General features: G+C 42.5%; 1 long non-coding RNA gene across 2 annotated transcripts; it reads right to left on the bottom strand.

Moving 5' to 3' along the window:
• Positions 1-67581: 67581 nt before the first annotated feature.
• Positions 67582-141643, bottom strand: LOC125463327 (uncharacterized). 2 transcript variants are annotated; one of them, XR_007249810.2, is made up of 5 exons: positions 141363-141643; positions 128062-128128; positions 95339-95697; positions 68401-68475; positions 67582-67823 (listed from the first exon to the last, which is right to left on the bottom strand). It is a non-coding gene; the product is annotated as an uncharacterized LOC125463327 (long non-coding RNA). The 2 variants fall into 2 exon arrangements; XR_009447239.1 differs by lacking the exon at positions 128062-128128.
• Between the last annotated feature and the right edge of the window lie 2536 nt (positions 141644-144179).

Below are 144179 nucleotides of genomic sequence, written 5' to 3'. Positions count from 1 at the left end.
AAGACGATTAGTAGAAGAATTAAAAGGGATGTGAAGAAAAGTGCTTTGCCCCAGAGGGTCATGGATATCTGGAATTTGCTGTCTGGATTAATTAGTGGAGATAGAGAACCTTGACCCAGTTAATAGGGACCTCAATATGCATCTGAGGTGCTATAACCCACAAGACTATGGGCAGGTAATTGGAGATGAATTAGAGTTGACAGTTTTTATTTTTATTGGTGCAGGCAGATTGGGCTGAGTTGTCTCTTTCTGGGCTTGTTACATTACTACATTTATTGGTGTATGAATAATGCACAGATATACTTTTCTCAGTGATGCATGTTGTTCGTTATGTTACTTCATGTGGATATTTGCTCTATTAGGACCCCTAAGCATTGCTGAAATCCACAGCAGTACCTTGGAATCTCTGAATTTCAGTGCATTCATCAGGAATCTGCCTCCCGTTCATTCTGATGGATAGCAAGCCAATTATTTTTACTTTAAGAGCTACAATGACTGACCTTCACTTTTTGTTTTGAACTGCACACCATTCATGAAGCTTGCACTGTAATATTGCAACTTGCAAAATTGTGACCTTATTTATCACATTATACAAGTTAAGTATTGCTCCTTGACGTGAGCAGGAAACACAGTCTCATTAGTCTCCTCAAACTAGTGGTGTAGGTCGGTCCTGATTTGACAGTCCAGGCGATGATTCATTTTTTGCAGCATACAATAGTGCACAGCTACCCCATAGCATTGTGTCAGAAGTTCCACAGCGACTGGAAAGTTGGCCTGTTGCAGAATCAGTGATTGTTAAGCACTTCATTGAGGTAGGATCCAAAGGACTTGCGCCTTTCACAATCTCTGGGTGTATCAATACAGAGGATTAAGCCAACACAGTCATGATGTTAAAAAAAAGCAGCAGCCAACTTCACACGGCATGATACCCAGCTACCAACAACCAGGGAATCTGCCTAACCCACAGTCATAACGTGCACCATGTTCATCACGGCAGGCCTTGGGTTACTCATTCCTCTATTTCTTACTATTATTGAGGTAACGTGTTTGAGTAACACCGGCCATGATATGCTCTTTTACATAAGAATTGCATGTATTTTCTAATCAGTCTGTTTGGAGACATTACGACATATGCTGGAGCCTTACACCCTGTGCGTATTGAAACTGACAAGGAATTGTCTCATTTATGAATGTGCAAGAGCTTTTCTTTGCTACCTCTTCCACTTTACCTTCCTTAATTAACTCGAGCTGAGAGAGCAACAAGTTATTATTCGGATCACCAGCCTAAAAACAGTCCGATTATGTTCATCTACGGGCAATTTTTGCATGGAAGAAAATGTCAATTTCTATTGCTTATCATTTTTCAGCAGCACCTTGTAGCTATTCTTCATCCAGAAAGATCCAGCATTCACTTCTAAGATGAATAACCATGTAAATCGGTTCCTTTGGTAGCATTTGTAAAGGGGAGAATGTTAGCCTGTATATTAGCAGAACTTGAATTCTTTCTGAATTGCTCCATCTTGGCTTTATAAACATGCAATATGTTGAGAGAAACTTCAAATGCAAAAAAATGGATGCTGGACAGATGCCCACTATTATTCTGCATTTTAAAAAAAACACTTTATATGAATTTTCCTCTGGGAATAGAAGGAAGTCACCTGAAATGCTATTCTTTCACATTGGCAAAATAGGCCTTGAGCAGCAGCAGTAACTTTTAAACAACTTGCAGCAGTTCTTGTGTTGCCCTGGTGCAATATTGATGAATAAAGGAGCACTTTCTAATCAACTTGCTCAGAAATGGAACAGGTGGAACTTGAACCCAAGCCTCCTGGGTCAGAGACAGCAACACTGCCATGCCACGAGCCCTTACAATTCTTAGCAAACATCTCTCAGCATGAAAAATAAACATAGAGTAAATAAAGTAAAAGCTTGGGATAAACTGACAGCTATGACCATGCTGTGGTCTTATCATTGAAAGGTAGGTGTTAATCCAGTGTTGAATAGTAAACAATAATAAAAAAAAGAATTGCAGAACTGGAAATCTACAGCAAAAACAGAAATTGCTGGAGAAACACAGTAAGTCTGGCAGAATCTGTGAAGAGAAAACCGAGTTAACGTTTCGAGTCCAGTGACCCTTCTTCAGAACTTTTAATTCTCTACATAGAATTGAACCCACTCTTTCGGCATCAACTGAGTGGAAACAAAAATATCCTGAGGCAGGGTCATCAGGCCTGAAAAGTTAACCCCGGCTTTTTCTTCACAGATGCTACCAGGCTTGCTGAGCTTTCCCAGAATGTTCTGTTTTTGTTCCTGTTTTACAGCATCCTCAATTCTTTCAGCTTTAAAAAAAAATTGGTGCGTTTGCTGGAATGAGGACAGGCAAACCTGTAGACCTCTTCATTTCAATCCCACCAATCCCCTTGCCATTCCTTCCTTCTGAGTCCCCCTGAGCAACCCTGCTTAATGAACCTCCAGGCGTTCATGGAATAATCATTGGTGGACTCAGGCGATAAAGGAATAGTGTGTTCTGTATAATCAACAGGAGAAAAAACAAGCCAAAGTCCTTTAACACCACAGAAATTGCTGGAAAAGCTGAGCAGGTCTGGGCAGCACCTGTGGAGAGAAATCGGAGTCAATGTTTCGGGTCACTCGACCCGATATATTAATCTGATTTCTCTCCTCAGATGCTGCCAGACCTGCTGAGCTTTTCCAACAATTTCTATTTTTGTTTCTGCACGTGCAGTTGTTTCAGTTTTTATTTCTCCAAAGTCCTTTATCAAGAGTGAAGTAGTTTTGTTTTTGCATAATCCTTGCTGTGGTGATATAGTAAAAGCAGCAGGCAATTTCTCACATTGAGCTCCTGCAATAACAAAGTGATAATAACCATTCAGTTTGGTTTTGTGGTTTTAAATGAGGGTTAAGTCCAGGACAATGGGGCGAAATCTCCTGTTCTTTGTTGGAAAAGTGGCAGTAGGAGCTTTTGCATCCACCTGTGAGGGCAGAGAGATACACCAACATCTGATTGAAAAAGACAGCACCTCCAACTGTCCCACAACCCAAAGAACAAAGGGGGCTCTCAATTCACCTACAGCTCACATGAGCATGTGTACCACACAGCGACATGAATCAGTAAATCATTTGCATCCAGTTCCTTGGCATAGAGAAATTAACGATGCTCACCATTGTTTTAAAATGCACATAGCAATGGAGGCACAAGTGAGTTTGCAGATGAAAGGGAGACATCAAGGAGTGCAATAGGCCAGGGCAGTCTGAATCACTGAATCCCTACGATGTGGAAGCAGACCATTTGGCCCTTTGAGTCCACACCAGCCCTTCGAAGAGCATCGAAACCAGATCCTCCACCCTGCCCTATATCCCTTCAATCCCCATAATCTGCGCATCTTTGGACTGTGGGTGAAAACTGGAGCACCTGGAGGAAGCCCACACAGGAAGGATGTGCAGACTCCACACAGACAGTCACCCAAGGCTGGCATCGAACCCAGGTCCCTGGTGCTGTGAGGCTGTAATGCTAACCAATGAGCCACTATCTTGGCTGGAGGAGTACATAATGGCTGATAGGAAACTCGGCAAGATTGTGAAGCGAAGAGTTAACTATTATGGTGAACTAATCAAAGCTTAGAAAATAGCTATGAATAGATACCACTTGTTTTTATTTGATTCGATTTATTTATTTATTGGCACGTGTATCTTGTTGCAAAATTCAGTGAAAAGTGTTGTATGGTGTCATCATTCTCTGGTGCCATCTTAAAACACAGAAAAATAAACCAACGCATAAAATATATAGGCAGAAAAATAAAGAAATAAAGAAAATGTCTTCACCTTTACCAACCTTCTTGTTAGGTTCTCTGCCCTGGGCCAGGTGGCCAGGCAGGAGGCCCCTTTGTTGTGCATTCGTTGCCAGAATGAAAGTCCCCACTCTTCAAGACAACGAAGTGTGAAGCTGGATGAACACAGCAGGCCAAGCAGCAACTTAGGAGCACAAAAGCTGACATTTCGGGCCTAGACTCTTCATCAGAGAGGTGGATGGGGAGAGGGTTCTGAAATAAATAGGGACAGAGGGGGAGGCGGACCGAAGATGGATAGAGGAGAAGATAGGTGGAGAGGAGAGTATAGGTTGGGTGGCAGGGAGGGGATAGGTCAGTCCGGGGAGGACGGACAGGTCAAGGGGGTGGGATGAGGTTAGTAGGTGGGAAATGGAGGTGCGGCTTGAGATGGGAGGAGGGGATAGGTGAGAGGAAGAACAGGTTAGGGAGGCGGGGATGAGCTGGGCTGGTTTTTGGGATGCTTGGCCTGCTGTGTTTATCCAGCTCCACACTTTGTTATCTCGGATTCTCCAGCATCTGCAGTTCCCATTATCTCTCCCCACTCTTCAATGCCATTTCATCTCCACTGACGCCCTTGCCCCTATAAGGCCTTAATGGACCTTGTCAATGCAGGCACAACTGATGCCACTGGCAGCCCACACCCGACTCTGAATGCTTCAGGCCGGCCTCGCCGATGACTGGGTCTCCTACCGGGCCCCAAACTGGCATCCATTAATCTGCCCTAACCAGTCTCCGACATCGCTGGCACCAGTTCACGCTACTGTGCCTACTCATCACCACCAATGTCTTTGCTATAACTGAGCTCTGCACCAAGGGGTAAGAAAAAAAAGGAGAAAAAAAAACGGGAGAAGAGAAAAAAAAGAAAAGGAAAGTCGACAGAGTGGGTGAGATCAAAGCTCAGAAGCCCTGCTCCACTGCCATCATACCAGAAGATAAATGATTGTATTTCTGTTGATTAGCATGTAGCTTGCTTCTCTGATATAGCAAGTATCCAATAACTTGGACATCCTGATTTAAAGCATCTTAATATAAGCAACATTTACAGCACTGCACTGTTTCTATGGTAAGGTGCTTTATAGCAACATTATATATAAAAAAAGCAGCTTCCAAGGCACATGAGCAGATAGTAGAATAGATGGGCAAAAATTTGGTCAATAGTGTAGGTTCAGAGAGCAAAAAAGCTGAAATAAAGGTAGAGATGTGAAGATGCAGAGGCAGGGAATCCAAACGTATGGCTCCCACACAGTTGAAGGTATGAGCACCAGTGGTGGGGTAATGAAAACTGGGGAATGTGCATGAGGTCAGCGTTGGAAGAGCACAGTGTTCTTGTGTGGTTGTAAAGTAATTAAGTGCAAATTTATTCTCTCAATTTCACAACCTAACCTGTATCGCTGATGTCGATACAGTGTGGAGCTGGAGGAACACCGCAGGTCAGGCAACCTCAGAGGAGTAGGAGAGTCAACGTTTTGGTCCTGGACTAAAATGTTGACTCTCCTGCTCATCTGACGCAGCCTGCCCTGCTGTGTTTCTCCAGCTCCACGCGACACTGACTTCAGCATCTGCAGTTCTTGCTCTCTCCCTGCATCATTGACGTGTGTATGCTGCAGAGCACAAGCAAATTTGTTTCTCAAACCATCCCTCTAGAAAATATGCAAATACAAACGCACCACTGGGAAGTTGACAACGAACCAAAGAATATGCATAAGGTGCCACTGATGTGCCAGAAATAATCAAAGGATAAAACTGGCCACTTAGTGAGTACCCACAGTCAGGATGATGAATGAGCTCTTGTATTTCTGCAGTTGGTCTTCTGAAAGGAATTTGCAAGCCAAATTTGTAAGAATGAAATGAATTACTTTTTAATAAGATGCCAATTCAATGCTTGCAGATGACGCTAAAGAGCATGGTCAGACAAAAACACTCCTGTATCTTGACTAAGTGGACCACTTTGAAACTTTAAAAGACATGTCAAAAAATGAGAGCATTAATGGAGGGATTGGATTGAGTTATGAATTTTCATCAAACTTACAGCTGTTCCAGGATGAAAAGCTTCTGTGTAGGTTTTCAGTCCTTGTCAGATTATGTAGCAACTCAGAGGGGTAATATTTTTCCTTCATACAACAAGACCGTTCATTATTAGAAGGGGTCAAACTGTGTCTCTGTCTCCCTTTCCCAGCTTTTCTAATGTCTGTCACAACTCAGAACTGATATCCTTTCTAGTCACATAACACTTTCACAAATAACAAAAATAAAGTCTATCATAATCGAGCAATGCAGTGGAAAAAGACACAGCAAATTACATTCCTCACTCACTCAAGCCTCTTCTCCCAGTCAGCTTCAATTTCCTCCAGTGTAATCATTTTCATTTCCTCCCAATCTAAGTTCTTCCATTTACAAATCATGATGCATTTAAATTACATTTAATAGCAACTTCTTCAGTAAATATCTGTACATGTCAATTAGGACCCTGCTGGGCTTCAGGCTCTGAAGGTTCATTGCCTACTTACAAGGACAATTAAAAACAGGCACTGCGGGATTCAGTTGGCTTCTAGCAGGGCTGGAAACTTGGGCTAACTTAACTGTTGACCACATTTCAGGTTAAAATCCCACCCATGCTTAATTTTCACTGGTAATGCTCTGCATGCAAACCATAAACAAATCATTTTGTACTCATTGCTTTAAGATTCGAAAATTGTCAGAATGGGCTATGGTTTTCATTATGCTTCACTTGGCAGGGAACTGCTAACTGCGTTTGTATTACTGTTTGTTAAACATCTCTTATTGAGGGAGTGTTTCCCTAAACATCTCCTGTGACAAGGAACTGATACACAGTTCTTTTATCCCCCGGGTGAATTATCCCTTAATGGCATCATTGTTAGGAATGTCTTTGAATCATTCCATTGCCTTGAAGCAGATATCCATTGTCATTGTTGCCTAGTTGCAAGGATTATAGGCCAGCCTAGACCCCATCAAAATATATTAAGAAGGTAGCCTAAACTCAAATTTTTCTTACTTTAACGGTAAATATCAGGTGCTGTGTTTTACATGCAGCTTGATTGGTCAAACTACTCAAAACACAATTTATTCCAACACTGTTGTTAAAATACAACAAAAGAAAGAGAAATTTGGAATTGTTTAACTTAACAGAATAATAGATACAGATACTAATTAACTATTCTAATATAGTAACATCCCATAAACACACTTTAATGTTTTAATGATGATCTGTAGCTCGGGTTGCGATTGGAGATGTGACTCGGTTCGCCCAGCTGACTGGTTCAACTCCCTTCTAGGAGATATCGTCAGCGCTCTGTCGCCTCCATTGAAGTTCTGTTGTTCTGTCCTGCTCTGAATTTATATGGACCAGTCTGTCATGGTGGGCAGTCTTGTTTCCAGTTTTGTACCATAGTGCTATATAGTTGGGGTATCTTTCAATATGTTTTTCTTTGTCGTATTGGTGATTGAAAACCAGAGAAAGTTAGTCATGAACACTAAGTCACAGCAAAACAGCATGACCAACTCTCCCTCATTTCTACATACTGCGACATAGAAGGACATTAATTTAACTGGGGCAAAGTTACAGGACTAGGACAAGCAAGACAAAGACCAACATGAGAATTCCTGGAAGCCTAGTTATCAACCACTAATGTGATAAAACAAACATGTTGAAATAAAATGTGGAGCTGGACGAACACAGCAGGCCAAGCAGCATCTTAGGAGCACAAAAGCTGACGTTTCGGGCCTAGACCCTTCATGATGAAGGGTCTAGGCCCAAAACGTCAGCTTTTGTGCTGCTAAGATGCTGCTTGGCCTGCTGTGTTCATCCAGCTCCACACTTTGTTATCTTGGATTCTCCAGCATCTGTAGTTCCTATTACCTCTGATGTTGAAATAGACCCCATATACATACCACTATGGTACAAAACTAGAAACAAAACTGCCCACCATGACAGACTGGGCCATATAAATTCAGAACAGAACAGAGCAACATCACTTCAATAGAAGCTTGGCAGCACTAATGATGTCAAATGGAAGGGAGACAAAACGTTTGCATGAAAACTATTCAGCTTGGTGAACTAACCAACAACTCCATAAACACACTCTTGGCAAAGGCAAATTCAGAAAACAGATTTTGTCTCAGATGCATTCCAATGGCCTAGGAAGAGAACCCCCCAGCTTTTGGCTGTAATAAAGAGAGGGAAAAATAGCATACACTTTTTCAAGACACCAACAGCACCTGCTGCTGAATGCTAAAAACTAAAACTCTCTGGTTTTGTGGGTGGGCGATTGATCACACTCATTCAGGCTGCTTCTACTGTTTCAGCTTTTAAACAAAATCATTCGAGGTTTCACAAGTTGTTTACCTTCTCATTGCCTGCTTGTATCCTGATTCCCAATTTCTGTCTCTGAAATAAGCCAGGACAAAACACACCCCTTAAAGCCACAGCATCATCACACACAAGGACCTCACAACCTTGGCTGACTCAAAATGAATAAGTAATAAAAATCAGCAAATAACTATTTGGTCAGGTTACACATCACGTACACATGTTCATGGGATAGTTATCCCTGAGGTTTAAACACAACTGATAACTGTTTTGAGACACTGATTTCCAGATCCTTCCTGCTGTTTTAAATCTCTAGGGGAGAGCATGGTCACTTGAATTGCCAGTTTATAATCTCAGGAGATTCATGGACAAAAAGCTGAAGCAAGTTACAGACAACACTAAAGTTTGAGACATAATGCTTAGCTTTCAAGGACTACATTCTGAAAGCATTTGCAAAGAAGCGGCAGATGCAGTTCGCTTCATAAATATGAGTTGGCACATTTGGTAAAGGAATAAACAATTTACAAAATCATGAGGGGCATGGGTCGAGTGAATAGCTAAGACTTTCTTCCCATGAGAGCGGAGTCCAAAACTCAATGGCATAGGTTAAAGGTGAGAGGGGAAGAATTTAGAAGGGACCCAAGAGGTGACTTTTTCACAAATAGGGTGGTGCATGTATGTAATGAGCTGCCGGGTGGTGGCTGGTACAATTACAACATTTAAAAGGCATCTGGATGGGTATATAAACAGGAAGGGTTTAGTGGGATATAGGCCAAATGCTGGAATATGGGACTAGATCAGTTTAGACATGGATGAGTTGGACAGAAGAACCTGTTTCCATGTTATACAAGTGAATAGTAATTATATGTGGAATAGGAGAAAACTGGGTGACATAGATGTGAATTTGAGTGCTCTGGTCACATTGTGCAAAAAGACCACGAACAAACTAATGGTAAGGTAGACTCATGGCAAGACATACAGTGTGGCTATACGAAACTTTAGTAACAACATAGCTGTCAATTTGAACTCCAGGTTGTAGAAAGTATATTGAGATAGCAGAGGGAGTACCGCACAGATTTGGCAAAAAAAAGGAGGAAATTTAGAGGTAAATTAAAACTTCAACAGTCGAATAGAATAGATGTTTCCACTGTTTGAAAAGTCATAGACAAAAGGGTTTTGAAGAAGATTCAGACTAGACTTGAAACATTAAATCTGCCTCTCTTTCTCTCTCTCTCCACAGATGCTACCAGGCCTGCTGAGTTTCTCCAGCATTTTCTAATATTATTTTGGATCTCCAGCATCCACAGTATTTTGCTTTAGACTAAATATAAGAGATATGAGACAGAAAGAGCAGCAAAGATTATTTTCAACATGAAACGTGTGGACTGTGATTGATACAGAAATGTAAAAATTGATTATGAAGCTGGTTGAAGTCAAGTCAGACTAAGTAATGAGGTAACACAGTGTGGAGCTGGAGGGAAGCAGCCACATAAAACACAGTTTTGTACAGACACACTGTAATATCTTGCCACGACCCGAAATGTCAACTTTCCTGCTCCTCTGATGCTGCCTGGCCTGCTGTGTTCCTCCAGCTCCACACTGTGTTATCTCAGACTCCAGCATCAGGAAGTTCTTACTGTCTCTGACTAAGTGTTTTCGGACTGAATTTTATCAGAAGGTGTTCTCCTCAGCTTTTCAGATGGAAAAATCTAAAAATGAGTGGGCCTAGGACTCTACACTGTGGAAGTCCTGCAGGGATACCCTGGAGCTGAGAGAACTAACCTCCAATAACATCACAGTCCCCTTCTAAATGTTGTGTATGTCTCCAGCCAGCAGAGATTGTGAAAGAATGTAGAGGTGAAAGAGGTGGGGCTCAGTTTTAAAAACCTGAGAGGGAGAGTAAATGGGGAAGGTATGATCTGGAGAGGGTAGAATGGGGATCCTCTAATGGGTGCATAGGAACTCTTTGAAGGAGTTATACCCTCTTCTTGCCTGATAACAGCTACGCAGTGAAAGTTCCTGGAGTGCCCTGCCTTCTACTGTGCACATAGATTAGTGGTAGATGTGAATTGAGGCCCTGAAATAGCCATTAATTGACTGATGAAGACCTCAGGTGGTTCAACCGTGAGTTGCTTGTTGCCTCAGCTGCTTGTTCTAATCCGAGAGATAGGCTGGGGTTTGAAAGGACAGCAGTGGGACGTCCATCTGTTTCAGTTAATGAAATGTAATGGAGGAGGGCCTTCAATATAGCACCATAGAAACTGGTTGGCCACTCGACACTGGGATGCCCTGTGCATGTGCAAGATGAATGTCAATGTAAGTGGTCTAAAGTGAACAATGTCTTGCAATTTAGCCTCACACGACTGAGAAAATGAAAATATATGGCCTTGTGTATGAAACTGGACATTGTACACTCAGCAATACTAGAACCTGCTCCAAATGGCCAATGTGATCATTGTACAGCAGAGTGATACCTCTGAACTGACAAAGCTGGTGTGGGGACTGGTATCTGGGTGACAATGATTAACTCTGTACAGGTGATGGTGCCACTAGGCTGATCACCTAGAGCTCTAGACTCACTCTCGGGATGTGTACGCAAATTCCACCACAATTGATGGTGAAGCTTTAATTTAACAACCATCTATAATGAAATGGTAGCCATCTAATCATTGTTGATTATTGAAATTACTCTTGCACTTCACTGATGTCCAAGAAGGATAGAAAGCTGCTGCTCTTAGCTGGTGTGGCCTATACATGACTCCAGATGCCTCAGCAATGTAGTTGACTCTTAACTATCTTCTGGACAATAAATTCTGGCTCAGCTGGAGGCACCCATAACCAATGAGTAAAAAAAGTAGTATGTTTCAACAGCTACCCACAACACGTGTTTATATAGCTCCATTAACAAAATACAACACCTCAAGGCACTTCATAGGAGTCTACTAAAACAAAGTCCAACACTGAGCGATACAAAGAGATACTTAATTATGTTTCAAGATAACAAAGTGTGGAGCTGGATGAACGCAGCAGGCCAAGCAGCATCTCAGGAGCACAAAAGCTGACGTTTCGGGCCTCGACCCTTCATAAGAGAGGGGGATGGGGAGAGGGTTCTGGAATAAATAGGGAGAGAGGGGGAGGCGGACCGAAGATGGAGAGAAAAGAAGAAAGGTGGAGAGGAGAGTATGGGTTGGGAGGTAGGGAGGGGATAGGTCAGTCCGGGGAAGACGGACAGGTCAAGGAGGCGGGATGAGGTCAGCAGGTAGGAAATGGAGGTGTGGCTTGAGGTGGGAGGAAGGGATGGGTGAGAGGAAGAACAGGTTAGGGAGGCAGAGACAGGCTGGGCTGGTTTTGGGATGCAGTGGGGGAAGGGGAGATTTTGAAGCTGGTGAAGTCCACATTGATACCATTGGGTTGCAGGGTTCCCAAGCGGAATATGAGTTGCTGTTCCTGCAACCTTCGGGTGGCATCATTATGGCACTGCAGGAGGCCCATGATGGACATGTCGTCTGAGGAATGGGAGGGGGAGTTTTTGGATTAAATGTTGTTGTATTAAAGAAGCATCCTTGAGAAAAAAAAACAAGGTAGAATATGGTAGAATAAGCAGCACGGTGGCTCAGTGGTTAGCACTGCAGCCTCTCAGCAACAGGGACTCGGGCTGGAATCCCGTCTTGGGTAACTGTCTGTGATGAGTTCGCACATTCTCCCTGTGTCTGCATGGGTTTCCTCCGGGTGCTCCGGTTTCCTCCCACAGTCCAAAGATGTGCAGGTTAGGTGGATCGGCCATGCTAAAATTGCCCATAGTGTTCAGGAGTGTGTGGATTATAGGGGGATGGGTCTGGGTGGGATGCTTCAAGGGGCGGTGTGGACTTGCTGGTCCGAAGGGCCTGTTTCCACACTGTAGAGAATCTAATGAAGGAAGGAAATTTGGGAGTTTGGACCACAATGGAAGTGTGGCCACCAAAGGTGAACTAATTATGTTAAAGATGCACAAGAGGCCAGAGTTAGAGGAGTGCAGAAATCTCATAGGATCATGGGGCTGAGGGTGACACAGATATTGAGGGGAGCGGGGGGAGCAGCCAGGCAATGTTATGGAGGGATTTGAGATTATTAAGAATTTTAGCATCAAGATGTTGCTTGACCAGCACTCAACGTAACACATGAGTACAGGGTGCACAGGGGAATGGGACATGGTATAATGTCCCTAGACTCACCAGGAATCTGAGGGGAAGGGTGGATTTCTATAGCTTGGAGTTATACACAGAACCCAGAAGATGAAAATGCTTGTTGGAGGTCAGTCATCTCAACTTCAGGATACCTCTCCAGTAGTTCCTTGGGGTAGTGCCTTAGTCTAACCATCTCCAGCTGCTTCATCAATAACTTTCTCCCTATCATAAGATTGGATGTGGGGATGATCGCTGATGATGATGGGTTAGGGTTCAGGTTATGGTTAGGCCTTAGAGTTAAGGGTTAAGGATTGGGTCAGCACCACTTAAAGGTCCTCAGATACTGAAGTAATCCACATCTAAACACAACAAGACCGGACAATATCCTGGCTTGGGTACAAAAGGGGTAAGATACATTTATAACACACAAATGCAAGGCCGTGACCATCTCTAATAAAGGACAATCTAACCATAGAACATTGAGTTTCAATGGCATTCCCCACTATAAACATCTGGGGAGTTATCATTGACCAGAAATTGAACAGGATTTGGCATCTGAATGCTGTGGCTATAAGAGTAGATCAGAGACTAGGAATGCTGCAGTGTGTAACTCACCTCCCAACTATCATCAATAAGGCACAAGTCAGGGGTAATGGAAAAACTCACAGTCGCCTAGATGACTGCAATTCTACCAACAGACAAGAAGCTTGACACCATCCAGGACAAAGCAGCCCACATGACTGGCAGCGCATCCAGAACATTCATTTCCTCTGCAATGACACACACTGCCAACAGCGCATACTGCCTATAATATGTGTGGCTGGAATTTGCCAAGGCCCCTTAAACACCACCTTCCAAATCCAAGACAAGTTCCTCCCAGAGGATGTATGAGAACACCACCACCTGCCCAGGTAATTTCCTAGGAAATCCGGAGTGAATTCAGCCATGGCAGATGGTGGAATTTGGAATCAATCAAAATCTGGAACTGAGAGCCTAATGATGACCATGAAACCATTGACCATTGTCAGAGAAAAACAAAACCTGGTTTACCAATGTCCTTTAAGAATTGAAAGAAATCTGCCACCCTTACCTGGCCTGGTCTACATGTGACTCTAGATCCACAGCAATGAGGGTACCTCTTAACTGTCCCCTGAGCAATTAGTGATGGGAAAAGAATACTGAACAATCCAGTAACGCATACATTTGGTGAATAAACTTACAAAAAATCTTTTACTAAATGCGGCTCAAGAAGTTTCACCGCCATCTTCTTGAGGCAACTAATAATGGGGGCAATAAATACTATCTCAACCAATGAGGCTTGCATTCAATGAATAAATAAAACAAGCAAAATGATAGAGCAGCAGAGATCTGACTTCAACAAGTTTGCAGTGGATAGAACCTGAGACACCAGTTTAGCCACCCTTGGAACAGCTGAACAATTCAGAGGTTACAAGGAAATGAATGGGGCTTTCAGAGGCAGAATGAGGCCAGACTGATGGGACACGTGGAGGTTAATGGGAGGTTTCCAGAGAGAGGAGTATGCTGGCTGCCGTCAGACTTAACTCTTCATTAAAAGCTTAATTGTCTTTTTGTCAATGAGCAGCTTTCAATATAAAAAAAAATCAGTTACAGAAACATTGCATTGTGCTGGTAATTATACTGCAAGTGTTACTTTGTATGTGGTATAATCTGTATGATTTTATGGAACTATATTTTGTGGTAATGCTACCTCATGTGGAAAGATATAACAGATTGACAATAAATGTTTACACAAATTAGTGCCTGGTGGGATAACAAGTGCAAATTACAGTGGCAATTATGACTTTTAATAGACAATTCCAGGAACCTTGATGTGAGATGGAAGTGTGGAATGGTCCAGGGGTCAACATTGGTGCTCCTGCTGTTTCTAATTTATATTAATGACTTCACTTCAGAATGTCAATGCAAATTGGTCAATTTGCAGAAGCTACTAAACAAGGATGTCCAGAGGTCTACCGGATAAATTAGATCAAGTATGTAGGTGGGAAGAATAGTTTAATTGAAGTTGTACACAGCAGTGTAAAAAAAATACCCAAGGCATTGTGAGAATTCCAATGCCTGTGTCAAAGGAGCAACTTGTGAAATTGAAGGAAGATTTTTCTGTTATTAACTAGACTTGGCACTGTACTGTCCATGACCTGGGGCCATAACTGGCATGAAGGCAGATGGTTGCTGCAGGTCAGTTTTTCCAACAATAGCACATGTTGCAGGAACTCCTCAGTGCAGGTATTGTGAATCAACCTGTGCAGAGATGTTGAGACAAATCTCTAGAGGAAGTGGAATCTGAACCTGAACCTCCTCGCTCAGTGATAGGGAACTACCACTGTACCACAAAAGCCTTGAAGTCCTCAGTGTAGTTCCTTTGGGTCAACCATCTCCAGCTGACTCATCAATCATTTTCTGCCCATCTTAAGGTCAGAAGTGAAGATGTCCACTGATGAATAGCACCATGATCAGCACCAAACATGAATCCTCAGATATAGCAATAGTGCCTGGCCAAATCTAAAGTTACTTGTCAAACTGTTTTTAAATCTGACTACAAATTCAGGACTGTCAGTCAGGCTCATGACCCCTCCCATGAGCTGAACACTACATATATTAATATGCCCCGTCCTTTGTCATTAGAAAGTCACTCTCCGCTTGTTTCAACTGAACAAAGTATATGAGCATCAATCTCTGATTCGTTTCTCAGGCAATGCCTTGACAAGCCTGAATCGACGTTTTCGAATTTCAAAGAGGCCATTTAACCCATTGAATCTATACTGCCAAATATACACCACTATCTACGCTCATCCCACATTTCCACACTGGTCCCGTAGCCTTGAGCGTATGACATTTCAAGTGCTTGTTTCAGTACTTTTTAAAAAATTGCGAGGTTTCCAGTCTCAGCTCCTAGACACTCCATCCGCCTCTGCAAGAAAAAAAGAACACTTTCCTCAAATCTCCTCTCAACCTCTTGCCTTTCACTTTAAAATTATGCCTTGTTATTGACTCTTCAACTAAGGTGAAAAGATGCTTTCAATTCATCCTGGTCCATGCCCGTCATATTTTTGTACACGTCTGTCAGGTTCCCCCAAATTCTTCTCTGCCCCAAAGAAAACTACTTGAGCTTATCAAAACTCTCTTCAAAGATGAAATGCTCCATCCCAGGCAACTATACCTCGACTGATAAAGGCAAGTGATCTGTATACTTTCTTAACCAAACTATCCACCTGTCCTTCTGCAAACACCCCAAGAGCCCTCAGTTCCACTGAGCTTACTCACGTCCTGCTATTCATTGCATATTGCCTTGTCTTGTTCCTTCTTCCACCTCACTCTTCTTCTTATAGAGTTCACTTCCATCTGTCACTGATCTGCCTATCTGACCAATCTATTTCTCTCCTCCTGTAACCTTCAACCTTTCTCCTCACTGTCAACCACCTTGTCAATCTTTGTGCCATCCACAAACTTACTTATCACTCCACTTCCCAGCATTCTCATCATCATCATTTCTCAATATCACAAACAATAAGAGATCCAGCACTGATCCCTATTCCACACCACTGCACACTGGGCTCCAGTCACACAAAAATTATAAATGTGTTTTACTTTATTACATTGGCATTTCTTGCAAATTGTCCAAATTAATACAAGATGAAAATCCTCACCACAATGTGTCTTTCCTCAGCAACACTCAAGTTTTGTATTACCAAATGGCTATATAGGGTACTTCTGACACCAGTTTGGAACATTTAATCAGATCATGGCTACAGCACAGGAGGAGGCCTTTCAGTGCCTCACTTCCATGCTGGCTTTCTGCAGGATCAACTCAGCCAGTGTTACGTCTCCTTCCTATGCGAGACAGCCAATGGATTCATTTCGCTCATCTGCTTTGAATTCACAGTTTAGTACATTGGAAACCAGGCTATAGAAAAGCAGGCAGAGTAAAACCCTCCCTTAGGTACTAATTATCAATTACTGCAGAGTAGAGGAAATATATTTTAAGAAGTTACCCCTACCTCAAGTCACATATTAGCTGATTAAGTTCACGATGGATGGATTTTTACATTGCATATTTTATGCCAGCGCTAACATTCAGTAACAAGAAAATGTAATTCATTACTTAAAACACAGAATCCAAAGCAGAGATTATTCTGAACCGCCTTCAAAAGAATGGAAAGCAGCTTCTACTGGTTTACCCCACATCAACATCCTGCACCCACACTGTGGAAAAGTCATGACAGACCCATTGAGAGATTACAAGTAATTTGCAAAGGAGCTAAATTAGGTCTCACCTGACTAAAGTCAAGCTTTACAAGGAGTATTTTTCTTTTCTATATGCCCAGGAGGAGAAGGAAACCTAATACAGCAACAATTAGTCACAGGAAACCCAAATCTGTCATAAAGACAGGCAATCACTAAATGAGGTAAAGCCTGCAGTCAGATGACTAATGTGAACGATGGCCGCACAGAGTGAATATAATGTACCTTCAATGGCTTCAATCAAATTAAAAAGCTCTCTGTATCAAATTAAACAATAACTAGTGTCATATAATATAAATTATAGGAAAGAGAAAGGCATGCTACATCTCCATTTTTGGAATAAATCTTCACAGTTTCACTAAATAACATACATTTCACTATTCGTCTTGATAGGTTAACTTTTCAGTCTGGGTATTCTTTATAAACACAGACTGTTGCAGAGCTACCACCTCATAGACACCCTGCCCAACATTCCTTTGGGATAGAAAGAGAAACAGGGTCGATTTCTATAAGAACCGACTTAACGCATGGCTCTGAGGAAGGGCCACCAGACCCGAAACGTTAACTCTGTTTTTTCCTTCAGAGATGCTGCCAGACCTGCTGAGCTTTTCCACAAAATTTATTTTTGTTGACTTAGTCCACAATGTCAGTTTGACTCTCTTGCAGCTGATGATGACCTCTGTTTTGCAGGATGTAACTAAATAGCCCTCACCTTGACCTCACTGAATAAGACATCAAAGCGGTATATCATTAAAATAGAAAAAGAAAACTGGTGTACTAATCGATTTGAAAATGAAGATTCAGAGAATGAAGACCATCCCCAGAAACTCAATCATGTAATCTTTCTGATGAAGGGTCTGGGTCTGAAACATCAGCTTTTGTGCTCCTGAGATGCTGCTTGGTCTGCTGTGTTCATCCAGCTCCACACTTTGTTATCTCGGATTCTCCACCATCTGCAGTTCCTATTATCTCTGTCTGGCCTGATCATGGTTTTGTGCATTGTGAATTCTAATGTAGCTTCCAGGGGAAAAAAGAACTTTACCTTTCCATTCGTCACTTTAGAGCTTTTCAGCTTAACACTGAGTTTCACCATTTCAGACCGCAATGCCTACCTCTATTTTGTTTCCATTTCTTTAAATGGTTTGGTTTAATTCTTATTTTATACTGATTTTGTATCAGATGGTAGCATATGTCCTTCTGTCATTTACACCTCTTCAGGACACATCCATTGCTTTCACACTTGCCACATTCATTTGGGTGTACATTCTTTCATAATTTAATCTCTTCTAGTCTTTTCCCTTATCTCAGACCTCCATTTTAATTCTTTATCACCATCTCCCATTTATTTGCTTAAAAACCTGCAGGATTTCTACCCTTTCCCAATTCTTGATCAGGTGGACCAATGGGCCAAGGAGTGGCAGGTAGAGTTTAATTTAGATAAATGTGAGGTGAGGCATTTTGGGGAGGCAAACAGGGCAGGACTTATACACTTAATGGTAAGGTCATGGGGAGTGTTACTGAACAAAGAGACCTTGGAATTCAGGTGCGTATTTCCTTGAAAGTGGAGTTGCAGGTAGACAGGATAGTGAAGGTGGTGTTTAATATGCTTGCTTTTATCAGTCAGTGCATGGAGTATAGGAGTTGGGAGGTCATGTTGCTGCTGTACAGTACATTTGTTAGGCCACTATTGGAATATTGAATGCAATTCTGGTCTCCCTGCTATAGGAAGGATGTTGTGGAACTTGAAGAAGTTCAGAAAAGGTTTATAAGGATGCTGCCAGGGATGGAGATTTTGAGCTACAGGGAGAGGCTGAATAGACTGGGGTTATTTTCCCTGGAGCATCGGAGGTTGAGGAGTGACCTTATAGAGGTTTATAAAATCCTGAGGGGCATGGATAGAGTAAATGGAAAAGGTCTTTTCCTCTGGGTTGGGGGTCCAAAACTAGAGTGGATAGGTTTAAGGTGAGAGGGGATAGATTTAAAATGGGCCTGAGGGGCAATCTTTTGAAGAGAGTGGTATGGAATGAGCTGCCAAAAGTCATGGTGGAGACTAGTTAATTGCAACATTTAAAACACATCTGGATGGGTATATGAACAGAAAGGGTTTAGAGGTATATGGGCAAATTGCTGGAATATTGGACAAGATTTATTTAGGATTTCTGGGTAGCATGAACAAGTTGGACTGAAGAGTTTGTATCGCTGCTGTGCCTCTCTATGAATCTATGATTCTATGGACAGGTCTGAAGCTTTAATTCTGCTTTTTTTCTCCAGGTCCTGCTGAACTGCTCAGCATTTCCTGTGTTTTCTGCTATGGTCATAAAGTTGGTCATTTGTCGTCATGTCGTCAAAAACTTTGTTCCTTAACGGCACAAAAATTGCAGCTAGAAGGAAAGAAAGTAAATAAAAGATGACATGATCTAAAATCACCTAAAATTAACTAATTTTGGCTGATTTTGAAAACGCTTGCATCAGTGAGTTTCTGCAGAACATAGTTTGATTCTCACATTGATGTTACCAACCGCAGCCCGAAAGAAAACATAGAAAAGTATAGTACCCGTGGGACCATTCTTACTTCCTTCATGGTTTATGAACAGAGCTCAGGCAGGTTGCAGCTGCACACATTTCATATCAAACAACATGTGCATCAGGCCAGGTCTGTGCTCTGCTTGTCCAAATTCGCACAACTGACTTTCCCAGCAGGAATCCTATCTGACAGCATAAATGCAGCTGCAAATCATTCACAGCTCCCTCCAGAATAGCAATAACATTTGTTCTTTTCATTAACAAATAAGAATTTCATCTAATTAACATCTGTCTCTTAAGCTGAAGAACATCAGGCTTATAGTGTGTGCGTGCATGTGTGCGTATGTGTGTAATCTTTTCCTCCCTAAAGAGGCATGAAGGACAACGGCTAATTTTTTTGTGCACATTTTATGATCATTAAAGAGAGGGGAGTTAGTGCGGTGAAATGGAACACTTTCATTTTGGTCTCTCAGCATCAGAATCTCTGCCACGCAACATAGATCACAATTAAACAAATTAAAACAAAACTGCCCTCTACTCATACCCAACAATGAATATTAAAACCAGCACTAGAGGAGAAAAGCCTGCACAATTTCCCAAATCAAACATCTTGCGATTTTGATGAGTGAATTCGCTAATTTAATGTCAAGTATTGGTGGCGTAGACCATGCAGCTATCAGCAATATGTTTTGCAAGACAATGCCTGATATCTTCCCTCCCCCCCAAAGCTTTTAAATAATAGAATATTACACCCTGACTCCAATCTTCTCCCGTGAGCCTGCTTGTTTGGTAACATTGATATCCACTGTGAATCAAATTCATGACTTTATTTTGGAGTCAAAATTTAGCAACTGAACTGAACCACAAACAGACCCACTCATCGAACAACCTCAATTGCAAAACTTTTGGTCATAACAGCAGGAGACAATGTCACCTGCTTTAGTCCAACCAGATCTGGCAATGAATGGCGAACACAGATGCCTGCCATCAATCTGCGTTGCTCAGACTTAAAGCAAGCTGCAGCTCATACCGCGGTCGAAGAAAGAGCTGCAAAGCTGCCAAGAATGGTTGGTGTGATGAATTTGACAAAAATAATCATGAGGCGCAGATGTTCTCCCAAGGTTGGTTTGCTGTGTTTTACTGAACCCCTGTTGGAGAACATGATGAAGGGTCTAGGCCTGAAACGTCAGCTTTTGTGCTCCTGAGATGTTGCTTGGCCTGCTGTGTTCATCCAGCTCCACACTTTGTTATCTCACAGTACTGGCATGTGCGACCTTAACAATAAAAAAAACAATTTCTTCCACCCATCCCCAGAGCAGGCACTGGAACAGCTGATGTACTGTCGGGTATCAGTGATGGACAGGAGATTTCCTGTCAGCAATGGACCTCCACTTTCAGTGAAAGGTCGCTTATTAGGACGGGAAAAAAAAACTGGCTTCAAAATATACTGGATGACGGTGCATTGGAATAGCAATGTACTGGTGTGCCGGAGGTGACAGCTGAAGGGAGAAAGAGAGCTCGCCAGCCCATTTCCAATCCGCCCATGTTACTATGCATTTCCCAATTAGTCACTACCTTGACACCATTGCTGATTTTATAACTTTGGAAAAATTCTCTGCTGATTTGAAAGAACTTGACTTTCCCATTATTGTACTAACTCTTTCAGACAGAAATGGTAGATACATCTTTGTGAAACGTGCTGACTTCAATCAGTCACCAGAAAATAGTTTAAGCAATCTTTTGTAACAACATTTTAACAGCCAAAGTACTACAATTATCTGATTAACATTAATTTGTTACACGGATATTAATTCATAAAACAGCATTTGAAGGTTGCTCATAATCAGCGTGCAGATATGGATGAAAAGGGAACTGTGTACAGTATCATAAAGATTTAGGAGCTATCCCCTTGCCTGCTTAATATGATAGATAAAGGGAATCTATAAACCAATTCTAGTAAGCATTGTATGAATGCAGATTAACAGCTACAGCAAAGCAAGTACTTAAAAGTCAGTCATCATTTTTAATCTACTGTAAATTCATGAAAGTGGTTCAGTTGGTTTTTTTCCCATTATTCAAGAGCAAACTAGCATTTTGGGACCAGTGATGCCAAAAATTGGGGCTGAAATTTGAAAAACACATCATGCAACAGCAATTAAATCAGCAAACTTGTTAAAATGCAAGAATCGTCCCCACTGCCAAATTTGTTATGCAATGAAACCCTCATTTGACTTTTACAAATTCCTCTGTGACCTTGTCCCTCCCTATTGCTGTACTCTCCTCCAAGCCTCCAAGATCACTGTGCTCCTCCCATTCCAAACTGCTGGGTGTATCTTAGTTTAAGCAAGCATGGCAGCTGCATAGACCCAAGACTTTAGGATTCATTTCTGAAGGGTCACCATATTTCTACACTCATCTATAAGGCATTTCTTAAAGCCTATCTCATTGATCCTGAAATCATCTCTTCCAATATTGTTTTATGTGGCTCATTCTTGAATCACATCTAATACTTTATGAAGATTTACGCTATGGAAGGTGTTATATAAATGCAGGTTGTTGTATCATTTTATGGAATGGCACAGGTTGGGGTGCAATCTGCCCACTGCCATAAAATTGAATGACAGATATATCGACACGGAAATACACTCAAAAGGAATAACACGGAAATGAACGCTAAACTTTACCACAGCATTTAATGGAATGACAGCTATTAATTTATACCTTTCCACTCCACAGAATGACAGTAGGAATGGGCAGATTTCTCTGTCATAACATTTCAAGGAAGAGTGCAGGAAATGGTCTTCATTTACGATGCCTTTAGCTGTGTGGGCGGTACATCATTACTTATGATATAAAAATATCCTTGGAACCTTGTGAATATTGAACCATTCTTCCACAGCAGCTTATAAAATGTATGCAGTAAATAGATAGCTGGAAGTAAGGAAAAAAAAACACAAAGAATAATTTCGTGCTTTGTAAAATAAAGTCAATTATTAATAAAGCCTCAAGAAATGAGACCTTGAAAATCAAATCTTGTTAAAATGAAAATTAGCACACAACATTAGATTAAGGTCAACTTTCAAACGTCAAGTTGCAATTTAATGAGCTTCAGAATCATCATCTTTCAATTAATAGAAATAAATTAATTTTTAGCACTGACTATTTTCTGCATGGGGGTGGTGGCATTTGAGGAACATCGATAAATATGCAACAGTTCAATATTACACAAGTACTTCTGGAAGTCATAATAGTTTACAGAATAAGAACAGTTATTGACATTGCTGTCGATCATTACATTTTGCTTCTGGCAAAAATAATGTTCTGTTTTACTTGCATCCATGCTGAATAACTCATTCAAAATTTAATACTAGAGTTGCAATGTAAGGTTTGTTATGACAAATTTAAGGCTTTGTAAAATTAGAACACTTTAGTTTTAGTGATTACAATTGCTATTTTACACTGTGGCATAATTAAGAACTAATTTTCCCCTCAAATATCTATCGAAGGTCACTTGCTTTGAAATGGTTGCCATGATGTATCTAGTTCTGGTTATACAATCATTATTGAGTATTAAACAGACCTACTACCCTGGAGCTGCAAAGTTTTGCGTCTGTAATTGCCTGAGAAATTGGTGATAAATGGGACAACTGAAGGACAAGGCTCAATATCGAAACCATAAATTATGTTTGCCATGGAATTCCCAATCTGGGAATTAAACGCCTGATGAAGAACACAAAACTTCAGGAATGGTCAACAACATGTCAGAGTGGTGGAGGATTCAAATGTAGCTAAAATTATCCTGGGACACTTTTAGTTTGGATCATGGATGACCAGAGTCATTGTTTGCAGTGATAAATGCAACTGCCTTGTAAGTAAAGAAGCCTTAAATTTATTTAGCATCCTTCATAACCCCTGGCCATTCCAAAGTGCTTTACAGCCACTAATATACTTTTAAAAGTAAGCATTGTTTAAGGCATGTTTTCATTTTCTCATAGAATTTCTTTGTGTTTTCCAAGAGCACTTCTTCAGAGGTGTATGCACCCTCCAACCTCTTCAATAAAAACTATTGGTACAATGCATGATCCAAGTTTTCAGGTTTAAGGGTATAAATTGTGTGATGCTACACAATGATTTTATCACTCTAGCATTCCTGAAGAGCTCTTTAAACTTTCCACTTTGTGCTCGAATGCCATAAATTGTCGAAGAACCAACATTGAATTCCTGTGTAATGACATTGCGACTTTCACACTTTTCCAGAAACAAAAACAGAAGTTGCTGGAAATAGCTCAGCAGGTCCAGCAGCGTCTATGGCGAGAAATCAGAGTTAAATTCCTAGTCTGGTGACTCTTCCTCAGAATTGATGGTAGTTAGGAAAATGTCATAGAAAATGATGTTTTCTTGGCTATCATCAGTTCTGAGGAAGGGTCACCGGGCCCGAAACGTTAACTCTGATTTTTCTTCACAGATGCTGCAGACCTGCTGAGCTTTTTCAGCAACTTCTGTTTTTGCTTCTGATTTACAGTATCCTAAGTTCTTTCAGTTTTTGTTCACCCTTTCGCAGTCTATCACAATTACAGATTTCTGTTTCAATGCCTGCACAATATGTTCCCAATTTAGCCTTTGCATGGTGGCACATAGTGGGTACTGCTGCCTCACAGTGCAAGGGACCTGGATTCGATTCCAGCCTTGGGCAACTGTTTGTGTTGAGATTGTACATTCTTCCCATGTCTACATGGGTTTCCTTCAGGGGCGCCGGTTTCCTCCCACAGTCCAAAGATGTGCAGCTTAGGTAGATTGGCCATGCTAAATTGCCCATACTGTCTGGGGATGTACATGCTAGACGGATTAGCCATGGAAAATGCAGAGTTACAGGGGTAGCGTCGGGGAATGGGTACTGTTTGGGGTTCTGTTCAGAAGGTTGGCATGGACTTGATGGGCCAAATGGCCTGCTTCTACACTGTAGGGACTCTTTGAATCTTGAATGGGAGCCTTTGGGGACAGAACAGTTTCATGAGTGAAAGATTTCAGATACAACATGATCACAAATTCAATGAGCTGCTGCTGTAATGGGTGCCAGCGTGAGGGAAGATGATTGGCAGTGCTATTAGTGGTGGCCGGGAGAACTACCACGTGCCAGGTGAGCATGGACACATCAGATCTTGGTGCACCAAGTTCGAGTAGATGTTTTTGAAGAAACTTTTAAAAATGGTAAATTTTCTTTTTGAATTTTTTGCTGGTTGCACGGCAATTCCGGTTGCTTTAGTATTGGATAATCGGGAGTTTGCTGCACTTAGTTCATCATTATGACAAGGGCAGACTCTGTTTATGCAGTCTGTGATGATTTCTTGAGACAAGTGCTGAATTTACAGCTACTGTGGAGGAACAGCAAGTTTTTGTGGTGGTCAGGGTGGCATTTGCCGGATGTCGGGGTGGTTGAGTGGTGGGGCAATTCACTGCCTCTCTGAAACACCATCCATACCTTTGTGGCCAGAAGACTATTCAGCATCACATCTGTGGTGGGTGCAGGGTTTGCTATCATGGGAGCAGAACGGGCAAACCAGCATGGGGATAGTAAGACCTGCCAATGCAGGAGTCAGAGATAGCACAATGTAGAGCTGGAGCCAGTGTGGAGCCAGGCAGCATCAGAGGAAAGGGAAAGATGATGCTTCGGATCTGGACCCTTCTTCAGAAATGGGAGGGGGGAAGGGGTCTCAGAAATAAATAGAGGGACGAGGGGTGGAGCTGTGGAAGCTAGGTGAGATAGTGATCGATGAGGGCAGGTAGACAGTGGCAAGGATTGGTCAGTGAGGTTGGGGCGGGGGCGGATAAATAGGAGAGAAGATGGACAGGTTATGTCAGGTCAAGGAGGCGGGGATGAGAGAGAGGGTTAGTCTTGGGACTATATCTTCGGGGGTGGTGGAGGGGGTGTGTGTCGGGAGAGTTTGAAACTGTTAAAGTTCACATTTATGCCATTGGGCTGTAGGCCCCCAAGGGGAACATGAGATGCTGCTCCTCCAGCATAGGGCTCTTTGCTGACCTCCAGTATGGGAGGAGGGAGACGAGCAGTGATGGACCCTTGATCCCATCATCCTGCACCGACTATCACTCACCTAGAACCTGGGATCTAACAATGGTCCGAGGTCACAGGTAGGTCTCAAATATATCACACCGTGATGGTCCTACTATTCAATGAAGAAGCCAGCGTCTGATTGACTGACACTTCTTGATCATAGAATCCCTACAGTGTGGAAGCAGGCTATTCAGCCCATCGAAGCCACACCAACCTTCTGAAGATCATCCCACCAGACTCACTCTCTAATCTATTCCTATAATCCCACATTTCACATGGTTAAGCCCCTGGGCAATATGGGCAAATTAACATGGCCAAAGCACCTAACCTACACATCTTTAGACTGTGGGAGGAAACTGGAACACCAGAGGAAACCTCAGGCAGGCACGGGGAGAATGTGCAAACTGCATCTAGTTGCCCAAGATTGGAATTGATCCTGGGTCCCTCGCACTGTGAGGCAGCAGTACTAACCACTGAGCCACCATGCCACTCATGATGAACAGGACTTTTCCCTCCTTCCTGCCCCGAAGTTCTTGATCCTGGGTAAGGCCTGACAGTTTTTCACTAAGTAACTGAGTGGCACCTCATCGCAGGATCTCCCCAAATGTGGTGAAGTCTGCTCTTGCCAGCTCTGGTGCCGATGGTAAGGACCCACATATCTCCATTAAACAGTGCCCAGACTAATTAGGCATGTGGAGTTCTAACAGTGTGTGAAAATACATGAGAATTTTCCTGTTAGGTTTGGAAAGCCCTAAAGTAACAATAAACCACATTTTTCCTCAATGATGGGGCTCTCTAATACAACACAGATCAAGGATTGAATTTAAGATCCTTCTCATGAAGGAGTTTCACATTGTACCATGTAATAATTTTAATAAATAAACCAACTGTTTTCGGTGGTGATGTGATGGGAATGGGTGAGCACAAACATGAATAATTGATTGCATAGCAGCATATAGGATCAGAAGATATGGCTGATCACCAACTTTGAAAAGTTCAATGCATTAATGTATTTCTTATTCATCAATCATTTTCCATGCCAAATATCATTTCACTTCTCTCTTCAGTGGCTCAGTATAATCACCCACATTGCGTCCTGGTACAGTCAGACATTATACTCATATTCTCCTGTGTAAAATAGTTAGAGGTGAACTAGCTATTCTAAGGTGCTACTCTAAATACCTTTCCCAAGATCAATTACAAACATTGAACAGTTAAGTCCCAGATCTGGGATCTAATGTGCTCTGCCGTCCAATTAGAGCATCTATCATTGATCGCTAGCCTTTGTTCTTGCAATTTGTGCAATTTATTATCCAATTTAGTCCTTCTTTTATCCCGAACCTTTCACTTTAGCCACAAGCCTCTTGTGAGGTCTCCTGAAAGCCAAAATACATAACATGTACTAACTCTGTTACATTTTTCCGAAACTTCCAATAAATTTGTTCGCTATGACCTGCCTTTCATAAAGCCATGTTGGATTGAAATTATTGCCTGTACTCTTGTAAAAAGCTCTTGAATTACTTCCTTTATAATAGACTATACTGTTTCTCTTACCCTGGATGTCATGCTAACAGGTCTATAATTCTCAGATCGTGTACCTGACCTTTTGTTCAAAAAATGGAACATTAGCTGCTTTCCAATTTTCTAGTACAAGCTCTGCATTTAATGAGCTGCAAAAAATGTAAGCTACAACTCCCCTCAGAGCTGCCACCAGTCTTATCTCAAAGCATTTCTTTCCAATTTTAATCCAGTTATATATATTTTAAAACACAAGCTTAGTTCCTTTGTTGTTCTTGTTGTCATCATTTATGTGTTGTGTCTGTCAATCTCTGCAATGAAGCCACATGAACACTCCTTAAATTAAGAGGCTAAATGTTGGTGGCAACAAGATAGTCTGTCATTGAATAATCACGTAAGGACCATGGGCTGAGCAGATTTATGGATTCCTCTGGATATTTAACAATGGCTGTCCAATTGTAGAATCACAGATAATGTTGGATGCTGTGTTTTGACTTTTGGGTTAGGAACAGTGAGTACATTGCCTTTCACAAAGTTTGAAGGGAAATGCTGCTTGACAGGATTGGTCTGTCTTCGGAAAGTACGATTGACAGATTTGGCATCACACTGGCGCTGAAATTCATGTACCACATTAATCAGTTATGTTGTGCCAGAATGTCAGATTGGTTTGTTGGCAGCATCAAGACAGTGGTGATTAGATGTTTGTTAAATAATTCTGAGAAGAATTATTCAGACAATCAGTGTAGAATCATCAGTCAGTTTCAAAGTATGTGTGATGGAAGCTAGATATATTGATAAACGAGGGCCTTTTTTTTGCATCTATTCCAACTCAAGATGGGTAATAGCGAACCTCTGATTCATTCTCAGGGCAGTGCCTTGACTAATTAGAGTTAATCTGGTTTAAAATTTAAACAAATCATGACAGTTAATTGTCAGTCATCACCCAGACGATTTGTTGAGACAAGAGCTGAATTTACAGCTGCTGTAGAGGAACAGTAAGTTTTTGTGGTGGTCTGGGTGGCATTTGCTGGATGTTGGGGTGGTTGAGTGGTGGAGCTGCCTCTCTGTTCCACCCTCCATACCTTTGTGGCCAGAAGACCATTCAGCATCATACCTGCGGTGGGTGCAGATTTCCTATCATGGGAGCAGAACAGGCAAACCAGCACAGGGATAGTAAGAACTGCCAATGCTGGTGTCAGAGATAACACGGTGTAGAGCTGGAGGAACACAGCAGGCCAGGAAGCATCAGAGGAATGGGAAAGATGATGTTTCGGATCTGGACCCTTCTTTATTTTCCATGTCCTTGTCTTTACCAATCAGGATCCACTGGCCAACCAATCAGCCCTCTTTTATTACACAGCACAGGGATTGCCGGCTGGGGATTGTGGGGTGAGGGGGCTTAGAGACGAGGGCAGAAAGGTGACTTTCGGAAAATACTCCCCCGATTATCACCAAGTCCCTCGAATGGAATCACTGACTATGAAAGGTCACTTAGACTTAATAGGTGGCCTGAAGAGGGTGTGGGAAGACTATTCGACATCCATTTAATACTTGAATGGAGCTGAATCGTGCATTCAGATATAATATGTGCAAACTAGCTCAGTTATGAGCCGAATCAAGATCCCTCTGGGAGGGAGTGAAGAGCCAGGAATCCTGTAATTGGTGGGATTATTCCTGCCATCAGAAGGGCGCCTCCAATGATTATGCAGCCAGTCACCATGTTACTCACCATGATAGGCTGAATTAAATATAATCCTTTCCCGAATGACTGATGGAGTTCTGCACTGTCAGTGGTGCTGCCACTTGGGTGAGACATTAAACTGAAGCCTTGACTCTGTACCAAGTAGATGTTAAACACCCAGCAGCACTATCCATAGAGGGGTCCTGCCCAATATTTATGGGCTTGTAACGAAAGGAGGCTGTATATTATAAAATAAAGATGATATAATAGATAACAGCAGAGACATGCAAGGGGCAAAAAGAAAAGGTGAACGATTCAATGGCAGTTCTTGTGCTCTGATGGCCTAATTATAACAGGGATAATGCCCAGTTTATGTTCATACCAGTCATCACATCCCTGACGGGAACCTTGCTGGATAGATTATTGTTAGTTTTGTTACTGAGTGATCTTTTACTAAGATATAAAACAAAACAAAGCATTATTAACAAAAGAAACAAAGATGAACAAGAAAAGAAACCTCTATTCTTGTATAACACAGATTCAAAGATTTTTAAACACACAGGAGAAATAACATGAATGCTCTTTAGAGGTTGTGCGGAAACAACAGTTTTGTGTTGACATCAGAACAGCCCATACAACTTGCAAACATTGCTGCAATTCTAAGAACAGCCAGTGCTGCACATCCAGCAAGATCCAGCCCATCTCATCCCTGAAAGGGAAAAAAAGAGACACAGAGACTCTTTATTTTATAATCTTTTGATTGGCTTGCAATAACTAAAATTTCAATTCTTCTACTAGAATGGTACATATCACTTTCTTACTGATTATCATTATGCTCCTGACTTAACTTGCTTCCAGGCCTATGCTTTCCGGGGTGCAAATTCAACTTAAAAAAAATGTTCCAAAACAGTGACTTCATTATTTTTTCCAATGACTGCAGCCTTGCACATTGACCTGGGATTAATAATAACTTCTTATTCGAAGATAATTGAATTACTTTAAACTCATTTTTTAGGAATGTTGCAAAGTGCATATCACTTCATTGAAAACTTGGAACTTGGTCGATGTTTCTCACTGAAATGGCTTCCCAGCAAAGGTTCCACAGGGAAGTCCAGGGATTTGATGGTTCTCCCTCTCAACCTTTGTGTAGTTCCCTACAAACTCTGCATAACTTCTTCTCACTTGGAATTAAGGGCAATGCAGTTTTAAAAATTAATTGGTAACTCCAAACATATGGATAGACCCATATGTTTAAGCTAGAATTCTAAGAATGCACCATTGCAGTAAACAATATTCAAATACATCGATATGAGTCTCTCAGTTTCATTGCACAGTGAGAGAGGAACTTCCAGAGAACAGTATTATGTACAATAATGTGAATAAAAGAATTTTCCAAACCACCTACAGTCAGACAGCAGTGGCTTATAGATAAGAATAAACTATCACTGACCACATGTTACCAAGAAGAGACAGGGATGGCTATCTCTCCAATTTGCAGAAGAGAGCACTGAGCCATAAGACACAAAGCAGACATGTTCAATACCTCATTGCTGTGTGTGGATCTTTTTGTTCACTGGTTGTCATATTTCCTATGCTGCTGCGGCAGTGACCACTCTTCACAACTGTCTCAGTGGCTATTAAGTGCTTCGCAGCATCCTGGAAAAGTATGTGTACTTTGGAAAAGCTAGTGAATTTTTCAATTGATTTTTTTTCAAGAGAAAGATAGATGTATATCTTGATTTTAGAGCCATCAGAGGGTTTGGGGAGTAAGCAGGAATGTAGCAAAGTGTTACGGGGTCATCCAAAAACCTATGGAATGGCAGAGCAGGCTTGAGGGGAGTAACAAGGTCAGCCAGCTGGACCTCATAGAACATGAGGACCCTGACTGGGACTGCTAATCTGGCCCATTCAGGGAGCCCTGATAGAGAGATTTAAAACAAGAGGAGATACGGAGATACTGGCATTCTGGGAACTGAATCGGAAGTGGCAATACTAGAGCCCAAGGACTGTTCATGGTAAATAAAGGGTGATAGGATCCCGGTCCCTGCGAAGTTAGTCTGGTGCAACAAGTGTAAAGCATGATACTGAAGAAAATCACTCACAACAGTTGTCTTTGCTTTGAGGTAAGCATTTCTTACACCATGCCCTTATTTGACCCTGCCATTGAAGTCTGGGCCCAGTATGTGGAAATAATGTGTTTTTTTTTCTGGGCAAATGACATTGTGGCAAATGAAAAGCAAAGAGTAATTTTTCTGACAGCTTGTGAAGCTGCAATGTTTTCTGTTACAAGGAGCCTGAACTTTCCCTGAGGCACCAGCTATGAAAACTTTTCAAGAATTTGCAGACATAGCTGAGGAATATTATGACTTGAAGCCTCCTCTAATTCTGAGGCACTCATTTTTAGTCAGCAATTTAAGAACCCGGGGAATCAGTATCAGGATTTTTGACTGGGTTAAGAAAATTCTCAGAAGCATGTGACTTTGGTTTAGCCCTTAAGTAGATGCTTAGAGATAGTTTGGTATGTGGGATTAATGATGTAACCGTGCAAAAGTGCCTATTAGCTGAAGTCCAACTGGACTTCAAACAGGCACTTTGACCTACTTTAAGATTGGAAAATGCAGCACATGAAGCAGATGAGTTGTAGGGTATTCTGCTGGGAATGGACACCCTCGCTAGTCTGACTGAGTTCGGGGAACACCACTTGAGAGCAGGAAAATTGCTTAGCCTCACCCAGGACATATCTTGACCAGGGCGACTCTAAGTCAGCCCACTTAAAACCCTAAAACAAAGCCAAGCCTCAGCTAAATGATTAAAACTTTGTTTAGGGTCCGGGCCAGTGAGTCATCATAATTGCTGTCATTATGTCAATTCGAGAGAGCAGAGGAGTACAAATAGACCTAAATTGAGTAAGAGAACTCATAGGCCAGTATCTAGGAAAGTCGACTTAACATCTGGCTTGGAAGTTAAATAGTTTAGCAACATCCAAATCAGAGCCAGTCAAAGTAAATTGGGGCGGCACGATGGCTCAGTGGTTAGCACTGCAGCCTCACAGCACCGGGGACCTGAGTTTGATTCCAGCCTCAGACGGCTGTCTGTGTGGAGTCTGCATGTTCTCCCCGCGTCTGCGTGGGTTTCCTCCAGGTGCTCCGGTTTCCTCCCACAGTCCAACAATGTGCAGGCTGTGTGGATCGGCCATGCTAAATTGCCCGTACTGTTCAGGGGTGTGTGGGTTATAGGGGGATGCGTCTGGGTGGGATGCTTCAAGGGGCGATGTGGACTTGTTGGGCCAAAGGGCCTGTTTCCACACTGTAGGGAATCTAATCTAATCTAATCTAAATGTTGGTTAAATGGTCGATAACAAAGTGTGAAGCTGGATGAACACAGCAGGCCAAGCAGCATCTCAGGAATACAAAAGCTGACGTTTCGGGCCTAGACCCTTCATCAGAGAGCCCTGTACAGTCAGTCAGTGTTACTGAGAGGAGTGGATGAGGGCCCTATGACAGGCATTGTTACTGAGAGGAGTGGGTGAGGGCACTGTACAGTCAGTGTTATTGAGAGGAGCGGGTGAGCACCCTGTGACAGGCAGTGGTACTGAGAGGAGCAGGTGAGGGCCCTGTGCCAGGCAAAAAAACCTCTCTGATGAAGGGTCTAGGCCCGAAACGTCAGCTTTTGTGCTCCTGAGATGCTGCTTGGCCTGTTGTGTTCATCCAGCTTCACATTTTGTTATCTAGAATTCTCCAGCATCTGCAGTTCCCATTATCACTTATCGTTGGTTAAATGGTCATCCAGTTCTAAAAGAGTCCAATAGCATCATGGACATAACAGTGATCGCAGAACCAGGTTTTAATAAAATTCATTCTGGCATCTAGCCCTAAAATTTGTGCGAGACCTCGGCTAGACTGAGAACCTGTACTGGGGAACCTTTACAGGTTAAGGTTATAACTTCGGTTCCAATCTCACATGAGAAACAACCGATTCAGTTACCAGTGATTGTATTAAAAAGCTCAGATCCAAGCGCAAACTGGTTGCGAAAGATTCACCGAGGTTGGCTCAATCCTTTTCAATTAGAAAATGGCTGTCATGGTGAAATCCTAATGAAATAGCTAGAAGTCTTTCGGGAAGGTCTAGAGACTATCAAAGGAGCCAAGACCATCTTGCATGGTGACCAGGGAGCAATTCCATGATCCTGCAAGGCCCATCCTGTGTCTTTTGCCTTATGGGCAAAATTAGAGGAAGGAATCAGTAGGTGGGAAAGTGAAGGAATCATCAAACCACTCCAGTCTGCTCAACGGGCAGCAATGGTTATAACGATATTGAAACCGAACAGAGCAGCTCACCTTTTGTAGGGATGTTAAACAAATGATAAACCACTTTTTGCAGCCGGATAAATACTTAACCATTGGACAGAGGATTTATAAGCAATGCTGTCTGGGGGTCTGGTATTCACAAAGCTGGACATGAGTCTCGGTTACTTGCAACTGAGTTTAGATGAGGATTCCCTGAAGTATGCCACAATTAAAACTCATAAGGGTTTGTACTAACATACGCTGTGGCCATTTGGGGTATTATCAACATGTTCAATTTTTCGGTGGATGAAGGAAAACAATTTGCAAGGTCTACCTCAGGTTACCATTTATCCAGATAACATTCTTACAACAAGGAAAACATTTTCCAATGTGGGCATTGTATTGTAAGGGAAAAACGTGACCTATTTGGGCTAAGAGTTGACAAGAGCATGTTACATGCATTGGAAGATAAAGTGAGGGCAATCAAAGATGCCCCAGCTTGTACTGGTGAATTATTGCAGAAACTTCAGACATAAAGTTGCCTCCATGCTTTTGCATCAATTCCTAAAAAAGGAGTCAGCCATAGAAATGGGCACATCGACAAGCTGTAGCTTTCAGTGAAGTAAAGGAATAGTTATAATCCTATAAGATGTTGATACACTATTATTTCAAGAAAGATATGGTACTGACATGTATGCCATCATTTACCAGGGGGGTATATTTGAGTGTTTCCTAAAGTCAAATTGGATTTGACCTAAGGCCAGTTCCATTCCATCCATCTCTAATGGTCCGGCAGAAACAACAGTTCAAACTTTGAATGTAGGCTTAATGAAACAGCCTACAACTTCACTCGACACCAAAATGTTACAGTTCTTATTTGATTATAGGACCACCCCACATTCAAATCCAGGTATAGCACCAGCAGGGTTGCCAGTGGCTAGAAGACTCCACACTAGGTTAATTCTGATCTTCCCGGAGCTGAGGTGCAAGGGTGAAATGGCATCAGGAATGCCAATGCTGGACAGTGGACACTGCCAAGCAAGAGAGATAATTTGATACAGGAGATAAAGTGTAACTGATGTATAAAGTTCAAGTAGGGGCGACAGTCTTGAATGAGCAGATAGACCTTATGAATGCTGTGAATTCACAAACGGTGCAGGAGCATAATGTGGGCTGCCTCTTGGAAGTTGGAAAGTCCGTTCGAACCTGTGGTGCTCCTGGTGCAAAAGGTGAGCTGTTGTGCGTTACACACCACCAGTATGAGATGTTGAGTCGGAGGAACCTGACCCAGTGCTAAAATTACCCAGGAGCCTCTCCAAAAAAAGGATTAGCTGATGTCCTCGGGTTCAGGGCGAGGGAGAGAGTGGTTGTAATGAAGTCAGCCAGCTGGACATAATCGAGTATTAGCTCCCTGATTGGACCAAATTAACATCCCCAATCAGGAAGCCCTGGCTGACAGGTCAAAGAGTGTCAAATTCTGGCACTCTAATAGCTGACTCTAAGGAGGTAGTGTGAGTGCCAAGGACTGTTCATGGTAAGTAAAGGGCGACTTACTGATGAGATACTGGCCTCTGGAGTTATTTCGAGGAGCTGAATGGCCTGTTCTTTTCCTAATTTCTGTTTTTTTGTTCAACTCCATAGATCTTGTGTTCTACCTTCCACTCTCAAATCATGATGGGACAGTTCCCTCAGACTTACTTAATACTGACATATAATTTTGTGAGAAACATATACATATATATTTTGCTGCACTGTATTGCCACAGCCAGTATGCTAATATAACAAGGCTAGATATCTCCTTGCAACGAAGTACTAGTTAACATTCAGAAAGGTTAAAACAAACTGATAAGAGTCTAAAATATCATTTCTCCAAAAAGGCAAAGTGAGAATTAAGCCAGGCCGAAATGAAATGGACAAGAAATAGATTAGTAAGAAATTGCACAGGCTCTCATTATCGTAGTTAATGCAAGGCAGCAGTGACAGACTCTGGTGTACAATTCTCCCCTGCGCTACCTTCAGCCAAGCAGAAAAGCCGGTGGTCTCAAACCAATTAAGTTTCAAATGAAATTGAAAGACAAGGGATCTGAAGGGGAAGCCAGTTTGTTCCCAGCCTTCTACACTCCCTCCTTTCTGCAGTCTCTATGGTTTTGGAACTGACAGCCTCTGGTTTTCGGTGTTATTCTCCCAGATCGAGGCATAGAATTACAAATGTTAAGAGCAAAATATAGAATTCAGCAGAGGAAAGCCCTGAGGATCTGAATTTATTTGCTGTAATGACTTATGAAGACTCAGGGTAATTATTTTGATATTATGTCCGTTCTGAATCTTATATTGATTTCATTCCTTCCCTTTCACAAAATGGAACACTGAATGGTTTGGACTACAGAATCTGGTATAATTTTAGACATAAGTTAAAGGGAGACTGAAAACATTTTTTTGTGGGATTTAATGTATTTGGAATCTAGATTGACAGTAGTATTTAATAATATTTTTAATACTGCAAGTTGCAGATACTTCCAATCAAATAACCTTTATAATATTCCCCATAATAAAACCTTCTTTCAAATAAAAGAACTAGACTGAATGGGTTCATGTTGGCCATGAAATTTACAATTGAGTCTTCTCCCTGATTGGTCATTGTCTGATAATATTTTACCAGTAGGAAACTCAGGGCGTTTGTCATTTAGGCATTTGAGTGAGGTGTCTAGGGTAGGATTTGTGGTAGAATCATGTAAGGGATCCAATGTTGGAAGTTTCACACTCTACCTTTTTATGCAGCATAAAACCAGGTGGCGCGGTGGCTCAGTGGTTAGCACTGCTGCCTCACAGTGCCAGGACCCAGGTTCAATTCCAGCCTTGGGTGACTGTCTGTGTGGAGTTTGCACAATGTCTATGTGAGCTTGATCTGGTTTCTTCCCGCAGCCCAAAGGTGTGCACAATAGTTGCATTGGCCATGCTAGAGCGCCCAAAGATGTTTAAGTAAGGTGGGTTAGACACAGGGAATGGATCTGGGTGGAATGCTCTTCAGAGAGGCGATGTGGACTTGTTGGGCTGAATGACCTGTTTCCTCACTGTAGGGATTCTATGATATTGTGCAAGGTTTCTCACTGGTCAGTGGTGATTTGCTAATTAAATGGTATTATTATTGTTTGCTAACTACCTGGATAGTATCACAGCTTACCACTTTAATATTCATCTTCCACCATACCAAACATGCTAAGCAAGCTCGACCTTGACGAGTTGACATGGAAATCAGAGCATGTACTTGGTGACTTTCATTGACCACTTGCTCCAACGCTGCGTGTTTCTTAGGAACAAAAGCATCTTGGGGCATGATACACAGAAACCAGCAGCGTGTACCTCACATCCATGGACACTAGCATCCAACATTTGCCAAGTCTTCGTGAGTACATCTGATCTAATTGCTCAGGGAGCACAAGTTTGCACTGCAGGGTACATCTGTGACTAGTGTTGCAAGGTTGTAGCAGATACCTGGCTCCAAGTTTGAGCCTGGCTGCAACTCACTTGCTCACTTTGCGCTCATGCACTTACTCACATGCCTGCAGCATCCCTGCCTTGCCTGTTTAGTGGGTTAGCACTTTAGCCAGAGTGAAAGGTTATGAATACTGCTGTACTGATATGCTCTTTATCCCTGTCACACAGACTGGCCACTTGTCATGCTTTTCTGTAGGGAGCTGTCTAGGAATGGGAGTAATATCTTGCATCCAGCACACAGAGACATCAATCTAACACCTACAGCATACAGCAGGGCAAACACTTTGCCCTTCTCTAGGGCAACTGAGGACAGGCAATAGATGCAGACCAGCTAACAACATCCATATCCCATAAATTAGTATTAAAAAAAAATTCAGCTCAACAACAATGCAACAAAGTGTGTAGAGGCTGGTTCTTACTCTAGTCAGGGGATGGCGGGGGGTTTGTTGGTGGGTGAGGGACTACTGTTCATCAAAGGGTGCTGGCACTGTCTGTCACTGCACAGACCACACACAGTCAATGCCATTGACCATGGCCAGGTATTCAATCAGGATGCTCATTGTCAGAGAATCTACAGAGTGGGTAATGGTCAGCCCAATGAAGTCAGAAGTGTGTTTGATGGTCAGGGATCTGCAAAAACAGCATTTGGGGGACTGGCCAGTCTTGTCTAGGGCTTGTTTATTGACTTCTGTTAATGGTTTAAGACATTTGTCTGTCTATCATTCAGGAGGGCGCAAAGGGGGTCCTGTAAGGGCAGCGTGAGGAGTTGCAGGAGTCAATGCTGATTGGTCAGGGGGAAGTAATGAAAGTCAGAACAAGGATGATGACAAGTGAATCTCAAGGAGTATGGTGGAACAGCTTCAGAGTGTATGGAATGCTAAAGGAGGGAGTTTGTTGGCAGTGTCCACTCCCATGGTCTCTGTAGGGGAGTGGCAGGGAAGGCATTTAGGGTGATTTTTAATGCCCTGGTTCTCCACCGTGGTGGCTGGGTGGAGATAGGTTGGCGGGATAGTGTGAGGTAAAGGGGACATAAAGGTACGGGACAGTTGGGGGTATTTGATCATGCGGAGTCCAGAGCAGGCTGTCATCATGGGGAGCCGCATTCCTGCCATCACGCCCTGTTCGGTAGGTAGGCACTGCAAGTGAAATGTAGCTCGGACTACACCCAGACTGGGCAAAGTCTGTGTCACTGTTATGGACGAAAACACAGGATCTATATCAGCTGGACCTGAGGACACTGAAAGGTTAAATACACAAAGCATCCATTTGCAAACTCCAGCTACATTTCATTAGCAAATAGGTGCAGAGTGAACATGCTTATGCATCAAATGTTGGTCCAAAACAGATTGCACCACGCTATTACCAAACTAACCTTGTCATTTCAGTAAAGCAGTCAGTAACAGCAATAGCTTAGAGGCAAATGCTGGTCGAAAGTGTCCCATCACTTGTGGAATTTCCAGTGGGGATGTTGAATGAGAGGTGGAGAACTGCATTACGTGTCATGTAAGTATGACAATGGGTTTGAATGTCTTTATTGGGAAGTGGGATGGTTGACGCCAGTCTGGGATGGGAGCATCGTGGCCACTCCATCCTTGACGTTTTGTGTTCATCGCTCAGCTGAAGCAGCACCCCCACCAGGGTGTGACCAGAATCACAGTGAAGCAGACAATAGGACAAATGAAGATCAAGTTCCATGGCCTGGAGAGGCCTGGAAGTGACCTCTGGACAGTGCGCCACATCATCCTGGCATGCAGTATTCAGCACAATTGGGTCAGGCAACGAGGCAATGTGACAAATACTTTGAAACGGGGGAATGGGAACACTCATCCCATGGATGAGGGCATTGGAAACAGAAAAGCACAAACAGGAGCAGGAGTAGATCATTTGAACCTTTCAGCTTGCTCTGCTATTCATGATCATCAACCTCAATACACTAAGCCTGCACTTTCCCCATATCCTTTGATCTATTTAGACACTACAACTAGATCTACCTCCTCTTTGAAAACACAATGTTATGACTGCAACCTCTTTTTGTGGCAGTGAATTCGGCAAGCTCACCACTCTGAGTGAAGAAATTTCTTCTAATCTCAGTCACTAAAGATTTACCCCTTGCTTTTAAACTATGACACCTGGTTCGATATTCCCCCTCAACGAGAACATCCTTCCTAAACTCGCAGTCAATGACAGAGCTCAGCTGCATCTGGCATGACAAGGCAGACAGGAACTGATCGACACAAGGCTTCAGGAGATGCAGCGAAGACTATTATGGTTGATCAAAGTCAAGATATCAGCATTTAGTTATCATTGTGAATGTGGACTGTAGACTGTATTGATTTCTTTTGTAATCCGTTTTGCTGGCTGTCAATAAATGCTCACTTGGACTTGACCTTGGCTGTCTGTCAAGTTCTCCAAATAGACAATAACAAGACGTGTGAGACCACAGAGCACTGAGGAAACAGTAGATGGGGGTGAATTCGCAGCGGGTCTTCTGACCTTAGCTGTCTAAGGACCAATTGGCTGGGTGTCATGGGTTTTAAATGGCTTCCAAGTTGACAGAATAGTAGATTATGTGCAAGAATATCATTTGCCATGGCCATATGGCTCTGTGGTTGCTGTGCCATTATTGTCCTAGACAGGAGAGTAGCCAGATTCCCAATGCTTGTGTAGATGATCAGTTGGCTTTCAAAGATGGTGTTGGTGCAAGCGTGCCATTCTTTGGACAGATATCCAGCGAGTGGTGAGTTATTCTGGAAAAGGCACAAAGCAAGATGGGGCTAGAGATGCATGCTATGGGATGAGAACAGTAGTTAATGAGATGTGTTTGGTAAGACATGGTGAGAAATCCTGCTGGGTTCGAGGTGGGAATTCCTTCATAAACTCTCAAGTAACTCACATTTAGCCAAAAGTATGTAAGATTTAGTTCTTAGATTGCTTCTAGGATTCACCAGGCTGTTGACAATAGGTCACTGAATCCTTCAGGATAACAGATCAATAGATCCCAGACGTAAGCTAAGTTTCTTACTGTTCAACATACTATCAGAGATTGAGCAGTCAGGAAGAAGGCCACTTTTGTGCTCCTGAGATGCTGCTGGGCCTGCTGTGTTCATCCAGCCTCACATTTTATTATCTAGGAAGAAGGCCCAGTTGTAATTTCCTGACCAACATAAATTAATTCACTGTAGATTTATATAAAGATTATTTGATTGGAGGAAGCCATGAGTAGGCAGCTTTAAATAGTCATTCATTTGACATTTTTTGAAGGTTAATGCCAAGCTGGATAGTTAATGCATTACAGCCCTCAAAAATGCTGTCTCACTAGCAGTCTCTCGCACTCTCTCTCGCACACCCTGTCAGACAGTCTTTCAGAGATTTTAGAAGTATTTGGGATTCAAGTGAGCTAGCTAAAGTCTTAAAGGAGATTTTGAAGTCTGAGATAGACCAATGCTCCCTGAAGAAAATGTTTTCTCTGATGCAAGATCAGCGAGAAAGGAACAGATTTATCTTCAATAGTAAGCAAGGTAATTCCTTAAAAGTGATTTTAATAAGTGTCGTATAATAATGTAAGTAATGGTGTACTGAGGTTATTGTGCTTTGCTGTAAAAGAAAATTTAATCTTAAGGTGGCAAATGCTCAACATTAAATAGTCTTGTGTTTGTTTGGCTATCTAATTCATTTAGACTGTCAGGTACAACTATGTTGACTAATCAAAACACTAATGATCTCACATTTACTTAACATTTAGGACCTATATTCCTAGTAGTAGAGGTATCATTTACAGGACACATGGTGGCTCAGTGGTTAGCACTGCTGCCTCACAGCGCCAGGGGCCTGGGCTCAATTCCATCTTCAGGTGACTGTGTGGAGTTTGCAAATTCTCCCCGTGTCTGTGTAGGTTTTCTCCAGGTCATCCAGTTTCCTCCCACAGTCTGAAGATGTGCAAGTTAGGTGGATTGGCTATGCTAAATTGCCTGTCATGCTCAGTGATCCCAGCTGGGTGGATTCGGAAATACAGGGTTTCAGGGATAGGGTCGGGGGGTGGGTCTGGGTGGAATGCTGTTTGGAAATTCAATGTGGACTTGCTGGGGCAAGTGGCCTGCTTCTACACTGCAGGGATTCTATGATCCATCATCTGCCCTTAGTTAAATTACGAGTATAAAAACTCAATGCAGGAGGAGGCAATTTAACACTTTGGGCCTGCTCTGCCATTCAATACGATCATGGCTGATCTCAAGTCCACTTTCGTGCCTACTCTGCATAATCCTTCAACCCATTACTAATTAGAAATTTGTCTACCTCCCCCTTAAATTGGCTCAAATGCCCTACCATGCACCATAATCTTGGGAGTGAATTCCACAGATTCATAACCCTTTGAGAGAAATAGTTCTTCCTTATCTCTATTTTAAATCTGGGGTCCCTTATCCCAAAAACTATGACCTCTCGTTATTCATAAGAGGCAACATTTGCCCTGCATCTACCTTGTTAATCCTCTTTGGTTTCTTATAGATCTCGATTAGATTCCCTTTCATTCTTCTACACTCCAGAGAATATAGGCCTAAACTGCTGAATCTGGTGTCTTGAGACAAATCTCTCCTCTCTGAATCACTAGATTGAACCATTTTCTTTTTTCCTTTTGGCACTTACATTTTTCAATGTATTCAGCAGCAAATTGCTGGAAGTACAAGTTGGTAACATCATATTGAAGGAGCCTTCGGAAACATTGCAAACCACTGTTGGTTTGAAGACATATCAAATTAAAAGTCATTAAAATTAACAGTGCAAATGAATGAGAGCAAGTATAAATTTGAAAGGATGAATTCCATGTCAAATTTAGTACAGAAGAGGAAATAGAAGAAGGAAAGATTAGATTACGAAAGGGGGAAAGAAATAGAAGAGAAAATGACTTCTTTCAAAAAATACCCACTGGCTTTGTTTTTATGTCTTCAATAATTAAAATCTGAAAGAATAATGTATAATTGTTAATTTTCAGTGCTGGAGAGGTGGTTGTTAGTGATTAAAACTTACTAAAAAGATACTTGAGCCGAAATTGATAGCCTTTCTGTGAAAAGAATAACTCATATCAACTGCACTAACACAGCAGCTGCACACTATTCAACGTGTAAACCAAATTAAAAGCCAGATTGTGCAGTGCTGCGCAGACTGCAACTGTTGGACAGTTTAGTTTGACTGCAAGTGTGCACCCACTGAAATTTGCTGCACCATTTTTACAGAATGAAAAGTGCCATTATCTTTATCATTATTTTGACACAAAAATCTGGCCCAGAATGTCTCGTTGGTGATAGATAATCTGTTGATTCCTGAACATAGCCCAAAGATAATTCAAAGCAATTTAAGCAGCATTTTCAAAAATGTCGCATCCAAGATCTGCAGGACAACAGAAAACCAGTGGAACTCAAATATAATCCAATTTAAAATGAAGGCGCAAAGGAACTGCATGGCACAGTGGGTCATGCTGTTGGCTTTTTAATTCACAGAACTGGGTTTGAATCCAATTTAGACTGAGTTTCTTCAATCTGATGACTGTGCAGGTTTTACACAATGCTAGCCACAGCTAAGCTGGTGCCACATGTAATAAGTTGACTCACTATGTAGGTCAGATAATTGTACTGTTGAAAATCTCACTCAAAAAGACAACAGAGTGGCTGATTGGCATGATTCTTCCGTAATGGGCGTCACATAGTTCTTGGACAACAGTAAGGTAAAGTTCATGCTGCAGTTATTTATATTAAATGTGAACTGGGAGTGGTTGAAACTAAAGTGGTAATGTGGAGATCCCGGATTCTATTGTGAAGCAGTGATAGACAGAAATTCAGAGATAATGGGAACTGCAGATGCTGGAGATTCTGAGATCACAAAGTGTGGAGCTGGATGAACACAGCAGGCAAGGCAGCATCTTAGGGGCACAAAAGCTGACGTTTTGGGCTGAGGCCTTTCATCAGAAAAGGGGGATGGGGAGAGGATTCTGAAATAAATAGGGAGGGAGGCGGAGGCAGACAGAAGATGGATAGAGGAGAAAATAGGGGGAGAGGAGAAGATGGGTGGGGAGGTAGGGAGGGGATAGGTCAGTCCAAGGAGGACAGACAGGTCAAGGGGCGGGATGAGGTTAGTAGGTAGGAAATGGAAGTGCAGCTTGAGGTGGGAGGAGGGGATAGGTGAGAGGAAGAACAGGTTAGGGAGGTGGGGACGAGCTGGGCTGGTTTTGGGATGCAGTGGGGGGAGGGGAGATTTTGAAGCTGGTGAAATCCACATTGATACCATTGGGCTGTAGGGTTCCCAAGTGGAATATGAGTTGCTGTTCCTGCAACCTTCGGGTGGCATCATTATGGCAATGTAGGAGGCCCAGGATGGACATGTCGTCCCAGGAATGGGAGAGGCAGTTAAAATGGTTCACGACTGGGAGGTGCAGTTGTTTACTGCAAACCAAGCGTAGGTGTTCTGCAAAGCGGTCCCCAAGCTTCCGCTTGGTTTCCCCAATGTAGTGGAAGCCAAACCGTGTACAGCGGATGCAGTGTACCACATTGGCGGATGTGCAGGTGAACATCTGCTTGATGTGGAAAGTCACCTTGAGGCCTGGGATGGAGGTGAGGGAGGATGTGTGGGGGCAGGTGTAGCACTTCCTGCGGTTGCAGGGAAAAGTGCCGGGTGTGGTGGGGTTGGAGGGGAGTGTGGAGCGGACAAGGGAGTCGTGGAGTGAGTGGTCTCTCCGGAAAGCAGACAATGGTGGGGTTGGAAAAACGTCTTGGGTGGTGGGGTCAGATTGTAGATGGCAGAAGTGCCGGAGAAGGATGCGTTGTATCCGGAGGTTGGTGGGGTGGTGTGTGAGAACGAGGGGAATCCTCTTTTGGTGGTTATTGCGAGGGCGGGCTGTGAGGGATGAGGTGCGGGAAATGCAGGAGACACAGTCGAGGGCATTCTTGAGCACTGCGGGGGGGGGATGTTGCGGCCCTTGAAGAAGATGCCCTCATTCTTCAAGGGCCGCAATTTCCCCCCCTCCCCGCAGTGGCCAAGAATGCCCTCGACAGGTCTCCCGCATTTCCCACAACTCATCCCTCACACCCCGCCCTCGCAATAACCGCCAAAAGAGGATCCCCCTCGTTCTCACACACCACCCCACCAACCTCCGGATACAACGCATCCTTCTCTGGCACTTCTGCCATCTACAATCTGACCCCACCACCCAAGATATTTTTCTAACCCCACCACTGCCTGCTTTCCGGAGAGACCACTCACTCCGCGACTCCCTTGTCAGCTCCACACTCCCCTCCAACCCCACCACTCCCAACACTTTTCCCTGCAGCCACAGGAAGTACTACACCTGCCCCCACACCTCCTCCCTCACCCGCAACCCAGGCCCCAAGGTGACTTTCCACATCAAGCAGATGTTCACCTGCACATCCGCCAATGTGGTTTACTGCATCTGCTGTACACGGTGTGGCTTCCTCTACATTGGGGAAACCAAGCAGAAGCTTGGGGACCGCTTTGCAGAACACCTACGCTCCGTTCGCAGTAAACAACTGCACCTCCCAGTCGCGAACCATTTCAACTCCCTCTCCCATTCCTGGGACGACATGTCCATCCTGGGCCTCTTGCATTGCCATAATGATGCCACCTGAAGGTTGCAGGAACAGCAACTCATATTCCACTTGGGAACCCTACAGCCCAATGGTATCAATGTGGATTTCACCAGCTTCAAAATCTCCCCTCCCCCCACTGCATCCCAAAACCAGCCCAGCTCGTCCCCACCTCCCTAACCTGTTCTTCCTCTCACCTATCCCCTCCTCCCACCTCAAGCTGCACCTCCATTTCCTACCTACTAACCTCATCCCACCCCCTTGACGTGTCTGTCCTCCCCGGACTGACCTATCTCCTCCCTACCTCCCCACCCATACTCTTCTCTCCACCTATCTTCTCCTTATCCATCTTCAGTCCGCCTCGCCCTCTCTCCCTATTTATTCCAGTTCCCTCTCCCCATCCCTCTCTCTGATGAAGGGTCTAGGCCCAAAATGTCAGCTTTTGTTCTCCTGAGATGCTGCTTGGCCTGCTGTGTTCATCCAGCTCCACTTCAGTCATGTTTCCCAAAATCTTTCACTTTACAATCCTTGCATATGACTAATGTAGTACAGTACCTCAATGCCACACAGAAGTGACATGGTAACAATATGAGTGTCAAAAATGTACTTGACTCTTCTGATATCTTGTAATAATTTTATGACAAAGAACGACGGATGCTGGAAATCAGAAATTTCTAAATCACCGCAGGTCTGGCAGTGTCTGTGAAAAGAAAATACGGTTAAAGTTTCAGATCCAGACACCCTTTTTATGAACTGTTAGTATCTGAGAAAAAGTTGGCTATGTCAATAGATATACTGCCCTCCACGGCTGCATTTATAGGACAATAAATGCAAGTGATTCAGACTTGGTTGACTCTGTTCTATCATCCTCCTTGTCATTAGAAGTATTCAAACCTGATGTCCACCTACACAGTGCATCTTATGTTCATCATAAAGATGTATTAACATGTGGACCCTATAGTCAGAACAGGTACTGGCATGGTGAGAGTCCCTGTTCTCACATAGATCTGCAATCCAGTATCCGATATCTGAGGAACACATAATATGGAATAAAACGTCACATTGTACTATTTATACACTGCTAAATCTAAAAGCTCTTCACTCTGAAAAGTATATCCTGAGCCTTATAGCTCTGAAAATCTGTGTGACAGTAAAACAACTGAAGTCTGCAAATAAAAAAAATGTTTAATTGTGTATTGCAGCAGGTTGGTCAGGAATAGTATGCTCTATAGGTCCCTAGAGACTCATCAATTCTCTGCCTTGCTTCACTGTTTTATTATGCATTCTTCCTATACATCATTCTACATAGTGCCTCTTGTAGAGGGAAAGGACAAGACCTTGCGCTGAATTGCACATTATAAACAATCGGGGAGTTCAGGCCATGTCAAATCCTCTGACAGCCATTCTTATGCTCTTTATAAATTAATCGGAACGCCAACGATGTATTAAAAGGCTCAGTATACAATATCTGAAGGGGAACTGGGACCTCCAGCAGCTTGCTCAAGAAGCTAGTATCAAGCAATGCCACAAGGTGTGGTTCAAAGTGCTGAACATACTCAGTAAGCATGAGGCATGGTATGTGCTCGAATATCCACAAGCCTCATCCCATTGCATTTTTTGTTGAGTTTGGCCCTTCTCTCAATAAATGGAAGCAGTTTGCAAGATCAGCACAATCTCAAACCTGACTTTTTTTAAACCTTGATAATAAAATGTGAGGCTGGATGAACACAGCAGGCCAAGCAGCATCTCAGGAGCACAAAAGCTGACATTTCGGGCCTAGACCCTTCATCAGAGAGGGGGATGGGGAGAGGGAACTGGAATAAATAGGGAGAGAGGGGGAGGCGGACCGAAGATGGAGAGTAAAGAAGATAGGTGGAGAGAGTGTAGGTGGGGAGGTAGGGAGGGGATAGGTCAGTCCAGGGAAGACGGACAGGTCAAGGAGGTGGGATGAGGTTAGTAGGTAGCTGGGGGTGCGGCTTGGGGTGGGAGGAAGGGATGGGTGAGAGGAAGAACCGGTTAGGGAGGCAGAGACAGGTTGGACTGGTTTTGGGATGCAGTGGGTGGGGGGAAAGAGCTGGGCTGGTTGTGTGGTGCAGTGGGGGGAGGGGACGAACTGGGCTGGTTTAGGGATGCAGTAGGGGAAGGGGAGATTTTGAAACTGGTGAAGTCCACATTGATACCATATGGCTGCAGGGTTCCCAGGCGGAATATGAGTTGCTGTTCCTGCAACCTTCGGGTGGCATCATTGTGGCAGTGCCGGAGGCCCATGATGGACATGTCATCAAGAGAATGGGAGGGGGAGTGGAAATGGTTTGTGACTGGGAGGTGCAGTTGTTTGTTGCGAACTGAGCGGAGGTGTTCTGCAAAGCGGTCCCCAAGCCTCCGCTTGGTTTCCCCAATGTAGAGGAAGCCGCACCGGGTACAGTGGATGCAGTATACCACATTGGCAGATGTGCAGGTGAACCTCTGCTTAATGTGGAATGTCATCTTGGGGCCTGGGATGGGGGTGAGGGAGGAGGTGTGGGGACAAGTGTAGCATTTCCTGCGGTTGCAGGGGAAGGTGCCGGGTGTGGTAGGGTTGGAGGGCAGTGTGGAGCGAACAAGGGAGTCACGGAGAGAGTGGTCTCTCCGGAAAGCAGACAGGGGAGGGGATGGAAAAATGTCTTGGGTGGTGGGGTCGGATTGTAAATGGCGGAAGTGTCGGAGGATAATGCGTTGTATCCGGAGGTTGGTGGGGTGGTGTGTGAGAACGAGGGGGAACCTCTTGGGGCGGTTGTGGCGGGGGCGGGGTGTGAGGGATGTGTCGCGGGAAATGCGGGAGACGCGGTCAAGGGCGTTCTCGATCACTGTGGGGGGAAAGTTGCGGTCCTTAAAGAACTTGGACATCTGGGATGTGCGGGAGTAGAATGCCTCATCGTGGGAGCAGATGCGGCGGAGGCGGAGGAATTGGGAATAGGGGATGGAATTTTTGCAGGAGGGTGGGTGGGAGGAGGTGTATTCTAGGTAGCTGTGGGAGTCGGTGGGCTTGAAATGGACATCAGGTACAAGCTGGTTGCCTGAGATGGAGACTGAGAGGTCCAGGAAGGCGAGGGATGTGCTGGAGATGGCCCAGGTGAACTGAAGGTTGGGGTGGAAGGTGTTGGTGAAGTGGATGAACTGTTCGAGCTCCTCTGGGGAGCAAGAGGCGGCGCCGATACAGTCATCAATGTACCGGAGGAAGAGGTGGGGCTTGGGGCTTGATGACATGTCCATCATGGGCCTCCGGCACTGCCACAATGATGCCACCCGAAGGTTGCAGGAACAGCAACTCATATTCCGCCTGGGAACCCTGCAGCCATATGGTATCAATGTGGACTTCACCAGTTTCAAAATCTCCCCTTCCCCTACTGCATCCCTAAACCAGCCCAGTTCGTCCCCTCCCCCCACTGCACCACACAACCAGCCCAGCTCTTCCCCCCCCACCCACTGCATCCCAAAACCAGTCCAACCTGTCTCTGCCTCCCTAACCGGTTCTTCCTCTCACCCATCCCTTCCTCCCACCCCAAGCCGCACCCCCAGCTACCTACTAACCTCATCCCACCTCCTTGACCTGTCCGTCTTCCCTGGACTGACCTATCCCCTCCCTACCTCCCCACCTACACTCTCTCCACCTATCTTCTTTACTCTCCATCTTCGGTCCGCCTCCCCCTCTCTCCCTATTTATTCCAGTTCCCTCTCCCCATCCCCCTCTCTGATGAAGGGTCTAGGCCCGAAACGTCAGCTTTTGTGCTCCTGAGATGCTGCTTGGCCTGCTGTGTTCATCCAGCCTCACATTTTATTATCTTGGAATTCTCCAGCATCTGCAGTTCCCATTATCTCTGATACTTTTTTTAAACCTTCCTTTCCACAGGCTGTGGCATCTTTTGCAGTGAGGTGTAGAAGAATTAAAATGAAACAAACTGGCAGTTACGACCTCAGTTTTTCCCAAAATTTGTCAAAGTCAACGAGCTACTCTTTTTGAGATACAATAGAATTGTTACGTATGGACAACACAGAAATCTCCCAAAAACAGCAATGAAGTAAATAATCTAATAGATAAACTGGTTTGACTTAATGGAAGCATGTTGCCAGTTAAAGGCAAAATGGACCACAGTTAAAGAACAAACAGTGAACTGAAGCTGTTCATTTCTTAGTTCTCGCCAAATTATTTTTGATATACTTGAACGTTTCAATGAAATTGAATCTAAAAGGAAATAACTTGGCAGTATTTGTTATTTTTTATTGTAATTTTGTAATTCTATAGCTTAAGGCTTACTGATCAAAACAGAATTTTTTTCTGTGTCATATAATCTTTCCATGTTGAACTTCTATTGGAATGATAGCTAGCACATGTTTAAAACAGAAAAGATCCATTGTAATCCTAAAGCTTAATTTGACCTGTGTCTGAGGAACTTTGTGAAAAACCAAAGCTCAAAATATTCAGGATGCATCAGGATATCAGGTTAAAAGTTACTTTTTAAGTTTTCTTTACAGCAATTTGTTTTAACTGGGGACAATAATATTGATAGTTTCTGATAAGAAATATATACACCTGAGAGACAGTATTCAATGAGACTAGGTATAATATTGAGAAGTTATCAGCTAAAGGAATGGTAGACCCTGTATAATCCATCAGTAAGCATAACTGATGATACAGCTATGGTAGGGGTTATTGTTATTATAGCCATGAAGCACTGAAAATGCAGAGAAATGGAGAATCAATTGCATCGTTAGCATTTCATGCTGCAACTGTACAAAACGCTAGTGCGGCCTCATTTGGAATATTGCGTGCGGTTCTGGTCGCCTCATTACAGGAAGGATGTGGAAGCATTGGAAAAGGTACAGAGGAGATTTACCAGGATGTTGCCTGGTCTGGAGCGCTGGCCCTATGAAGACAGGCTGAGAGACTTGGGTCTGTTCTCATTGGAGAGAAGGAGCTAAGAGGGGATTTAATAGAGACATACAAGATGATCAGAGGATTCAATAGGGTGGACAGTGAGCGTCTTTTTCCGAGGATGATGACTTCAGCTTGCACAAGGGGGCATAGCTACAAATTGAGGGATGACAGATTTAAGACAGATGTCAGAGGCAGGTTCTTTACTCAGAGAGTGGTAAGGGCGTGGAACACCCTGCCTGCCAATGTAGTTAACTCAGCCACATCAGGGGAATTTAAACAGTCCTTGGATAAGCATATGGGTAATGATGGGATAGTGTAGTGGGAGGGGCTTAGATTAGTTCACAGGTCTGCGCAACATCGAGGGCTGAAGGGCCAGTTCTGCGCTGTATTTTTCTATGTTCTATGTTCTAATACATGCCATCCAAGATCAGGACCAACAGTAGTCTCTGGCAGCTGCCAAATAGCCTCTAGACAAAGACTACACAGCTGGAAGTTCCTTAAAGCACAGGAGATATCGGGGCCCCAGACTCTGTCTTCCTTAGTGTCATTTCCTTTTGATGAGCACAGGCTGACCATGTGGACACACTGTAACAGAGCAGCACTACATGTGGAGTGGGACCTGCGAGCTGAAGGAGTTGATGACGTTAGCCTTGAGCTTAGGTTACCAGTGGGTCTTTGGAAAGAACCAATGCGATATCTCGCAATTGCCCAGCCACAGAAGTACCAAGGCTGTTACCGACGCTGGATCACACTGTTTCACTTCAGTTTCCCTCTGGAAAGGTCAGTGCTGAACCCTGAGCAGCAGGATTCACAGCCACATTCTTCCAGGGACACAGTGCGATAGATTGGACCTCTCAATGCATTACAAGGACTGATCAAAATGCAACTAAGTGCATCTGTTGAAAAGGGTTCCATTCGATCAATTTGGAAGCGATCCATAATCATCAGCACCAAGTCTGAGAGGTTTGTGCCCACGTACTGTGACGTGCCATGATCCTAAAGAATTGTCATGTTTCTGATGTGTTTGAGGAGCCAAGAGCCTTACATGGATGGCTGCTAGAGTTCAAGTTCTACCCTCTGCAACGATAGCAGGTAACTCCATTAAACAATCCTCTGGGTGAGGTGAGGCATAGATACAATGCAGCACATTCTTCAACCAGGGCCATGTAGAGCAGCCAGTAGAGGCCTCCTGAAAACGAAGTCCTGCTGCTTGAATAAGCTTTAAGGCACCCTGCAATATAGTCCACATAGAATGTGCTACATAATCCTAGCATGATGTGATCTGCTCAACTGATGAGGAGACAAATTTTGTGTCATTTATGCCATTACAAGCATGCTGAAGGGCAACTCCAGACTGCTGACACTGGACTGGGTGTACAACTTGGTCAAGGTCGACGCCATAACCAGGGATCCCTGAACATCCCAGCAATGACAGGTATTTCTATCTGTGGTGAGTGAGAAGCTCTCTCTAACTAGCCTCAGGCACAGGAGTCTTTGCAGGAACATGGTCCCTGCTTATTGAGGTGAGTTTGGGATGATCGCTTGCTTCCAACTCAGAGAAAAATCCTCCTCGAAACTCAACAAAAATGAGACTGCTGAATTCTGGTCAAGTACAGCCACATATCTTTAAAACTCATGATTTGGTGTTGGGGTGAAAATCTGGAGCTCAGTATAATTATTGTTATGAGCCTATAAGTGGGGGTGAATTTTCTTCTGTCTTTTTAACTTCTTTGGGTAGATACAACAAAGATTTATGTTCTTATTGGTATGAGATATACCTCTCTACAATTAAGATGGTAGTTTTTAAAATTTTTATTGTAGCAACAAACAGCCAAGATTATCTTGAGTGAAATACAGAGCAATTTTACTGTCTGTTAATTCTGAGAAAAACAAAACAAAGCTCTGCTATCAATCATACATACAGGTACAATGTTATAATGCAATAGTGCCCATTAGAAAGGAAAATGAAAGGAAGTTAGGTTTACTGTACATAGAGCGCCATTGAGGCACAAGCTTTTAACCTGAGACCACAATTGTTAAATTTGGTATTGTTCTACTTCACTGCAGTTTAGCAATGAAAATATGCCTTGCTATTCCCAGGGTAATCACAGAACTTAAAAGATTATATAAAATAAAAAGTTGCCTAATCTGTCTGATTTTCAGACTCATAGGTGTTATGATGAGTTGACCAGGTTTCTGTACTGAACAAGAGTTATTATTTGTTATAAGCAATTCGACTCTAGCTATTGGTTCCATCCTAGGGTGATTGTGTGGAGTTTGCATATTCTCCCCCTGCCTGTGTGTCACTCTGGTTTGTTGCCACAATCCAAAGATGTGCATGTTAGGTGGATTGGTCATGCTAAATTGTCCATAGCATCCAGGGACCATTAGCCTAAAGGCATTATCCATGGGGAATGAAGGGTTACAGGGATAGAATAAGGTGTAGTGAGTCTGGGTGGGAGGTTGTTTAGAGGGCTGGTGTGGATTCAATGGGCTGAATAGCCTGCATTTACACTGTAGGGATTCTATGACTCTATAAGAAAATGACGACAAACCATTAGCATATAACATTACTAATTGAGCTCTGATGTTGTTCTAAACTCCTCTTACATGCACGCAGCCAGGCTAAAATAGGTATGGGCCAAAGAAAAAAACTGGAAAGATAGTTCTATAGTTCCCAGTTCTGTGACTGAGATGATCCTTAAGCCATGTAGTCACTAGTTCATAGACCAATCCATTTCTTGCTGACAACAAGAGCTGAATCTGTACACCTGCATCTGCAACTCAAGCTGGTTAGAGTGCCCTGCTCAATTCTGTCTGCCACATTACAGGAAAGATGTGGCGGCTTTGGAGAGGGTGCACAAGAGGTTTACCAGGCTGCTTTCTGAATTAAAGGGTATAAGCTGCACAGAGAAGCCTGAAAAATTAGGACTGTTTCTCTTGAATAGCGGAGGCTGACGGAAGACATGATAGAAGTCTATAAAATTTTGAGATTCATAGATAGGGATAACGTTATAATCTTTTTCCTACAGTTGAAATGTTTAAAACTAAGGAGCATGCATTTAAGATAAGAGTGTGAAAGTTCAAAGGGCAAGTCTTTTTACACAGAGAGGTAGGATTCTGGAAGATGCTGCCGAGGTGCAGGTGGAGGCAGATACAACAAGGGCATTTGAGGCACTTTTAGATAAGCACATGAGTATGCAAGGAATGGAGGGGTATGGACTAAGGGCAGGCTGAAGGGATTAATTTAATTTGGCATTATGTTCACCACAACATTGTAGTCCGAGGTGCCCGTTCCTGTGCTGTACTGTTCTATGATTGTTCAATCAGTTGTCTACATGATATCTGCAAGCGGTAACAAAGTGTGGAGCTGGATGATCACAGCAGGCCAAGCAGCATCTTAGGAGCACAAAAGCTGACGTTTCGGGCCTAGACCCTTCATCAGAGCTCTCTGATGAAGGGTCGAGGTCCAAAACAGCAGCTTTTGTGCTCTTAAGATGCTGCTTGGCCTGCTGTGTTCATCCAGCTCCACACTTTGTTATCTTGGATTCTCCGGCATCTGCAGTTCCTTTTATCACTGAACTTTAACATGTTTGTTCTATTCAGGTAAAAGTACTGGTATTGATTTAACATTGTATAGCCCACTTATCACAAACAGCCCTGTCTTCAATATCATGTTTTAAGTATTGGACTCAGCCTTAGGGTGAATAATAATGATCAGTTCCTACTATTGGACAAATGCTACACAATTAATCTATGTATTGCAAAATGTTTGAATTTTATTTGTTAATATTCCCATTGCAGCATCTTTAAAAAAAAAGTGGCTATCTGCTAAATCATCCCAAATTTAAAAAAAAACAGCCTCATAACAATGCCTGAATAATTGAAAGGAGCGACACAGCACGAAAAGCTCTTGGGAAGACACAGAAAGAATTTGCAAGATTCAATAAGAAGCAGAAATACTGCGAGTGTATTGTAACCGTGAGGGTGTAATAAATGTCCACTGTTTGGTAGTTTCAAAAGTCTGTAGTGAAGGGATGGGGACTCAGAAAATAAAATGGGTTGCCAAACCACCACCTTGCCCTCTCCCTCGACTTGTGTTGATGAGTGTAAAGCATTGGGCAGACTGCCTGCTCATTGGCATATAAAGGCCTTTATGTGACCAGCTAATGAGCACCAAAGGCCTTCATTCAGCCTCTGTATGTGTGACAGGGGTCTTTCAGTCTATAAGCTACTGGTAGGTAGCAAGATGTGTGCAGCCTTTGTCCATTGGATATAACCCTCATCCAAGATCATATCACTTTCACTCTCTCTTAAGCTACCCACATGACCTCTAAAATGTGGGCTCCTATTCCCAAGCATCTGCCAATTGGAGGGAAAGACCAGTAAAACCTCCAAGTGATGCACATTGGTCTGACTTGTTTTGTATACCTCAGGGCAGTGCTTGTCATCTGGTGTAGTGCTCACAGACCTCCCAGTTGGTGGGTGCTGTTGGGGTGTGAGAGTAATCTGCTACCATACATGGGTTCCTTTTATTTTTCCATCTGGATTCTCTCTGGTATAAATATACCTATGTCAGTATGCCTTTTCAGGCATATTATGACACATACCACGTTGGGTGGGACTTGAAACCAGAAATAAAACAAAGGAGTTCCAGAGATAGTAGGACCTGCAGATGCTGGAGAAGCTGAGATAACAAGGTGCAGATCTGGATGGACACAGCAGGCCAAGCAGCTTAAGAAGGGCCTAGGCCCGAAACGTCAGCTTTCCTGCTCCTCTGGTGCTGCTTGGCCTGCTGTGTTCATCCAGATTCACATCTTGTTATCTCATAAAGCATAAGAACTGTGGATACTGGAGATCTGAAATAAACAAAAATGGAAATTGCTGGAAAAACTCAGCAGGTTGAACAGTTTCTGAAGAAGCATCACTGGACGCATTGTTAACCTCCTTTCTCTCTCCACAGAGGCTATCAGACCTGCTGAGTTTCCTCAAGCATTTTCTGTCTTTGGGACTTGAACCACAGCCTTCTGTGTCAGAGATAGGGACACTGCCACTGTATCACAAGATCCTACTTGGTGTGAATATGTGTGATCACCTTGTGCTTTTTGTCTGCATAATATAATTTTCAACACACTACACCATGCTCGTTGCTTTCACTTCCAACAAGACAATGATTCACATTGATAGCTGTTATGACGGGCCATAGTTTTAAAGTGAGTGGAGGTAGGCAGACGGGAGACGGCAGAGGTAGGCTTTTTACTCAGAGGGTGGTCGGGCGAGGAATGCATTGCTAGAGAGGATAGTTGAGTTGGTCTCATTAGGGGCATTTGAGGGGCTATTAGACAGGCATATGGATGGTAGTATAAGGTAGGGGTGGAGGTTTGATAGGCCTTAGCTTTAGGGTAAAAGTTTGGTACATTGTGGGCTGAAGGGCCTGTACTGTGCTGTACTGTTCTATGTTCTGTGTCCTATGTGCCCATTCACTGTGGTTAATCACCTTTACTGCCCAAAACACTTTCAAGACAGAAATATTAGAGAGTTTCAATGCGGGTTTACGCACTCCCCATGGCGCTTGGAATAATTCATTTATTTCGCAAACGTCACACATTAGTTTCTAACACACACAAACACCACATTCAGGTTGGGAATTCAGTTGTGGGTGGAAACAGCAGGGTGTGTGAAGAGGAGGATGTGGAGGAGGTGTGTTTTGAGTTGAATGTAAAATTTCAAATGCAGCAATTAAGAGGAGGTGCACTATTAATGTTAAGAGTCTTGGCCCAGTCTATCATAATGCTTGACAATTCTGTTTCAATCCCTGCAAGTATTTATACAGATTGTCTTGGTTATCGAGATTTTCAGGAGATGCACACGCAGCACAGTTTGACTCTGTTCCTGCTTCTCACAGAAGGAAAAATGTGACACTACCAGACATTGATCATGAGCTGGCAATTTTTTTGGAATTTCTTTTCCGGACTGCAGAAGTTAATTTTTATCGAAGGCTTGAAAATGTAACCAGACAGCTGCCACCATCTGGAATTCACAGTATGACTGAAAATGTGTTGCAGCTCTATACTTTAGTCTTATCCAGGTAAATTTAGGCTCCTAGCCTTGCATTCTGTCAGATAAGGACTGGAGGGAAATCTGATTGCTGGACCTCACCCACTGTTTCATTCCTAATTGTATAGGTGTGGAGAATGGTGAGAAAGTCATTGCTTTGACTGGGCACAGAGGAATAGGTTTAAATGAGGCTAAGAACTGTGTATTAATGTAAAAACATAGGGCCCAAATGTGGAAGTCAATGCCGAGCATCTGCTACTAACAGTTCAATACGTTTACAGAGTTTCTGTGGGCCTGTGCACTCAAATGTCAACCTCAGGGACTCAGAACTGTGTCAGAACCCTGCGCAGGGGACTGACATCATCAACAAGCATTGGTGTATTTCCTTAAAAGGTCAAATTGAAGAACTCTTGCTAATGCTCTGAAATTCGGCTCCATAGTGCCGGAGGCTGATAAATCGCAAATGTCAGTGAGGTTGCTTCTGGACATTTTCATCCTTGCTTGCGCAGGGTACTCTATTTGTGAGGGCACCAGTGTAGAATGTGTCATGTACCTATCAGAATCAAGTGGAATAACATGATTCATTTTTTCAAACAGCTCCTGACACAGTTAAATCTGAAATGAGCTGTTTATAATTCCAGAGATCCTGTTAATACCACTTACTGAGGAATTATCAATGGGGTCACCATGTGACTTGCAACTCAGATGTTTCTGACTGTATTTGTTTTATTTAATTGTTGCACAGTGTGTGAATCCATTGTGTGCTCAGTTTTATTGGAGAGGTTTGGAAATACTTCAGGATTCACAAGGGAGTGCTGCTGCATTTGGAGAAGAAACTCAAAGAAGAGCTATCCGAAGAGAGCCAGCTTTCAGTGAAGAGGTTTGGGTGGGTTTGCTTTGTTCATGGATCCTCTTGGGGTACAGCATGGCATAATCCTGCAACAGGCAACACAGGTAACAGAGGGAAAAAGTTGTGAGCAGAGAACTGAGGAGGGGTCTTGAGGCTGTACCCATTAATGTTCCTCTCAGTACATCTCTCCTATCCCCATCTGAGCCAGGAGAAGGTTGCGATGTTTTTACAAGGGAGTGATAACTGAACTGTACAACTGTTCTGAAAGCTGGTCCGCAGCTGCTCCACAGAGCAGAGGGTCTGAAGTGCTGTCAGTGACTGTGATCATCACTGTGGCTTTCAAGTTCAAAGCCACATGGCTCTTTCCAGACTGACATTGCCAATGTTTGACAGGTTGCTGCATCCGGAATGAAACAGGAGTCTTGCACATTGGTGATGGTGGTGGTGGGGTGGGGCGTGGGGTTGTGGAGAGACTTCAGTGAAAACCAGAATGCTATGGATACTAGAAATCTGAAATAAGAACACTTGAAACACAGCATCTGTAGAGAGGTCAGTGTTAACATTTCAGATCTGTGACCTTTCATCTGACCAATGAATCAATTCATTTGCCTTAATTGACAGTAAAAGCTCGTAAGACGCACTTTCACGTTGATGTCCCATTGGGTAACGTGGCTGCATCATTGCCTCGGAAATATAGGTGGTGGTTCAGTGACGAGTCTCAAGTTGAGATTAGACTTTGCATAGCACATAGAGGAATTGGCAATTATTGTACTATTGGGAAAATAGTAGATTCATCAAGTCTGGTAAAAAAATTACTCCTGAGTTTTAACTTATTATCTCATGCCAAGCAGCCCAGAACCAGGTCCATCAACAAAGCCATGCATAACTCTGGTGCTGACTCAAGACTGAACAATTTTTTTTTATAAGGATGTTATCTTTACGTTTTATTACATTGTGAAGCTGCACAACAAGATTGAAACTCATATTCTGAGGTTTTCCTAGAAAAGTACCTCAATTCTAGTTATTACTCAGCAGTCCTGATGAGCAGCTTGCAGTCTCTGTGTACATTTGCAGGTTACACTATCCACATGTAATATCACCTTCTGAAATGTAGACATTAATGTTATAGTCTTTGTACCAAAGGGAATGACAAAGGAAGGCTCAAATAGGGCAGCATGTTGGCTCAGTGATTGGCACTGCTGCCTCATAGCACCAGGGACCTGGGTTCAATTCCACCCTTGGGCACCTGGCTCAGTGAAGTTTGCACTTTCTCCCTGTGTCTATGTGGGTTTCTTCCAGGTGCACTGGTTTCCTCCTACAGGACATAGATGTGCAGGTTAGGTAGATTGGCCATGCTCAAATGCCCATAGTGTCAAAGGATGTGCAGGTTAGATGGATTAGCCAGGGGAAGTGCAGGGTTACAGGGATGATGTAGGCCTGTGTAGAATACTTTTCAGGAGTTTGCTATGGACTTGATAGGCAGAGTGGCCTGCTCACATACTGTAGGGATTCTGTGAAATGGCTCATTCCAGAACCTGCAATAATGCACATTTTCAAAGGGGCATAGTATTTGCTTGTAAAGAAATACCAGAAATTATTCTGATGTTCAATATTTTGCCTTAATGTTTCCATCAATTTCAGTGGTGTGTAAGCTTAAAGAAACAATTATTCAGGATAGACCTAGCAGTAACACAGAAAAAGCTTAAGAAGAGTCAACATGAATTTCTAAAAGGGAAGCCATGTTTGAGTAATGTATTGGACCGTTTTGAAGGGGTAACTGAAAGGCTTGATGAAATGGGCAATGTTGATATGATGTACGTGGATTTCTAGAGGCACTTGAAACAGTGCCACATGAAAGGCTTATGAGGAAAGCTACAGGCTATGGGACAAAAGCTGGTGTGGATACTTTGGCTGAGTGATAAGAAACAAAGTAATTGTCACTGGATACTTTTCAGGCTGGAGGAAGGTTTGTAGTGGAGTTCCCTCAGGGTTGGATTTGGGCTCCTTCCTTTTCCTGATGCGTTAGTGACCTCGATCTTGGTGTTCAGGGGAACACTTTGAAATTTAGAGATGTCATGAAACTTGGAAGAATTGTAAACTGTGAGGACAATAGTGCAGATCTCCAAAAGGACATTGAGATAACAAGGTGTAGAACTGGATGGGCACAGCAGGCTAAGCAGCATCAGAGGAGTAGGAAAGCTGATGTTTCAGGTCTGGACCCTTTCTGAAGAAGGGCCCAGACCCGAAACGTCAGCCTTCCTGTTCCTCTGATGCTGCTTGGCCTGCTGTGTCCATCTAGTTCTACACTTTACTATTTCAGATTCTCTAGCATCAGCAGTTCCTACTATCTCCAAAAGGGCATTGACAAATTAGTGGGCTCAATGAAGAGAGCTGAGGTAAAGAACATAGGTAGGAAGAACATTGAAAGAAAATCTGAGATAAGAAGTACAATTCTAAAGGGTGTGTAGGAGCAGAGAGACCTATGCACAAAGCATAGGTTTTGGGTCAGATTGATAGAACAGTTAATAAAATATATAGATGCTGAGCTTTATCCAAAGAGGCTAACTTTGTATAAGATACTTGTTAGGGCCCCATCCCAAGTAATGTGTACAGCTTTAGACCTCACTTTATTAGAAGGATGTGAATATATTGGAGTGCAGAAATGACTTGCAGGAATGTTTCCAGGAATGAGAAATTTCAGTTACATGGATGGGTTGAAGAAGTTGACACAGTTTTTCTTGGGATGAAGAAATCTGAAAGGAGATCTGATAGAGGGAACTAAGTAAGGTAGATCTCGAAAAACTGCTCCTGCTTGTAAAACGATCAAGACATTGAGGAGTGATCTTTATAGAGGTTTATAAATCACGAGGGGTATAAATAAAATGAATGGCACATGTCTTGACCCTAGGGTGGAGGATTTCAAAACTAGAAGGCAAATTTTAAGATGAGAGGAAAAAGATTTTTAAAAAGATGTGAAAGACAATTTTTTTACACAAATTGGCTTGTGTGTGGAATGAACTTTCAGACTGACTAGTGGATGCAGTTACTGATACCATATTTGAAAGATCTTTAGACAAGAACATGAATAAGAAACATTGGAGTGATAGGGGCCAAACTCAGGCAGGTGGGGCAAGTTTAGTTTGGGATTATAAATGGCATAGATTAGTTGGACCGACGGGCCTGTCTCAGTGCTGTTTGACTCTATGATTCTATACCCCAGAGGGCTCTGGTTGAAAGTTATTTACAAAAGAAGCAAATGTGACTTGGGGAAAAAAAGAAAATCCCTGGCACATCAATTAATTAGAGTCTGAAATGAATTAGCAAGAGTTGTAATGGAGGCAGGTTCAATTAAGGCATTCAAGAGAATATTAGATGATTATCTTAATAGAAATAGTGTGCAAGGGTATGGGTAAAGCCCGTTAAAAGCCTGTACAGGCATGATGGGCTGAATGGCCTCCTTCTCTATTGTAACACGCATTAATCTGTGATTCAATGATCACTGATGAGCACTATTTTAGTCTGTACTTTTGTCCTTCAGATGCTGATCTCGTCGTCATCCTTCAGTAAGCAATTTCAAGCATTTTATTGATAGGCCGTAGCTTTAAAACAAATTATGGCAGAGAATAAGGGTGCAGGTTTTGATTTATCAGATACAAATGGAGTTAAGTGAATGGGGAAAAAAAAATGATGGAACACAACGCAGAGAACTGTGAGGTTTTACACATTGGTAAGAAGATTGGAAGGGCTGAATAGTGCTGAAATGGAAAAAGACTGCCGAAAGCTATGGAACAGAAAGTTTGGAAGTCCTCTTCAGTGAATCATAAAAATCTAACACCCAAGTTCAGTTGGTAATAGGGGACACAGATGGAATACTGTCCTTTATCTCAAAGCAAATAGAGCAGGGAAGTAGGGAGATTTTGCTAAAAAGACACAAGACACTAGTCAGACCACAACTGGGTAATTGAGAACAGTTTTTGTCCTCTCATCTAAGGAAAATACTGGCATTGGAGACATTCCAGAGAAAGTTCACTCGATTGATGTGAAGAATGGAGGAACTGTATTCTGAAGTGAGGTTCAGTAGGTTTTGCTTGTACACATTGAGATATGAAAGAGAGAGGCCTGACCTTATTAAGGCAAGATTCTACGGAGACCTGGCAGGATAGATATGGAAAAGCTTCTCCCACTTGTTGGGCAGTCTTGGACCAGAGGGTACAATCTCAGAATAAGGGATTGCATATTTAAGACAAAAGTGATGAAGAATGTCTTCTCTCGGAGGGCAGTGAATCGTTGGAAGGGCTGTTGAGGCTGGATCATTAAGTTTATTCAAGATTGAGAGAGAGAGAGATTTTGAATCAGTAAAGAAATCAAGGGCTATTGGGAAAGTGCAGGAGAGTGGAATTGAGAATTATCAGATCAGCCATGATTTTAATGACTGGCAGACCAGACTTGATGGGCTGAATGGCCTACTTCTGCTCCTACATCTTCTTGTCTCATTTAAGGCCACTGAAGAAAGCTTATTAAACTATTTAAATTAGAATTGGTGTTGGAGAGAAGATTAAACTGAAATAAATATTAATGCACTATTTAACACCATGAGCTCCAAGAAAATGATAATTAAATAAAGGGAAACACAACTGGTGATTACACACTGCATAAAAGATGTCTTGTATTGCTGGTATTGGCAGGTGCAGAACTCTCTCCACAGTGCATCCACATCTGTTAAAACCATTCAATTAGGCACCAGGAATGTACAACTTCTGTTTAACATTTGGGGAGTAACCTTTAGATGATTCTGATTTCATTCGTACCAAAAATGAATGAGTGCAAACATAGAAATATCAAACATTTCTGATCTCAATCAGTTGCTAAACTGCCAATAGACACACCCACAGTACCCACCCTCCTGCAAAAATTCCATCCCCATTCCCAATTCCTCCCCCTCCGCCGCATCTGCTCCCACGATGAGGCATTCCACTCCCGCACATCCCAGATATCCAAGTTCTTCAAGGACTGCAACTTTCCCCCCACAGTGGTTGAGAACGCCCTTGACCGCGTCTCCCGCATTTCCCGCAACACATCCCTCACACCCCGCCCCCGCCACAACCGCCCAAAGAGGATCCCCCTCGTTCTCACACACCACCCCACCAACCTCCGGATACAACACATCATCCTCCGACACTTCCGCCATCTACAATCCGACCCCACCACCCAAGACATTTTTCCATCCCCACCCCTGTCTGCTTTCCGGAGAGACCACTCGCTCCGTGACTCCCTTGTTCGCTCCACACTGCCCTCCAACCCCACCACACCCGGCACCTTCCCCTGCAACCGCAGGAAATGCCACACTTGCCCCCACACCTCCTCCCTCACTCCATCCCAGGCCCCAAGATGACTTTCCATATTAAGCAGAGGTTCACCTGCACATCTGCCAATGTGGTATACTGCATCCGCTGTACCCGGTGTGGCTTCCTCTACATTGGGGAAACCAAGCGGAGGCTTGGGGACCGCTTTGCAGAACACCTCCACTCGGTTCGCAATAAACAACTGCACCTCCCAGTCGCAAACCATTTCCACTCCCCCTCCCATTCTTTAGATGACATGTCCATCATGGGCCTCCTGCAGTGCCACAATGATGCCACCCGAAGGTTGCAGGAACAGCAACTCATATTCCGCTTGGGAACCCTGCAGCCCAATGGCATCAATGTGGACTTCGCCAGCTTCAAAATCTCCCCTTCCCCCACCGCATCCCAAAACCAGCCCAGTTTGTCCCCTGCCCCCATTGCACCACACAATCAGCCCAGCTCTTCCCCTCCACCCACTGCATCCCAAAACCAGTCCAACCTGTCTCTGCCTCCCTAACCGGTTCTTCCTCTCACCCATCCCTTCCTCCCACCCCAAGCCGCACCCCCATCTACCCACTAACCTCACCCCACCTCCTTGACCTGTCCGTCTTCCCTGGACTGACCTATCCCCTCCCTACCTCCCCACCTATACTCTCTCCACCTATCTTCTTTGCTCTCCATCTTCGGTCTGCCTCCCCCTCTCTCCCTATTTATTCCAGTTCCCTCTCCCCATCCCCCTCTCTGATGAAGGGTCTAGGCCCGAAACGTCAGCTTTTGTGCTCCTGAGATGCTGCTGGGCCTGCTGTGTTCATCCAGCCTCACATTTCATTATTACAGTACATTTGTGTTATGTCCTAATTGGACATTCCCTACAGTCAGGGCTTAACTTCAGAATCATTAACATCTAAAGCAGTCAAATGCATTTTGTGGGGCTCTCAGATTGCAGACAAAAACTTTATTTTCTCCTTTATATATTCAGCGAGATGAGGGAATGACTGGGGGGCAGGCAGCATTTATTGTCTACCCCTAAATTCCCAGAGGGCAAATGAGTGTCCACCACATCACTGTGGATCTGGAGTCACATGCCAGATCAGATAAGAATAACAGTTTCTTCCTTCAACCAGATTTTTTTTCCTCTTCCCCCCCCCACCCCAGCAATCAACATATGGTCATCATTACACATCTTAATTCCAGCCATTTTTTTTCAGCTGAATTCAAATTCCACCATCTGCTGGGAATCAAACCCAGGGCCATAGAACATTAGCTCAGTCCCGTGTAATACCACGAGGCCATCACCACCCCATAAGAGAGCCTACTGCCTCATATCCCATTACCTGATGAGCAGCACCCACCCCCTGCTCCATACCCACCCAGTATCTCACCCAACTGAATGCAGAAAGAAAACACAATATCTAGGCCTCTGCAAAATGAATGCAGTTCATGGCAGAAAAGCTATATATTCATATTTGGTGAAATTGGTGTAAAAGGGTAAAATTGTGTGTTATAGATTAAAAAGTTATTGTAGAAATTATATATAATCAGATAGTAGGTGAGGGAAATTTGCATGCTATATGAATTTTAAAACCACAGGCGAATAAATTATTGATATCATATGTATCAGTCATATATAAGTAGAGATCAGAATAATCATAAATGAATAGTGTAGTTCTGGATGTGAGTTTGCTCGCTGAGTTGGAAGGTTAGTTTTCAGATGTTTCGTCACCATTCTAGGTAACATCATCAGTGGGCCTCCGACGAAGGTTTGACGGAGGCTCACTGATGATGTTATCTAGAATGGTGACAAAACGTCTGAAAACTAATCTTCCAGCTCAGTGAGCAAACTCACATCCAGAACCTCAACCTGAGCTACAAATCTTCTCAAAACTTGCTAGAATAGTGTAGTTTCCATTGATTTAAACCTAAATGGTTTGGTACTTAGGTGTCGAAACAAACATAACTAATGTGTTAATGGTATTCATCCTCAGACAGGAGTGTTAATTTCTCAGAAACCATTTTACATTTTCAGCAAGGCAAAAAGAATTATTGTTTAGTGTTGTACTAGAGATATAGCAATAGAAAACTCCTTGATCAGTAAGCAAGTAATTATGATGGATGCAAAGAGCTATGTATTATTGTAAAGTTGTTCCCCCCCCAACCCTCAAGAACTAACACTGAAGTACCCAAAGGGCAGTGCTTCACCCTATAATCAGTGAAAGGAGTGTGAAAAGTGGTGTAACCTACATTTCAGCAATTTATGGCAGTTAAATAAAATAAATCCCTGACACTCACTTTCCGTTAACAAGTAACAATTTATTTATCTAACTGTAGCAGTGAACAAATTAACACAACTATTAACAAACCAAATATAGCCCTTCTAACTGCCATCAACTCTTGTCAAAAAAATTCTTGTGGTATACCATTCTAATAAATATAAGTCCCATCGATATAAACTTTAAAAAAAATAGAATTTAGCCCCTCAAAACTGCAGCCAGATTATGTGTTATCCAGAATGTTCTGTGCCTTCTCTGTCGAATGTTCTTTCAGGAACACCTTCTCTCTCAATTCTTCTGTTAAGAATATTAACTGTGCCACTGGTATCTTTGATATTTAGATGGTGCTTTTTCTAAGACATAGAGGAAGCTGTGAAAGCCAGCAACTGTCTCTTGAGAACTAAGGTTTGTGCGCTCTGGCAGATGGCAGTTAGCTCTCTGATTTTGACCAACTGCCCTCTTCTTTTATACCCCTGATGACATATCAATAATGCTTACAATGGGATTGGTCCAATGTTGTTGAAGCCACCAGATTTAAACTTAATTGGTTCTTGGTCTCTAAGTGCCTCATTCAAATTGATTGGCTAAATTCAAAAGTTTGTTATCTGAGGAAGAAAACAAAGCCACTGCTTGGCCAGCTAACAATGTAGCCTTTTGATACAAATGTTTCCACTTTGGTGCTCTCTGTGTACTTGAAAACTTTCAACTGCTGTTCGCAGATATTTATTTTACATCTCTGAGCAAAGATAAAGCACATCATCTTTTAAAAGGAGCACACAATGTTTTCCCCCTGGACATTTTACAAACACCAAATTCTAACTTCCTGCCTCCCAATCCACAAACACTGTATCCAACTTCGTAACAGTGTAATGTATGGAGAGGTTCTATTATGTCAGCCTGAGTGATCACTTGATTCCCTTTTGAGGATGAGATATCTGTAGTGACTGCAACAAAGCCAGGCAGTTGGGCCTCACAGAATATGAGTTCCCTGTTTGGGGTTGTTAATCTGGTCCAATCAGGGAGCCCTGGCTGACACACATAAAATGGGAGTGTCAGCAGTTCTGATTGCTCTGAGAGCTGGTTCTGAAGAAGCCAGGTCAATGTCAAGTATTGTGCATATGTTAATAAAGGGTGACTTGGCGAAGGGTCATCAGCCTCTGTGGAATTATTTCAACATACAAACAGCGTCTCAGACAAATACCAGATAGAAGGATTATGAATGTAATACTTGTTTACAGAAAGCCCTTGGTGTTAGTTGTTTAATGAGGATTATATATTCTCACTTTTGAACATTCTTTCCCAATGCATGAAAACATTGGGAGGAACCTTATAGACAGTCCCCTGTTTTGGAAGGAAATGTTAAGCTAGAGAGGGTTCAGAAGAGATTTACCAGGATGTTGTCAGGAATGGAAGGTTTGAGTTATAAAGAAAAGCTGCATTTGCTGGGTCTTTTTCCACTGGAGTGTAAGAGGTCGAGAAGTGACCTTATGTAGATTTATAGAATTGTACGAGTATAGACAGAATTGATGGTAAGTGTCTTTTCCCTAGGGTGGGGGATTTCAAGTCTGGGAGGTATAATTTTAAGGTGAGCGGAGAGAAGTTTGAAAAAGACATGAGGGACCAGTCTTTTACACAGATGGTGATTTGCATGTGGAGTAAACTTCATGTGGAAGTGTTGAATGTGGGTCCAGTTCTAACATTTAAAAGATGTTTAGATAACTACACAAACAGAAAAGGTTTGGATGGATATAGGCCATCAGCAGGCAGGTGGGGCTACCTTAGTTTGGGATTATGTTCAGCATGGACTGGTTGGGACAAAGTTTCTGTTTCTGTCCTGTATGACTCTATGTCTGAGCAAATTTGACTATGGCAAGATTTGTGGAAAAATCACATGAGAATTTCAATGAGTACTACCTTGATGCCAAGAGCATCTCATTCTGTCGTTTATGCTTTTGACAAGAGACTTGGTAAGCTTCTGGCTTGGCTAAGGGGGAATTATGTCTTGTTAAATGTTTCACTCCCCCCATGGTTTATGGTGACCACCTTGACCAGTGTGGGGTCCTGGCTAAAGCTTAAATGAGATCATTGTCACTAATTTTCATCATCTTCAGCTGATCTAGTGATTAGTGGTGGATACACACAGAAGAGGTACTGTTCTTAGATAACAAGTTAATTGCAAAGCATACAATTATGTTTAGTTAGGATTAATTGTGAGGACATTAGCAAGCTGTTGCAGATTCACCTCGTCTCTCCTGAAGCTAAATCACAATTCTAGTCTCCATCCAGAGTCTAACAGCCCAATCTAAGATCAACATCAATTCTTTCTGAACCATTATATTATACAACACATTTGATCCAATTAACCTTTCCTTGATAACAAGGTATAGAGCTGGATGAACACAGCAGGTCAAGCAGCAATAGAGGAGCAGGAAGACTGATGTTTTGGGCCTAGACCCTTCTTCAGAAAACCTTTCCTTGATTACATGAACAGAGTGTAGGAAAGCAAACATGGGGGATGTTGGAGATCTGGAATAGAAACAGGAAATGCTGGAGGAACTCAGCAGGTCTGGCAGCATCTGTGGAGAGAGGAAAAAAAGTTAATATTATGGGTTTATATGACTCTCCTTCAGAAATGATAAGCTTTCTCTTTAAACAATGTCAAAAACTAAATAGTGTAGGTAAAGAAAATAAAACAGCCTCGGGCTGTGCTGTAGTTGCCGGAGTCTGTGCTGAAAAAGGAAATGAATCACTTTTAACATCTTGTTATTTCATGTCTTGCAATCAATCTGCAGCAACGTTCTGTCTAAGATGTAGCTGATGGAAGTTTCTATGTTGATTGGTAAGTCACATATTGGATTACATTTTTAAAAGCCAATGTCACTTGTGGGCCTTGGGTGTCTGATCAGCAAACAAATTAATTAGTGGGAGAGGGATTATGCATTATACCTTTAAGAGACATGATTTTGTCACAAATATGACACAACATCTGACCCGAGGGTATAAAGTTCTCAGGCTCTTTCTTAAATCAGGCCACTTTAGACATGATGGAAGTGTGTTACTATTTGTAACCATTTTTTTTTAAGATTAGCCCAGGCACTGAAATGGCCATGGCTGTCTGTCTAATTTCTATTTAAATATCAGGAGCTGTAATAAACCCCCATTGAATCTGTGTTACCAATATCTCTTTCTTATATAATGGAAACAATGTGAAATTGCTGTATCAGATGCAAATATCTTCCTGGATGCAAAGCTCACACCAGAGTGGCAGTTCACTTTTAGTGCATAATGGCTTTTCTACAGTACCTCATTAACAGCTGCTTCCAGGTCTTTTGGTTCTTGCTTTTTCTCCTGAAATATGAACGGGCTTCAAGAAAATGTCTTGGTTACATGTGGGCCACTAAAACCTTTCAAGCCTGTTCACTATTTAATTAGATCGTGGTAGATTTAAACTTACTCCACTTGCTTTGGGTCTATAACTCCTAAAATACTTAGGTGTCAAAAAAAAACTTTAAAATCTTTCTACCTCCATTCTCAACAGATTTCCTATAATTTCTAACATTCTCTCTGTGAATAAAGCAGCTCCTCAGCTCGGTCTCCCTTCAGTGGTTCAAGATGGTGGGTCACCAGCACCTTCTCTAGTACAATTAGAGATAAATACCAAATGTTGGCTTGGTCAGTTATGCTCACATGAACTAACTAACAGAAAGACCTGGCCCCTCAAATTGGGGAATGCAGTTGAAAGAACATCTTCAGTCCCTTCCAAGATATAAAGATCTCAAACAAAAGTACTGAGGCCCTCGCAGATGGCTGACTCTCTGATGAATTGTTCAGTTGACGTTGTTATTAATTCAGATGATTGAGTTCTATCAAAGGCTTAGATTTTTTTTTTTAAATTCAGTTGTGAAACACCGGTGTCGCTGGCTGCACAACATTCATTGCTAAACCCTGGTCGCCCTTAAAGAGGCAGGGGGAAGCTGCCTTCTTGAACCATAGCAGTCCATAGGATGGAGGCAGACCCACAATGTCATTTTGACCTAGTGACAGCAAAGGAACGGTGATAAGTTTCCAAGTCAGGTTGGCAAGCAGCTTGGAGGGGAACTGGCAGGTGGTGGTGTTCCCATGTATCTGCTGCCCTTGTCCTTGAAAGTGGTTGTTTAAGAAACATTGGCAAATTTCTACAGCGCATCTTGTAGACAGTACGCGGTACTGTTACTGAGAGTTGTTGGTGGAGGGAGTGGGCTGCTTTGTCTCTTTGACTTAGTTTTGCTATTTTATCCACATGCTTGAACTGAAAGGAAACTGTACAAATAAGAGTCAAATACAAGACAGAGGCCAAAAAACTTGTGATTTTCATCATTTATTGGTAGCTGTTGTTGCATTTTTGTAGATCAAGCCAGGGTTTACACAGTCAATGGTAACATCCCAGGAGTGTTATAGAACAAAGAGATCTAGGGTTATGTGTTCATAGCTCCACAAAAGTGGAGTCAAAGGTATTCGGGCGGTGAAGAAACTTTTGGGCATGCTTGCATTCATCAGTCAGATCATTGAACATAAGAATTGGGATATCTTGTTGCAGCCACATTTGGAGCACTGTCTGCATTTCTGGTTGGCCTAGAAAAGAAAGGACATTATTAAACTAGAAAGAGTGCAGCAAAAGATTTGCTAGGATGCTACTTGGCTTGGAAAGTTTGAGTAATGAGGAGCGGTTGGATAGGATGGGACTTTGTACCCCTGGAGCGTAGGAGACTGACGGGTGACAGTATAGAGGTCTATAAAATCATGAGAGGCATAGATAAGGTCCATAGTCAACAGCTTTTTCCCCATGGTGTAGGGAGTGTAAGGCAGGAGAGCATAGGTTTAAGGTGAGAGGGGGAAAAATACTAAAGAGTACAGGGGACAATTTTTTTCACACAGGGAGTGGTGAGTGTCTGGAGCAGGCTGCCAGAGGTAGTGGTGGAGGCAAGTACAATTTTGTCTTTTAAGAAACATTTGGAGAATTGTGTGGATGGCATAGGTACAGAACAAATACCGTCAAATTGGATCAGTTTAATTGTGAGAACTGGGCAGCATGGAAACGTGGGCCGAAGGGCCAGTTTCAATGCTTTAAACCTCGATGGCTATACCTAGACCACTTATAATTCATATTTTTCATTGAACTTCATAATTTGTGACCTTTGTCCCAACTTACCTATTGGTCCAAATGCTGTTAGAATTACTCTTAAACAGGTTGGTAATGTATCAATCACATGCAAGTCCCACATCACTGTAAAAAAGACAAATATATGCTGTATCATGTTTTAGATTTTAAGTTATGAGATCTCCTTTGGCATTGATTATCACAGTTCAGAAGATATGCTGTTTTCTGAAAAAAGACTTTGGCACATTCTTTTGCTGCAGTCCCTTGCATTGTTAAAGAATCCAATCGTTAAGCAAGCCTGAATGAATAGCTTTAGTTATTGTTTGGGTGGGAAATGTTACAGATTGCGAATTGCTCAGAAATGTCAGATTGCATTTCAGAAGCACCCAACCTCACGACCTGCTTCATGTTGTTAAAGATTGCTTGCTTTGGCAAAGTTTGACATCTGACATGAAGTGTACATATCTCATCACTTTTCCATCCCAACTGGATAAATAGGGTGTGAGTGATAATGGGAACTGCAGATGCTGGAGAATCCAAGATAATGAAATGTGAGGCTGGATGAACACAGCAGGCCCAGCAGCATCTCAGGAGCACAAAAGCTGACGTTTCGGGCCGAGACCCTTCACCAGAGAGGGGGATGGGGTGAGGGTTCTGGAATAAATAGGGAGAGAGGGGGAGGCGGACCGAAGATGGAGAGAAAAGAAGATAGGTGGGGAGGTAGGGTGGGGATAGGTCAGTCCAGGGAAGACGGACAGGTCAAGGAGGTGGGATGAGGTTAGTAGGTAGGAGATGGATGTGCGGCTTGGGGTGGGAGGAAGGGATGGGTGAGAGGAAGAACAGGTTAGGGAGGCAGAGACAGGTTGGACTGGATTTGGGATGCAGTGGGTGGAGGGGAAGAGCTAGGCTGGTTGTGTGGTGCAATGGGGGAAGGGGAGATTTTGAAGCTGGTGAAGTCCACATTGATACCATTGGGCTGCAGGGTTCCCAAGCGGAATATGAGTTGCTGTTCCTGAAACCTTCGGGTGGCATCATTGTGGCACTGCAGGAGGCCCATGATGGACATGTCATCTAAAGAATGAGAGGGGGAGTGGAAATGGTTTGCGACTGGGGGGTGCAGTTGTTTGTTGCAAACCGAGTGGAGGTGTTCTGCAAAGCGGTCCCCAAGCCTCCGCTTGGTTTCCCCAATGTAGAGGAAGCCACACCGAGTACAGTGGATGCAGTATACCACATTGGCAGATGTGCAGGTGAGCCTCTCCTTAATGTGGAAAGTCATCTTGGGGCCTGGGATAGGTGTGGGGGCACGAGCACCAAACCATCATCTCCAACACCGTTCATGACCACATCACCTCAGGGACCTCCCACCCACAGCCTCCAACCTCATTGTTCCCCAAACCCGCACGGCCCGTTTCTATCTCCTTCCCAAAATCCACAAACCTGCCTGCCCTGGTCGACCCAGCGTCTCTGCCTGCTCCTGCCCCACCGAACTCATCTTCACCTATCTGGACTCCATTTTCTCCCCTTTGGTCCAGGAACTCCCTACCTACGTCTGTGACACCACCCACGCCCTGCACCTCTTCCAGGACTTCCAATTCCTTGGACCCCAACACCTCATTTTCACCATGGACGTCCAGTCCCTATACACCTGTATTCCACATGCAGATGGCCTCAAGGCCCTCCGCTTCTTCCTGTCCCGCAGGCCCAACCAGTCCCCCTCAACCGCCTAGCCGAACTCGTCCTCACCCTCAACAACTTCTCTTTCGATTCCACCCACTTCCTACAGACTAAGGGGGTGGCCATGGGCACCCGCATGGACCCCAGCTATGCCTGCCTCTTTGTAGGTTACATGGAATGGTACGTCTTCCGCACCTACACAGGCCCCAAACCCCACCTTTTCCTCCGTTACATTGATGACTGTATCGACACCGCCTCTTTCTCCCCAGAGGAGCTCGAACAGTTCATCCACTTCACCAACACCTTCCACCCCAACAGTCAGTTCACCTGGGCCATCTCCAGCACATCCCTCACCTTCCTGGAAGTCTCAGTCTCCATCTCGGGCAACCAGCTTGTAACTGATGTCCATTTCAAGCCCACCGACTCCCACAGCTACCTAGAATACACCTCCTCCCACCCACCCTCCTGCAAAAATTCCATCCCCTATTCCCAATTCCTCCGGATCCGCCGCATCTGCTCCCACGATGAGGCATTCCACTCCCACACATCCCAGATGTCCAAGTTCTTCAAGGACTGCAACTTTCCCCCCACAGTGGTCGAGAACGCCCTTGACCGCGTCTCCCGCATTTCCTGCAACTCATCCCTCACACCCCGCCCCCACCACACCCGCCCAAAGAGGATCCCCCTCGTTCTCTCTCTCCACCCCACCAACCTCCCGGACACAACGCATCATCCTCCGACACTTCCGCCATCTACAATCCGAAACCACCACCCAAGACATTTTTCCATCCCCACCCCTGTCTGCTTTCTGGCGAGACCACTCTCTCCGTGACTCCCTTGTTCGCTCCACACTGCCCTCCAACCCCACCACACCCAGCACCTTCCCCTGCAACCGCAGGAAGTGCTACACTTGCCCCCACACCTCCTCCCTCACCCCTATCCCAGGCCCCAAGATGACTTTCCGCATTGGCAGATGTGCAGGTGAACCTCTGCTTAATGTGGTATACTGCATCCACTGTACCCGGTGTGGCTTCCTCTACATTGGGGAAACCAAGCGGAGGCTTGGGGACCGCTTTGCAGAACACCTCTGCTCGGTTCGCAATAAACAACTGCACCTCCCAGTCGCAAACCATTTCCACTCCCCCTCTCATTCTTTAGATGACATGTCCATCATGGGCCTCCTGCAGTGCCACAATGATGCCACCTGAAGGTTTCAGGAACAGCAACTCATATTCCGCTTGGGAACCCTGCAGCCCAATGGTATCAATGTGGACTTCACCAGCATTAAAATCTCCCCTTTCCTCCACCACATCCCAAAACCAGCCCAGTTTGTCCCCTCCTCCCACTGCACCACACAACCAGCCCAGCTCTTCCCCTCCACCCACTGCATCCCAAAACCAGTCCAACCTGTCTCTGCCTCCCTAACCTGTTCTTCCCCTCACCCATCCCTTCCTCCCTCCCACCCCAAGCCGCACCTCCATTTCCTACCTACTAACCTCATCCCACCTCCTTGACCTGTCCGTCTTCCCTGGACTGACCTATCCCCTCCTACCTCCCCACCTAATCTTCTTTTCTCTCCATCTTCGGTCCGCCTCCCCCCTCTCCCTATTTATTCCAGAACCCTCACCCCATCCCCCTCTCTGATGAAGGGTCTAGGCCCGAAACGTCAGCTTTTGTGCTCCTGAGATGCTGCTGGGCCTGCTGTGTTCATCCAGGCTCACATTTCATTATCTTGGATAAATAGGGTGTTCTCCCTCTGCATTTGTCCTTTCCTTCAGAGTGCATCCAAAGATAGCCTCGCAGTTAGAAAGATTATTGAAGGTAGAACACAATGAACTGATATGATACAGCACAGAAAATATCACCAAGTAATTAAGCTTATAATTAAAATCATAATAATGACACTAGAGTATCAATCAATGCAAGCTCTCTTACAGTATTAACGTTTTAAGGACATATGGTACTTGCATGTGTAATTATGGCTTTCATCAATTCAATAGATTGGCATTCAAAACAAGGGCTGTGTTAATTCATGCTATTAAGAAATGTGAATTTTAAAATGGGAACATTGCATATCAGTCTCAGCCTAAGGACAGTTCACTAATGGTACACATCAGTATATAAAGATCATTGCTGATTATTAGCATACAGATTCATTCAATGGGAAAGTTTTACTTTCCCAGCTAATTGTGCTGACTGTGCATTTTAATGGTGTAGATGTTATCGCATACAGTCATTTGCACACTTCAACCGACAATATGCAAGTGAAATCCCAATACTGTCACCGAAACCCAATAGTTTTAGAATGGGCTTGTATTGGTTGAGCAATCTGTAAATTGGACTGTTAATGATGCATTCCATCTCTGCTTAGTTGGAGGTAGCAAGAAAGTTCCAAGGGCAAACAGCATTGCAGTCATTAAAGATTCTCCTCTTGTTAATCAGGCGATAGCAAATCGAGAGGCGGAGGCCCAGAAGGAGGCAGTGCAGAAATTACAAAATAAGTTAGCCAAGATAGGCTGAATTTGCTTCATAAATTTTGGTGAGGCCAGTGGGATTATCAGTTATTTATATGTAAACATTCAAGTGAAGAGCAGATGCATTGTTTAGCGTGCATATTCAAAACCTGGAGTCTGATTTTTATTATGTTCTGCTGCTGATTTTTTTTTTTGCAAAAGCGGCACATTTCACCATCTGTTTCATAATTAAATATCATAAGGCTCCTGAAGCTATATGGTGGATACAAGCTAAATCTGCCAGAGATACCATGGTTAGTGATTAGCAACAGAGGTACCTTTTAAACAATGTGCCAATTGTTAATGCCTGCCAATCAACTTCTTGTGACTGTCAACTAGCTCACAATGTGCAGTCACATTCCTTCAGTTTTTGATAGTTTTAGTAAGCTTTTCAACATCTTTCATTTAAAACTTCAAGTTTTATTTCCTTGCTTTATCACTCTGGCTCTATTTTCTTTCTCTTGGAATCCACTCTTTTTTTTTTCTTTGTAACAGATTTGATACTGAACCCATCTGCTTCAATTCACCTCCTTTTCAGTTCTTCCTGTATATATATTTTCAATTATTAAATCTCACTGATTCAGGACATTCTATTAGCTGCTCATTTCACTCCGATCATAAATGCCTTCTTTCCATTGTGCCATTGTTAGATGACCTACAAAAGTTAGTTTGATTATTAAAAAAAATCAACAAAATTAGACCATTCAACACATGCCTAAGGTGATCTAAAAGAATGTTAATTTGGAATAGCAAATGAAAAATGATTTCAAAATGACATGGGACTAAGAGAAAGGAACACAGTATCAAATTGAGAAAAATTGCAAATTAATGCTTTTCCTGCATAGGAAGGAATCGAAACAAAGTTTTAGAGATTGTGAATTTAGAAGGGAAAAGGTACAATCAAAAATAGAGAAAATAAAATGACATGGTCTGCACATCCAGTATGTTAGGGCCTTCTAGGTGCAAACGGCCTCCCAGGTCCCCTGATTAAATTTCTGAAGCCAACAGCCTGCACTATTGGGTAATTTCTGTCACACCAGCTATGGAACCCAGGACTGTACAGAGAAGTAGTAAGAAGGAAAGAAAAGAAGTAAAGTTTATTAGAATATGTAGTTGACACATCAATGTAAATAAGCTTTCACATTTGTAAGTATGTAATCCCTTTTCACAATCTGCAGTGTCTATGTAGCTGCAAAATCACAAAACATGTGTGACCTGGTCACTCGTTCATTTGCTGTTTATGGGATCTTACGCCGCTCATATTTGCTTCTTATGTTTTGTTACTCATAAACACTCATAAGTAATAAATAGTTAGATCAGTTGGCTGATCTGCGACGCCTACAGCATGGGTTCTGTTCCTCGACTTGCTATGGTAATCGTGTAGTTCCCACTTTCTCAACCTTGCCTGAGGTGCGTGGCCCTCAGTTTAAACCACCACCGGTTGTTTTTCTCATGTGAGATAGCTGCCCTATTATGGTAACTTTATCTTCCTGATCCATAACAGCTGTGAGGAGCTTCAGTATAATTGTGAGAATCTGAAAGGACACTGTATTAATGCAATTTTGTCCTTTACCTTTAGAAATTACACTTGTCTCTGTTCTGTTTCTAATTATCAAAAGACATCATAAAAAGTGACAATTTTCTGTTTGTAGGTGGGAATGGTTAATTCCCTCTCTGAAATGAAACCGTGACTAAAGCAGCACTGAAGCAAATACAAGTTTAATTTAAATATAAGCTCATTATCTAACTATTCAAACGGAACTGGTAGTGATTAAAAATTAGCAGTTATTGCTTCATTGCTCTATCTTACATTAATTTCCATCTCTCCCTTTGGATCCACTCTTCCTGTAACTGTTGCATTACCCCTGACCAAAATGTCCATTCTTCCACTTAGTTCAATCTTCACAGATCATTCCTCTTGCACTTTCAGCATGCTTACAAGCATCTGAGACCAGGTATTGACACATCTCCTCTCTGTGCTGTGTGCCCTCCAAGATCATCCTTCATAACTATCTTTATAATGTATGTGCTGCGTGTGTGCACGCTGCTGGCCCACAGTTTACCGGCAGTAGATGTATCGTCTGAAATGAAAGATCTTTTGGCATTTTAATTTTCTTCAGCTCAGTTCTAATGGGGAAAGGTTCCTGTACCATCGCATAAGCTCCCCTCAACTCGTTCCAAATCCACCTCCGTGTCTGTTGACAGCACTCTGGTCTAGGGCATAAAATCCCTTACTGCCTTGTTTCTTCTTGGCTATGTAAGAGGGCAAAAACATGTCTCTTTACCTCTTCTTTGGTTATACATTAGTTTTTTCTTTTTTTTAGTTGATGATTTAATCCTTTCACATTTGGAGAGAGTGGTTTAGTGTCTACCACTGCTTAGCACGTAGTGACACTGAAACGAGAAGGGAATGCTTATTAAACAGTCTCCATCTTGGCTCTCTTTGGATTTGATTGGCAAGAAGCGGTCAGCTAAGCATCTGTTATAGTATGTTGCACTGCACTGGTGTTTTGGAAATGTAGCTGCACGGAATGGAGCAACTTTATTCACCATACCTTTATTGTTAGTTTGAATAATTGTGCACCCCAGAGATCTCCTTAGACAGATAAAAAGAAAACATAAAATAAAGCTCGTGAAACTTTTCTCTCTTCCCTTATGAGAAAACTCAACATAATTAACAGGTAGAGCTGTTGTAAAACTTGTATTGAGGATAGCACAAAAGATAAAAGTGTGTCAGGCACTTCTCTCATATATGAATATTATCAGACTGTCTCAAGCCTTTCCAAATGGATATGCCTAATAACTGGTGGGGTGGGGGGTGGTGGTGGGGTGTAGAGTTTCTGTAATTTTGTGAAAAGTAGGATTAAAACAAGATCAGGAAATGAAAGGATAAACCCAGTTCTAATCGCAAGATATTTTCAGACTCATTTGGAATGCAGACTGGGGAATCTGGCTGGAGTGGGATAAGTAATCACTTACATGCTAAACCAATAGATTTCAATTAATGCAGATCAAGAAGCATGGATAAGGGTTCAAATTTCAGCTCAGAGTACTAGAGATATAAGTCACTGAAAAATTGGGAGTGCCACAAATCTTCAGTGCTGACCTGCCGCTTGAATTCCTGATCTGCAATTTGAGCCAATCTGAGCCAAATCTACTGGGATGCCTGTGAGACATAGTTTAGGTTCATTATTTTACAAATCAGTCAGGGTATAGTGAAACTATTATAGCTTCTACATCAATTTGGTGTGTTCACAACACTTAACGATGTCACAAATGAGGGTCCACAAATAAACATTTTATCCACAGTTCCAGTCCTTTATTAAACCTGAAGTAGTATCTTCTAAACTGTGTATTTTAATTCCCTTGTGAATTAGCTCAATTTTCTTTCTCATATGCCATCCATACATTACTCAACATGCAAATAAATCTAATAGCCTTCAAACTAATTCAGGCTAAAGCTGTTTTCTTCTTCTTTTTAAGATAAGGCAACATATAATGCACCTTTAGATATTCATGAGAATGGTCCTTCACAAATACAAATGTTTCAACCTTCCTGTAAACAGCCCAACAGTGCTTTGAAATCCTGAAAACAAGGATTATGTTCAGAATCATCAATGAAGTCTATTAAAATTGAGTATGTGAATGATTGTTCTTTAACCTACCCAGTGATAGTAAGAACTGCCGATGCTGGAATCTGAGATAACATAGCGGGGAGCTCTGACTCCACTACGAAGGATATATTTCCCTCCCCAGCCTTATCTGCCTTCTGGAGGGACTGCTCTCTCCATGACTCCCTCATCTGCTCCACACTCCCCATTAGCCCCACCACCTCCGGCACCTTTCCCTGCAACCGTAGGAAGTGCCACACCTGACCCTATACCTCCGCCGCCACCCCCCCCCCCCCCCACCCCGCCAACATCCCAGGCACCAAAACAAATTCTACCTTGAACAGATGTTCACCTGCACATCCTCTAAGGTGATCTATTATATATGTTTTTCCTGATTGTGGCCTCCCTTACATTGGGAAGACCAAGCCGAGGCTTGGAGACCATTTTGTAGAGCACCCAAGCTTGGTTTGCAACAAACAACAACTCCTACCCATCTCGAACCACTTCAACTCCCCCTCCCACTCCCTGGATGATATGTCCATCCTGGGCATTCTCCAGTGTCACAACGATGTCACCTGGAAACTGGAGGAACAGCACATCATATTCCACCTTGGAAGCCTACAACTCAATGGTTTCATTGTGGACTTTACTAGTTTCAAAATCTTCCCACCCCTGACCTCATCCCAAGATCAGATCCCTCCCCCCTCATCCTCACCTCATTGGCCTGTCCATCTTCTCTCCCACCTATTTGCTCCTCTCACCTCACTGACCAATCCCCACCACTATCTACCTGCTATCACCACGCCTCCCACCCCCCCTTTATTTCAGAGCACCCTTCCTCTACCGCACTTCTGAAGAAGGGTCCCAACCCAAAACGCCAGCTTTCTTGTTCTTCTGATGCTTCCTGGCCTGCTATTTCCTTCAGCTCCACACTTAATTTGTTCTTCAAATCAAATGCTTATTCCTGATCTCTGGTACCTTATTACTATTGGTGAGACATTCTCCCCAGGTTCCTCTCTTAGTCAAGGGCTTCCTAATTTTTTATTAAATTTATGCACTTGGTATTTGAACTTTTCATAGAGCATAGAACAGTACAGCACAGAACAGGCCCTTCAGCCCACAATGTTGTGCCGACCATTGATCCTCATGTATGCACCCTCAAATTTCTGTGACCATATGCATGTCCAAAACGCCATCATAATAAATGACTTGTTTTAATCATTCTTACTAATTATCTCCAAAGCTTCAGTTAAGTCTAAGAACCATGGAGGTGTACAACACAGAGAAAAGCCTTTCAGACTCTTGAGTCTGCACCAATCAAAAGCAACCATCTAACTATTCAAATCCCATTTTCCAGCATTTTCTGCGCATAACTTGGTGTTGCAAGTGCACATCTAATTATTTTCTTGAATAGTCAGCTTTGATACCCTTTCTCCAGCACTTCCCTACTCCCCCTGCCATCTGTAAGTCGGCAAATGGCTCAAAAAGGAGCTTCTTTAACTTGTTCTCAACTTCCGGCTTCCTGAACAATGACGGCATGAATCTCGAACAACTTTCCAGCCGAGCAGACTATGGCAAATACAGCAACACATTGACTTTGAAGACCAGTAGGCAATTTGCTGACAGTGCCAAGTATTGATAAGTTGAACTTTTTTCTTGTCAAATGGGGCATGGATTTCATTAGTGCTCTTCTGTCTCTGGCACTTTAGTTTGAATATGCAGCCTGAAATGATGAGATGAACGTTTCCTTTAACTTGACAGCTCTGAAAGTCCATTTTAAAGCTACATTCAGAAGTCCCATTGCAGCTCCTGGTAAGCGGGGGTCTACAGCATTTTCTGTGGACAGCTTCACACTAATTGGATACCTGGCTGAGAGAAACCAGAAGACTTGCTTTTGTGAGAAGCAGAAGTGTTGCATGTATAAAATGGAGGTAATCTATTAAGGTACTTTAAGACATTAGAGAGTATTTGCTCAATGTGTAACCTATGTTGTATCTGAGGATGGCATGTTTGATGTTGACTTAGGTGGCAAATCTTGAAGAAAATGCTTCATTCTTGGAAATCGTGCAAACGCAGGTGGCCATTCAGCCTATTATACCTGTACAAAGAAAAAGTGAGTTGCATGTTGTTTCCCCATTGAGAAAAAACGTCCTTGAATGGGATATGGATGTTGCTGGCAATATATTTGCCGCCTATCCCTCATTGATCTTTAGTTGACAGGGGGTTCAGGCTCACATCCCCAAAATATTTACTTCAGGCTCTGGATTTATTAATCCAGTGGCATTACCACTGTTTCCCTTTTAAGCCTGTGCTTTCTACAGCCTTGTAATTTTCTATTTAAACTGCTTCTTTAAACTGACCTTGCAGACAGCACTTTCAAAATTATCATAACTTGCTGGATACAAAGAAATCACTCCATCTCCTCCCCAGCTTATTCATCAGTTATCTTAAATCTGTACCCTCAGGTTGCTGATCCTTCTTCTAGTGGAAGCACTGTCTTCCAATCTTTTCTCCTAAAGCCTCACATAATTTTAATCATCTGTATTAAAGCGCCTTAAGCCTCTACCTCTGAAGAGAACAATCCCAGCCTCAAGTCCTCCTGCTTCGCTGAAGACCTTCATCCCCAATAAACCTCTGGCGAATCTGTTCTGCATTCTGCCCATTTAAATGAACATAAAATTCGCACAAATAAGTGTGCAATTTGGGAGTTTATAACACATGCAATGAGTGATGATGGACTTCCTGGGCTATTAGTGCATGGAACCAACTGTAAACTCCATTTACTTTGCAGGCCTTTGGCTTTAGAAGCATAGAGAGTTGTTTGTAAGGTATAGATGGCCTTTCTGCAATCTGGGACAGGCACAAAAACAAGCTGGCCACACTATTTTGGCCACAGGCTATGTGAAATTGCTCAGGAAGTTATGGAATCAATGCAGCTGTGAATAGAGGGCCCTATCAAGTTTGGATCATCCAGATTGGAATTGTGAGATCAGTATCTTGTTACAGAGAGCCTGGAGCTATTTGTGTGTGTATGGCATCACCATGGATACAGCCCATAAAGCTCAGTGATAAGTGAATCTTTGCCCAATGCTGCTCTACAAATCACCAGAACAATTACGCTAGTACGGTCACAGCAATCCTGAATTAAGAGGTTGGTGGCCAAAAAGCAAAACAAATGTTGTAAAAATCACAAATTTCATAATGTAATGGGTTGTCCAGCAGCAGGTGGTGATGGTGAGGGAGGGCACTAAACGAGGAAGCTGAGCAGTTCTCTGAGACCTCCACCAACATGTGTTGATGGTGAGGCAGCTAGCAATGTGTACCATTTCCAAGATGCAAGGAGGAGTTCATCGAGGATCCTTAGACAGCTTTTTCCAAACCCATGACAACTAGAATCTGAAAGGACAACGGCAACAGGTACATGGAAACACCACCACATACAGTTTCCCCTCCAAGTCACTTACTATCCTGATTCGAAAATATATTGCTGTTACTTCAGCGTCACTGGCTCAAAATCCTGGAACTCCATCCTGAATCACAGTGTGAGCCTACTTAAACCAAATGGACTGCAAAGGTTTAGAAAGGCAGCTCACTTTTGCTTTCTCAGTGACACAATAAATTCTGGCCCAGCCAGAGATGCTAACATCATATGGATAAATAAAATGTTGCTGATCTCTAGACTCCTAGCTGAAAATTGGTTTAAATTATCTGCTATTTCCCTGTTAATAATTCCCCAGCGTCCTCTAAGTGTCCCACATTCACTTTAGCTACAGTTTCTTTTTATATATACATGGAAGCTTTTGTTGTTTCTTTTACTATTTCTTGCCAATTTTTGTTCATAATTCCTCTTTTTCAGCTTTCTAATATGAGCTGCTGGTTTCTAAAATATTACAATCTTCTGCCCTATCACTAGTGTTTTGCTGTTTTCATGCATTAGTTTTTGATAGGATCTGCTCCTTGTTAATCACAGATGGTCTCCATCTCATTGAATCCTTCTTTTTGACCAGAATAAATTTTACAGATCGCTGTTAAATATCTGATTAAAAGTCTGTCACTGTTTCATCCATTGACTTTCATCTTAATCTATTGATCACTGCCTGTTTCAGAGAACTGTATTTTCAAATTCCTTGTTTAAGTTGGGGGCATAGATTTAAGACCCAAGTTGCTCTCCCTCAAACTGAATTTGAAATTACACCATGAGATAACAAGGTGTACGGCTGGATGAACACAGCAGGCCAAGCAGCATCAGAGAAGCAGGAAAGCTGATGTTTCGGACCTAGACCCATCATGTTGTGATTGCAATACCCTAAAGGATCCTTATCGACTAGATCTCTTATTAATCTTACCTCATTATATTACTATATCTAAAATAGTCTAGTTCCTAGGAGCTTCTGCAACATACTACTCTAAGAAACAATTCTAACACACTCTACTAATCTGTTGTCTATGTTACATTTGTCTAACTGATTTGTTTGGTCAGTTTGCAAATTAACATCAACCATACCAATTCCTACACTTTTTTCTTTATGCCTTCAGTCTTTTTCAATGTATCCTTTGTCCTACACTTTTGGGGCTGTGGATGAAACCTAATCATTACTTCTTTCCCTGGCTATTCCTTTTTTTTTAATACCCAAACTGATTGCGTATCACAGTTCATTGCACCTGCAGCACAATTTACCACTGCACTGATATTTTCCTTTATGACTAAATTACCCCAACTATTTTCCATTTTTCCTTACTCATCAGGAACATCGAATGCCCTTGAATAATGAGTTCCCATTCTTGGTCACCTTGCAACCATATTTCCATAATTGCCATCAAGTCATAATCATTTGTGTCTATTTGTGCTATCAGTTCATCTATGTCATTACAAATGCTGTGTGCTCTCAGATAAAGAGCCTTAAACTGTGATTTTTACCATTTTTACTTGCAACATGATACAACAGAGTGCTTGGATGCAATATTATTTGTAACATGGAGAAGAGGTAGTGAATAAATAGAAATATTAAACATATATTTGGCATATATGGTAGCACTTGAAAACTCACACTGACTACTTCGAACAAATAGGCAAAACTATCAACGAGGACAGAAGACTATTTACTCTGTTCAAACTAAGGGCAACTGGTTAAAAGTGAATAAATAAATCAAGTTCTGTTTTCACTACCTGGGAATTCAGGAATCTTGTGGATTGTCTTCTGTGGTTTGCATCATCTTACTGTGAAAGTGAAAATTCGGATAGCTGCAGCTATTTCCGATAACTGGAGCCAGTGAATAAATTGTGTATATTGCTATTCTATGGGATTCCAAGATTTGTAAGAATATTTTGGTCAATCTCAATCTTGCATTTTTTTTAGAAAAAATAAAAACATTCTGATAGTTGTTGTTAAACACTTTCAACTTGTTACTTGGGAGCTGACCGTGTTACAAAGTGTGAGTCATGACTCAGGCCAATATAATTATATGATACTAATCTTTTTGCATTTAGTCCTTCAGAGAATGAGTGCTCAGTACATACATTGGGCTGATAATGTAAAATTGTCTGGAGCATGAAGCGAATCAGTGCAGCTGTAAGCATAAACCCCAAGAGATTCCATTATGTTTGGATCATCTTGATTCAAACTTAATGCACTCTCTACAGGGTTGGTGCTATAAATGGGGCTTTAGTATTTATTTATGGTCATCATTTTCTAATCTATGATGAAGGCAGCAAAGAAGCAAGGCACTGATTTATCTCCCCACACATCAAACAACAGGAGAGGGTCTTTTCACTGGACTAGTGAGGGTAGATGAGGACATCTTCAAGAAGAGAAGGAATCCCTAACAATTGTTCTTCCTTCCTGAGTACTTTCTTGGGCAGGTCATCCTTGTCCAAGTTACTTCAATGCCCTTCTGATTAGTGGCTTTCCCGAGTGAACTTTTGATTTATTGTGGTATGCTTCAGAAATGTGCCACCATTGAGTTTGGATGAAGGAGGCACACCTGGAATGATTCTTTGAATGCTGCCCTCTGACCCTGCTGTGCATGGGCTTTTTAATATTGTGGCTCTGAACACAACTTGTGACGCACCATTTGTCGAACTGTTTCAGTTCTCCTTGGGTACTTCCATTTAATTGCAATCTGTGACCTGCTTTATCTGCAGAAGTTACGCAGACTTTAGTACAGTGCTTTCCTAACTATTTTTCAGTTTGAGCCCATATTAACACTTGAATATCAAAGCAACAAGAAATGGCAACAAAAGTAGAGCAGTGGTTAAGCAGCATTCAGTATATTTACATTCATTTGTATCAATACATATGTTTCAATATATGATGCATGTGTATGGATGTGTACATTCAGTATATAATTATGAATGTTTATTTATTAGAGACCAAGAGGTAATTCATCATATAAACGTGTAAAACAATATTTTTAAAGTGCACACTTAATTTTTTATTCACTCATCAATTCTTGAATAAGAAAGGTTTAAAGGGATATGGGCCAAACATAGGCATGTGGGACTACGTTAATTTGGGAAACTTGGTGAGCATGGACGAGTTGGACCCAAGAATCGCACAGTATGGAAACAGATCCTATGACCCATTCCTACTTTTGAAGCACTCCAGTAACTGTATGTTGGCTGGGGAGCTTCAGAAGTACAGGTTGATATTGGAATCCAAGTTGTTCAGAGTTGCTCTCAGCAGGCTGCAGCTCAACCGTGAAGCTAATAAAGTCCACATTGAGACTATTGAGTTGTAGGCTTCCAAGGCAGAATATGAGGTGCTGTTCCTTCAGTTTCCAGGTGGCACTGTTGTGACACTGGAGGAGACCCAGGATGGACACATCGTCCAGGGAGTGGGCGGGGGAGTTGAATTGGTTCGCGACTGGGAGGTGTTGTTGTTTGTTGTGAACCGGGCATAGGCACTTCACAAAGCGGACTCTGAGCCTTCGCTTGGTCTCCCCAGTGTAGAGGAGGCCACAATGGGAACAGCGGATACAATAGACCACATCAGCAGATGTGCAGGTGAACATCTGTTTAATGTGGAAGGTTTTCTTGGGGCCTGGGGTGGAGGTAGGGGGCAGCGTAGGGGAGGAAGAAGTGGAGGGCTCAACCAGTCCCCCTCCACCGACACCGTTATCCGCCTTACCGAACTCCCTTAACAACTTGTCCTTCAACTCCTCCCACTTCCTACAGATGAGACGGGTGGCTATGGGAACCCACGTGGGCCCAAACTATGCCTGCCTCTTTGTAGGATACATAGAACAGTCCCTCTTCCATACCTACACTGGCCCTAAATCCCACCTCTTCCTCAGTTACATCGATGACTGTTTCGGCGTCACCTTGTGCTCCCACGAGAAGCTCGAACAGTTCATCAACTTTACTAACACCTTCCACCCCAACCTTAAGTTCACCTGGACCATCTCTGATACCCTCGCTCTAATTCCTGGACCTCTCTGTCTCCATCTCTGGTAACCACCTGGAGATTGATATCTTGTTCAAGCCCACCGACTCCTACAGCCACCTAAACTACACCTCCTATAACTCACCTTCCTGCAAGAATGGGATCCTTTTATCCCAATTCCTCTGTCACCGCCACCTCTGCTCCCAAGATGAGACATTCTACTCCTGGACATCCCAGATGACCTTGTTTTTAAAGGACTGTAATTCCACCACCCACTTACAGTGGTGAAAAACATCCTCGACCGCATCTTTTGTGTTTCCTACACCTCAGCCCTCGCATTCCCTCCCTGCGAATAAAAAAGAGAGAATTCCCCACATCCTCATGTATCACCCCATTAATCTCCGGATTCAGTGCATCATTCTCTGTCACTGCTGTCACCTGCAATCTGACCCCACTAAAAAGGATATATTTCCCTCCCCACTTATCTGCCTTCCGGAGAGTCTGCTCTCTCCACTCCACACTCCCACTAGCCCCACATCCTGTGGCACCTTTCCCAAAAAACTGTAGGAAGTGTTACACTTGTTACCTATACCTCTCCCTCACCCCCATCCCAGGCCCAAAAATACCTTTCAGATTTAACAGATGTTCACCTGCACGTCCGCTAATGTGTTCTATTATATTTGCTGTTCCCAATGTGGCCTCCTCTACAGTGGGAAGACCCAGCAGAGTCTTGGAGGCCATTTTGTAGAGCACCTACGCTCAGTTCGCAACAAACGACAACATCTCCCAGTCGTGATCCACTTCAACACCCCTCCCATTCCCTGGACGACATGTCCATCCTGGGCCTCCTCCAGTGTCACCACAATGCCAGCCGGAAACAGGGGGAACAGCACCTCATATTCCACTTTGGAAGCCTAAAACCCAATGGTCTCAATGTGGACTTTACTAGCTTCAAAATCTTCCACCCCCAACCTTATCCCAAAACAAGTCCCACTCTTTCTGCCCCCCCCACCCCCACGCTGCTTCCTTGACCTGTCAGTCTTCCCTCCCACCTACCCGTACCTGCCCCTCCCTCCTCACTGACCAACCGCCATTCCAACTCCCTACCTATACTCACCTTTACTAGCTTCATCTCTGCCTCCTTGACCTGTCTATCTTCTCTCCCATCTTGTATCACTGCTGCCCCCACTCTCTATTTATTTCAGAGCCCCTTTACCCTCCATCGTTTCTGAAGAAGGGTTCAGACTTGATACGCCAGCTTTCCTGCTCCTCTGATGCTGCCTGGCCTACTATGTTCGTCCAGCTCTACACCTTGCTATCTCAGACTCCAGCATCGGCTGTTCCTATTATCTTATCCTGACTTGTCTTGTGGATAGGTTTTGAGGAGTCAGCAAGTCTTCACCAGAGGGCTCCCTGCCTCAGACCTGTAACCACAGACATTTTAAGGTTGATTCAGTTAAATTGAGGGTCAGCCAGGATCTAATTTCATGCATGATGGAGAAGCGGCAAGTGGCTGAATAGCCTCCTCTGAATCTTGCGTCCCAGTGGAACCAAAGAAAAGGCTTACTGGTTCAATGCGGTTTCAGATTGCAAAATGTCATGTTAGGCTCAAACAATCACACAGATTGCTGGAACACTCAGCAGGTCTGGCAACACCTGTGGAGAGAGAAAGCAGAGTTAACATTTCGGGTTCAACTACCCTTAAGAACTGTAGCTCAGCATTTATGCAGTAGATGAGGTTGGAGGAGGGTGAAGAGTAAATGATAGATAGAGATAAAGCCCAAAGAAAGAGAAAAACAGTTGAACAGACGAATGAGTAAAGGTTAGTCTATGAGAATATATAACTGCTAATGGGCATTATTAGTGGCTGGCAGTGGGCTGTGTTTGGTAGCAGCCCAGGTGATGACTAGGCCTGGGGTTTGAGGGTTGGGGTAAGGCGAATGTGCTCAAACCCTAAGTGGAAAAATGAGGTTCTGTTCTTCCAGCTACTCCTCCTTTTTCTCCCCGCCACCCCTCCACACCATCCTGTCTTCTGCATAAATACCAACATTTCCTAGCTACTAGTGGTTCTCAATAAGGGTCACTGGACCTCGTAATGTCAACTCTGCTTTCTCACCACAGATGCTGCCAGACCTGCTGAGTTTTCCCAGCAATTTCTGGTTTTGTTTGTGATTGCTAGCATCCACAGTGCTTTCAGTTTTTTGTTACCATGTTAGACTTCCTTGTTCTACTTGCACTCTCTCTCTATCCATCACAGTTTAGTAAAGCAAATCAGGACATGGGTCTTTAGCCCTGAGCACAGAAAATTGAATTGTTATAATCGTTAAAACTGAATCAAGCACCATTCCCTCTAAGGTGCACTGAGGTGCCCCCAGGATTCTGCGCGTAATCGGTGAGCTGATACATTGACCTCCAGAACCGGAAGTCAATGCAACACATGGGTCTCGGAGATCACTGCAACAAATGAGAGGGTGCATTGCTTCCCAAAATGTTACAAAAATGCTGAGATCACCATCAACTTGACAACCGTCAGGGCAGGTCAACGGTCACTTGGGATCTTTGTAATCCAGTGTAAGGTGGAGAAAATCATGGACCCCAATAAAAATGGAATAATTTGGCGAACTTGATAGATATTCAGCAGAAATGGTGTTTTGAAGGATATGAGAAATGGAGCATTCTCAAAGTTCAGAATCCCCAGTGGGACTCAGTCTTTTCCAGTTCTGTACTTTGTCTTTATTCCCACCAGCATCAATTAGTGGGGTGCAAAGTTACAGAATAAAACTCTAGCCCACCTCCAGCGACTTTGGAAACACACAGCCCGAAAGGGATTTATTCAGTCCATTTTGCATCGTATTGGTTATTTAACAGAGCTCTCCAAATAATCCTAATCCTGTATTCTTTATCCATATCCTTTGAAAATTTCTTGTCCTCTAGTACATATTCAATCCTGTTTTGAAAGCTGTGCCTGTGTGCTGGCAGTAGATTTTTGAACTCTCCAATGCCCAACCCCACACCAATACCAAAGGCGGGGGGGGGGGGGGCAACTGAAAAACGAGATGCAATTTATGTTGTACTTGCACTCTCGGTTTAATTCACCGGAAATTGGTTAAAGTGTAACAAACTCAGTTCATTAAGACCATTACATTAACAGAGAGCTGATGTGAAACTAAAGTAGGCTAATGCATTGTGCCACTATGTACTCCAGGCTTCCATTAAAAATATAAAAAATTTGAAGCTGCAGAAGTGGTCTACAAGTATATACTTAACTGAATTACATAAAAAATGCACATGACATTTACACCACTCTAAATTTTGGAACTCAATTCTGATATGCCAAAACCAGGGGAAATCATTTTCTATCAAAATTGTTTCGGGTAGTGTATGCATGAAGCTGAAGGATACCAATGTTGGGGAATAAGCATTCTGTACTCAATGTTCCCAGTGCTAGCATCAACCATTTGCACATCAAATACAATTCAGGTTGCACAGAGCAAAGTGTCCTCGACAATTCACCATTAATGTGCTCTGACTGCGATTACAGATGAGCAATCTTTACTGCATCAGTGTAACTTTTTTCTCGCTTTACTATTTTACCTACTTGTCAATTAACATGGAATTATTGACAGCTCTTCTTTTGTTGTTTACTGGGAAGGGGGAGGGAGGTGGCAAGGTGTGACAGTTCATTTTACTCTGAATTCTTTCATAGAGAGAAAAGTTTTGGGACGCACCATGATCTGGTTTCAAACTTTCCTGGCTGATGAAAGAATTGTTACTATATTCAGGATGTTATCTGTTCAGTGAAGATCCCAATTTAAAAAAATGCACATTATCTTTGCAATAACAGATGGGTATAAATCACATATTTAAGGAACAGGATGCCTCAGTGAGTTGGTGGAAAGATCAAGGGCCAAGTACGAGTTTACATGTACATCTTAAACCAAAGAGTTAATCGGCTGAGAGTTATTTTGCAACAATTGGCCAAGTTTGGTGTTTTTGCAGTCTTTTTTTATAATGCTGGCAAGGAGATGAAGTGGGATTGTAAATTTGCTAATAGCTTTTAAGTAGATAACACACCTGAGTATTGAAGAAACCTTAGTCGGTGAGAATGCTCAGTGCATCTCGCTAGTATTGTTTATGCCAAACTTAATATCGCTTCAAAGCTCCAAGAGATATTTGGGAGGTTGGTTCAGGCTGCATTTAATTCCAGCCTGAAAAAAAATACCATCTGTTTCAGAAATGAGTCAACTGTAAAGCTGTTATAGAATCTCACTGAATATGACTGCAATGATCCTTCCAAAGAGCGAAGCTGGCCGATTCAACTCATTGCCAGGAAATACACAGCAAGGGGCCTGATTGAAACCGGGGAGGTGCTACATTGCATGAACACCAGTGCTCGCTGCCAGAACTGTTGTCACGATTCAGGAAGGTGCCTCTGCGGGTAACAGATCCTGTTGACAATGTGAGGACTGCCTTCAAGCATATGGCAATGTCAAGATGTCATCTGTTGCAATATGTCATGCGATCGTTGACTTCACTCTGTCGGAATCTATACGTTTGACTCCATGGGTCAGAGGTGGCAAGAATACAGAAGATGTGGGCTTCTGTCCTGACTGCTGTTTAGCTTGGTTCTGTTGGCAAGTAGAGTGTTGGGTAGGATCATACCCAAAAATAAAGATATTCCTGTAGCTCATTGAAGCATTTTTAATGAACATGAAATATGGGTTGTAAATAATGTGGGGACTTACACACAATTATCAACCATCAACACAAGTGTTTTTGCATCTTTTAGAGTAAAGAGACAGGTAGGTTTGGAGAGTGTTATGCTATAGGGGATTCTTGTACAATTGTGATAAAGGGAGGTGCAGTAATGTGATTCTGTGCTCACCACAGAAAACAGGAATATTTCAGTCAGATTTTTTACATAAACTGATGAACGTCCACCTGTAATTATAAGCTCTTATTGGTTTTCAACCAGACTTGATATATGGCAAGAAGAAATGATTGAAAGTGGGAGAATTAAAACAGCCTTCATTACAGTAAGTAGTATCCTATTGGCTGCCAAGCAACAATGTTTTGGATTTAGGTTTCTACTTCTTGAGAGCTTTCATGTCCAAATGGTGAAGTTAGTTAATGTTACTCAGGTTTTGAGCATCAAAGTGTCAAGTATACACTCAAAGGCACCAATAGCCTGGCTTGCCATAACCTAAGTGTATTTATGTAAGAAATTAAGAAACAGGAGCAGAAGTAGGCCTTTTGGCCTCTCAAGCCTATCCTGCTTTTCATAAACGTTAGGCTGATCTGCCCTAGGCTCCAACTCCTCTTTTGTGATGGCTCCTGATTGCCGTCAACTCCCCAATATTCCAAAAATCTATCCACTGCATTTTAAATGCTTTCAGTGACATAATCTGAATTAGCTTTATTGTCACATGAACTCAAATGAGTACAGTGGGAATGTACAAGCGCTCTTTTGGGAAAGTGAATGTTTAACATCCACTACTCTCTGGGAGAAGATGTTACTTCACATTTTGTTTTTAAATGATTATCCCCTTAATTCTGCATCTAGTTGAAGACTGTCACTCTGGCGGAAACATCTACTCAATATTTACCCTGTCAATCTCCCTCAGAATCTGTATGGTTCAATAAGGTCACTCCCTCATTCTTCCAAACTCTACTGAATAAAAGCTTTAGCTGGTTAGCTGTGCTGCGAAGTCAAATTCATCATTCCGGGAGCCAGCCTAATGAATCTCTTTTGGCCAGCTTCAAATGTCAGTACATCACTTATTTAATAATAGGGACTAAAACTAAACACAGAATTCCAGGTGTGGCCTCAACAACATGCTGCTCAGTTGAAACAAGACTTCCCTATTTTTAAACTCCGATCTCCTTGCAATGAAGACCAAAATTTCATTACCCTCTTATTTACTTGCCGCACCTCTATGCTAACAGTTTTTATGTTTCATTTAAAAGATCATTCGACTCTCTGTGCTGCACATCTTTGTAGTCTTTCTTATTATTATCCCTGCCAAAATGTTTGATGTCACACTTTAGCACATTAGAGTCCATTCTGCCTTGAGCTTGCCCACTCACTCAACCTATCTATCCCTTGGAAAATTCCATACATCCTCATCAGAACTTAGCCTTTCACTTATTTTTGTATCATCGGCCAATTTGTCTACATCACACTCTGCCCCCTCCTCCAAGCTGTTCAATGGGATAGTGAAAAATTGAGGCCTTGGATTGATCCTTGTGGCACACCTCTAGCTACATTTTATGCACATAACTTTAGCAGGATTTTAAGCTGTTAAACTAAAAGCCATTTTTTTTTGGGCCATGGGTGATTCACCTCAGCCCCAAAAGAGACAATTAGATTGATAGAGCCATAGAGTTGTATAGCATGGAAACAGACCCGTCAGTGCAACTCGTCCATGCTGGCCAGATCCTAAAATAATCTAATCCCATTTACCAGCACTTGGCCCATATTCCACTGTACCTTTCCTATTCATTTACCCATCCAGATGCCTTTTAAATGTAATTGTATCAGCCTCCACCATTTCCTTTGCCAGCTTATTCCACATCTTTCCCCTCTCACCTTAAATAATACCCTTTGGTTTAGGACTCCCTATACCAGGAAAAAGAACCTTGGCTATTTATCCTATCCATGCCCCTCATGATTTTGTAAACCTCTATAAGGTCACCCCTCAGTCTCCGATGCTTCCTGGGAAATAGTCCCAGTCTACTCAGCCCCTCCTATTGCTCAAACTCAAACCTCCACCACATCCTCGTAAATCTTGTCTGCAACCTTTTCAAGTTTAACAGAATCTTTCAAATAGCAGAAAGAACAACATTCTAAAAGTGGCCTGACTAATGTCCTGTTCAGGTGCAGCATGACCTCCCAACGTCTGTGCTCAATGCTCTGAACAACAAAGGCAAGTGTACCAAGTGACTTCTTCACTACACTATTTCCCTGTGTCTCCACTTTCAATGAACTATGAGCCTCCACTCCAAGGTCCTTTTGTTTAGCAACATTTAATGGGCTCTCCCATTAAATGTATAAGTCATGCCCTGACTTGCCTTACCAAAATGCAACATCTCACCGTTTTGAAGAAGGATCACCAGGCCTGAAACATTAACTCTAATTTTTTCTTCACAGTTGCAGCCAGACCTGTTGAGTTTTTCCAGCGACTTCTGTTTTTGTTCCTAATTTACAGCACCTGCAGTTCTTTTGATTTTTATCTCACATTTATTATTTCTATGTGAAAGCCTGACATTCTATACTGTTCACTTCATTTGCTTGTAAAGCTTTCTGATGTAAATCATAACTCATTATTCACTAGGAAGCCTCTCCCTAATACTGTGCTTTTAAAGAAATCACCAGGGCTACAGAAATATAAGACAGTCATTAAACCATTCATAGAAACAGGAGAAACATATCTCACTAGATCAAAACTCAGAAAAACCAAAACCAATTGCATTGAAATATTTATAAATCAAATACTTTACATTACAAACTATGTAACCTATCTCATTCCAGGTATTACAAACCTGTTAAAGAAAGGAACCAGGACAACCAACCTTCTCTGCTCACAAAACGTTGAAAATCAACTTTTCAAAGGCCAAGGTCAATTTTATTGGCAGGACCTGATAACCAGCTTCCACAATATTATTTTATCTGCTCTTCATGACCAATTCAGAGACTGATTCATATTTTTAAAAATTTTTATCTTTTCAGACTTACCTCTTATTTGGCTAAATTAGTGTTGTGTTTCTATTTTTCCTCATATTTAGACATTAATCAACACATTGTCTTTGATAATTCAAGAAGGCCCGTTTAAAATTAGTTCCATTTAAAACACAATGGGAGAAAAGTATCCACAATGGACGGGATCCTTTACAACTTAACCTTATTGCAACCAACTGAGGAGGAGGGGATGAAAAAATAAGTAGAGCCAGTTTATCACCCCTCATCCAGGAGTTTAACAGTTTGGGGTGTCCCTTCTGGAACTGGGTACAAATTGGGGACCCTACCTAGGGTCTAGTCATAACAAATTCCAAGTTAATAGCATAATTAAATGATTTCATTCTAGTCCTCACTTCATGCCACCATTCTATTTCCCCATGACACCCCGTATTCTCTTAAAGTACAACTTTTCTCCATGTCAGAGATAGTAGGAACAGCAGATGCTGGAGAATCTGAGATAACAAGGTGTAGAGCTGGACGAACACAACAGGCCAAGCAGCATCAGAGGGGCAGAAAAGCTGATGTTTCGGGCCTAGACCCTTTTTCAGAAATGAAGAAGCTTTCTGAAGAAGGGTCTGGGCCCGAAACGTCAACTTTCCTGCTCCTCTGATGCTGCTTTGCCTGCTGTGTTGTCCAGCTCTATAACTTGTTGTCCCTTCTCCGTGTCATATCTCTTCAGATTTTCTCAACAAATTCCTGGTGGCTAAGGTATTTCACCTAACTGCAGTCTTCATTAACATTTTTTTCCCAGCTACCTTTGCATTGGAACCATTCCCCTCCCTGCCCCCCTCTCCAATAATACACTCACCCTTCTACTCAAAAAGCCCACCCTCAACTCAACCATTCCATCATTGGACCTTTACTCTCCTCTTCATCAGTTCCAACTTATCTTCACCACTCTATGTTCACACCTTCATTGCATTCGGATTTAACCTTTTATGTATCCTTCCTGCCTGCCTGCACCTTCGCAAACCCCAATTTGCCAATTCATCATTCACACAAACTTACATTTAATGGTTTTAATAAGTCTATAAATTTTTATCACATAGTTATGACATAAGGCTCATCAATTTGAATTTAATTTTATCACAAGTATAAGAATGCTTAACATTGTATGATAAGCAAGATGTCATTCTAATGGCATTTTACCCGTCCCAATAAAATCTGTGAAGGAATTCGAAATCACATAATGAACTGTTAATTTATCCAATCTGCTTTTGAAAAATAAAGGTTGCTTCACATCAGAGTGGAATTAACCCTTGAATTCCTTTAATCTGTTAAGAGTTGCTCCTCTATGGAACAGTAATTTGTTAGAAACAGTGAGAGTATTGTCGACAGTTTTGGTTGCCACACTACAGGAAGAATTTGAATGCATTGAAGAGAGTATGCAAGAAGTTCACAGGAATGGCTTCAGAGAGTTCATACTTTAGGCATGTGGGGAGACTGGACAATTTGGAGACTGAAGAAGTCAAAAATTGAGCAGGCTTTCTGACATGATTAGAAAATATTCAAACAACAAGTTTCTAGTTATTGCAAGGCAGTTAAAAAGCACAAATTCAAGAAATGGAATGAGTCTCAGGAGTATTTGATTGCATGATGAAAAAAGTAACTGTGACCTGATATAGGTTATTGCAATGGTTACGCTTTGAGTATTGCATAAAATATTGAACACTGTACCTTTAAAGGCCATTAAACAACTGGAAATGATTCAGAAAACAAAGGCTGGATGACTTCAGGAACTAGCAACACAGATCTATAATTGTTCTTCTTGCAGTGGGCTTCAATGCAATAACATTCAATTTTATAACGTAGATGTAAGATCATTCAATTTGTTTTGTAGCAAAAAAATGCAAATAGATAGCACAGCAAGCTTAGAAATTAAGATGTTTTCTGCTGTTTAGATGGACAGATTTTTCCAGTTTAAAAAAAACTTGAATGTTACGTTGACTAAGTGACGAATGAAACAATAGGCAGGGAAACAAAGGTTATACAAGTACAGTCAGAGATGATCAAGTAGTCTTTGGAAAAAGATGGCTCCTTCTATGCTTAGACAATGAGAATGCTAGCTGTGGAAAGTAACCAGCTCAAGTTGAATGATGTAGGTAGCAAAATTAAGTAGATATTTGGAGAAATGTTTCTCTCAGGAGATGAAGTATGATGGGCAAAATGCAGATAAATCAAATCATACACATAAAGAATGGCCTTGATGGGGTGAATACCTTGTCTTGTTCAGTCTTTTTTAAAAAATCTCATATTTCTTTAAGGAACTAGTTTATCACTGAGATATATGGTGTGGTCAAAGGCTGGTGGAAATATAGATGACCTGTTGGATTGTGGCTTTAGGAAGCAATGATTTACAGTCATTCCAAAAGGCCTCTCTTCAAAAATGCAACCGGTTAAAAAAAAATTCTGGTCAGGCTTTGACATGCTTAGGGATGTTTTCTTTCTACACAAAATTAGAAAGTACTGCATTACTGCAGGTTGTTATTCCCAAAGTGAAAGTGAGAAACAAAGAGCTACTTAATCAAGATGTGGCACAAAAAATGCATTGAAAATTTCATTAGACATTATGTTAATCTTAATAACAAAAGTAAACATTTGAGCTTTCGTATTACTTAATTATTTATCTAATAACTCTGAGTCTTTTTTTCAGCCCAGCACCAAACGGAGACGTTCTGCCTCTTGGGAATTTTAGTAAAACAAAACTGAGTGTATTCTTTGTGTTGCTACAGAACTGGCAGTTCTACAAGAAACATATTGGTCCTTCAGCCTGAGCCTTACCATTTGAGCTCATTTGGAGTCAAATCTGCAAACATTACTGGATTATTTTGGAAAGCAAAGCCAAACAACATTCAAAGGACTGTTGTTGTCCTATAATTTTGCTAGCAATTGGGGGGAGCTCTTGCAGGTTAAAACGAAGGCATAAGTACTTTTAAGCAACTTGTTCACACGTGTTACAACAGACATCTGGGGCAGTTTGGCAACTTGAACCCAGGCCTCCTGATCCAGAAGTATGGACGCTTCCACACTCATATAAAATTAAGCCATGATCAAAGCTAAGGGTGATAAATGAAAAAGAATGCCTTTTAATGAACACACAACACAAATCTGCAAAAATGCCTTTTTTTGAAAACCAGAGTTTACATTTCAATAGCAAAGAAAATCTTTCAGATTAATAGCTAGCTCAATTTGTTCTGTTTAAGGGACACAGGAAATCAATTTTACACATTTAATCTAAGAGTGAAAAGAGCAGTTATCAGGGAACAGTGAGATTGAAATTGTATTTGAGGTGGTTGAGAACTCCAGATAGTGTCAAATCTCAGGATCTTACGCAAGATGTTAAGGAAATGGATTCAGACATGAGTGGTGCTCTCACATTGAATCCCCAGTATTCCAGACCTGCAAATAGAACAGGCAGTGTTTCTGGATTCCTCATTAACAGAGAAACTGTATAAACAGCCTTTCCGTCAGGTTATACAGCTCATAAAGACAGTTTTAGAAGGTTTACTGCACAACTCTGCTGTACATCAGTAGTAAACAGGCAATAAGTGACAATCTTTATAGAAAGTTTTGACACTTGCCTTGCTGAGAGTTTTACTGAGCTGCGGTAATATTGTGTCAAGATGTCAAATGTTATCTGCCTAGTTGCTTATCACTTGGCTCTGCTCTGCTATTCAGCTCAATTATAAGAACAGGAAACTAACTGGTTAAGGTAGGTTATACTCACCACAAATGTTTTACATGCTCTAAGATGAAATTAAAAAGTGAATTATCTTTATCATATGAATGAGTTTACCTGGTTCATTTAGATATTGCACTGTATAAGTAAAACGCTAATAACATTAGAATTCAATGAAAAATCTTCTCTTATGTACAACATTAAATGTAAAAAGCAAGACGCAAATGAAGATAAGCATTTCCCCTATAAAATATTGCTTTAGACAATTGGAATGAGCAGAAATTATTCTTAGACTAATATAACTAACCACTATGTCTAAAAAGACATTTTTCCCCCACAAAAATTTAATAACAGCAGCTGGAAATAAAGCAAGCTTTGGAAATTTACTGTACCTGCTGGTGAATAAGGCGGCACAGTGATCAACGCTGCTGCCTCACAGTGCCAGAGGCCTGGGTTTGATTCCAGTTTTAGGTGACTGTCTGTGTGGAGTTTGCACACTCTTCCTGTTTCTGCTGGGTGCTCTGGTTTCCTTGCCCAGTCCAAAGATTTGCAGGCTAGGTGGATTGGCAATTCTACATTGTCTGTGATGTCTAATGTTGAGCAGACTATGTGGATTAGCCATGGTGAACGTGGGTTAATGGCAATAAGGTGTGGGCTGAGTTTTAGTGAGATTCTCCTCAGACAGTTGGTGTAGACGTGATGGGCTGGGTGGCCTCCTTCAGCACTAGGAGGGGTTCTCTGTTTGGAATATCTATGGAAAAGCATACTTCTATAAGTGGCAACTTAGTAAAGTAGACAGGAAAAAGAAAGACTGATATATATCATGCCTTCGTAAGCCCTGGACATTCCAAAGTGCTTGAAAGCCATTGCAAAATGTTTAAAGGATAGCCACAGTTGAATGTAGGACACGTGGTGACTGATTTTGTGCACTGCCAACGATGTGATAATAGCCAGATAAATAATTTTTTTACATCAAAAGTACACTAGCAGCCTCTTGTATGAGGTTGTTGGCTTGCTCGTGGAGCTGGCTTGTTTTTGTTCAGACATTTCATCACCATGTAAGGTGACATCATCAGTAAGGTCTCCGATGAAGCGATGTTGTTCTACTCCGCTTGGAATTTATATGGTCTGTTATGTGAAATAGTGTCATTTACGGTTCTCTTCGATATGGGTTTGTATGTTGTTTTTAACTGGGACAACATAACCATAGTAGGCCAAGCCAAACATAGACATGCATAGGCATTCCTAGAGGCATGGTTCTCAACTCTTAATGTAATCAACAAACAGATAGAACTGGGCCTCATATACAAACCCTTACAGAACAAAACTGAAGTGACACAATTCACCATAACAGACCAGACAGTATAAATCCCAAGCGGAGTAGAACAACATCGCTTCATCAGAGGCCTCACTGATGATGGTGATGAAATGTCTGAACGAGAACAAGCCAACTCGGCGAGCAAGTCAACAACTTTACCCACAACCTTAGCTACAAATATTTGCTAAAACCTTGAAGCCTCTTGTGTATATGCTCAGATACTGATATCCACGATTTAAAAAAGAAGTTAGAACCAGCAAGTCAGGGTTCACACTATAATCTGGAGGAACACAGCAGGTCAGGCAGTATCAGAGGAGCACGAATGTTAATGTTTCGGGTTGGGACCCTTCAGTAATCTGACTTGTTCAGTACTAATGTCAGGTCCAATTATGACACAAGTAAACAATTCTAACTTCTGAGTTCTATCAAATTTCATTGAGAAATTCATTTAGTTTTGTGAATATTTGTGTTTTAATGCAAAAGCTTAGGACAATAATGGTCATCCAAACAAGGATTTGTTTAATTCATTCACAGGTTGAAGGTGTTGCTGGCAAACCAGGATCCAACATCTGTCACTAAATGGCTTGGTATTCCATTTCAGAGCCAACCACATTCCAGCAGTGTGGAGCTATTAAAGGCCAGGTGAAGCAATGGCACCTGATCTTACTCCGTAAAGGACATAAGAGAGCCAGGAACATTTTATTGACAATTTGTTAATTGGGTGGTCCTGTTTCCTGAAATTAGCATTTTGTTCCAGGTTTATTTCATTGACTGAAGTTACATTCATAGAACATAGAACATTACAGCCCTCGATGTTGCGCCGACCTGTCATACCAATCTCAAGCCCATCTAACCTACACTATTCCATGTACGTCCATATGCTTATCCAATGACGACTTAAATTTACCTAAAGTTGGCGAATCTGCTACCGTTGCAGGCAAAGCGTTCCATTCCCTTACTACTCTCTGAGTAAAGAAACTACCTCTGACATCTGTCCTATATCTTTCACCCCTCAATTTAAAGCTATGCCCCCTCGTGCTCGCCGTCACCATCCTAGGAAAAAGGCTCTCCCTATCCACCCTATCTAAACCTCTGATTATTTTATATGCTTCAATTAAGTCACCTCTCAACCTTCTTCTCTCTAATGAAAACAGCCTCAAGTCCCTCAGCCTTTCTTCGTAAGACCTTCCCTCCATACCAGGCAACATCCAAGTAAATCTCCTCTGCACCCTTTCCAAAGCTTCCACATCCTTCTTATAATGCGGTGACCAGAACTGTATACAATACCCCAAGTGGGGCCGCACCAGAGTTTTGTACAGCTTCACCATAACCTCTTCGTTCCAGAACTCGATCCCTCTGTTAATAAAAGCTGAAACACTGTATGCCTTTTTAACAGCCCTGTCAACCTGGATGGCAACTTTCAAGGATCTGTGTACATGGACGCTGAGATCTCTCTGCTCATGTACACTACCAAGAATCTTACCATTAACCCTGTACTTTGCCTTCTGGTCACTCCTACCAAAGTGCATCACCTCACATTTGTCTGCATTAAACTCCATTTGCCACCTCTCAGCCCACCTCTGCAGCTTACCTATGTCTCTCTGCAACCTACAGCATCCTTCGTCACGATCCACAACTCCACCGACCTGTGTCTTCTGCAAATTTACTAACCCATCCTTCTACGCCCTCATCCAGGTCATTTATAAAAATGACAAACAGCAGTGGACCCAACACCGACCCTTGTGGTACACCACTAGTAACTGGTCTCCAGGATGAACATTTCCCATCAACTACCACCCTCTGTCTTCTTTCAGCAAGCCAATTTCCGATCCAAACTGCTATATCTCCCACAATTCCATTCCTCCGCATTTTGTACAATAGCCTATTGTGGGGAACCTTATCGAACGCCTTGCTGAAATCCATATACACCACATCAACCGGTTTACTCTCATCTACCTGTTTGGTCACCTTCTCAAAGAACTCAATAAGGTTTATGAGGCATGACCTTCCCTTCACAAAACCGTGCTGACTATCTCTAATCAATTTATTCTTTTCTAGATGATTATAAATCCTATCCCTTATAACCTTTTCCCACACTTTACCCACAACTGAGGTAAGGCTCACTGGTCTATAATTACCAGGGTTGTCTCTACTCCGCTTCTTGAACAGGGGAACCACATTTGCTATCCTCCAGTCATCTGGCACTATTCCTGTAGACAATGACGAGTTAAAGATCAATGCCAAAGGCTCGGCAATCTCCTCCCTGGCTTCCCAGAGGATCCGAGGATAAATCCCATCTGGCCCAGGGGACTTATCTATCTTCACCCTCTGTAGGATTTCTAATACCTCTTCCTTGTGAACCTCAATCCCACCTAGTCTAGGAGCCTGTATCTCAATATTCACCTCAACAACATTGTCGTTTTCTAGAGTGAATACTGTTGAAAAATATTCATTTATCGCTTCCCCTATCTCATCTGACTCCACACACAACTTACCACTACTATCTTTTATTGGCCCTAATCTTACTTTCGTCATTCTTTTATTCCTTAAATACCTATAGAAAGCCTTAGGGTTTACCCTGATCCTATCCGCCAACAACTTCTCATGTCTCCTCCTGGCTCTTTTGAGCTCTCTCTTTAGGTCTTTCCTGGCTACCTCGTAGCCCTCAAGCGCCCTAACTGAGCCTTCACATCTCATCCTACAGTTGTCATTGTAGGAAGTGAATTTGTGACCTTTTCGGGTCATAGACACTTTTTTGTTTAACAGTGAGTACTTCCAAGAAATCATGTGACAAACTAAATAATTAGGTAAGCTACTGATAATTAAACTGCTGTAGTGTTTCACTTGTGGAGCTTTAGCAATCCATAGAAAGTCAGGCTCTGGACCAGAAGCTTGGCTCAGTACAGCAGAAACGGTCCATACTTGCAGATGTGCATCTTAGAAAAAGTCAATATTATTGAAAAATAGCCACTTTTTCTCAATGGTCAATGAAATTAAGTCAGTGAGTTCACCAAAGACAATAGCAGGGTAAATCATATTTCATAAATGCATTGAAAGCACCTGTGACCATGTCAAAGAATGCTGGACAAACACAACAGATGTGACAATATCAACAGAGAAAGAAACAGAGTTATGTTTTGAGCCCGGCATGACTTCTTCAGAACTGTAAATGATGACCTGGTCTTTTAGAGATGAAATTGAAGAGTGATGTTATAAGTGATATTTCACTGCGGTTGAGTGCTTGTAAAGGCTGTCCATCATCCCCAACCTCCAAATTCTGACTCTTTACCTCTCCCAGGGGCAGCCCAAAGACTCCCTGGCTGAAATGACCAGAGGAAGCTATATATATATATATATATATATATATATAACAGTCTTTTTTTCTTCTGTTTTGAATAACACACTTAGGGCATTTTATGCAAATCACATTGGCAACCTTGTGAGAATATGCTCAGAGAGTGCCATGGTAACCAAATTGCAAGAATAAACCTTATGGTTCGATCAAGCCAGGTTCCACTCTGGAATATAACTTGTCCAGTATTATCAACATTTGGGATCACAATGACATATAACTGCATCTTGTCTTTTCCTTTGAGGTCTCACAATTTAATTGCTGTACATAATCAATGTATACAGGTATAACAGATTCGCAAAGTAGAATAAAAATAGATTTTGCCTGCTCTTGTGTGAGTTTATTAGAACCTAATTAATGGAGTATGACAGCTATGTGGGTCCTTGCTTTTTTTATACACATGATCTTCAAAATGACTTATTTCTGTCTGCAAGACAGAAAAGAGGCAGCGAAGTATTTCTGAATCTCCTCTCGTTTTTACCAAAATTAAACCAACATACCCTTTCTTATCCAACTAAATTGTTGAATCAGAATTTACAATTAAAACAGTTACTATTTCAATACTGCAGTGAGGTTAGGAGGGTAACAAAATATGTGATTCCAATTAAGCTTTGATCCCAGGCTGTTTTAGATGAGAGAAAGAGGTAACATTGGAAATTACTGCAGAGTAAATGAGCATCACTACAAAATTCAAATTCTCAGCAGCCCCCCACAAATTGCACTGTGTAGGAAGCTTCAATTACTAGATGGACAGTGTGCAATAACAAGTGTCTTCACACCTTCATGAGATAGTGCTCAACAACCAGGATGCTGCCTGGGCTGGATGGCTTGTCTCAGGAGGAGATGTTGACTGAGCTCGGACTTTTCTTTCTGGAGAGAAGGAGGAAGAGAGGTGACCTGATCGAGGTGTACAAGGTAATGAGAGGCATGGATAGAGTCGATAGCCAGAGCCTTTTCCCCAGGGCAGGATCGACTGCCAAGAGGGATCATAGTTTTAAGCTGTTAGGAGGAAGGTATAGAGGAGACGTCAGAGGGAGGTTCTTCACTCAGAGAGTTGTGAGCGCATGGAATAGTTTACCAGTGGTAGTCGTGGAAGCGGAGTCATTAGTGACATTTAAGCGACTGCTGGACATGCACATGGACAGCAGTGAATTGAGGGGAATGTAGGTTAGGTTATTTTACTTTTGGATTAGGATTATTCCATGGCACAATATCGTGGGCCAAAGGGCCTGTACTGTGTTGTACTTTTCTATGTTCTATGTAAGTGGGGAAATTCACCGACCTTGAGCTGAATATTATGGGGCCAGGCATACCATTCATACCTAAGCTGTAGAAAGGCCAGCTGTCGTGGTACACTGTGAGTGTCCCTAACAAGCTGAGCATGGGCTTGACATTCCTTAGTGGAAGGATGTTGTGTCCTAAAGGGCAGACAGTCTGTTTGAACAGCAACTCTTGTAGGCCATAACAGTACCAGATTTCAGTAGTGGTTGCAGTTGGGACTGCAAACAGTCCCGCAAAGGTCACATTATAGATAACAGTTTTGGCTTCCTCTGGACGTTTCAGCCAAGGAGTCTTTGGGCTGCCCCAGGAGAGGTAAAGAGTCGGAATTTGGAGGTCGGGGATGATGGAACAAAATTTTTGCCATAAAAAAGAAACCTTGTTCTGAACTCCTGTCTGTCTTCCCACCAACTGTAGTACAGCAGGACAAGGTAGAATTAGGGCATTAACTGCCACTTAGTTGAACAGTTAATGGCCTCAATAAGTCAAAGGACTGTGGGCCATAAAGCACCTTACCACCCACCATTTTATGGGTAAGGAGTCAGGATAGAAAGCCTGTAGGTTAGTCAATTTAGATGTGTGAGTTCTGCAAAAAAATCCAAATGTTTTTCTTCAAATGTATAGATATATTCATATGTTAAAGAATGCCTAACATATAGGAGGGTGGATGGAATTTTGGTATTCATTGCTAAGGAAAAAATAGGTGGGTATTACTGCAACTGTACAAGACTTTAGTCAGTGTATTCTGTCTCATTATGGCCCCCTTACTTGAGGAGGAATGTAGTTGCATTGGAGGCAGTTCAGAAAAGGATCAGTGGATTGATTCCAGAAATGAGGGTTTTTACTTATGAACTGAGGTTGAGCAGTTCAGGCCAACAGACTCTGGAGATTAGAAGAATGAGAGGTGGAGTTAGGCCAAAGGATCTGTTTCCATGCTATATGACTGTATCTAATTGAGGTACATAAGATGCTAAAGGGGATTGACAAAGAATATGGAGAAAGGATGCTTCCACTTCTGAGGCAATCCAGAATGAGTTATACAATGGGAAATATCAGAGTTGGGGAGAAATTGCTTCCCTCAAAGGGTCGTGAACCTGTGGAATTCACAATCCTTGACTGTGGTGGATGCTGGGACATGGAGTGAATTTAAAGAGGAGATAGATTTTTAATGAGGAATGGATTGAAAGATTATGGAGTGCAGGCAAGAAAGTGGAGTTGAGGCTAATATGAGATCAACTGTAATTGTATTAAATAGTGGACCAGGCTCAGAGAGATGAATTTCCTAGTCCTACTCCTAGTTCTTTTATTATTATGAAGTATATACCATTAATGGCAGATTTTGCCAGACTGTGTTATTTTGAAAATAGTTAATATGCTCTTATAACTTTTACCTGTACCTTCATTTTACACACATGTGCTGAAGCAATCACTGTTGTTGATATCAGTTCTTTGGATGAAGTGATAAACCACGAAACATTAGGAGCGACAATTAGGTTTAAGACATGGTGCTTTGAAAGGAGAAATTCAAATGTAAGAAATGTTATTCAGCTCAACAAGTTTGTGATCATGCCACACTGGGAAGGAGAGAGGGAAGAAAGTCCAAATTTAAAAGTTGTTGAGCTGAACCTATGGGCAGCTCTCTGATGAAGGGTCTAGGCCTGAAACGTCAGCTTTTGTGCTCCTGAGATGCTGCTTGGCCTGCTATGTTCATCCAGCTTCACACTTTATTGTCTTGGATTCTCCAGCATCTGCAGTTCCCATTATCTCTGACATTTTGGTTCTGAGTATTTATAGGTGTTTGCCTACACTTTGTATATCCCAGTACAAATTTGTGGAAACGAAATTCACAAGAAATTAGCCACTATGTGGCTAAGTTGAAAAACATAAGGAAATATTTCTGCAAGCCAGTGATCCCAAAAGATCTTTATACATTTATATGGAAGCACTAATTCAACCGTTTCTGGGTCTGCATTTGACAACCATGATTTGTTATTCTAACCAGCTGTAGAATGGGAAGTAAACCCTATACTTAAAATTGAAACAAGTAAAAGTGACAGCAGATTATTAGCAGTCAACAGTAACACAATAACCAATTGTAAAGAACATGGTAAAAGAGCAATTGGCAACATAAAAAAAATGCATCTACTGCAGTGTAGCTGTTAAATACTGAAAGCAACATCTGCGATTCAAACTAATTTTGACGTCATTCGATCTTGATAGCAATGGGTGCATGCTAAATTGTTCCATAAAAATTGTTATTTTTGTTCTTTTAAATTATACAAATATTTGATGACTACATTTTTGTTGCTTTTTGCAAGGAATAGGAAAAGACGGAAGGTTCCGAACAAAGAATATCATTACTAGCACAAGAATTTGAGGGTTTGAGCTCTCGGGAGAGGCTGAATAGTCCGGGGCTATTCTCTCTGGAGTGTCAGAGGCTGAGGGGTTACTTTATAGAGGTTTATAAAATCATGAAGGGTATAGATAGGATGAATGGCCAAGGTCTTTTTTTCCCAGGGTAGGGAGTCCAAACCTAGAGGGCATAGGTTTAAGGTGAGAGGGGCAAGATTTAAAAGGGGCATAAGGGGCAATTGTTTTTCACACAGAGGGTGGTGTGTGTATGGAATGAGCTACCAGAGGAAGTGGTGGAGGCTGGTACAATTACAACATTGAAAAGGCATCTGGATGGGGGTATGAATAGGATGGGTTTAAATGGATATGGGCCAAATGCTGGCAAATGGGACTAGATTAATTTAGGGTATCTGGCATTGACGAGTTAGGCTGACGGGTTAGTTTCACTGTTGCATGAATCTACAATTCTTTGACTCTAACTGCCCTTAGCTGGCTAAGTACTGTAACTTTGATAAGCTTAGAAACATAGAAAATAGGAACAGGAGTAGGCCATTCAGCCAATGAGCCCGCTCTGCCATTCAATATGATCATGGCTGATCATCCTGCTCGGTTTCTTTTCCTGTTTTCTCCCCACATCCTTTGTCCCTCAATCCCTTTAGCCCTAAGCAGAATAATTCCTGCTTGAAAACAAAACAAAAGGTGAGGAAGAGTTTACCATGAAATCACTGCTGTATTGTTCCAATGCCAAGATGAAACTACGTTTCAATTGTTCTGCCCCTTCCAGATTGCACAAGTTTTTTCTTGGTTATTATGAAGATAACGTTGTGAAGTAAAGGGTGAACTATCTCTTTGTCCACAGAATAGTGACTGAATATGCTCCTAAGGAGTAATGTCATAATGACATCGGATCTCATGGAAATGGGACCCAACTCTGGAGAATTCCAGTAATGTCCCTTTTTTTTAAACTATACTTATGTAATTATATTCAATAAAGACCATTCATTTTCATTCACCTAACGTTGCTCCGGTTATGAACATAGAACATAGAACAGTACAGCACAGAACAGGCCCTTCAGCCCACGATGTTGGGCCGACCATTGATCCTCATGCATGCACCCTCAAATTTCTGTGACCATATGCATGTCCAGCAGTCTCTTAAATGACCCCAATGACCTTGCTTCCACAACTGCTCCTGGCAACGCATTCCATGCTCTCACAACTCTCTGTGTAAAGAACCCGCCTCTGACATCCCCTCTATACTTTCCTCCAACCAGCTTAAAACTATGACCCCTCGTGTTAGCCATTTCTGCCCTGGGAAATAGTCTCTGGCTGTCAACTCTGTCTATGCCTCTCATTATCTTGTATACCTCAATTAGGTCCCCTCTCCTCCTCCTTTTCTCCAATGAAAAAAGTCCGAGCTCAGTCAACCTCTCTTCATAAGATAAGCCCTCCAGTCCAGGCAGCATCCTGGTAAACCTCCTCTGAACCCTCTCCAAAGCATCCACATCTTTCCTATAATAGGGCGACCATAACTGGATGCAGTATTCCAAGTGCGGTCGAACCAAAGTTTTATAGAGCTGCAACAAGATCTCACGGCTCTTCAACTCAATCCCCCTGTTAATGAAAGTCAAAACACCATATGCTTTCTTAACAACCCTGTCCACTTGGGTGGCCATTTTAAGGGATCTATGTATCTGCACACCAAGATCCCTCTGTTCCTCCACACTGCCAAGAATCCTATCCTTAATCCTGTACTCAGCTTTCAAATTCGACCTTCCAAAATGCATCACCTCGCATTTATCCAGGTTGAACTCCATCTGCCACCTCTCAGCCCATCTCTGCATCCTGTCAATGTCCCACTGCAGCCTACAACAGCCCTCTATACTGTCAACAACACCTCCAACCTTTGTCTTGTCTGCAAACTTGCTGACACATCCTTAAATCCCCTCATCCAAGTCATTAATAAAAATTACAAACAGTAGAGGCCCAAGGACAGAGCCCTGTGGAACACCACTCACCACTGACTTCCAGGCAGAATATTTTCCTTCTACTACCACTCGCTGTCTTCTGTTGGCCAGCCAATTCTGTATCCAGGCAGCTAAGTTCCCCTGTATCCCATTACTCCTGACCTTTTGAATGACCCTACCATGGGGAACCTTATCAAATGCCTTACTGAAGTCCATATACACCACATCCACAGCTCGACCCTCATCAACTTTTCTAGTCACATCCTCAAAGAACTCAATAAGGTTTGTGAGGCATGACCTGCCCCTCTCAAAGCCGTGTTGACTGCATTTGATCAAGCCATGCTCTTCCACATGGTCATAAATCCTATCCCTCAGAATCCTTTCTAACACCTTGCAGATGACAGACGTGAGACTTACTGGTCTGTAATTGCCGGGGATTTCTCTATTTCCTTTCTTGAAGAGAGGAATTACATTTGCCTCTCTCCAGTCCTCAGGTACGACTCCAGTGGAGAGCGAGGATGCAAAGATCCTCGCAAGTGGTGAAGCAATTGCATTTCTCGCTTCCCAAAGCAGCCGAGGACAAATCTGGTCCGGGCCTGGCGACTTGTCAATCTTAATGTTTGACAAAATTTTCAGCACATCAGCTTCCTCTATCTCTATCCATTCCAGCATGCACACCTGCTCCTCAAAGGTTTCATTCACTACAAAATTTGTTTCTTTCGTAAAGACAGAAGCAAAAAACTCATTTAGGGCTTCCCCTACCTCCTCAGACTCCACACACAAGTTCCCTATGCTATCTCTGATCGGCCCTACTCTTTCTTTGACCACTCTCTTATTCCTCACATAAGTGTAAAATGCCTTTGTGTTCTCCCTAATTCGTTCTGCCAAGCCTTTCTCATGTCCCCTCCTGGCTCTCCTCAGACCATTTTTGAGCTCCTTCCTTGCCTGCGTGTAATCCTCTAGAGCTGAGCTTGACCCTAGCTTCCTCCACCTTATGTAAGCTACCTTCTTCCTTTTGACGAGAAGCTCCACCGCTCTCGTCATCCAAGGTTCCTTTATCTTACCCCTTCTTGCCTGTCTCAGAGGGACATATTTACTCATCACTCGCAACAACTGTTCCTTAAACAGTCTCCACAAGTCTCTAGTGCCCTTACCATGGAACAATTGCTCCCAGTCCATGCTTCCTAACTCATGTCTAATCGCGTCATAGTTTCCTCTTCCCCAATTAAATATCCTCCCATTTTGCCTAATCCTCTCCTTCTCCATAGCTATGTAGAATGTGAGGCAGTTATGGTCACTATCACCAAAATGCTCTCCCACCACAAGATCTGATACCTGCCCCGGCTCGTTTCCGAGCACCAAGTCTAGAATGGCCTCTCCCCTCGTCGGTCTGTCAACGTACTGAGTTAGGAAACCCTCCTGAACACACCTTACAAAAACAGCTCCATTCAAATCTTCTGCTCGAAGGAGGTTCCAATCAATATTAGGAAAGTTAAAGTCACCCATTACAACAACCCTACTGCGTGCACACTTTTCCAAAATCTGTCGACCTCTGCTTTCTTCAATCTCCCTGCTGCTATTGGGGGGCCTGTAGTAAACCCCTAACGAGGTGACTGCTCCCTTGCTGTTCCTAATTTCCACCCATACTGACTCAGTAGGCAGATCTTCCTCGACAATGGAAGCTTCTGTAGCTGTGATACCCTCTCTGATTAGTAGTGCTACACCCCCTCATCTTTTTCTCCCCTCCCTATTCTTTTTAAATGTTCTAAACCCTGGAACATCCAGCAACCATTCCTGCCCATGAGAAACCCATGTCTCTGTTATGGCCACAACATCATAGCACCAGATACTGATCCATGCTCTAAGTTCATCACTTTTATTCCTGATACTCCTTGCGTTAAAGCAAACACACTTTAACTGATCCCTTGATTCCTTCCCAGGAAAATCCTTCCCACTAGCCGGTCTACCTCTTGCTACTGCCTCACCTGCATCAACTCTCACCTCCGGTATACAGCTCAGGTTCCCACCCTCCTGCCATACTAGTTTAAACCCTCTCGAACTACTCGAGCAAACCTTCCACCCAGGACATTGGTCCCCTTCCAGTTCAGATGCAACCCGTCCTTCTTGTACAGGTCCCACCTTCCCCAGAAGGCATCCCAATTATCTACATATCTGAAGCCCTCCCTCCTACACCAGCTGCGTAGCCACGTGTTAAGCTGCGCCCGCTCCCTGTTCCTCGCCTCGCTATCTCGTGGCACCGGTAGTAAACCAGAGAACACTATTCTGTTTGTCCTGTTTTGCAGCTTCTATCCTAACTCCCTGAAATCACTTTTTATATCCTCAATCCTTTTTCTGGCTATATCATTAGTGCCAATATGTAACACGATTTCTGGCTGTTCGCCCTCCCCTTTTAGAACCTGATACACCCGATTGGAGACGTCCCGGACCCTGGCACCAGGGAGGCAACATATCTTCCGGGAATCCCGATCCTGACCACAAAATCTCCTGTTGATTTCCCCTATCGAGTCCCCTACCACGAGTACCTTTCTATTCTGCCCCCTTCCCTTCTTCGCCACAGTGTCAGGCTCAGTGTCAGAGAACTGACTACTATGGCTTTCCTCTGGTAGGTCATCCCCCCCCAGCAGTATCCAAAACAGTGTACTTATTGCTGAGGGGACTGCCCACACGGGATCTCTGCACTGTCTGTCTATCCCCTTTCCTCCCCCTAACTGTAACCCATCTATCCTTGTCCTGAGCCTTAGGAGTGACCAACTCCCGGTAACTCCTCTCAATTACCCCCTCTGCCTCGCGAATGATCCGTAGTTCATCCAGCTCCAGCTCCATTTCCCTAACACGGTTTTCAAGTAGCTGGAGTTGGGTGCACTTCCCGCAGATGTAGCCAGTGGAGATGTGTGCCACGTCTCCCACCTGCCACATTCTGCAGGAGGAGCAAGCAACTGCCCTAGCATCCATACCCCACTTATCTGAACACCCACTCAGTCCTAAAGTAGAAAGCTTAGTTCAAGTTGCTATAAAGTTAATAAAGTTAATAACAAACTTATATTCAATAGAGAAAGTTTAGAATGAACCTTACCTTATTAACTAGGTTAGAGGAGGAGGGCGGGTGGGAGACACTGCAGTTGTAGAGTCTCGGGTTTAGCATCCTGAAACCAATTTGATGTGTATTTACAAAAGAAGGTTACAATTTTGAAAACAGCTTTAACTTTATGACTCCAGGTCAGGAGCAACTTGTTGTTGATATTGCTTGAAGCTCAAAGGTTTACTTTTCCTTGGATCATCTTTTTTATCTTGTTCTTGATGCTCAGAGTATAAAATTACAGTTTTCAGCACTCACAACACATTTTGATTTTCAATTGTGCCTTTGATTTTGATTTTAATGTCACCTGTACTGAAACACAGTGAAAAGTTTTGTTTACGAGCGATACAGGCAGATCACAGTAAACAAAGGATGTACAGATCAAAAAGACTGAGTGGCATACTGGTTGCTTTGCAGGTTACATTATTTGAGGCTCAAGTCCATTCAACAGTCTGATAACCGCCAAAAAGAAGCTGTTCCTGAACCTGCTGGCGTGTGTATTCAGGCTTCTGTATCTCCTGTTTGACAGAAGAGGTTGTAGGAGATCATTACTATGGTGCGATGGGTCTCTGATGATGTTGGCCGCCTTTCTGCGGCAGTGAGCCGTGTAAATGTAGTCCATGCATGGAAGTTCGGCTTCCATGATGGTCTGGCCTGTGCATGCCACCTTCTGTAGTTTCTTACAGGCCTGGGCGCAGCAGTTGCTATACCAGGCCGTTATGCACCTGGACAGAATGCTTTCAATGGTGCATCTGTAGAAGTTGGTGAGGGACCTTATGGACATGCCAAATTTCCTGACCTGTCCAAGGTAAAAGAGACATTGTTGTGCCTACTTGACTGTCGCCTCTATGTGGGAACACCAGGAGAAGCTGTAGGTTATCATCATTCCAGGGAAGTTGATGCTCTTCATTCTCTCACTTTCAGTTGCATTAATGTAGATAGGGGCATGTTCTGCTCCTTTCTTTTTGAAGTCGATGATCAGTTGTTTTGCCGTTGTTGAGAGACAGATTGTTTTCATTGTACCATATCACCAAGGTCTATATCTCCCTTCTGTAGTTTGACTGTCATTGTTAAATATCGCCTCACTACGGTGGTGTCATCCATAAGCTTGTAGAAGGCATTTGTTGGGAATTTGACAACACAGTTGTTCATGTACAGGGAATACAGTAGGGAGCTGAGGACACATGCTTGGGGGACTTTGGTGTTGAGTCTTATTGTGAGGGAGGTGCAGTTACCTATCCTCACTGATTGGGGTCTGTGGGTCAGAAAGCTATGGATCCAGTTGCAGAGGGTGGAGCTGAGACAAGGTCACACAGTTTTGAGATCCGTTTGGAGGGGATAATGGTGTTGAAGGCGGAGCCGTAGTCAACAAGCAGAAGTCTGAGTTAGAGATAGCAGGAACTGCAGGTGCCGGAGAATCTGAGATAACAAGGTGTAGAGCTGGATGAACAAAGCAGGCCATGCAGCATCAGAGGAGCAGGAAGGCTGATGTTTTGGGCCTAGACCCCTGAAATGTCAGCCTTCCTGCTCCTCTGATGCTGCTTGGCCTGCTGTATTCATCCAGCTCTACATCTGGTTACCTAGGAGTGTGATGTAGGTGTCTCTGATGTCCAGATGTTCCAGGGATGAGTGCAGGGCTAGGGATATGGCATCTCTGTGGACCTGTTGCGTCAGTAGGCAAATTATAGGGGATTGAGGAAAGCTGGGAGACTGGAGTTGATGTGGGCCAAGATTCTCGAATTACTTCATGTTAATTAAAGTCAGACCAATGGGCAGTGCTCATTAAGGCACACTGCATGTGTTTTCTTGGCTATGGGGTTGATGGTGCACTTTGGCTTGTAGGAGGGAGAGATTAACTATATCAGTGAATATCTCCGCAGCTGGTCCACACAAGATCCACACATATTGGGCAAAGAGGTCATCTGTGAAATTTTGATTTCTTACTATTTAGTTCAGTAATGAGTCTTTGCTGGTCATTCATCCAGCATCTCAAAGAAATATGCATTTCATGATGCAAGAATACTGTAGGGAAGATACCAGCACGTAAATAGCTATATTAGGATTTTGCTTAAAAGTTAGTGTGCTAGCAAAAAAAAAACTGATAAATGTCCATTCCTGGAAGACCGCTGTATAAATCCAAGGGCTGAATCTTCTTCAAACTTAGAATTATTTGACGTACAGCACTTTCACAGCTCAGAAACTGCATACCCCATTCATGTGTGACTTTTTATATAATTTTTGTTTTGTCACACAGGACTGGGTTCACAATATTGTTTGAGCGCCCCATGATGATGAAAGCCATTAACACTTGAAGCTCAATTAAATATTCATAATGGTCACAGCTGTCCACACAATAGACAGGGAAGGGGTGAATAGAAGGTGCTCATTTCAAATTCAAGGCACAATTCCAGTCAAACAATTCAAGGCAAATTGTAGGGGATCGAGGCAATCGAGGGGATCGAGGTGGTCAGCAATTTTGTTATTCAAATGAATATGTTTTCCAGGTGTTAAAATTAGAATGGAAGGGAGCAGGTAATTAAACTGTATTTTAGCAACAAATGATTAGAACCATTGAAATCATTGTAGAAAAGATGACAACAATGGTTGACAAGACATTTTGTAACATCTGTCACCATATGGTGATTCTTTCACCATCAGAAAAGTACTATAATGCATGTGTACAAATAACCTGTTTACTGTAAAGGTCAACTTACCTATAAATGACAGATCCTGAAACTGAAACATAAAATTAAAAATACATCTACATTACAGTATGATATTTAATATTTTGAAGGCATGAAAACATATCACATTTACTCTTCAGAATGTTCCAGAGTACACAAACAGACTTTCCACTATCTTTGTGAACTCTCAAACCCGGCGTGCTTTTAATCTGCTTCCAAAAACCAATGCCATCAGACAAAAAGAGTGCACAGGAATAATGTTGAATTTTGCTTCTGCTTTTAAAATGGGATCCTGACCTCAGTGGGTTTTGCGCATGAGGCATTCCAAACTCACAAAAGGCCAGGGAAATACTGTGTAAGGTTGTGAATCTAAAAGAAAATTGGTTTTTCTCCAAATAAATTTGAGGAAGAGATCGGGCGACAGTAAAGGGCCTTTCTACTGTGCCTAAACTGGTGGAGCTGAGCAGAAATCAGATGCTCCACCCTGATGATGACACTTTGCCTTTTTGAAAGGAGTCAGTTGGTGCTGTGGGCACACCTTTACTGAGAAAGATGGCCAATTAATTCATGACTGCCTCCAATGAAATAAACTTTTAGATCTCTGTAGAGAAGAACCTGGAAAGCATGCATTAAACCTGCCAAAACAGGTCTGAACTTTGTGAGATAACAAAGTGTGGAGCTGGATGAACACAGCAGGCCAAGCAGCATCTTAGGGGCACAAAAGCTGATGTTTTGGGCCTCGACCCTTGATGCTGCTTGGCCTGCTGTTTTCATCCAACTCGACACTTTTTTATCTTGGATTCTCCAGCATCTGCAGTTCCCATTATCTATGAAGCAGTTTTTATAGATTGATAAGTAAGGTACCCCTGTGGATATGTTCCCAATAGATCTTTGGAGAAACTCAAATGCCCTTGTTGGTTAATGAGAGCTGTTGATGAGGTGACAGCTATTCTTTAGGGGGATCACATAGCCATTGAGATTATTAAAATTATATATGAATTTGCCAAAAATGTTCATAATTCTATTAGAGATGTCAAAGAGCAATCAGAAAACTGTCAACATGGTGTCAGAAATGTGTTTTACAGTCAATAGGAGTGAGTTTTTATTTAATTGCAATGTCATCAATAAGTACAATATTTGCTTTAAGTTAACATGGGTTTTGAGGTTTGATCATGATGGATACTAGTTGAGTTATAATGGTCAGAGAAGGGAAATGATTGGCATTTACAGGGCTATAGATTGGCAGTTGGCACTGATGTTATAAGGGCAAAGAGGATGAGTGAGAGACATAAAGTGGCATGGGGGACTGAGAAGCCCAGAGGAGGTACAGCGTATATGGTGGACTGAAGAGTGTAGGTGCCATGGGCATGGTTGGGTTATGATTATATTAGGAGCATCTTAGTGGTTATGGGATAGTAGAATGACATAAATTGTCTTAGGTGGCATGAGGAGCCACGATTGTGATTGCATAGGGAGACATGAAGAGTTGGGGGTTATGGGTTTTGCATACAGAATGAGATGGTGTGGGTTAATATGGATTGGCAGAGGGAATGTGTTCTCCAGTTCTGAAGAAGAGTCATTGGACAAAAAACTTTACCTCTGTTTTCTCTTCTGATATGCTGCCAGACCTGCTAAGGTTGCCCAGTTATTTATGTTTTTGTCTGTTTTAGACAGAACCATAGAATATTACAATATGGAAGGAAGCATTTGACCAATCATGTCTGTACTGGCTCCAGAAAAATGCTACACAGCTAGTTCCATTCTGAAGACTAATTTCCATAGCTCTCTCATCTCATTATTTTCTATTAGAAATCTAACTCTCTTTAGAAACCTCCAGTGGTATCCATCTCACCCAGGTAGCACGTTCCAAATTCTAACAACTCTGTGAGTAAAGAAATTTTTCCTCATCCCACTCCGAGTTCCCTTGCTGACAGTCTTGAAATTATGACGCCCTAATTATGGACATACCAACTCATGGAAACAGAATATCCTTCTTTACCCTGTCAGAATTGTTCTTAACTTTGAACAACTCAATAAGGTCACCTCTTAATCTTCTTTGTTCCAAGGAGGATAGCCCAATTTCTCTAATCTTTCTTGAATCTAAAATGCCACATTCTTGGTATCATTTCAGTAGATAACGCAATGTGGAGCTGGATGAACACAGCAGACCAGGCAGCATTAGAGGAGCAGGAAGGCTGACATTTCAGGCCAGGATCCTTCCTCAGATTTCATTCCTGACCCGAAGCATCAACTTACCTGCTCCATCTGATGCTGTCTGGCTTGCTGTGTTCCTCCAGCTCCACACTATATTATCTCTGACTCCAGCATCTGCAGTTCCTGCTATCTCTGGGTGAGTTATCATTCCAGTAGATCTCATTTTGGCTCTCTCCACGGCTTTAAAAACCTTTGCTTAAATAAGATGCCCAGGCATGAACAACATCCACAGAACATTTCTAAAGGAGAGTCTTGACCCGTAACGTCAACTTTCCTGCTCCTCTGATGCTGCTTGGCCCACTATGTTCATCTAGCTTCACACCATGTTATCTCAGATTTTCCAGCATTGGCAATTCCTACTATCTCTCCACAGTTCTTTGTTTTATTTTCTTTGAATATATTGGACCTGTACAAGTTGGATTTTGAAGTGGGAGAGGCAACCTATTGACAATATAAAATTCTTAGGGAACTTAACAGAGTAGGTGAGAAAATATTGTTTCCCCTTTTTTGAGAGTCTAGGATCAGAGGGCGAAATCTCAGAATAAGGTCTGCACATTTAAATTAGAGATGAAGTGAAATTTCTTCTCTGAGAGGATTAGAAATCTGTGTAATTCTTTACAGAAGAGGGCTGTTGAGGCCTTATGTATGCTCAAGGCTGAGATTGACAGATTTTTAATAAGTAAGAGAATTAAGAGTTATGGGGAAGAGGTGGGAAAGTGGATTTGAGGATTATCAGATCTACCATAATCTCAATGAATAGCAGAACACACTCAATGGGCTGAATGGCCGACTTCTGCTCAAGGGTCTGTTGGTTTTCTTTTTCCTACTGGCAAAAGTTGGACCTGGCCAAGATAGGGTCACGACCTCCACATCTAGATCTTGTCTGCCATTTGAAGTGGCCATAGAATCCCTATGCCTCTGTGAAAATCCAGGCCATTACCTTAAATTGCATTGAAGAAATACATTGATCAAGACGCAGTGAAAAAAAACCCTCATTATTTTCACCATATTCTACTCACATCTACCCAGGAGGTCTTATACCCCATCATTTATGCCAGTATTATCTAAGTAAGGCTTGCTGACATATTCAACCCATCTTCATTATATTTCTCTTCACTCTATGTTTTTGTCAGAAAAACAACTAAGCAAATGACTGCTGAAGATACACAAATGAGCCTTGCAAACTGAGACTTAGCAATTACTGTCGTCATTGCAAATCTAAATGTAACAAGATTTATTGCAGACAAGATTTTTATTCTCTTGCCTGGCTGATGCATACATGGCAAGGATCTAGGTATCTAATAAAGAGCTATGGTACCTCAACAATAATGGTTAATATTCAAATTTTGTATTTACACTGTGCCCAGACAGGACCGGGAAGGGGAATTGGACAGGAGAAGAAATTTAATAACTATTTGCAATTTAGGGGCTGTCATTCTCTGCAAAATTAAATCCTCTGCTTATAAAAACTTTCAGAGAGGGCTCATTGCCAAAGCACTGAAACTACACAACCTTTAAATACCAATGGATTATTCTCGTCAATCATACTGAGCCCTGACACAACATACCCTCCCTTGAAGACAGTCAGTAAGGGTAATTTCTGCAGCAAGTAACAGAGCCAGCATATTTAGGAATTCAGGAAGAAAAGAAAGCAATAAAATGAGCCACTGCAAACAAAAATTAGTGACAAGCTGCAGATGAGGGCTTATATTCAGCTCGTGCAATAAATATTAAAATAACAATGAAAGCGACATTACATTAATTACCAAGGGAAATGCTAATGCTCACTTGTGGTCAGTGAATGTTATAGATTCAGGGTGACAGCAAAAGAACAAAGAGAAGTATAGCACAGGAACAGGCCCTTCGGCCCTCCAAGCTTGTGCCGATCGTCACAACCGAACAAAGCTAAAAAAAAAACCTGTCTATAATCGGTCCATATCCCTCTATTCCCACCCTTTTCATGTAGCCATCCAGATGCCTGTTAAATGTCACCAACTTGCCTGCTTTCACCACGTCCTCTGGCAGTACATTCCAGGCTCCTACCACTCTCTGTGTGGAAAATATTCCTCGCACATCTCCCTTCAGATTTTGCCCCTTCACCTTTTATCTGTACCCCCTCGTAATTGAAACTTAACCCTTGGGGAAAGAGCCTCTGACCAGCCATCCTGTCAATGCCTGTCAGAATTTTGTGATTTCTACCAGGTCCCCTCTCAACCAACATCTTTCCAGAGAAAATATTCTTAGCCTTTTTAGCATTTCTTCTATGCCACTGTCCTCCAGGCTGGGCAACATCCCAGTAAGCTTTCCCTGTACTCTGTCCAGAGCTTCCACATCCTTCTGATAATGTGGTGACCAAAACTTCGCACAATTCTCCAAATGCAGCCGAACAATGGTTTTATATGGCTGCAACATGGTTTGCCAACTCTTGTACTCCATGTCCTGGGTGATGAAGGTGAGCATGCCATGTGCCTTTATAATCACTTTGGTCACCTGCATTGCCACGTTTAGGGAATTATGGACCTGCACTCCAGATCCATCTGTATGTTAATGTTCCTAAGGGTTCTGCCATTTACAGCATAATTAGGCAAAACCTAAACTTAATCCTCCAAAATGCATAATCTTGCATTTGTCTGGATTAAACTCCATCTGCCATTTCTGTGCCTAAGTCACCAATCTATTGATATCCTGTTGTATCCTTTCACAATTGTTAGCACTATAGGCAACTCACCAATCTGGATTATCCCTGATTTCTTTCTTAAACAAGGGAACAACATTGGCTAACCTTCAATCGTCTGGAATCTCGCCTGTAGTTGAAGAGGATGTGAAGATATCTGCTAATGCCGCAGCTATTTCTTCCCTTGCCTCTCAAAGTAATCTGGAATAGATCTCATCTGGCCTTGGGGACTTGTCTACCTTAATGCAATTTAGGATGACCAAAACTTCCTCCTTCAACATATCTACATTCTCTAGAATATTCACCCACTCACTCCTGGCCGCAACATCAGCCATGTCCTTCTCCTTGGTGAATACCGATACAAGGCACTTATTAAGGATCTCTCACACTTCCCATTGGTCCTCACATAACTTACACCCTTTGTCCATGAGTGGGCCTACTCTTTCCCTTGCTACCCTCTTTTTTTTCTAACATATGCATAAAAAGCCTTGGGGTTCTCCTGGACACTGTTTGCGAAAGATATTTCATGGCCCCTTTTAGCCTTGCTAATTCCATGTTTAAATTCCTTCCTAACATGGGCCGTGGTTGCTGTGGCGTAGTGGTGAGCACGTGGGTTGGTACCCGCTGGGCTCTGAGTTCAAGTCCCGCCGCTGCCTATTTCTAGGGGCGGCACGGTGGCTCAGTGGTTAGCACTGCAGCCTCACAGCACCAGGGACCCGGGTTCAATTCCAGCCTCGGGCGACTGTTTGTGTGGAGTTTGCACTTTCTCCCCGTGTCTGCGTGGGTTTCCTCCGGGTGCTCTGGTTTCCTCCCAAAGTCCAAAGATGTGCAGCATAGGTGGATTGGCCATGCTAAATTGCCCGTAGTGTTCAGGGGTGTGTGGATTATAGGGGGATGGGTCTGGGTGGGATTTTTCAAGGGGCAGTGTGGACATGTTGGGCCGAAGGGCCTGTTTCCACACTGCAGGAAATCTAGAAATCTAGAATCCTAATTTGTCCATACTCCTCAAGGGCTTCGTCAGTTTGCCGAGACCTATTGTACGCTTCCTTTTTCCTTCAGACTAAGCTTACAATTTCCCTTCTCATCCATGGTTCCTGAATCCTCCATTCCTATCCTTCAGTTTTTCAGGGACATACAAATCCTGCACTTTAATCGACTGTTTTTTTTTAAAAGCCTCTCACGTGCCAGATATAGATTTGCCCTCAAATACCCGCTCCCAATCCACATTCCCCAGTTCCTGTTTGATTTGGATGTAATTGGCCCTTGCCCCTCACCTGAGGGCCACTCTTGTCCTTGTCCATGACTACTCGAAATCTTATGGAGCCATGGTCACTGAGCCCAAAATGCTTTCCTACTGAAACATCGACCCCCGTGTCCTGGCTCATTCCCCACTGCCAAGTCTAGTATGGCCTCCTGTCTGGTTGGATTGTCTTCATACTTTCTCAAAAAGGCCACTTGAACACATCTAGTGAATTGCTGGTTTTAAAGGAGTCCCAGTCAGTAAGAGGAAAGCTGGAGTCACCCACCATAACCACTCTGCCTTTTTCACACCTTTCTAGCACCTGACCTCATATCTGCCCCTCTCTCTCCTGTGGGCTGTTGGGCAGTCTATAGAAATCTCCCAACATTGTGATTTCCCCTTTCCTAGTCCTGAGCTCCACCCATAATGCCTCACTGCAAGACCCCTCCAATGTGTCCTCCCTCAACACGGCTGTATTGAGATCTCTAATCTGCAATGCAGCTCCCCCATCACTTTTGGTTCCCTTTCTGTCTCGTCTAAAACAGTAATATCCTGGAATGTCAAACTGCCAGTCCTGTCCCTCCTCTAACCATGTCTCCGTAATGGCAATAACATCACAATTCCACGCAGTAATCCATGCTCTGAGTTAATCTGCCTTACCTGTTATACATCATCTTTGAAGTAAATGCATTTGAGACCTCCAGCCCCCTGACCCCCGTGACTTCCCGCTGCCTGCCCTCACTCTGTGCTATGCATATCTCAGTCTCTCCTTTGCCCTGAGTCCCTGCACTTATTGGCCTGTTGTTTCAGTTCCCACACCCCTGCCACGCTAGTTTAACACCTCACTAAGAGCTCTAGCAAACCTCCTGCTCAGGATAATGGTGCCCCTGCCAATCAAGTGTAACCCATCCTTCTTGTACAGGTCCTCCCTTCCCCATATGGCATCCCAATGATCCATAAATTAAAGCCCTCAAATCTACAGTGATTGGTAATAAATGCTTTCATCTGGGTAAATGTTTCAAGCATTTAGAGTTATAGAGTCATACAGCAGGGAAACATACCTTTCAGTCCAATCAGTCCACGCTGACCATAATCCCAAATAAACTAGTCCAACCTTCCTGGCCCATATCCCTCTGAACGTTTCTTATTCATATGGTTATCCAAATGTCTATTGAATGTTATAATTGTGCCCACATCCACCATTACTTCAGTAAGTTCATTCCACACGTAAACCTCCCTCTACGTTAAAAAAATTAACCATCATGTCTTTTTTTAAATTTCTCTCCTCTCACTTTAAAAATATGCCCCAAGTCATGAAATCCCTGATTCTAGGGAATGAACAATGACCATTAACTCTATCTGTAACCCTCATTATCCCATAAACTTCCATATTTCATTGGCAACAGAAATTACAACAAGGTGTAGCGAGGTTTTATCTGATGTCTTTCGGGATATTTGCCTGTAATGAAGGTACGAAATCAATGCTCCCAGTTGTTGTATCTAAGACCCTCACTAGATTTTGGAGTGGGAGTTTGCAGTTTCAGTGCACATTCTCCAAACTCCCCTTCCTGTCAAAAGGAACCTTGAAGCTGTTAAGTCTGATCGTTACAGTCCAAGTGAAAATATCAGAGCAGTAGCACAAACAGCAGGGCCAGGCTTTCGGCAAAATTGACGTGCCACCTCACCAATGGTTTGGTTTTCAGATAGCAAACAGAAAATGGAAACAGATGGGGTAAATTGTATTTTTTGGTCACATTATTATAGCATGATAGCTTTATTTACTGCACAGAAGGAGGCTGTTTGGCCTATTAAATCTGTGACGTCTCTCCATGGGATCACAGAATCACAGAAGTGTTTTGTAGCAGAAAGAGGCATTTGACTCATTATGCCTGCACTGCCGAACACCATAGCTTGGTGTCATTCTCCTGCATTTTTCCCATACCCTTACATATTGTTTAAGTTTACATTATCATTCAATGCCCTCTTGAATGTCACAATTGAATCTGTCTCCATCACATTTCTAGCCATGGCACGCAGACCTGAACCATATTTGCTTCTTTTACAAATCACTTTAAATCTGTGTTCTTCTCTTTTGCTTGATGAGCAAAGACAATTGCCCTGATCTAGTCAGTCCAGACCCCTTGTGATTTTGAAATTTTCCTCTTAGCCTTATTCTCAGCAAGGAGAACACATACACCAAACGGCGTAATTGTATCCTTTATATTCTTTCACCCAAGTTAAATTGATTCTTGAGCCATTCGGAACCTCTTGATTCAGCACTGCAATTCGCTCCTTAGCCAATATTGGCACACCTTTTGGCCTCTTTTCCTTCCTTTCAATCTTCTCTGGCACCTTGTACAGAGCAATATTTACCAGTCTGTTCTTCACTTCCTTGAGTCAAGTCTGTATTACTGCTACGACACCTACTTCCACACATAACCTACACCACTCTAATCTTATTTGTTATATTCTGTGCATTCACATATGTGCCCAATCACCCTGAATTAGATTTAATTAATTCCTTCCCTAATCCAGCTTCACATTTTACTTTACTGTTCCCTATGCTCGAACTATCTATCCAAAGTATTTTGTGAACCCTATTACCATGCCTCACTGCAGTATGTGTGAAAATCAGCCCCGTTATTGCCCGAATTGACACAAAAGTTAAAGATTTTATCAAATTGCACAAAAATAATCCCTTCAGTTTCCTGTTTAGACCTAGGCAAGCAGAAAACATGGTTCAGTTTTTTTGTACTTAAGCAGAATTACTATTTATTCGAAGTAAACAGATTCTAACCACTACCATGAGATGTCATCATTTAAATCCACAAGTTCAAACTCTAAAGTAAAACAAAAAACTGCAGACGCTGGGGATCTGAAACAAAACAGAAATTTCTGGCGAAACTCAACAGGTCTGGCAACATCTGCGGGAAGAAAACAGAGTAAACGATTCGAGTCTGGTGACTCTTCATCATAACACTTCCCCACATATACTGCCAGTCCTGCTAAGTTTTGCCAGCATTTTTTGTTTTTGTTTCAGTTAAAAGTCTAACCCTCTTATAAAAACCCTTACATGCACATACAGTGCAGGGAAAATAGTTCAATAGCTTCTGTCCACAGGGATCACACAAAATGATATGTTGCTTTCCAGGTCTTTTTATTCTTCAATCTCTCTTCTCCAGGAACTCCTTGCAAGAGGGACAGAGTGATTGGTACACAAATTACAAAGTCTCTGACTTATTGAGTAAAACAACAGCTTACAGAAACTGGCAAAAGAGACCATAGAATATAGAACATAGAACAGTACAGCACAGAACAGGCCCTTCAACCCACAATGTTGTGCTGACCATTGATCCTCATGTATGCACCCTCAAATTTCTGTGACCATATGCATGTCCAGCAGTCTCTTAAATGTCCCCAATGACATAGCTTCCACAACTGCTGCTGGCAACGCATTCCATGCTCTCACAACTCTCTGTGTAAAGAACCCGCCTCTGACATCCCCTCTATACTTTCCTCCAAACATCTTAAAACTATGGCCCCTCATGTTAGCCATTTCTGCCCTGGGAAATAGTCTCTGGCTATCAACTCTATCTATGCCTCTCATTATCTTGTATACCTCAATTAGGTCCCCTCTCCTCCTCCTTTTCTCCAATGAAAAGAGACCGAGCTCAGTCAAACTCTCTTCATAAGATAAGCCCTCCAGTCCAGGCAGCATCCTGGTAAACCTCCTCTGAACCCTCTCCAAAGCATCCACATCTTTCCTATAATAGGGCGACCAGAACTGGACGCAGTATTCCAAGTGCGGTCTAACCAAAGTTTTATAGAGCTGCAACAAGATCTCACGACTCTTCAACTCAATCCCCCTGTTAATGAAAGCCAAAACACCATATGCTTTCTTAACAACCCTGTCCACTAGGGTGGCCATTTTAAGGGATCTATGTATCTGCACACCAAGATCCCTCTGTTCCTCCACACTGCCAAGAATCCTATCCTTAATCCTGTACTCAGCTTTCAAATTCGACCTTCCAAAATGCATCACCTCGCATTTATCCAGGTTGAACTCCATCTGCCACCTCTCAGCCCATCTCTGCATCCTGTCAATGTCCCGCTGCAGCCTACAACAGCCCTCTATACTGTCAACGACACCTCCAACCTTTGTGTCGTCTGCAAACTTGCTGACCCATCCTTCAATCCCCTCATCCAAGTCATTAATAAAAATTACAAACAGTATAGGCCCAAGGACAGAGCCCTGTGGAACCCCACTCACCACTGACTTCCAGGCAGAATATTTTCCTTCTACTACCACTCGCTGTCTTCTGTTGGCCAGCCAATTCTGTATCCAAGCAGCTAAGTTCCCCTGTATCCCATTCCTCCTGACCTTCTGAATGAGCCTAAGGTGGGGAACCTTATCAAATGCCTTACTGAAGTCCATATACACCACATCCACAGCTCGACCCTCATCAACTTTTCTAGTTACATCCTCAAAGAACTCGATAAGGTTTGTGAGGCATGACCTGCCCCTCACAAAGCCGTGTTGACTGCATTTGATCAAGCCATGCTCTTCCACATGGTCATAAATCCTATCCCTCAGAATCCTTTCTAACACCTTGCAGACGACAGACGTGAGACTTACTGGTCTGTAATTGCCGGGGATTCCTCTATTTCCTTTCTTGAAGAGAGGAATTACATTTGCCTCTCTCCAGTCCTCAGGTACGACTCCAGTGGAGAGCAAGGATGCAAAGATCCTCGCAAGTGGCGAAGCAATTGCATTTCTCGCTTCCCAAAGCAGCTGAGGACAAATCTGGTCCGGGCCTGGCGACTTGTCAATCTTAATGTTTGACAAAATTTTCAGCACATCAGCTTCCTCTATCTCTATCCATTCCAGCATGCACACCTGCTCTTCACAGGTTTCATTCACTACAAAGTTTGTTTCTTTCGTAAAGACAGAAGCAAAAAACTCATTTAGGGCTTCCCCTACCTCCTCAGACTCCACACACAAGTTCCCTATGCTATTCCTGATTGGCCCTACTCTTTCTTTGACTATTCTCTTATTCCTCACATAAGTGTAAAATGCCTTTGTGTGCCTCTGGTTCCTTAACTGGTTTTCTTCAAGCTTCAAGCACTTTCTGGTGCAGAGAGGCATACCACTCCTCTTCTGGAGGCTCAAAGGCTGCTGTCAATAACATTAACATCTACAAGCTGTGGAGCTATCCAAGACAAAGGCTAATGACCTTAGTCACTGACAAACAGTCACAGACCTATCAGCTACTTGTCACAGGCCAAATCTCAATTTGTACACTCTCTTTGTTGCCAGCCTGTCAGCAACCAGCCTTCCCCCACTTCTTGATCAAAGCAGCAATGCAAACACCACTTATGATGAGTTTGGGCAACTTGTATTTAAGTAGACCTGAAATGCCTTCCTTATGTTTTTGTAGGCAATCCATTCTCCCTAATTCAATCAACAATCAAAAATACAGAAAATTATTACGACATGGCCTTTGCATTGATACACTTTTTCAATAATGTCTCAATTCTCACACCCATGCCAGGTTAATTCAAAGCCCCCTTAAGGTCATTAGTAAAATGTCCCATAGGTATTCATAGAGTCATAGAGATGTATAACATGCAAACATACCCCTCAGTACAACTTGTGCTTGCTGACAAGGTATCCTAAATTAATCTAGTCCCATTTGCCAGTATTTGGCCCACTTCCCTCTAAACCTATTCATATATCTACCCAAATGCCTTTTAAATATAGTAATTGTACTGACGCCCATCACTTCCTCTGGCAGCCCCAGTTCTATTTCAAGGACAATCTCTTCAGCTTGGAGAGGTATGGTGTCCCTCAGATCAAATCCCAGGGACCAAAAAACCTAAAGTCCTCTCTCCTGCACCATCTTTCCAGCCATATCCTTTCCTCTTATTTCAGTATTCAGATTCACATGGCACCCAGAGTAATTCCAAATGCCATTGCAGATGAGATCCTTCCTACTAATTTTCCAATCTCCTAAAATTCTCCTAAAATCCCGTTTCCTATCAGATTCATTAAGTCTCTAAGTCATGGTCAGTGTGCACCATGGCCTCTGGTTGTTTATTATCCCACAGAAGAATTTTTTGTTCTCACTCTGTGACACCGATGACCCTGGCACCAAGAAGGCAATATACTGTCCTGAAATCTCAGCTATAGCTACATCCTTCTCATAACCATGGCTATGAAAGCTTGAATTTTGCTCCTAGCATCGCATGACTAAGAGCTGCTCCCAAAGTTTTAGTGAGCTTTTGGGTGGAGGCTTGCTCTAGCTGGTGGACTATCAGAGTCATGTGTGAGCAGGGTGAAAAAAAAGGGTCTTGAACTAGCCAGATTGAAGAATCCTCAATGAAACAAGTAGCCGTGAACTTTGAAGTTTGTGGGGAGTCATGCCACTTAGGACCATCTCCAGGTTACTGGAGACACAGGCCATTTGAGACACAGACTGTATGATGCAAATCCTCAGCGCAATCCTCCATGGCGATTCCCAGCAGCCCCTCCAGAAGCGACTGAATGAGCATACTACTGAAATTTCAGAGGCTGATTGACTGATGTATGTCATCTAGATTAGACCAAGCAGGTCACTGGGTCACAAATTCACCGATTGCATTATAACCAATAAGTGATGATCTGGAAAGTGGATCCTTATGTTCCTGAAGAGCCAATCATTTAAGTGGCAGGTAAGATCATCTTTAAAAAACTTCTGTAGTTGCAAAGTATCTTGAAATATTTAGCGGTGCTATTGGAAATGGTGGTGAGTTGCTGGATTTTCCAGAAGGCCTTAAGTCATGAGAGAAGACACAGGGCATTCAGCCCATTGAGACTGTTCTGCTATTCAGTGAGATCAAGACCAATCTAATGATACTCAACTCCACTTCCTTGCCTTTACCCAATAACTCTTGATTCCTTCACTGATTAAAAGGCAGCCTATCTCAGCTTTGAATATATTGTTGCACCCTGACAGATGGGAAAGTTGCGTAGGTGAATATGCCAGATGTAGGAACAAGAAGTGGCAGTGCCTCTGGATCTGCAGTATACAGGGTGATGGAGCATAGGCTGTGGAGAGGGCAGCCTCAATATGATATGCTCTGACGACTTGGAACCAACAGCTCAGGCAGCAAATTCCAGAAACCCACCTCCCTGTGCATAAAACGCGAGTGTCCCAACACCATACCCTGTGAGTGCGACTATAAACTTTCCTTCAGCCTGAAAGAAAAAATTAATTATATTAACTCTCAACCCATTAATAATTAATTCTTATTTCCTATCAGTTGGGGAATTTTGTATTCATATTATTACTGTCCCTCTTATTATGAATGTTAACTTTTTCTCACAAATTAGTTGTGTGCACCGGTATCAAAGGATATTTGTTAGGCAGAAGGTGTTATATGACAATACTTTCACTCTCCTTGACCACCCATTTGGAGTTATATAGCACAGAAGAGGCCCTTCAGCCCGTCTATCCACACTAATCCCACTTGCCAGCACAAGGCCCACAGCCTGTAATGATGTGAGATTTCAAATGCTCATCCAAGCAATTTTTGAAGGTTATGAGGTTTCCTGCATTTTACTGTAGCCCCTCCCAGGCGGTGAACTCCAGTATCCAACCATCCTCTGGATGAAAGCATTATTCCTCAACTCCCTTCTAAACATCTTTGCATTCAGCTTAAAATTATTCACCCCTTATTATTGATCCTTCACCTCAGGGCAACATGTTGCCATGTACAGTTGCAACAGTGCCTTCCTTTGTTGGGGAATGGGGGAAATCAAGTGCTGGGAGTTGGCCATCCTTAAGACCTCCTCCCAGTCCGTCCTTAGGCTGATCAATGTGGTGATCACAGAACAACAGCATCGCTCCCCTGTATATTTCCACCATGAATGCTTCCCACGTCATATCTGTTTCATGGAGACATCATAATTCACAGATATCCCATATACCACAGCAATATCATTCTGTGTAACCTGCCTTTCTGAAGGACAGGCAATGCTTATTGACCGGCTGCTGGTCACGGGTTGCAGCTGACAGGGCAGAGAAGAAGCCAACGTGAGAAAGATAATGTCTCCAAAGTCTAATTGTGGTATTGAGGTGGAAATAACTGTGTGCTGAAACCTCTAATGGAATAAGCACGGGCACATTATTGATTACATGCTCACACCTAAACAAAAAAGCACATGGCAAACTTTTAGTCCACAGTGAAACAGCAGGAATTACTGCTTTATTTTTAAATGACAAAAGCAAAACGAAGATCGTGAAGAACAAATGTAATGAAATGAAAAGAGACAGAAAGAAACAGAAGGAAAAAAACATTCTCTAACACTAACCTTTGAAGGAGCCAGAGTGGGTGGGGGGTGGGGAACAGTGGCATAGTGGCTAGCACTGCTGCCTCACAGCACCAGGGATATGGGCTCAATTCCACCCCTTGGGCAACTGTCTGTGTGATGTTTGCACATTCTCTCCATGCCTGCATAGGTTTCCTACCACAGCCCAAAGATGTGCAGGTTAGGTGGATTGGCCACACTAAATTGCCTATAATGTTCAGGGAGGTGTCAATTAAGTAGGCTATAGGGGGAAATGGGTCTGGGTGGGTGCTTTGAGGTTCACTATGCACTTGCTGGGCCAAAGGGCCTGCTTCCACACTGTAGGGATTCTATGAATGAGGTTCCAAAGTTTTAAAGTTGATTTCAAGAAAGGTTAAAAACCAAAAGAACCACAGATTCTGTAAATCAAAGACAAAAGCAGAAATTGTCAGAAAACCTCAGCTGGTCTGGCGGCATCAGTGGAGAGAAATCAAAGTTAATTTTTCGGGTTGAGTGACCCTTCTTCAGATCTCAGCAATTTCTGATTTTATTTCAAGGAAGTTATTTTGTAGTAATTAACGCAGATATTGAAAAGTTCACTTAGCTCCTCATTGTGTCAGCTCTATTTTCTAATCCTGTCATATTTGGTAAAGAACCACAGGGCAAAAATCAGAGCTTCATGAGGTTGCTTTGAACTTGATGGCAACACATTTGTGGAGGACTGTGTCATAGAATCCCTACAATGTAGACACAGGCCCCTTGGCCCAACAGGTCCACACCAATCATCAGAGCACCCCTTGCCCCCAGGCCCATCCACCTATAACCCACCTCGTCTACACATCCCTGAATACTACGGGCAATTTAGCATGGCTAAACCACGTGGCCTGCACATCTTTGGACTGTGGGAGGAAACCGAAGCATCTGGAAGAAACCCACACAGACGCAGGGAGAATGTGCAAACTCCACACAGGCAGTCACCAGAGCGTGCAATCGAACCCAGGTCCCTGGTGCTATGAGAAAGCAGTGCTAACCACTGAGCCACCTTGCTGCCCCGAACTTTGTTTTTATTTTTTTGCCTTTATGTTCCATGTTATAATGGCACTCTGAGCAGGATTGGGTTTTCTGTTGGCAACTTCTGATCTTCAGAGTTTTACATCACATGTACAGATGCTTTCTCCATTATAGCAGCAAACACTGTGAGCGTATTATCATTGTAAAATCCACACCTTGATTTAATGACATCTTAATGAATTACTGTACACTAATTAGAGTTAAGCAAGGAGACTATAATCATGTTAGAATGTTATGGCAAAAAAAAGATTATAAAGCAAAATAATTCAATCACTTTAAGTACTACTACCTCTAGAGATTTATAGTTTCCAACAGTTTTATTCTTGGAGCATTCATGCATAAGGCTTAGCAAAGTCCATTTGTGTTCAAAATTACCCATTAACGGGATGATAAAATATAATGGCCTGCGTTTAGCAGTGACCATTGACAGTTTGATTGCCATTTTGCTAAAAAAAACTCAACTCAGTAATGCTACACATTCTTCCAAGTTTCCTGAATCTAGCTTTCACAGAAAGAAATCTGTCCAAGTAGAGTTTGAGTAAGGCAGGGCATGTCGCTTTTAGTATGACGTTTGCAAATATATGGTGCATTTAATGGTCTGGTGAATGGGTGAGTAGGTAATTGATTGGCTGTGTTGGTGAGTGAGTGAATGGTTGACTAGAGTTAGATGGGATATTTTGGGGGTAGTTAGGACTGGGGCAGAGAGTAGTTGTGTCTGGTTAGATGGGAGTTGGGTTGGGGTATTCAGATCTAGTGGTCAGGAGCACAGTTACATTGGTTTTGGGGTTGGGGGAGTCAATTTGATCTGTAGTTGGATCAGATTGGGGAAGACAGTCAAGTGAGATTGGATAACACTTGGATAGTCAGGAGGTGTTGAGTAAGATTGGATGTATAGTCTTGAGGAAGGCTCACTCGACCTAATGTGTTCACTCTGTTTTTTCCTTCACAGATGCTGCCAGACCTGCTGAGGATTTCCAGCAGCATCTGTTTTTGTCCCCTCTTCGAAATGTGGAGCTCCCTTCTTGCCCAAAAAGATGTCCATAGAATTTGTTTTGATATGAGACTTCCACTACCTCACTGTGTCAAAATGCTTTGAACTCATTGACATACTTAGAGTCATAGAGCCCACAGCATGGAAACAGGTCCTTTGGCCTAACTTGTCCATGCTGACCAGATACTTATTGAGTTTAGAAACAGTTGTGACGAAGGGCAATAAACAACAGGCTTATATCCGGAATAAAACACAACGTACTAATTTGATTTAGGGTTGGTTAAGTATTGAGTATTGACCAGAATGGTGGTCAAACTATCCTGCTCTTCTTCAAATAAATCCATGTGACCTTTTCTAGCCACTAAGACTGAAGGTGAGGAACCTCAGTTCAATAACTTACCTGAAAGATATTTAATACCGTAACTATGCTACACTGTGTTAGTTTATGTTAGTCTGAACTCAACCTAATGTTCCAGCCTAAATTGTTTTCCAAAGAAAAAGACAGATTTAGCTCCTTGTACTAATAGTCTCATGAGAGTAGATTATACCTTTCACCATTCTTTGATTAATCATTGCTGTGAAGACTCCAATTACCAACACAACCAAAGGAAAAACCTATAAAGAGAAAGATTGATCAAAGATCTTTCACAAAAAAAGAAGCAGCTACAAACAATTTTTAAAACTCAGTTAAAACATTACAACAAAGCTGATGAAGTTGAATTGATGTAAAATGAAATGGGGAAGGAAGAAAAAAAACTCCTTTAGAAGTATTTTTAACAGGAAGCGAACCATGCATTGAAATAATACCTTCTCCAATGGAAAGCTTTGAAGCACTTCAAGAAAGTAATTCACCGTGTGGAGTCTAATTATTATATAGACTAATATAGCAGCCTTTCCATTCCTGCAGCTTCCCTCAGAAACAGGGAGAGATGCTATTTTTGTGTCAAAAGTGGCTCAGTGAATAGCATAAAAAGTCACTACAGTCTGAGAGAGGTTGCACTTTAACCTGATGGTCACCAGGCTTCAGATGAGGGGTAAAGACATGAAATGACCATTGTACTGACCTCAGCTGGTGTGGGAATTGAACCCACACTGTTGGCATAATTCTGCACTGCTAGCCTAAACATCCAGACAACTAACCTTGACTCTAAGTTGCGAGATTGTAGGTTTGAGGACTTGAACACAAATCTAAGACTACTGAAGGAATGCTGCACTGTTGCAAACACTGTCTGTAGCATGAGATATTAAATGGAGTTCCTGTTTTGTTTCTCAGGAGGATATAAGCAAATCTAATTGGTGTTATTACAAGAAAGAAAACTGGATTTCTCACCTGTGTTCAATTGATAAAAAAAAGACAGGTTGGATTATCTGGTATCATCACACTGTTGTTTTTAGAGCATTCTAGTGTGAAGGTTAGCAGTTGTGCTATCTACACTTCAAAAATAGTTCATTGGTTGACGTACTGTGGTTGTGAAAAGTGCTATTTAAGTGCAGGTCTTCTGTTTGTTTTTAACCTCTTACATTTTGTGATGTGTGGGTAAGGTATCATATGTAGGGTACTTCCCTTTAATTTGAAGAATGTCATATTCTCGTCAACAATCCCCTGAATTAATAGTAGCAATCTTGTTCCACCTCAACATCCAGAGGGTAATATCCTCCACAATGTTAAAACATAGGAAATAGGAGCATGAATAGGCCATGCAGTCCTTCAAACCTGCTCTGCCATTCAATACGATCATGGCTGACCATTCAACTCAGTACCCTGTTCCTGCTTTCTGCCCATATTCTTTGTTCCCTCTATCCCTGAAAGTAATATTGCTAACCTCCTCAAAAAGGATCAATGCTGTGGCCTCAACTATTCTATGTGGCAAGGAATTCCACAGAGAATCTCTGGCTGAATAAATTTCTTGTTACCTCAGTCCTAAATGACCTACCTATACCTTGCGAACTCGGGTCCCATACTCCCTGATCATGGCAACATCCTCCCTGCATTTGCACTGTCTGGCCTGTTGGAATTTTCTTGGTTTCTCTGTGATCCCCCTCATTCTTCTAAATTCCAATGAATATAGTCCTAAGCAATTCAGTCTGCCTTCATAAATCAGTCCTACCATCCCAAGTTTCAGCCAAGTAAATTCTCGTACTGAAGAACCTCCAAAATTATGTTGAAATCTGATGTGGAGCTTGAATGCATGTGCTTCTGAACTCATTGCAAAAATGCTTCCGAACTCATTGCAAAAATGCTTCCAACTTTACTGAAGCCATCAAAGAGTTCAACCAACTAACCTTAAAGAAGAGATAATAGGAACCACAGATGCTGGAGAATCTGAGATCTGATCTTAAGAAAGTGATATTACAAATGTGGGTGGCAGTCCCATCTTCGAGAGCTGTTACATAAAGGCAATGGTTCTGAAATAGATAATGCTAAAGTTACACTAACTCCACCACCCAATCTGATGAGGTTACACAGTAACTGGGTGGTGGATAGACAGACATGTGCAAGGAGATGGAGATAGACATTCATCTCTGGCTCTTGATAGTTGCACTTATACCGAACTAGCTAATAGTAACTATATCTATTGGATTATGCAATAATCTCTGTCTTGTTATGGAAGGCAAATGTCTCAATCAGTTATTGTTGCCCACTGCTTTTTCCTTGACTACTGACAATTAGATAATTTTTTTTTAGATTCAGCAGAGGAAGCAGAATTGGTAGCAGTGACTACACCAAAAACAATCCACCAAAGTTTGGTATGCAAAGCCCAATGTGATACTAGCTCATCTGTTCCTTCAGCAGATCCTATGGACCCAGTAGTGGCAGAATAGAGAAACAGAGGCTGATGCTACTTCAATAGACAAAATGACATGAATTCCAAAAAGCAAGTAAGTAGGACCTTTTTAGCAGGGCAGGGATTGGACATAGTGAGAGTAGAATAGTGTTTGAAGCTAAGTGGAAGGTACAGAGGTGGGCTGTAGAACCTGAGGAGGGTATAATGCAAAGAGGACACTGAACTTTTAATTCGTTCACCGGATGAAGGCATCACTGGCTAGACCAGCATTCATTGTCCGTCCCTAGTTGCCCAGAGGGCAGTTAGGAGTCAACCACATTGCTGTGAGTCTGGAGTCATATGTAGGACAGACCAGGTAAGGATGGCAGTTTCCTTCCCTGAAGGGCACTGTGAACCAGATGGACTTTTCCAACAATCGACAATGGATTCATGGTCGTAATTAGCTCTTAATACCAGATATTCATTGAATTTAAATTCCACCACCTGCTGTGGCAGGGTGTGAACCCAGGTCCCCAGGACATTATCTGGATCTCTGGATTAACAGTACATCCATAATACCACCAGGCAATCGCCTCCCCGCTCCTTCATAACCTGTATGTAACAATGGCCTTACCCACTCTTGACTACCTTGCTCAGTACTTGAGGTAGATTAAAGGCCTTAAGCGGTCATTGATTAACCATTCCAGGGCATCATTAGGCCTAATGGCAGTGATTTTTTGGGTGTCTGATCCAACCATTATGGGGACTATGTCATGAGTTGGTTAGCGACCAGTCATATTTTATGTGCTCTCTGCTGCTGAAAACATGCCTGGTGAGTTGCCATGAAATGCAGTCTGATGAGTAAGCCTGAAAGGGTATGGAACATGGATAAGCGGTAACTTAAATCAAGCTGGCCAACAGAACAATTTCCAGTCCAAAGGTGTGCAGGTTAGATGGATTGGCTACACCGTAGTGTTCAGGGATATGCAAGCTAGATAGCTTAGCCATGGGAAATACAGTGTCACAGGAATGGTGTACTGAGTTGAGTCTGGTTGGAATGCTCTTCAGGGAATCATAGAGTCATACAGCATGGAAACAATCCCTTCGGTCCAACCAGCCCATACCAAACATAATCCAAAAAAAACTAGTTCCACCTGCCTGCTCCTGGCCTGTATCCCTCCGAACCTTTCCTATTCGTGCACTAATGTAAATATCTTTGAAATGTTGTGACTGTGTCCATATCTACCACTTCTTTAGGAAGTTCATTTCACACACAAATCACCTTCTGAGTGGGTTATTGGGCCATCGGTCTGGGTGGGATGCTCCAAGGGGCAGTATGGACTTGTTGCGTTGAAGGGCCTGTTTCCATACTGTAGGGAACCTAAAACAAAATGTCCATTTGGCCCAATGAGTTTGCTCTACCATTTGATTATAGTTGAAACATTTCTCAATTCCATTTTCCCATCTTCTCTCCATAACTCTTGATATCCTTACCAGTCAAGAACGTATCAATCTCTATCTTAAAAACACTCAATGACTTGGTCTCCACAGCCCTATGTTGTTTTGTGTACCATAGATTAGCAATCCAATGGCAAAAGACATTCCTTCTCATCTCATTTCTAATGGCTCGTGCCTTTACTGTGAGGCTGTGCCCTAAAATCCTTATCTTCTGCAAGTGGAAAAATCTTCACCATATCCACTCTATCCAGGTATCTTGGTATTCTGTAAGTTTCCATCATATGTCCTCATCCTTCTAAACACCTAAAGTCCTCAACTGCTCCTCATGACAAGCCCTTCATCCCTGGGATCATTCTTGTGAACCTCCTCTGGATCCCCTCCAATGCCAGCACATCATTGCTTAGATATGAGGCCCAAAACCCTCTCAATATTCCAAATGTGGTCTGACCAGAGCCTTATACAGCCTCAGCAGTATGTATCTGCTCTTGTATTCTAACCCACTTGAAGTGAATTGTATTTAACTCCCTAACTACCACGTAATCTATGTGCTAACCTTAAGAGAATCCTGAACTATTTGTTCTTCAGATTTCTGAAGGCTTTCCCCTATTAGATTGTAGCCTCGCCTATCTCCTCCCCACCGAAGTGTTTAACCTCACATTTTGTCACAATATATTGCATCAACCACTTCTTTGCCCACTCTCCTCACCTGTCCAAGTCCTTCTGCAGTTCCCCTGCTTCCTCCATACTACTGATCCCACCACTTTGTTTCATCTGCAAATGTAGCAACATTGTCCTCAGTTTGTTCATCCAAAACATTAATATACAACATGCATAGTTGTGGTCCCGACACTGACACTTGCAGAACTCCAATAGTCACTGACTGCTATCCTGAAAAAGAGCACTTTATCCACAGTCTCTGCCTTCTGCTAATCATCCAATCCTCTATCCAGGCCAGTACCTTACCCCTAACACCATGGGCTCATCCTACTTAGAGTCTCCTGTACAGTACCTTGTCAAAGACCTTTCAGAAATCCAAATAGATCACATCCACTGGCTCTCCTTTGTTTATCTTGCTTTTTACCTCCTTCAAGAATTCTAACAGATTTGTCAGGCATGGCCTCCCCTTGACGAAGCTGTGCTGACTCAGCCCTATCTTACCATTTACTTTCTAGTGCTCCATAACCTCATCCTTATGAATGGAGTCCAAAATCTCACCAATGACTGAGGTCAAGCTAACTGGCCTATAGTTTTTCATCTCCTGTCTCCCTCCATTCTTAAACATGGGTGTTGTATCAACTATTTTCCAACTTGCTGGCACCGTCTCTGATTCCAGTGATTCCCAAAGGTCACCACCAGTGCTTCAGCTGTCTCCTTCAGAGCGCTGGGTGTCATGATTTATCCAACTTCAGACCTTTCAGCTTCCCCAGTATGTCCTCTTTAGTGATGGTCACTATTCTCACTGCTGATCACTGACTCTCTTGAAGCTCTGGTATGCTGCTAGCGTATTCCACTGTGAAAACTGATGCAAAGTACCTATTTAGTTCCTCTGTTATTTGTTTGTTCTCCATTACTACATCTCCAGCAGTCCGATGTCCACTTTTACCTGTCTCTTATTCTTTAGATATCTAAAAGTAATCTTGCAATCTTCTTTTTATATTACTAGCTACTTTACTTTCATATTTCATCTTCGGGACTAAGAAAGCAATAAGGGGTGAGAATAAGCTGGCTAGTAATATAAAAGAAGATTTCAAGAGCATTTTTAAATATCTACAAGATAAGAGGGAGACAAGCAAGCCAAATAGCTTCTTTACCAGCTTATGAACTCATATTGCACCTTTCAGGGAGCTATTGACTTGCACCCCAAGATCTCTCTGTACGTCTCTGTGCCTAAAGATCGTACCATTTCCTGTGTGTTTTCCTCTTGAATTTGACCTCGCAAAATGAGTCACCTCACACTTGTCCCGATTAAACTCCATCTGCCATTTCTCTGCCCAACTATCCAACTGATTTATATCCTGCTGTATCCTTTGATAACTTTTCTCACTATCTATAACTCCACTTGTCTCTGTGTCATGTACAAACCAATTAGACCACCTGCATTTTCATCCAAATCATTCATTTTTTTTACAAACAACAAAGATCTCAGCACTGACCATTGAGGAAGATCACTGGTCCCAGACCTCTAGTCAGAAAAACACCCAACCCACAACTGCCCTCTGTCTTCTTTGGCCAAACCAATTTTGTATTGACCTTGCCAACTTATCATTTGACTTAATCAGAGGAACCTTGTTAAATGCTTTAGTACAGTCAATGTAGACAACATACACTGCTCGATCATCATCAACCACCTTCATTACTTCCTCAAAAAACTCAAGCTTGTGTCACCAGGCACCCCCTATATATAGTCATTCTGATTATCGCTAATATGTCTTTCTCCTCCAAATCCAAGTAAATCCTGTCCCTAAGAAGTTTCTCCAATAATTCCCTTACCACTGATGTAAGGATAACTGGCCTATAATTTCCTGGGTTATCCCTGTTGCCTTTCTTAGACAAAGGAACACAACTGGCTATTCTCTAGTCTTCAGGGATCCTGCCTGTGGCTAAAGAAGATATAAAGATCTTTGTCGAAGCCCCAGGAATCTCTTCTCTTCCGTCCCACTGTATCCTGGGATAGATCCCACCAGGCCTGGGGACTTACCTACATTAAAACACCCAACATTTTCTCTTTCTTAATATCAACAGGCTCCAGAAAATCAGCACACCTTCTATAATCTTAACCATCATCATGTCCTTCTCATTGGTGAATGCTGATGCAAGCTACTCACTAAAGAACTATCTCAAATTGTCTGGGTCCATGCATAAATTCCCTCCTTTATCCTTGAGTGGACCAACCCTTTCCATAGCTACACACTTGTTTCCAATATATGTGTAAAATGCTTGGGATTCTCCTTAATCCTACTTGACAAGTACATTCTATGGCCCCTTCAAGTCCTCCTAATTTCTTGTTCAAGATCTGTTCGGCTTCACTTATATTCTGCAAGGGCCTTGTTTGTTTTCAGTTGCCTAAACGTTACCTGTGCTTCCTTTTACTTTTTGACTATACTGGCAACATCTCTTGTCATCCAAAGTTTTCACATTGTGCCATCCTTATTCTTCATCCTTCCAGGGGCATGTCAGTCCTGATCTCTGGTCAGCTGGCCTTCAGAAGGCTCCCATGTGTCAGATGTGGACTTAGCCTCAAACAGCTGCCCCCAATCTAATTTGTCCGGTTCCTGCCAAATATTGTAGTAATTGGCCTTCCCCCAGTTTAGCACTTTCACCCAAGGATCAGTCCTATCCTTATCCATAATTATTTTAGCACTTATAGAATTATGATCACTGTTCATCTAATCTGAAATGGGGACCAATATGCTGATGGGGAGATTTGCTTGTGCTATTTGTGAGTCTTTAGATTAGTTGGGAGATGAGGGATTGTGTGTGTATGTTCTAAGTAGTAGCGTGTTTTAAGAAGATTTGTAGCTCAGGTTGACGTTCTGGATGTGAGTTTGCTCACTAAGCTGGAAGGTTAGTTTTCAGACTAGTTACCTAAACAGATAAATAGAAAGTGGGACATAACACCAGTGCTTCGTTGGAGGCTCACTGATGACGTTACCTAGAGTGGTGATGAAATGTCTGAAAACTAACCTTCCAGCTCAGCGAGCAAACTCACATCCATTTCTAAGTAGTAGTAAGAATGGAAAGATAGAAGAAGATGGTTCGGAATTTAAAAACAGCAAGTTAATTAGAAAATAACGGCAAGAGCAAGTCAGAGAACAAATTAATTCTGATGAATTAAACTGCATTTTTCCCAATGCAGGGGCCTTACTGGAAAGGCAGATGAGTTCAGGACATGTATGGAAACACGTGACTGAGATATCATAGCTATTATGGAAAAGTGGATGGGTTAGGGACAGGACCAACAGTTCAATATTCCTGAGTTTAGATGTTATAGGAAGGACAGAATGTGAGGTAAATGAGGAGATAGGGTGATATTTTTGATTAAGGAAAACATTACTGCTCTGCTCAGAGAGGATATTTGTGCAGGATCATCTAGTGAAGCTATATAGATAGAACTTCGAAATAAGAAGGAGATGATCATCTTCATAGGATTGTACTGTAGGCCCCCAATAGTCAGAGGGAAAGTGAGGAACAAATATGTAGAGAAATCTCAGATATATGTGAGAATAATAGGATTGTAATGGTAGGGGATTTTAACTTTCTAAACATTGACTGGGTCTGCCATTGTGTTAAAGGCTTGGACAGTGAGGAATTTATTAAATGAGTTCAAGCAAGTTTTCTTGCTCAATATGTAGATGAACCTATTAGAGAAGGAGCAAAACTTGACTTTCTTTTGGAAAATAATGCAGGGCAAGTGACTGAGGTATTAGTGGGGCAGCATTTTGGGGCCAGCAATCATAATTCTATTAGTTTTAAAATACTTATGGAAAAGAATAGACCTTGTATAAAAGTTAAAGTACTTCAGTGGACTCATGCAATTTTTAATGATAACGAGACAGGAACGTTCAAGATTTGATTAGAGTAGACTGTTCACAGGTAAAGGAACAATTGACAAATTGGAGGCTTTCAAAGGTGAGATAACAAGAGTTCAGAGGCATTCTGTTCCTGGCAGAGTGAAGGGCACACTGGTAAGAATAGGGGACAATGAACAAATAAAGATATTGAGGATTTGGTCAAGAATAAGAAACAGTCATATATTAACTATAGACAACTGGGATCAAGTGAATGTCTTGATGAGTATAAGAGGCATAGGTGCATTCTTTAAAGGGAAATCAGGAGGGCAGAAGGAAGACATGAGGTAGCCTTGTCAGATAAGGTTAAGGATGATCCAAAGAGCTTCTATAAGCACATTAAGAGCAAAAGAACAAGTAGGGAGAGAATAGAGCTCCTTAAAGATCAACAAGGTCATCTATGTGTGGAATACAGGAGATGGGAGAGATACCAAATGAATGTTTTGCATCAGTTTTTACTGTAGACATGGAAATAGAGAATAGGGAACTTGTGGATACAAATATTGATGTCTTGAAAATAGTCTACATTACAGAAGAGGAAGTGTTGACAGTCTTAAAAAACATGAAAGTGGATAAATCTCCAGGGCTTGATTCAAGTGTATCCCGGGACATTGTGGGAAGTTAGGAAAGAAATTACAGGGCCCTTAGCAGAGGTATTTGTATAAGCTACAGCCACAGATGAAGAACTGGAGGACTGGAAGGTGGCTAATATTTTGGCTTTATCAAAGAAAGTCTGTAAGGAGAAGCTTAGGAACTATAGACGGGTGAGTCTGACATCAGTGGTGGGTAAGTTGTTGGAAGGGATTCTGAAAGGTAGGATTGACACAATTTGGAGAGGCAAGGACGGATTAGGTATAGTCAGCTTTGTTCTGTATGTGGCAATCATGTCTCACTAACTTGATTAAGCTTTTCAAGAACATAACCAAGATTGATGAGGAGAGAGTGATAGGTGTCATCTACGTGAACTTTAGTAAAGCCTTTGACAAGATTTCATATGGTGGCCTAATTTATAAAGCTAAACCACATGGGATTCATGGAGAGCTTGCTAGGTAGATACAAAATAGGTTTGACAATAGGAAACGGAGGATAGTGGTGGAGGGGTATTTATTGAACTAGAGGCCTGGAACCTGAGGTGTTCTACAGGGATTGGTGCTAGGTCCACTTTTGTTTGTCATTTATAGAAACAATTTGGATGAGAATCCAGGCATCATGGTTAATACATTTGTGAATGTCACCAAAATTGGTGGTATAGTTAACAGAGAAGAAGGCTCTCTAAGATTACGAAGGGATTTTGATCAATTGGGCCAATCAGCTGAGGATTGGAAGATGGAGTTTAATTTGGATAAATGCGAGGCGTTGTAGTTTGGGAAAGCAAAGAAGGGCAGGACTTAGATAACAAAGTGTGGGGTTAGATGAACACAGCAGGCCAGGCAGCATCAGTGGAGCTGGAAAGCTGACCTTTTGGGTCTGGACTGTTCTTCAGAAATGGGGGAGGGGAAGGGGGCTCTGAAATAGAGAGAGGGAGAGGTGATGACAGAAGGTGAATAGAGGAGCAGATAGGAGGATAGAAGACGGACAGGTCAAGGAGGCAGGGATGTAGCTAGTTGGTAGGAAGTGGGGGTGGGGGTTGATCAGAGAGGAGGGAGGACCGGATAGGTGGGAGAAAAGATGGGCAGGTCAAGGAGGCGGAGATGAAGGAGTGGCTGGTCTTGAGAGGAGGTCGGGGCTGAGGAGATTTTGAAGCTTGTAAAGTCCACATCGAGACCTTTGGGCTGCTTCCCCCACCCCAACCCCCACTCACCCCATGACCAGCCTCTCCTCTCGTCCCCGCGTCCTTGACCTGTCCGTCTTCCCTCCAGCTATCTGCTCCATTACCCACCTTCTATCATTGCCTCCCCCCTCTCTCTATTTATTTCACAGCCCCCTTCCCCTCCCCCATTTCTGAAGAAGGCTCCAGACCCGAAACATCGGCTTTCCTGCTCCTCTGATACTGCCTGGCCTGCTGTGTTCATCCAGATCCACACCTTGATATCTCAGACTCCAGCATCGGCAGTTCCTACTAACTCCAAGGGCAGGGCTTATACAGTTAATGGTAACGCCCGGGGTAGTGTTGTAGAACAGAGGGACCTAGGGGCCAAGGTACATGGATCTTTGAAAGTTGTATCACGTGTATACAGGGAGGTCACCATGCTTGCCTTCATTGCTCATACTATTTACTGTAGCAGTTGGGATGTCATGTTGAGGTTGTACAGGATGTTCGTCAGTCACTTTAGGAGTATTGTGTACAGTTCTGGTTACCCTGATTTACATAGAATATTATTAAATTGGAGAGGCTTGTTCTAACCACTTCTCTCATAGTCTATCCTTCACCTCCAATAAGTGCAAGTTTCCTCCTTTACTAACCTATCCACTCGCTAGGTGTAATTAAATACGCACTTGCTATTGTCCATTGGCATATCCTGCGCTACATGAATGAGCCTTAGTATTCGATACCAGAAAGAAATTTAACCAAACAAGTCAGCGTAGCCAAAGTCAATCTTCTTCTCACTTAATTTTTTTTATCAGCAGAAATGACAGCTTCAGAAACCAGGGGTAGAAACTCCAGCCAACTTTTCCGCTGTGATTCCGAGAGGAATAATTTTATAAAGTGCTATAAAATTTTACAATTACTTTTCAAGCCACAGCAGGACTGTACAGTATCTATCACCATTCAAACCTCCTTCCGCATTATCTCAGCTTATCAACATCTCCTTTTCATTATTTTCTGCTTCATGCACATGTCTAACATTCCATTAAACACAGCTATACTACTTGCATCAACTTCACTGTGTGTCAGAGTGTTTCATTGGCCACATGTGCTCTGGCAAACCAGCAGCTGTGAAAGGTGTTATAATAATGCAAGTCTTTCTTTAAGAGACAGTAAGAATGCTGGAGCCTGAGACAATACAGCGTGGAGCTGGATGAACACAGCAGGCCATGCAGCATCAGAGGAGCAGGAAAGCTGACGTTTCGGGTCAGGGCCCTTCTTCAAATGAGCTTCCTATTCTTACCACTCTTTTCTCCTGAATTCCTTACTGGGTTTATTAATGACTGTCTCATATCTTTGGTCTCTAACATTCTGCCCTGACTCAAGATGAAATATAGTGCAAAAGTGAGACTGATGATAGCATGTAGCATGACCATGGACTTCTGGGCAGGAGAAGACAAAATTCAAATCCGAATTTTAAACCGAGCAGGCATTTTGCAAACTGAGTAGTCGAGCTATCTAGTTTTATTGTATAATTTATGTTACAGATGACTTCTTCAATCAAGCGGGTAGATCTGAAAGGATGGTAGTTTTTTCACACAGCAACATAATATTCCTGACGTAGAGCCCATCTACAAAAGGTCATAGCGGATGTATTGCTGAAACAAATCTTGTTTTAAGGTTATAAAAATCAACTTCAAAAGTTCACCAAGCATATTCACAAAGGACACTTGCACAGATTAGTTGTGAGATGTATTGCATAGAAGATACCTTGTTAGCAGAAGTGCCCAAATAACCAATTATCAACACCCTCAGGAATGATGTAAATTTCATATCGATTGACATCAAGTGTTTGTCACAGCAGCGATAAAATGGAGAACAAAAATTACAACATCTAAATGATTTGGAGTGAATTAACTTCACACTCATTATTTCCTCCAGAAGGAAATATATAACAAATGATCAGCTGAAATTGTCTTGAGGCAGGGGTCCAAGCATTTGAAAACTGTTACAACCAAAGGGCTATATATCTGTGAATGCAAGATATCCAAAACTCACCGGACTTGGGACACAGAACCAATGGTCAGAAAGACCCAGACAACCATTGGCTGCCACCAATACAAAGTGTCTAGTTATTTGTTTATTTATTGCCACGTGTAATTTGTTACAAAGCACAGTGAAGGAAATGTTGTGAACTGTTGCCACTCTTCAGTGCCGTCGTGAAAATGAAAAATAAACCAACACTTGGAACATAAAGGTTAAAAAAAAAACAAAGTTAGGGGCAGCACGGTGGATCAGTGGTTAGCACTGCTGCCTCACAGCTGCAGAGATCTGGGTGTGATTCCACCCTCGGTTGACTGTGTGGAGTTTGCACATTCTCCCTGTGTTAGCGTCAGTTTCCTCCGGATGCTCCAGTTCCCTCCGACAGTCCAAAGATGTGCAGGCAAGGTAGATTGGCCATACTAAATTGCCTGTACTGTTCAGGGATATATAGATTCGGGGGACGCTCTGAGGGTCAGTATGGACTTCTTAGCTTGAAGGGCCTGTTTCCACTTTGTGGGGATCCTATGAAAAGTGTTCAAATTTGGAGTCCTTCTTGTTAAATGCTCTGTCTTGGGCCTGGTGGCCAGGCATGAGTTCCCTTCACTGTGTCTCCACTGCTGGGATGAAAGTCCCCACCCTTCAGCACCATCTCATCTCCACTGATGCCCTCACAAATGTAGATGCCACTGATGCCTCTGGGTACCACACTGGCCCAAGCATAACTCCGCCACCACAGTGAGTCTGCTTTGGGCCCATCTTGCCGATGCAACCTCTGCTAACGCTGTCAGGTGTCATACTGGGCTTAAACTCCTTTCTGCTGCTGCCTCCATGAATCTGCGCTGGGCTCAGATACTAAACGTCTAAACGTGCTAAACTAAACATCTCCTCCACTGCAGTAGCTATGGATGTTATGAATAGTTTTGGTACATTTGATAAACAGACTCTCCCTCTGAGAAGGAAAAGTCCAATAGGCGCATGAGAATAATGCACCATGTTCACTCAACTAAAAGCAAAATGCTGTAGATCATACATAAAAATAAAACAGAGAATGTTGGAGAAACATTCGAGCTGGTAACATCTGTGAAATGGAAAAAAAAAGAAAACAAATTCAAGTCTAAAGATGGAAGAGTCTTTGGACTTCAAATGTTAACTCTGTTCCTTTCTTCACACATTGCAGACAGACCTGCTGAGTTCCTCCAGCATTTTCTATTTTTGTATCGCATCAACATTTCTCTCAAGAATAATAGAGGAATGCAATAGACACTGACCTCTCCAGTGAAACTCTTATCCGGAGAGTGATGAGTTTTTAAAAACAAAATGCTTCTCAATTTTCTCTTGTCTTAGGAATTCCACACTGTGCCAACAGTCTCACTGGGCATAACTGACACTTCATTAAAATTCATATCATCCACTGGCTTCCATGTTGTGATCAGAAGTGATTCCAGAAAAGCAGCCCCGACTTTATCCTCTCACATAGAAGTGATTCTGTTTGGTGAAATGCATTTTTACATTTTTTTATGAGAGAAACTCGATATTCACATCCAGGAAATTGTTCCTTCCTGAGACAGAGGGAAGTGGGTTTATGCCAAAACTTAATACCGACTCTGAAATCAAGAGGTCACAAGCAGTTCAGGGATCTAATCTGCTCAGTCACATTGTTGAATTTTCACTCTTTATATTTACACTGTCAGTGTTTTTGAGCAGGTTTTCTATAACTTGCAAAATACTTTGACTTGCCCAGTATCAAGGCAAACAATAGTCCGTCCCAAACATAACAAAACTGGTCTTCTGCGTTGTATGGAAATGAGTGAACATGTGATTCTAAGAATACTTTGGTTAAAGTAATCAGATCAATGAAATGTTTAAACCAATGAACCAGACACTAATCCTCTCCTCCTCGTATGAGCTGATGCACATTGGAAGAAGTAACAAAACCAGGGAGTACTCAATAAATACTCCAGAAAGTTCAAAGGATCAGACAGGACTTGGGGCGTTCGCTCATAAGTCCATGATGGTGGCAGAACAGGTAAATAGACTGGTTAAGGAGGCATATGGAACACTTGCCTTTATCAGTTGAGGTGTAGATAAGAGCTAGGAGGTTATGTTAGAGCTTTGCAGAACTTTGGTTAGGCCACAGCTGGAGTACTGTGAGCAGTCCTGGTCACCACACTATAGGAAGGATGAGATTGCATGGGAGGGGATGCAGAGGTGATTGACCATGGTGTTGCCTGGGATGGAGCATTTTAGCTGTGAAGAGAAGGTGGGATAAGATCGGGTTGTTTTCTTTGGAGCAGAGAAGTTAGAGGAGGGACCTGACTGTGGTGTATAATATTATGAGGGGCATTGACAGGGTAGATAGAAAGCAGCTGTTCCAGTCAGAAGCTCAATAACAAGGAGGTATCATTTTAAAGTGAAAGGCAGGAGGTTTAGAGAGGATTTAAGGAAAAATGTTTTCGCCCAGAGAGTAGTGGGGGTGTGGAATACCTGGGAAGTGAGGCTTCAAAATCTTTGAGAAGTGCTTGAATGAACACTTTGGCTATGGGCCCAGTATAGGAAAGTGGGAGTGATGTAGATAGTAGTTTATAATTATTGGTGCATTGCGCCAAAGGTCCACTTCTACATTGTATGATTCTATGATACGTAAGTGTCATTTATTTTCACTGCATACTTAGGCAGGCAGAAACACAACCAAGTTTCAATCTTGTGTACCATTGGTTGTCAGAGATCAAACAAAGATCTTTTCTGATTGTTGAGCAAGCACAAAAAAAATCACTGGGGTGACTGTGTAAATGATCTATCTGACAAAGAGGACTATAGCCAATCAATGACAGATTCTTATTCCCAAAAGGCCTGAGATAAACTTGCCAATGAAAACTTCACCAGACTTGGCCTGATCCTTCCATTTATAAAAAAGTTAACTGGAAACCTCTTGACTGACATGTCCAAAGACAGGACACCAACCTACAGCTCCTTTATTAACATTGCCTGGAGTCATATATAAGGCAGAGCAGGTGACAATGGTAGATCTCCTTCCCTAATGGATATTGGTAATCCAGATGAGTTTTTACAGCAACTTTTCTTGCTTATCATTAAATTTGTAATTCCAGATGTTTTTTAATTGCATTGAAAGTAGGGCTAGGGTTAGAGATAGAGATAAGGACTGGGACTCAAATCTCTTTCCCCTGATGCTTGCCTGGATCTCTGGTTACTAATCCAGTGAGAACACTAACGGTGCTCTGCATCCCCTCATGTATGAATCCAATGTGGTTGACTCTTAGCAAGTCCCTTATTTCACAGACAATTAGGAATGGGCAACAAATGTGAGCCTTGCCTTTGCCCACAGCCCACCAAAGAATAAGTGAAACAAAAAATCCTTCATAATTTGCAACTTGCAAGGTACATTGCAGGCCCAAATGTCTGGATCCTGAGCTCATGCATTTGCATTTAATAAATATCCTGGCACCTTGAAATTTTAACCTGTCAGATGTTGTGTATAATTGCCAAATATTAAGAACTGTTTTATGGTCAACCGGAAGATGTTAGAAAGATCATGAGAAAATCTATTGAGATTCAAGGTGGAGATAATCCCATTCCACAAAAGCAGAAGGCCACAGAAACGTCCAATTCGCAGCTATAGAGGGTAGAAGTGTGAATATGTACTGTATCTCAGCTATAAGCTAGCAAGCACAATGGGGGAACAACAGATAAATATGATAGAATAGGAGATTCAAGTGTGTTATTCATAAGACTTTATTATTTCACGTAAATCATAGAATCGTAGAGATTCATAAGACTATTCTATTTCACATAAATGTAAAAGGTGTTATATACTTAACACCCCTGCCATCCATTGAATAGTGAACTTACTTTTCTTAGAGCAATTAAATGTAGGCAAAAGGAAAGAAAGCGACACCTGAGCGAAAGTCCTTACTTCGAAATCTGCTCAAAACCACAGCACTGACAATCTGTTAAATTGCATTATTTTAATTTCCAAACTCAGATATTTAATTGGGTTCAATTTTAGCACTGAACTAATAACCCAAAGGACAATTCAAGAAATAAGACATTTCACAGAGCTTTTTCAA

Source organism: Stegostoma tigrinum, chromosome 25 (genome assembly GCF_030684315.1).
Source record: "Stegostoma tigrinum isolate sSteTig4 chromosome 25, sSteTig4.hap1, whole genome shotgun sequence".
NCBI classification, from domain to species: Eukaryota; Metazoa; Chordata; class Chondrichthyes; order Orectolobiformes; family Stegostomatidae; genus Stegostoma; species Stegostoma tigrinum.
The sequence above is the reverse complement of the archived record's forward strand: the minus strand, read 5'-3'. Positions and strand labels throughout refer to the sequence as shown.